The 141,558-nt window shown below is 49.6% G+C and overlaps 6 protein-coding genes and 1 pseudogene across 11 annotated transcripts; 6 read left to right on the forward strand and 1 right to left on the reverse strand.

The window, feature by feature from the left end:
- Positions 1–14,125: 14,125 nt before the first annotated feature.
- Positions 14,126–41,278, forward strand: scf (Calumenin B scf). 2 transcript variants are annotated; one of them, XM_089560950.1, is made up of 7 exons: positions 14,126–14,278; positions 18,234–18,366; positions 19,932–20,111; positions 20,945–21,104; positions 31,883–32,134; positions 35,683–35,885; positions 37,820–41,278. In XM_089560950.1, the coding sequence occupies exons 2-7, from the start codon at positions 18,262–18,264 to the stop codon at positions 37,922–37,924; spliced, it is 1,005 nt and encodes a 334-aa protein (XP_089417076.1). In that variant the 5' UTR covers positions 14,126–14,278; positions 18,234–18,261; the 3' UTR covers positions 37,925–41,278. The 2 variants fall into 2 exon arrangements, with proteins under 2 accessions (XP_089417076.1, XP_089417085.1); XM_089560959.1 differs by having other exon boundaries at positions 14,264–14,340.
- A 1,069-nt stretch (positions 41,279–42,347) lies between these two features.
- Positions 42,348–100,475, forward strand: LOC149370262 (uncharacterized). Of its 4 annotated transcripts, none has more exons than XM_089561003.1 (12): positions 42,348–42,486; positions 42,653–42,708; positions 42,810–42,894; positions 44,602–44,709; positions 47,510–47,559; positions 50,003–50,129; positions 51,220–51,273; positions 52,639–52,738; positions 59,507–59,750; positions 63,241–63,320; positions 64,157–64,300; positions 99,945–100,281. In XM_089561003.1, the coding sequence occupies exons 1-12, from the start codon at positions 42,430–42,432 to the stop codon at positions 99,989–99,991; spliced, it is 1,152 nt and encodes a 383-aa protein (XP_089417129.1). In that variant the 5' UTR covers positions 42,348–42,429; the 3' UTR covers positions 99,992–100,281. The 4 variants fall into 4 exon arrangements, with proteins under 4 accessions (XP_089417129.1, XP_089417112.1, XP_089417120.1 ...); XM_089560986.1 differs by lacking the exon at positions 99,945–100,281 and adding an exon at positions 68,265–68,581; XM_089560994.1 differs by lacking the exon at positions 99,945–100,281 and adding an exon at positions 68,265–68,581 and having other exon boundaries at positions 52,654–52,738.
- On the forward strand, positions 81,003–93,847 carry LOC149370263 (neprilysin-1-like; annotated as a pseudogene). Its single transcript, XR_016285689.1, has 2 exons — positions 81,003–81,695; positions 91,038–93,847. The product of XR_016285689.1 is annotated as a neprilysin-1-like (transcript).
- Positions 100,476–103,264: 2,789 nt separating the features above from the next.
- LOC149370264 (uncharacterized) lies at positions 103,265–105,521 on the forward strand. The gene is made up of 2 exons (XM_089582866.1): positions 103,265–103,589; positions 104,436–105,521. Exons 1-2 carry the CDS (start codon positions 103,496–103,498, stop codon positions 105,350–105,352), a joined length of 1,011 nt encoding a protein of 336 aa, XP_089438992.1. The 5' UTR covers positions 103,265–103,495; the 3' UTR covers positions 105,353–105,521.
- Positions 105,522–113,764: 8,243 nt separating this feature from the next.
- Positions 113,765–116,564, forward strand: LOC149370265 (neprilysin-1-like). Its single transcript, XM_089582880.1, has one exon. It carries the CDS (start codon positions 113,808–113,810, stop codon positions 115,758–115,760), a length of 1,953 nt encoding a protein of 650 aa, XP_089439006.1. The 5' UTR covers positions 113,765–113,807; the 3' UTR covers positions 115,761–116,564.
- Positions 116,565–124,792: 8,228 nt separating this feature from the next.
- On the reverse strand, positions 124,793–125,868 carry LOC149370266 (uncharacterized). Its single transcript, XM_089577424.1, has 2 exons — positions 125,051–125,868; positions 124,793–124,865 (listed from the first exon to the last, which is right to left on the reverse strand). The coding sequence occupies exons 1-2, from the start codon at positions 125,866–125,868 to the stop codon at positions 124,793–124,795; spliced, it is 891 nt and encodes a 296-aa protein (XP_089433550.1).
- A 1,051-nt stretch (positions 125,869–126,919) lies between these two features.
- LOC149370267 (neprilysin-1-like) lies at positions 126,920–139,101 on the forward strand. Its single transcript, XM_089582889.1, has 3 exons — positions 126,920–127,123; positions 128,955–129,853; positions 136,038–139,101. Exons 1-3 carry the CDS (start codon positions 127,030–127,032, stop codon positions 138,081–138,083), a joined length of 3,039 nt encoding a protein of 1,012 aa, XP_089439015.1. The 5' UTR covers positions 126,920–127,029; the 3' UTR covers positions 138,084–139,101.
- The last annotated feature ends 2,457 nt before the right edge of the window (positions 139,102–141,558 follow it).

Genomic DNA, 141,558 nt, shown 5'->3' on the forward strand with positions numbered 1-141,558 from the left:
TACCACCACCGGACGCCTCCTGGCTCGCCCGGAAGAGCGTCATCCTAAAGAAAAGGCCCAAAGCACTGTGTACAAAAAATCCCGTTCTCAGTACCCGGCGTTGCAGGTTGGGGCAAGAAAGTATTTCAAGGAAACGATGAAGGAGCACAAAGTTGGTGTCAAAATTAGCGAAGCGCAGTGGCCAAGCACTGCGAGGCATGTGACCACAGGATAGTGACGCAATCATGGTGCGCTGAGAACCAAGCCAAATGCGCGCACAAATACGCTTCACTCCTGGCGCGTTCAGCAGATGCCAGAAAATATTAATCGCTGCCTCGGAAACGTTCGCCCTTCCTAGATTTGCAGTTTAGGTTCAGTGAAGTAGTTGCCAACTATATGTGTGTTTAAAAGCCAAGCTAGCTGCAACTCGCCCGCTGCCACAACTTGATGAAGAAACAGAGTAAGGTTGCGGTGTTTTTTTGCAAAAACTCGGTTGGCATTCATTTCTGTCATAAATTTGCATCCGAAATCAACGTCGAACGCTTTAATTTTAATTGCTTAGCTAGGATTAAACGAGATGCCGCATATGAAGAGCTTCGATGCTTGCTTGCTTTGCTTTATTGTGCTTTGCTCTGCTTGCTTGCTTGCTTGCTTGCTTGTTTGCTTGGACACGTCGAACCGAGTATAAAATCACTAACCGAGCCTTGCTGAGCACGTCTCAGGTGGTTTGGCCGCACCTAAGCTGAGGAGAGCGACACATGCTTAAGCCTCTATAAGGTTTCTTCAGGGGCTAAGTGAGCATGTTTCTACTTTTAAAAGAGGCGCTTCTTCGCAATGGTGACACGCCTCTCATGCGCGAGAAAATCGAAGGAACTGTGTCATGGTTCAGTCGCGCCTTTTCGACAGAAATCTCCAGAGATCACACTAGGACAAGCTCTGCCTGTAGCCGCTCTTACGAAAGTGTTTCGAGCAGAGTAAGATTGCTTTAGTCGACTTAAATTCTTCGTCACAGCAACGAGCGGTTGCGCTGCGAGCTTGTGATCTTGCGGAAAACAGTGAAAGACGACACAGTCGCGGCCGTAGTTGTTCGTGGACACGAACGCAGAGTAGTACCTGTTGAATCTGATTCTCAAGGTCGGCTGACACACTTTGTACGTCACAACGCACGCAGTACGAGGAACAACGCATGCAGCACGAGAAACAACGCGCGCTGAAAGCGCGCTCGGGTGCGCCGAAGCATCCCCGGCTCCTCAACATGACGTCACGCTGGCCGACATGGACGAGGCTTCCCTCTCCGCTGTTCCCGTCTCCGGCGCTCCGCGGGGCGCGGAAAATTTAAACATCGCATTTTTAATTGGTGATTGCGCCACTGTTTTAGCCAAAATCGAAAAAATAATTTCACAGACGTGATCAGCAATGACACTACTTCAAAACCCTAGAAGGTTAGCTGATTCGAAAACCGCCTCAGTATCCCTTTAATATATACCGGGCTTCCGTGCGTGATAGCAAGTGCAATGGCGGCTTCCTCTGCAGCCTCTGGGGACGTGTCTGGAGGGAGAGGTAGTGTGAGGTGTGTGGATGAAGAGTCCACCACAGCTGCTATCGCTTCATCACCCGTGCAGGCAGCGTCCACCCATACGGCGTCCGGCTCGGGGCCGTACGCTGGATGGAGTGCCTTCGCACGGGCTCTGCGGCGCTGCTCATGGTTGGACGGGTGCATATTCCTCGGGAGCGGCCTGATGAGGAGCTCTCGGTGAAGGGATCGTGGGATGGCGAGGAGGGTTGGGTCGTTGGCCGGTATTCTGATGCCGAGGAAGTCCAGGATATAGCGACCTGTGGAAGTTTGTGTGAGCCTGATGTATTGGACCTGTCGGTGGGCCTCCACCAGTTCCCCGATCGTGTTGTGGAGGCCCAGGCCTAGTAATCTTTCTGTTGGTGTGCTGAGGGGAAGATGAAGTGCTACTTTGAATGCCTTGCGAATCAAAGCATTCAAAGCGTTTATGTCATGTTTGGATAATTGTAAATATGGGGTAGTGTACAGCACACGGCTGAGGACAAAGGCATGAATGAGGCGACATAGCTCGCGCTCCTTCATGCCTGTATGACGTCCCGAAACCCTGCGGATGAGGTGCGATATCGCGCCTACAACCTGCTTGAGTTTCTTGAGGGTAGTGGTGTTTTTGCCATCGTTCTGGATGTGCAGGCCCAATACACGGAGGGTGCCAACCTCAGGTACTGGGTCACCATTCAGTTCAATGGCAATGGGGGAGCGGGGACAGCGGTGGTTCTTAGGACGGATGAGGAGCAGTTCGGACTTCTCTGGGGAGCAAGACAGACCGATGGTCCGTGCGTAATTTTGGGTGAGGGTGGTTGCTTCCTGTAAGGTGCTCTCTATGTCGCCGTCACTGCCGTGAGTGGTCCACAGGGTGATATCGTCGGCATAAAGAGTGTGGGGAATAGTTGCCAATTTTCGGGCAAGGGGGATGAGGGTAATGTTAAAGAGAAAGGGGGAAAGGACGGACCCTTGAGGGGTGCCGATGCTCTGAAGCGTGTAGGAGGGGGAAGACAGAGGGCCGAAGTGTATCTCAGCCGTGCGGTCAGTGAGGAATGCTTTAATGTAGGCATACGTGCGCGCACCCACATTCAATGGGGATAGAGCAGTCATGATCGCCTGATGTTCAATGCGATCAAAAGCTTTGGAGAGATCCAAAGCTAAGACTGCCTTGGTGTGACCCGGAAGAAGCGGGTCGAAAATGTCGTGTGAGAGTTGCAGCATAGCGTCCTGTGCGGATAGATGGGGGCGAAATCCCACCATGGTATGCGGGTAAAGATTGTTGTCCGCCATGTGACTTGTGAGTCACATGGCGGACACATGTGACTTGTGAGTCACACAACATGCTCGAGGAGCTTCCTGAGGCATGAGGTTAGCGAAATCGGGCGAAGGTTTTGAAGTGTAAGTGGTTTGTTGGGTTTAGGTATGAATATTACCTTCGCGTGGCGCCAGGACTGCGGGATGTTATACTCCCTCCAGCACTGGTTAAAGTATTTCGTGATGTGGGTAATCGATTGGTCATCCAGATTACGGAGCATCGAGTTTGTGACCTGGTCTGCACCAGGTGCGGAGTTGGCGCGGAGAATCAGGAGGGCCGCTCTGACTTCCGTCTCCGTGATGTCGGTGTAGAATGTGGGATTTGCTTGTCCTGTGTAGTGCGGCAGAGGTAAGGGGCCGCCTGGAGATGTGTACATGGTTTGAAGTGTGTCTAGAAGGGTGTCGGGATCGTCAATGTGTTCATGTGTGAGGCGTGTCACGTGGTGCTGTGTTGCTGATTTGGTGCGTGTGGGGTCAATGAGGTGTCGGAGGAGTTGCCATACGCGTTTGCTGGACAGGTTTCCGGCGGTACCGTCACATATCTGTCCCCACTTGGATCGGCAGAGCTCCTCAGAGTGCTGTTGGATTTGTGTCTACAGCGCGGCCAGCCGCTTTTTAAGCGTTCTGTTGAGTTTGTTGCCTTTCCAGCGTACCAGGATGCTGTGATAAGCTTCCCAGAGGTGGGCTAGGCGTGTGTCAAGGGTAGGTGTTTCGGCTGTAGTTTCAATGTGTCGCGTGTTGTGGTGAACGTCATGCTTGAGTGACTGCACCCATGCGTCGATGTCTGCGATGGGAGTGTCTGGGAGGGCGGTGCGTGCAGCGCGAAAGGCATTCCAGTTGATGAGTTTGTGTGTTGTATTTGCGTGACGGGGTGGTTTGTACGGGACAGTGATTTGTATAATGTAATGATCACTGCCCAGTGTATGTTTTGTTCTGTTCCAGGTAACGCCGCGGATGCAGCGGCTCAGCGTCAGGTCAGGACTGGTGTCCATGCTGACACTGTTGCCGATCCGCGTAGGCGTCTGAAACGTGTTGTGCACAGTGAGTTGGAGGTTCTGCAGGAGCAGCCAGAGCCTGCGACCTCGATGTGTAGTGGTTGTGTATCCCCAGTCAGTATGCTGACTGTTGAAGTCCCCACCGATGAGTAGGGGATGTTTCCCTGCTAGATGGTGTAGCTTTCGCAGAAGTGATTCTAGCGGGGCCATCGGCAGGGACGGGGGTGGTATATGTTTGCTATAAATATAGAAGGAAGTGAATGTGTGTGATGCATAAGTTCTGTGATCACGCAGGGCGTCTCAGACGTGATGTGATGTGTTTTGTAGGTGAGGCTGCGGTGTATGAGTGTGGACGCCCTGAGTGTGTTAGTGGTATCTGAGTGTGTAGATGTGTAGCTTGGGAGGGTTGCCCGGTGTGCAGTCTTTTGGAGAAGAAGTATGTGGGGCGTTGCTGTGATGGTGGGAAGGAGAAGTTGCAGAGGTGCGCGCTTGGCCCAGAAGCCGCGGCAGTTCCAAGTTAAAATTAGGACATGATTAGTGCTCCCCCCGACATATTGGATAGTGGGGGGATTGAGGAGGGTAGTAAGACAGGTGTCAATTGGTATGTGTGGCTCAGGAAAGGTGGTTTGTGCTTGCGGTAGCATGGGGGGAGTGGAGGGGGTTTGAAGTTGGGTGAAGCGATGGGTAAGGTTGTGTTCCAAGAGCTCCATCATCTTGGTAAGCATAGCGTCCATGCGCTGCTCTAGTTTTTCGGTGAGGGTGGTGGCAAGGTGATTGGATCTGGCCTCGAGGCGGGCGTCTAGCTCTTTTAGTTTGTGGTCAAATTTGGCCTCGAGTGCTGCTAATTTAGCGTCTATTTCTGGGGGCACGGGAGGGGGTTTGGCGTCTGAGGTGCGCTGCTTCTTTGCAGGAGGGGTGCTCGAAGTGTCTGTAGGTGATGAGGTCGGGTTAATGACAGGGGGTGCGGGTTGAGGGGGCATGGAGGCGGCGGGGGTAATTAGGAGGGAGGAAAGGCGGCTTACCTCGTCACGCAAGGCCTTGAGTTCCTGGTCTCTCGGATCTGCCTGGGAGGACTGGTGTGGTGGGGGTTGACGGGTAACCTTGCCACAAACGCGGTCTGCCCAGGCGAGACCCGAGGAGTTGTTGCTGCCATTCCTTCTGGTTCTAGACGATGACCGCGAAGGCGTCGAGCTGCGTCTGCTGGCTGTGCCTGGTTGATCGCAGCGGGAAAGCCGCGATGCAGACGGGGGAGAGAGAGTGTTCCTCCGGGACGCTGGTTTACGGCCCCGTGCCTTACAGCTCCCAGTTCCGGTCATATGGGGGCCTGCGCAGAGAATACAGGTGGGGGTGCATGAGGGCACATCTTATTTGGGATGCGACAGCCCACAGCGGGGGCACTTATGCGATCTTGGTTGGACGCACACATCTGTCCGGTGACCTGGGACGCGGCAGTTCGTGCAGGCCTCTATATGCCCTCGGTACGGTGTGCATCTGTGGAGGCCTCCTCCATAAAGAACGGCGCGTGGGACAGGTCCAGCCCGAAAAGTGATTAAAATAGAACGCGTGGAACCCATTCGGCGGGCGTCCACGATGAGGGCGTCTGGGTTGCCGGTGATCAGGTCTTGCAGGAGCTCTGTCGGGGTTTCATTCCAATACGCATTGGAGATGACTGCGCGTACCGCTCCATCCGGCGGGGCTATATAAGCTGCGACGGCGAAGTCCTTGCCTTGGTTTTTGATGTTTGTCACGCGAACGAGGGCAAGCGCGTCATCTTTTTGGGGCGTGCTTACCGTGCAGGTATTGTTGACCGGGTGTACCCTGATTTAGATACGAGTTGGTTCTTGGAGCTGGGACGCGGCTTGGAGGATGGTCTCCCGTAGGACACATTTGCCGATACGGCTGCTAACGACAGTATGAGGCATTCAAGGCTTTGGCTTTAAAATTAGTCTAAAGTGTGCTTGGCGAATGCCTCGTTGTCAACCCACTGCCGCTTCCCCGAACCGCTTGGCGCGGAATCGCTGGGCCGCTTCGGAGCCATGCGTCTCACTCACTCGACTGCAACGAGACATAACCACTGAGCCACCGCGACGGGTTGCTGCCACCGCCGACGCGCGCGCGCTCGTTCTATCGCGACGTTCTTTCGCGCGTTCTATTCGTGACGTCAGGGTTGCTATGCACAGCTGCGCCCCCCACCGGCGCGCCGGTTGCTAAGGGGGGGAGGAGGATGCGCCTCTGCGCGGAGGAGAGGCCACAGTTGGCACGATTCCAGCGCAGGGACGGACACCGCGAGAATGAGCCATTAAAGGCTTTCGTCGCAAAAGCAAATTTTTATGGAGTTTCTAGGAATCGTTAGGTGCCGTCATTTACTCCATGACAGTGCTCCAAACCGCAGAAACAACACACGGGCCCAATCACTCATCTCTCCTTTAAACAGACTGACCGCTGCTGCACTCGCCGCATTGACGCCCCGTTGTCTCAATACGATCCCAGAACACGCGCATAGGTGCACCGGATAAGTTTGGAAACTCAGGTGCCTGCGCAGCTTATTCGAAAGTTTCAGCGCCAGCGAACATTTTGTTCCATTTCGTTTCTCACAGCGTACGCAGCTGTTAGCCTAATCTTCCTTGAACCTTGCTCGTTCCTTGCACAAATGCACGCCTATGCGGAGCCGATTATCGTCCACTGCTGTATGCCGCGAGCAAGGGCATCGGATTCGTCTCGTGGCCGCTTCTGCGCGGGTGCCGAGCTTTTTACATGTAAAAGCTGTACATAATAGCTTCGTTATAAGTAAGACTTGGACTGTTCGATTTTTATTTTTCGAAAATCCGGCGGTCTTTTTTTGTGTTTATTTCAGAAGGCCACTTTCGGTTTTCAAGCGAAGAGATAGGCTAGTCAACACCGCGCTTCGTGTGAGCCGGATGCCAGATTTGCCACTTCTGCGCATGCGCGAAACCGAGCGACGTAACGCGGAGCGCAGGTGGCCGCCGACTCGGTATTAAAAAATAAATAAAAATAAGCACAGAAACGAGAACAAAAAAAGAAATGAAATAAATCAAATATCTGAAATAAAAAAATAAATAAAAGACAAACAGTGCGCCAGGAAACACACAACTCTCGGTGGACACCCCAACCGCGCCGTAAGGGAAGGAAAATGAAAAAAGAATTGGTTTTAAGGAAAGAAAACAACGCCTGCCCCCTCGGTGGATACCCGATCCGCGCCGTAAGGACCTTAAGGAAAATGAAATTAAATGAAAATTGGTTTTAAGGAAATGAAATGCCTGTCTCTCATATCTTGGTGTACATTCGAAAAGAATGGACACCACAGTACATGTCTCTAAAGTAACCTTCTAAGACAGCACCGTATTCACTACACGCGCGTCTCCTCCTCCGCCTCCGTACAGGCAGTGTGTGGACGGCCGAACTCCTCCACCGTTATCGTGGTGCTCCCAGTGCATTGTGCGCGAACTGGGACAGCCATGACGTCAAACCAAGCGTAATGGAACCTTTTTGCTTGTATATATCCAGGCTTAACCACAGCTATAAGCCACTGCCAATTTTTTTGTAGCGTGAGCTACACTGGCCGAGGATGAGCAGTTTCGCGTGGCTCCTGGAGAGCCGTGCTGTGCATGCGCGAGGAGCAAGTGACGTCACCACGCACAGCTGGCGGGCCTCGCCGCGCTCGCTCGCCTTCCTTTCCTTATAACGACCGTAGTGTAAAACGTTGGCAACGCCAATGGAGAGGCATGGGAGAGGCCTTTGCCCTGCAGTGGGAGTAGTCAGGGGTGGTGGTGGTGGTGGTGAAAAACTTTAATATGCAAAGAGAGTTTGAGGGTCAAAAATCCCTGCTACATGGTCGGTATCCTTAGTCCGGGACACCGCACGACGAGGCCCCGTCTCGCGCCCGCTTTACTAGAGCCCTTTGAGACTCCAGTGTGGAGCAGTTGAGGAGGGCAGTCTCCCATGCCTCTCGGGTGGGGGTGGGGGAAGGGGGAAGGTGAGGATTCTGAGTACATTCCCACACCATGTGAAAGATATCGCAGATCTCTCCACAGTGCGGGCAGCGCCCATCCGTGTTCGGATCGAAGTGTTTTGCTATGGCAGGACAGAGAAGGGTTCCTGTCTGCAGGCGCCGCAGAGTTCGCTCCTGCGCCTTGCTCAGCCTCTTGGCAGGTACTGGGTAGAGACGGTGGCTGTCGCAATAATGAATTAGGATTTCGCGGAACCGCAGAAGCGGTTTATGAGCTTCTGAGCCAGGAGAGCTAGGATGAGGAGCCCGGTGTGTGAGCGCTCGGGCGGCCGCATCAGCGGCCTCATTGCCTCGTAGACCCTGGTGGTCAGGAGCCCAGATCACTTTTGTGCGATTTGGATCGGCCTGAGAGCGTCTTAGAATTTGGGAGGCAAGAGGGTATATTTCGCCTGCAAGATAATGTTCACAGGCCCGGCGAGGGTCTGTGATAACTGTTCTCGATTTTGGATCGGCGGCAGCGAGAGCTATTGCGACTTCCTCCGCTCGTGTTTGAAATGTCATTTATGAACTGCAAGCGACTAGCTTATTCTCTACATTTATCGTAGTTTAGTTCAGCCACTTCGCATTTCGCCACTATTCACCATGATTCACCGCGTTCTTTCTCTATGATTCACCGTCTGAGTTTTTGTTCGGGTTTTCGACAAATAAACGGTCCTTCGTAAAAAAACATTCCGACGATTACGTTACTTCCTAATTACGTTACTTCCTAAATTTGAGCGCGGCTCATCAGCTGTTTCAGCTTTTCGATAGATTGATGCAAAGAATTCGAGCAAGACATGTATGTGCAATTGCAGACTTGTTATTTTTCCCACGCATTCCTTTTTCAAGAAACACTCCACTAGCATTTTTTGATTGTCACGAAGGAAGCTTTGCGGTCGGAGAAATAGATGAATATATGCTCGACTTGCTGCACCAATGCCTGGTTCTTAATGAAGAGGTCTGTGCAAGTATTTCGCGAGATTGCCACAACTGTGGGAGCCTTACGAGCGAGAGGAACGGGATGTTCTCCCGCGTAAGTGGTAAGAAATTCCTCTTTGTCTTTATATCGACGTTAGAGTCCCCACACACCCTGCCACCGTTCACCGTTGTCAGCGCAAACGCATCTCTCTCTCATCAGCCCACGTAGCCCCATCGGTCCTTTCTACACATCATCAAATCACCACATTCTACATAATCAGCCGCATGACATTGCCACCGCCGCGGTGGCTCAGTGGGCATGCACTCGGCTGCTGACCTCATAGACGCGGGTTCGATCCCGGCCGCGGCGGTCGAATTTCGATGGGGGCGAAATTCTAGAGGCCCGTGTACTGTGCGGTGTCAGTGCACGTTAAAGAACCCCAGGTGGTCAAAATTTCCGGAGCCCTTCACTACGGCGTCCCTCATAGCTTGAGTCGCTTTGGGACGTTAAACCCCAATAAATCAAACTAAACCAAACCTCCCCGCAGTACCTTGTCGCCCTTATCCAGCGCCACATGGCGACAATTACAGACAGGAGTGTTGCTTTCGCAACAAAAAATAAAATAATAATAATGGTCGATTTGCGTAGTTATTAGGACAAATGCGAAGTAGGTGTGTTAGCAGTTCGGTTTTCACTTAGGCTGCGGTGTTCCGATGCAGTGGTCACAGATGGCAGTTGTTTGTATAGGTGTCATGGATTAATGCCCGTATATGCGTAATTGGTCATTCGCTACAGTCATCGATCCCTGCGAGTATGCCTACCACTCCTGGTGCAGCGGTGCAGCGATGCACGACTGCCCTTCTGTGGCAGGCGCTGCCATCGGTGGGACTTGTGTTGGTTGGGTTGGGATCCAGGTCGCTCTTCCCGAGCAGCCTCTCACGAATAATCGGGCTGCCGCCTGCCACGTTGGACAGGTGAGCAGACTGCCACAAAACGGGCTTGAGACAAGCAGACAAACACACAACGGCTAAATGCGGGGAATGGCCACTATAAATGATAGCGCCCTTAAACAATCGGTAGGAGTTTAACGTAGCTAAACAGGTGTTGATGCTTAACGTAGTTAAAGCAGGTGTTCATGCTTCAATTGGAAGGAATACTTAAGCTCTGCCTTGAGGGTATGACATGATAGCTTTAGTGGCTTAATGCCCATATATTCTAAGCTGGTCATTCTCTACTTAACATTTATAAATCGCTACGAGTGTTGTGCGCTTGTTTGCTGATGATTGTATAATTTACCGTGAAATAAAATCGACTGATGACCATCACCTTCTTCAGCAGGACCTTAGTATTATTTCTAAGTGGTGTGAAAAGTGGCTCATGACGCTCAGTTCCTCCAAATGTAAAACATTTACTTTCAGCCGTAAACGTTCCAATTCCGAGTTCTGCTACTCCCTGAACAACGTGCATGTGGCTCAGACTACCTCGTATAAATACCTAGGCATTCTTTTATCACCGCACCTCTCATGGACCGAGCATATCACTTCCATCTGTGCTAAAGCATCTCGCTCGCTTGGTTATCTCCGCAGCAACCTAAAAAATGCGCCTGCGCATGTTCGCAAGTTAGCTTACGTGACTTACGTTCGCCCCCAGCTTGAATATGCATCTCCGATATGGTCACCACATCAAAACTATCTGAACTTAAAATTAGAATTGATACAAAACAGAGCTGCCAGATTTATTTCTAACAATTATACCCGCCAATCAAGTGTGTCTGAAATGAAAAAAGAACAGGATCTCCCGCCCTTAGAAAAACGCCGCCAAGTCGCGCTTCTATGCTTGATACACAAGTACGTGTACACAGACCATCACCTCTGCCACTCAGCAATCCACTGCGCACGTCTCGACGCTTGCATAATCATCTTAGTTTTTCTCGCATTTTCGGCTGTACAAAAGCATTCAATTCATCTGCACTTCCTCGTGCCATTTCACTCTGGAATGATCTTCCTGATGCAATTGCATCGTTACCTAACCCTGCGTCATTCCGTGAGCACGTGTTAAACTTATACTGCTAGCGCTAAGTACATGTGTTATTTTGTACAACGTACATGTGTTACCATGTTAGCCTTATTTTTATGTGTATATGTATGTATGCACCTGTAAGTATTACGCTTTGTAGGTACGATTTAGTTTTCTGTTAGTTCTTGTGAATTATGTTCTGTTTTGATACTTATATACCCAGTGTTTGCCTCTTGTTGCTGAAATCCTTTTTGATACTGTAACCCCCCTCACACAATGCCCGTTCGGGCCTGTGAGGTTCAATAAATAAATAAATAAATAAATAAATAAATAAATAAATAAATAAATAAACCACTACCAGCGCAGTGACGCAGCGGTTAAGCGATGCGCTACGGCACTGGCAGGTGGTTGTTTCTATCACAGCAGCCAGTACAGATTGTGGAAACCATGTTGCTCTTCCCAACAAGAACCCTCACGTGACCAATCTTTAATTTAACTGCCACCTGTCTCCCACTGGCTACAGCTGGCATGACGCTGCTCGGAACTTACCCGAGCTTATCCGAGCAAATTCGGGTAATCTCGAGTTAGTTCGGTGCATGACGCAAGGTGGCAAGATTCTTGGTCGGGGTTGGTACGTCTGGAGTAGTGCTTTCGCTCCAAAACAGCGGTTGATTACCCCGACGTCCTGTGCTGTTACTGCGCTGACCAATGGTAGCAGTAAACCAAATCAGCTTTTTAATGTTTCACTGTGTTAAACAAGCGAGAGGCATCAAAATTCTTGAAATTATAATTTTGTCTGGTTATTGGCTTCCTATTTATGTAACGAGAAAAGTTTTAAACAATGACTATTTTTTTTGTCGTGGCGGATCTGTGCGAAGGTCCTAAATGGGGGCGGTGCTTCACTGTAGACTTCAGCTCTATCCAACTATAGAAGTTTAGTTTAGTTTATGGGGTTTAACGTCCCAAAGCGACTAAGGCTATGAGAGACGCCGTAGTGGAGGGCTCCGGAAATTTCGACCACCTGGGGTTCTTTAACGTGCACTGACATCGCACAGTACACGGGCCTCTAGAATTTCTCCTCCAAAGAAATTCTAGCCGCCGCGGCCGGGATCGAACCCGCGTCTTTTGGGTCAGCAGCCGAGCACCATAGCCGCTGAGCCACCGCGGCGGCCAACTATAGAAGAAATTTTACTATGCGAGAGTGAATTATGTGTTCCATTAATTTGGAACAGACACTTGTGAGGGATATGGGGTGGTAGTTGTTAGCAGAAAACGCATAATCTTTTTTTTTTGGAAATGGAATGACGTTTCTCACTTTCCTGTCTTACAGAGAACAACACCGGATGAGAGCGACTGGAGAAAAATATGTGATAAAAGGCCGCTAATCGTAAGTTTAGTACTCTCCAATATTTCGCAATTGATACGATTTATGCCAGCTGAGGCAGGTAACTTCAGTGAATCAATTAGTTTGGCAATGACGCTAGCGACAAACGTTATTTTAGGCATAGGTGAGTGATCGGATGAAGGAAAGTTAGGTAGTTAATTTCCTGGTTCTTGCTAGGAGACAGGAATTCCCCGGCCGTCACGTAACGACAAGTTTCTGGAGAGTTTGGGGCTAATAGTTCTCCAGAATTCCATGGGTAGAGTGCAGTAAAATATTCTAGTTCACTGTAATGCGGTTGTCTTCACCGTTTTCACCCTGCACGGCGGCGGGAGGGAGCGCGGGCATTGTCACCCCTAGCGACTAAGGGAGAGCTTCGGTGATCGACTATTGCAAGGGCAAAGACGTCCCTGTCCGCATACTCCCCCATGTTGTTGATAAAAGCTTCCTAGATTTCCCAGTGACCTTTATTATCACCAATAAGAAAGATTCTAGTTGTGTAAGTGCGCTGTATATCACATTACTATCAAAATAAATCGCTTTCTTTGGGCATCAGTCCTGATACTCGCCAGCCGCCTCCCCGATGTGCCTTTACCCCTGTTGATGTTGTTCTTGTTTGTTTTGACCAGTTCATCTCCTTTTTGTTGTCGTTTTATCACCCCTTTTTTCTCCTTTCTAAATGAGCCCGTGCCATTCACCTCGCCACTTACTTTCATTTCATCCTTGACGCGCGCCTGTAGCAGTTTAAATTTTTTACCCTTGTTATTGTTTTTTCTTGTATGTTTTCACCCGGTCACCCTGTTGTTACCCCCGTTCACCTTTCTGCCGGTTCATCTCTAGTTGAGTTTCTCTTGTCATGAGCAGAGCATGTGCCTTTTTTCTTCGCCATCTTTTCGCGCAGCAAGTTAGATCTGTTTATCTTGATTGCGGGACTGCGATATGTATGTATATATCTGCATTTCTGAAATAAACGCCAGTAGCTAGTCAGCGCCTGTGTTGTCTCCGTCCTGTGTTAGCGCTGATCGTAAACCAACAAGCCCAACTCTCCACTCTTCTGACCTGTTTGTTCTGGGCCAAGGAGGTGTCTTAGCCATGCCTTCTTATTTCCGAGTTGTCCATTCATGCTTTCACATATTTGGTTCCATTTTTGTGTTTGGAGCGATTCGCCTCTGGATTTCAGCGATCTTTTTTGAGGAGTCGTACGTTTATAGGGTTTTTTGTTTCTTCCAGCGTTTTTGGATGCCTTTGTATGCCTGCCATAGGTGTAAGAGTTTTGGGTCTGCAATCTGCTTCTCTTTGTCAACTTGCACCGCAGCGCTAGTGGTGATGACAGCCTTATTAAGGGAGCTTACCCAGTCGATAAGGTTAGTGATCTCCTTTGCAAAGGGCTGTTTTTGTTGCGAAGTTCCACGATTTCGTCCCAATGTGTGGTTCGTATTTATTTAGCTTTGTTTTTTAGTTTTGTCGTGGGGAGGTAATGCTAAGGATGAAGTATTTTGCCCGGTGCTGACCCAGTTTGCGTCCTTGACGTTTCTAGAGTATGTTATCATGTTATGCGTGTTATGTGAGTTTCAAAAACGCCGCTCTCGACGGGCGCGCCACTCCCGGGACGCGTGTTCGCCAAATGCAGCCGGTACAGCCAGCGATGACAGCGCCGCCCACCGGCAGGTAGCAGCCACATTAAGGCTGGTTATAAATATTCATTCAGAACGACAGCTTGACATCGCTGCTATGGCGCAGTGGATTAGAGGCTCGTTTTGCGTATGGAAGGTCGGCCGTTCGAATCCGCTCTCTGTGCTGTAGTTTTATTGTTTTTTTTAATTTCATTTTTTTCAATTATTTACCTTTTAGGTCGCAAATCGTGATGCTTAGTGGCATATAACGCCGTTTAAGAGGATTTATTATCCCTTTTAGGTAAGGCGTAGTGACAATCTTCAGTCACCGTGATCAATTCACCGTGGTTTCAAGCCTTGCGCTGTACAGGCTGCAGTTGGCGAATACGCTCCCGGGACTGATTTCTCGCTGTCCCATTTCTCCAAAGGAGGCAGTGAAACCGCCGAGCGCCTGGCAACGGGGGTAGTTCCACGCTTGCGATCGTCAAAAGTGCCAACGGGTAAGTTTGCGGCTGCTGTCTGCTACAGGTGCGAAAAGAAAGCGCTTACACCGTGCCAGCAGGTGCGATATCATCTCTCTTCCGGTTTTATCACCGCTACCTCACGTCCGCAAACTGTAGGTCGTTTAGACGTCGTCTCCTTGGGCTTCAGTGCGCTGTGTTCGTAGCTCGCCCGTGCGAGCCTTCTTTTCTGTCCGCTCCTAAACGGAAGAGAGAAGCTAACTGAATTTTTCGGGCACTTCTTTGCCCTGCATTGTTGTACAAGACGTTGTTTAAACGCCATAGTATAATCTCCGCCCGCAATGTCTCGACAAATCTTCTTCAGACTCAGAATTGTTCACGCCGGCGCCCCCGCTCCCCCCCATAGGTCGCGGGCAGTGCTTTTAAAAATAACGCCTGAGACGTGCGGTGACGTGCTTGTGGAACTTTTCATTTGTTTAGCTCTGGGTACTCGGTATTCCAGCTTTGTCATGTCCGTTCAATGACACCTGGCTTGAAATGGCTGATCGCATTCCGAGAGCCGCGCTTTTTTCGTGTGAGGTTTCGGCGACGTGTGCTTGCGGACCCCGTTTTCCATTGGCTGCGCGGCAGCGTCATTGTATGGGGCCTCTGACGCGTCGCGATGTCGTGCGCGGCGGGTCACTTCTTGGTGCCCCTACCCTTGACTTCCACTGAAGGCGCAGGACGGCTGGCGATGATGTGGCGTTACTGGAATGAAAGGGATCCGCTCGCTCTTTATCGTCTCTTTTCCACGCTCGTCTCTCAGTGCTGCAACTCGCCTGCCGCATTTTTTAGTTTTAATTTTATTTTAATAAAGTACAGTCGCGCTTAGCAAGACCTGCAACGCGTCGGCAGGGGATGCACAGCGCTCTGAGAGCCAACCTTTTGATTGGTGGATAGATGTCAGATTCCAATTGCTTCGGGAATTAAAGCAGCTTGCGCTTCCACATTTTGTGTGTTAGTTCGGTTTTCTGTGCTTTATTTCTGTATGACAGAATGTAATTTTTTCTCCATCTATATTATGTATGCAATTTACTTAAAGTTAACTGGTAAAAGCAGTTTATTATTTATGGCGAAAAACTCTGCTATGTACCTCTCAGTACACTGTCTTTTTGTGTGCGTGTGTATCACATGGGCTTACATTCACATCGTCTCACATGGGTTTACATTCATAGAGGCCACACATTTTTGTGAAATAGCCAGGAATTTCATTTATCTGAAATTAGAGAGAATACAGTTAATTCAATCTCCGAGTTGCAGTTCTGTGACACAAGTGCATTACTTGCCTAGTGCAAGTTCAGGTGTAACCAACCTCTCAGGCTTTCGGCTCTTGCAGTCACAGCTAATGTGGTTCTGGCAGTGTTAAATGCATGCTGGATTATCACTGTAGTCTTTGCCGTACCTGATCCAGTGTCGCTTGTATGACATCCTTATTCTGTCTGTCAAAGAGGGTATTAAGTTCTTTCATTTGAGATGTCTTGTATTCAGCGACAGAAGAATAGCCAGGAGTTTGAGTTAGATGATGTGATGATTATGGATGATTGCATGTGGCAGCAGCTTTTCATGGCTACAAAGTTAGATTATGGCTTTTCTTTCTGAGGAGGCGGAATTCTATAGCCCCGTATACTGCGCCATGTGAGGGCACGTTAAAGAACCCCAAGTGATCGAAATTTCCAGAGCCCTCCACTACGGTGTCCCTCATAACCTGAGTCGCTTTGGGAGGTTAAACCTCCGCAAACCACGAACTGAGGTTTCAGAGAACCTTTCACTTCAAACCTTATCATATTCTGATCGTGAAGTTTTTCTCGTAGGGAGGTGAAAAATCTATATTCAGTTATGGAATACCTGTTCTCCAAATACCATTTTGCTCAATGCAATGATGAGCTTGGATCTGCACTGTTTGATTAAAAATGTTTTCAGGTGTCTTTAAAACGAAGCTAGGTGATCAAAATTATTAAATATGTTTGGTTTGCCCTTAAATGTAAAATTTGAGGTTGTTAGCCCAATATTTGAATCAATTACAAATTCGATCCTGCTTGTGCAAGTCTATGTTGGTGACAGAAAAATGCAGGCAGCTTTGCGATTATTGTGGATCATCTGAGCTTCGAAATAGGAAGTGAACAATGGACACAAGGCACTACAAATTATGCAACATAGCCAGAGGAGGAACTTTGCCAACGGCTATGTGAGAAAATACGAAATCATGGCAGTGGTGTGAGAGCATGGCATCAGTGAAAGGTCTGTAAAGATGCGAAGTGTAGAATATCTCCACATGGCAAAGCACTTTATGCTTTAAAATGGTTCTTGTACGTCACACATAATGAACATGGATATTACGAATTATGGGCTATATCGAACTCTTCGTAAATATTTATGACAAACGCTTGCAATCTCTACTTCATATATCGAACGCGGTTGGCCGTGAAATGGATATATGGAAATCTTTAGCCAATAACTGTGCCCGTTTGGATGGCAGGCTTCGCCGCACGGCACCAGTGACTGGCAGTGATGTGGCAAGCGATCGCGCCAAGATTATTTGCACTTTTATCTTGCACTCGCCAACAGCGGCGTGTAGGGTTGCAGTCAGGCAGTTCACCCTCTGGCATCTGTCGACAGCGCTCTGGAAGCAGCAGCGCAGACGGTTGTAAGCTTGCAGTAACAATCCTGCGCTCATGTCGGCTGTCGCGGGTGCGATGAAAGCAGCGATAGCGTTTGCTCTGGCGTACCGCTTTCCACGCGACACGGCTGTGATGCGGGGAAGCCACCGTAGCCGGTGCTCAAACTGTGTTTATGGTGCTATGCGGGGAAGCCAACCTATCTGGCGCTCAGTTTTTTGCGGCCTTCGAAACGCCGCCAAAACCTCTGAAAACGTCTCTCCGTTTCTCTAGTAAGGATCGCCAGATTTGCCGTCCCTTCAATGACTAAACTGCGCGTGTTTGCGTGCGTTTCTGACGAAATTTTATGTTACGAATTTCGGCTGTAGCGAACTATTTTACGTTTTTGTACCTGTTCGCTATAACGAGGTTTCGTTCTATATGTACACTTTGGTTCCTAAGCAATTTGTCTATAAAGCAGAGTTGACCCTAGCAACGAATTGTGAAGGAAAACAAGAATATTGGGCAAAATACTTTCCGATTAAGTTCTGGTTCTGTGCATAGTGGTGTGCTCTAAAGTGGAAACTTTGTTACCCTGGTTGTCAAAACGATGCAGCAATGCAATTTGAAGTGCCTGGTAGTTTATGAGATGCGTGATGGCATTTTGTAACGCAATAACGCCTCTTGTACTATGGCATAGTTAGTGTGCAGTCACCTGACAGCTGGTGAACGCTACTACTCATCATTTTGCAATGTTGGAAATGCTTTGTTCACAGGCATTCATGCACTATAGCAAATGGAAAGTTGTGTTGACTGGGCACCTCGGCAGTGTAAAGCATGGAGCCAGAAAAGAAAAAAAAGGGCAATAACTGAAGAATTAGAGCCTTGCACTGGTGCCCTGCTCTAAAAACACAAGGGAGATGGCATCTCGTTAGGGTGGTCAATGTTTTGTTCACATTGCTGTCCATATTAATGTGACAGAAATGTGTGAGCCCTACTGGGCTCTGTGCTTCTTCATCCTGACAACTGTCTCAGCAGATGATTTTCATTTTAACCAGATGCGAATGCATTGAAAACGAATTGTTCCCTAGAAAACCATCTGATAAAGTGGGTCATTCGTATTAGCAGTGCACAACTGCATCACAGTTTTATGGCAATAACTGTTAATGGTACCTCCTCAAGGGTAAACAGGGTCAGAATCCGCATCAGTGTGTCAATATTGTGGGGCTTGAGTGAGCACTTGCATGGTGCTGGAGGGGAGGGGCTCTTCCTAACTGGATGGCTAGTGCGTGTTGCCAGATGGACAGATGATTTGCCCCTTGTGAGCTTGTGGGTTTTCAAGTCGCTGCTCCTCCAACCAGGTGGTGAGTAGACACGTCCAGCCCAGCCATGGTGCCCCTGGTGTTGCGCTACTCGCTGGTGCTCTGCCTGCTCCAGCTGTCGCTCACGATCGCCATCCACAAGGACATCCACGACAAGGTGCACTCCACACAGGTGCGTGCGCTGCTTTGCTTTGGTTTGGCGCTGCTACCCGTCCGAGCATTTTCCGAAGTGCCTGATGCGTAGCCAGCTGTGTCAGATTCGCTAGCCTCTGCTTTTCACTCTTTTTCCTTGTCTGAAACATTGTAGTCCAGAATGTGTTCAAGCCGGGCTGGTGCGAGCATGCTTGTGAAGGTTTGACGTCTTGCAGTGCGGGACCTGTCACATGCCTCACATTTTCTGAGTTTTTCAGGTCCATCCAGCGCCAACCCCCCATCGCAGCCCCTTCAAAGCCTTTGTTCATTACACACCCCCCGGATATAAGTTTTTCCACTATTGCAGCTTAACGAATCAAGGTTCACCTCCCTCCCCTTCCTGACACGCATCCCCTCTCACACCACTTTCCTTCCCCACCCCCGGGGCCTTCCTCCTCGGAGCGAAGGCCCTATTTAATCCCTGCCAATGATGAACGCTTTGCCCAGACGAAGACAAGTCCCCTTGTCGAAACGTTGGCTCACGCAACCTGAGGTTTTCCCCTCCCTTGTTCATTTTTTTAATTTTAATTAGCCGTTAATCATGTGGCTGCCGCATCCACAAGCTTGTGATTGTGCTTTGTATTACGGTGTAGTGTCATAGTGAGTGTAGATGTTGGAACACTTTATGCCACAACACCGAATGTGAGGATGCCAATGTACACTCGCTGCCAAAGTATACGGCCAAAGGGGTATGCTTGTGAAGCCTGCTGTTTGCCTTGTTATACATCCTCAGCGGTCGTAACCTCTCGAAAGAGGAATAGCTTCACGTCCTCAATCCTGCAAAGCTTTTGACTGCTAGATATGCTAGGGAGCACCGCTTAACACCTTGGAAGCAAACCTCTTGTGCTGTATACTTTTGATGAAGGATGTAGATTGCAGTGGCTGGAGAAATATGTGTGCAGCAGTTCTTTAGTTTCGTAATTAACTTCTGATTTAACTGGAATGTTTTTCGATTCACTTGATGTATATGATTCTGCGGTAAAAGCTAGCCAGGTGCTGTAACGTTTGATTTGGCAGATTTGCATTATACCAACAAGCTTCTTGTTTGACTGAGCCCAGATAAGTCATATTGTTGTGTAGGCAGTTTTGTAAATTCTCATAAATGATGTGAGCATCCTAGTTGGATATGCTGCATCCACTGGCCACGTGAAAAAAAGTTTATTTACTATAGACTCATAACTGATTCTATAGCAGCGAGTTTCTTTTTTTCCGATTTTGGAAGCATTATGCGCATAATATATTACAGTTTTGAGAGTGCGCGTGCACGCACACACACACACACACGCACGCATGCACACCTTGCATGTGTTTAAAAAATGGTCCGCTGTAAGCTCAGCTTCATGAAAGCATCAGGCCCTGTGCAGATTAGTGACAAGCACGCTTCTGTATCATTATTTTTTCTTTCAGTTTCCTGACTGTGCATGTTTTCAGTGCTGCTGTAGCATCCGAAGGTATCGTAAACCTTAAGTGCCGGTCTTGTTCAGTGTGCTTTGAAAACGGATATGTTAGTCTAGCACTGTGCTCAACTGCTGTTTGTGCGTGCAGCCCCTGAGTGAGAAGACCCACTATGAGAATGTCGAAGAGGAGGATGACCCCGTGCACAATGTTGACTACGATCACGAGGCTTTCCTCGGAAAGGAGACGGCCAAGACGTTTGACCAGCTCTCGCCGGCCGAGAGCAAGGAGCGGCTACTCAAGATTGTCGATAAGATCGACAAGGACCATGTGAGTGTGCACTCCGCATTTGTCCTTTGTGCACACGAAATGGGCAGCTGTGAAGATTGATTTCCAAGTGGGTGGGCTTAGCAGCAGCCTTAGTCAGTTGTGCCGATTGATTTCCAAGTGGGTGGGCTTAGCAGCAGCCTTAGTCAGTTGTGCCGGTGCATGCTAATGCTGAGGAATTCAGAGGCAGCTTTGTTTGTCTAGACGTGGTTCTTTTCTCTACATCGGCAGTACTTGTGCGAAATGCCAAAAATAGAAGTAAGTTAAGCTGACCGGCCAGGTGGAGAGCTATAGATACTGAATACTGGGTAATGGGACTCACACTACTGCTAAGACACCCCCACTTTAGTGTTTGGTTTCAGTTGACAGGTATTGAGCAACACTGTGTTTCCAACCAAGTTGGGGGTTCATGGCAGGTGGTCTTTTATACTTTCACATCTTCTTTGGACACCTCATTGGCCTTCACTGTCATGCACCTTGGTGTAGAATAGTCTCGAAGCAGCGCTGACAACCTTACAGAAGCTGCAGCATTTTGGTGCCTGGTATCATTTCGCCAGTCATTGAGTGCAGATGAAAACCTTACTTTGTCTTTGGGGTAAAAGTTTTGGCAGCTCCATAGGCTTGAGGAGCTACCAAAAGCGATTGAGGGCATTTTTTTGTCACGCTTCCACGAATGTTCTTATTTCTGTGGTGAAACAAAAGGTGCCTTTGATGGTAACACCTTGTAGTCATCTCATTCCATCTTAATTGTGCCAGGCTGCACGAGAATGTGCCCTGTGCCGAGATGGGTTGGTTGCGTCGTGGCTGACTGGCATTCTTCCATGGGGGTTCCGCAGGACGGCTTCGTGACGCAGCAGGAGCTGGAGTCCTGGATCCAGTACACGCAGAAGCGCTACGTTCGGGACGATGTGGACAAGCAGTGGAAGGTGTACAACCCCCAGGAGAGCAGCCGCATCAGCTGGGAGGAGTACCGAAACTCCACCTACGGGGCCGAAGGTAGGCTTCTTCCTGTGTCCTGCAGAGGGGGAGAGAGAGAGAGAAAATTGCGCAGGAGAGGATGCAGGTGTGCTGTGGGGAAGCAAAAGTCAACGAAGAGAGTGCTCTGAGCCTGCTATTTCTGGGCGTAATGCTTTCTGCCACTGTAGATATGGACTGAGTTAGTATGTGACCTTACGCAAAGGAAGAAAGATATATGCTCATGGCTCATAAGCTAGCTGCCACCCCACCCTTTCTTTGCCACTGTAGTGTAGCTCTAGCTTGCCCAACAGTTGGCGCTCAAGCTTCAGAAGTGATGGTATCCTCATGCATAAGCTAGTGTCCCTGTATATGCACTGCAGGAGCTAGTGCAACTCCTGTGGTACCCATGCAGGGAAACAGAACGTAAGAGAATGTGAAAACAGCACTTCCCCGCAATGGTAGATGAAATTTGTGAGAGGATGCATTTTGTGCCAGTTCTTGATCTCGTGTCGGGTGCTTTGGCACAAACTGAGTAATGTGAGAGAGCCTGCGAGTGTTGTTCAGAACAATCAAGTGGCTGCTTTTCTGCAACTTGCAAATGCTGTCATGTTAGCCTCATTGGTACCATGATTACAAACCTATGGGGCAGAAATGTGGAAGCTAACAAAGAGGGTTCAGCTTAAGAACAACGCAGCGAGCTATGGAAAGAAAAATGATAGGTGTAACGTTAAGAGATCGGAAGCGGGTGGAGTGGGTGAGAGAACAAACGCAAGTTAGTGACATCCTAGTTGAAATCAAGAGGAAGAAGTGGGCTTGGGCAGGGCATGTAATGCGAAGGCAGGATAACCGCTGCTCCTTAAGGGTAACGGAGTGGATTCCAAGAGAAGGCAAGCGTAGCAGGGGGTGGCAGAAAGTTGGGTGGGCAGATGAGATTAAGAAGTTTGCGAGGATATGGTGGCCACAACTTCCAAAGGACAGGGTTAATTGGAGAGACATGGGAGAGGCCTTTGCCCTGCAGTTGGAGTAGTCAGGCTGATGATGATGATGATTATGATGAAGTCGACTCAAGTGTAAGTCGAACCCACTCATATCGCATCAAGAAAAAAAAAAAAAAAGAGGGGAATGCTCATGGACACATTCCACAACGAAAATATATTAATCACTGGACTACTCGTCCACACTTAAGCCACCATCCTCAAGCCTGTTTCACACATAAGCGAAAACTCTCGCACTTCGCACTTCCTACCGCTGTGACGCAAAAACCTGTTTCGAGCAATCACGGTGGCTTGAACAGCAAGTGCGTCGAGGTTCCAACAAGTTGGAAATTTTTAACCACATCACGCCGCTCATTCACTCCATTCACTCAGCCACCTGCATGTAAACCAGCCTTCACTCGTCATCATCATTGCTGTGGTCCCACAGTGTGTCAGTCTAACTTCGCCGTCCCGCGAAATCCCGCACTTCGCAATCAGTGGTACCATGACATCGCGTGGAACAGCTCACTGCAGCGGTCACAACTGAATCACCCGTCCTGAAATGCGGCACTTGCGGCCCAGCGCGCGATTTGTTTCTTCGGCGTTAAGAATGACAGCCATCTTGAATCTAGCTGTGAACGAGTGCCGAATGCTTACCGGACCCGGAGCACTAATGACGACTGATGAAGCACGACAGTAAGAACTGGGAAAACATGGCAGCAGTCTAGTCAAATATGTCAGACAGGGACAAAGCGAAACAATGCGCGTGTAGCGTCAGTTCTTCCATCAGCTGCCGACACTCCCCGGAAGCGCCTCCATATCGAGGGACATTGCCACCACGATTGGAACAACGGCCCATCCATCAACTATTGACACTCCCAGGAGGGCCAATTGTGCAGTTAAAAGTAAAAAAACAACAAAAAATTGAAAAATCTTTTAAAGAAGTGTGCAGAACATCCGAATGCTAATGGGTAGAGCTGTAGAGCAAGCATAAAATTGCAACTATACCATAGCATCCCTGTTATCTGGTTTGTCTCGCCTTTATTGGTAGTGTTTTGATAGTCAGTCGACCCTCCCAACTTCAAATTTTCAAATTTAAAAAAATGGGTCAACTTACAGTCATGTAAATACGGTGATATGTACAAGCACATTACCCCAATAGCTCTTGAGGGGTCCCTTTGTTGGGGTGTTTCTGGAAGTGGATTCCAATGTCCTTTTAAGACTTGAACACAGACATTAATTTATTTGATAAGGTGCACTGGCTTTTCTAAGTTAGAACACATCAGCAGAAATGCGATGGCATCAGTGTATGAGCTTATCTTCACCTCACATTCACAGTACACTATGGCTCGCATCCCTCCCCCCACACATAGGCCCAGAACATTACAAAAGCCACAGTGGAACTCGCACTGTGTACCTCTTGAAAGCCATACCACAACTGTCAGGACGTCTACACAAAGACGTTTCTTAGACATAAGTCACCAAACGCCCCGCCGCGGTGGCTAAGTGGTTACGGCGCTCGGCTGCTGGCCCGAAAGACGCGGGTTCGATCCCGGCCGCGGCGGCTGAATTTCTTGAAGGCGAAATTCTAGAGGCCCGTGTGCTGTGCGATGTCAGTGCACGTTAAAGAACCCCAGGTGGTCGATATTTCCGGAGCCCTTCACTACGGCGTCTCTCATAGCCTCAGTTGCTTTGGGACGTTAAACCCCAATAAACAAACAAACAAACAAACATAAGTCACCAAACACACAGGGCTGCCTTGGTACACTCCGACACCACATGTGATGTCAAGTGCCTAGCCGTCACTCTCGCCATTGCACACGTCACATTACAATGTGCACAGGTTCGCAAGCAGCATACAGGGAATTTCTATGAAGGACTCTCCCTTTCTCCATTTCCAAAATACTTTCCATCCTCCAACACCCAAAGCTGTACCCTATCGCCGTAACATGGGGACCTGGGCACATGGGAATCCCTAGAAATGAACACATTCATGCATTTGCCTGAAAGTTAAGCTTCTGGGTACTGGCGGATGACCTCCCCATCCACTTCACACTACACCCACTATAACCCCTCAACTACTGTGTGATCATACAATGAGAACATTGCGCACAATCTGCCCACCACCTCAACCTTCCCTAGACCTCACCCAGAGTATGTACTGGCAACAACTAGTGGAACCTCGATTATACGTCCCCCGGTCATGCGACGACCCGCATTTTACGACGAATTTGTGCGGTCCCGGCAAAACCCCCATAGAGACAATGCATTAAAAACCTCGGTTATACGTCGCAAATTTTAGAACGACCCCGCTTCGTACGACGGCTGGCTCGTACCGTCCGTCAAAAAAGTCTTCAGCAAACGCAGCCCGGGATGTACCGTATTTTCGCGATTCTAAGCAGCCCCCCCCCCCCCCCCCCTATTTTCGGAAAAAAATTTCTGAAAAAAAAACAAAAACTTTGCATGCGAATCTAAGCACCCCCGTTTTTGCGCAGAAGAGAGCGTTGCCGAGGCCGCCAAGTGCACTTGCTCTCTTTTTCGTCGAGCCTGTGCAGTCGGAGTCCCAAGGAGGCGCGGCCTGCCTGTTGTTGTTGCGACTGAGAGAAGGATGAAAAGGAAAGCGCACGGGCCCGCCTACTGGCGTGAGCCAAGCCACCACCGCTGCCGAGGAGAGTTAAAAGATCAGAGGAAAGATAAAGAGAAAAGATAAGGCGCGGGTCCCACAGGAGCGGACGCTGATGAAAAAACAGATAAGCGGGCGAGGCCGCGCTCGCCCAAGCGAGGACAGCGGCGTCCACGGCGCTTTTTGTAATGGAAGTAATGGATGCTTGCGCCCCACGATAAAACTTCCGAAGTGGACAACGATGCAGAGGTTTGCGCTCCCATTCCTAGTTACGCGGACGTGTTGCAGAGCGTCGACAACATCCGGCGCTTTGCTTGCGCGCGCGACGATGTTGGCGACCTACTGCCGGACGTGGCAGCCCTTGAAAGAAAGTTGATGCGCCGAGGTTGGGCAAAGGTGCAAAAAAAAAAAAAATTACCGATTTTTTTTAAACGGTAATAAAGATTTTTTTGCAAATCTGTTTCAAACAAATGCTGGGTTTTGTCTTTTTTAATCTGATTGGCGTACTTGCCGCGGGCTTGAAGCCGGTCAACAGTTTTCGGCGCAAGGCCGAGCGCCACTGGCCGCATTCTTTGATTTTCGATTATACGACACCCGGATTATACGACGGTTTCGCGCGGTCCCCTGAACGTCGTATAATCGAGGTTCCACTGTACAGATGCACTCGTTCCTGTCGCCCACCTCATACGCCCTACCTTCTTCCCACCCAACTGCACCAATACATTTCCTAGGCTCTAACACTACCTCTCGGAGTGACCCCACCCACTTTGAACCCATAATACCTAAACCCAACCATTTCTCCTAGGGGGCCGCCCTTGTGGCCACACAGTCTACCAAACAGCTCCATCAGATCAAGGGACCGCCAAAGGGGGTTCTGGGCTGAGAACCCCTTCCAGGCAAAGGCTCATCATTTATGATGATATGACAGTGTTGGTTCACAATGTGGCCCTGTTCACTGGGCTGTGTTAATTGTGAGTCGACATGGGAGTATCTCAGGGCACAATTCCCTTGACCACCTGTGTGCAGCCAGCATGTTGCTGCCCTTGGCTCTGTGGCAGCTTCTTTTGAGCTAGAGAGCAACTTTGCTGCAAAGCTGCAGTTTCAGCGTATCTGGCGTTGGGTCATACTTGTTATCTTTTTCGTTTTCCTAATTCGAAACCAGTTTTGTCATGGTTATTCCCTGAAATTCAGTTGTTTTCTTCACGTGTGCCAGGTGGGGTGCCAGATCACTTGCCTGTTTAGGGAATGGTCGGTCACAAAGCCAAGCCCTCATATATATTGTTGCGGGAAAGAACATATTTACAAATATTTACAAATAGAAAAGAACAGCTGCGGCGGCACCGAGAACACAGTCCGAACTTCGTTGTCGTCTTCTACTCTTCCCACGCTCTTGGGCGTCGTCGTCGTCTACCCGCTTCAGGACCCCCGGCTGCTGAAACGCCGCCTCGGTGTTAGGGCGGCGACGTATGAGCGTCGTGATAAGGTTTAAGGCGACAGACATGGACGATATCAGTGGTGGCGCCAGAGGACGATGGCGAGGTTTCAAGGGGAGCAATTTCATAGTTCACGTCGGTAACACGGCGCACGACACGGTAAGGGCCACGGTAGTGCGAAAGGAGCTTCTCGGAGAGACCGACGCTGCGAGAGGGCGTCCAGAGAAGGACGAGTGATCCCGGGGTAAATTCGACGGCCTGGTGACGGCGGTCGTAGGCTGACTTTTGGGAAACTTGAGAGGCTTGGAGCCTACTACGTGCTATTTGGCGCGCCAGCGTGGCCTGGGAGATAGCGTCCCGAGCGTAAGCAGTGGTGGGGGCTGAAGAAGGCGGCATGAGTGTGTCCAAAGGCAAGGTGGGATGCCTACCAAACAAAAGGTAGAAAGGAGAATAGCCTGTTCTGTCATGAAGAGAAGAGTTATATGCAAATGTCACATAAGGCAAGGCTGTGTCCCAATCTCGGTGGTCTGGCGATACGTACATGGCTAACATGTCGGTGAGCGTGCGGTTGAACCTTTCCGTAAGCCCATTGGTTTGTGGGTGGTAAGCTGTCGCGAGCTGGTGCTGCGTGTCACACGAACGAAGAATGTCGTGAACTACTCTGGATAGAAAATAACGACCGCGGTCGGTGAGCAGTTGACGAGGGGCGCCGTGGTGAAGGATGACGTCTTGCAGAAGAAAATCGGCGACATCGGTAGCGCAGCTGGACGGCAAAGCACGCGTGATGGCGTACCGAGTCGTATAATCAGTTGCGACAGCGATCCACTTGTTGCCGGAGAGGGACGTTGGAAAAGGGCCAAGAAGATCGAGGCCAACACGGTGAAAAGGTTCCGGAGGTATGTCGATGGGTTGGAGCAGACCGGCAGGCAAAGTGGAGGGCCTTTTCCGACGTTGACACAGGTCGCAAGCGGCCACATAACGTGTGACGGAACGATAGAGACCAGGCCAAAAGAAGCGATGCCGCACCCGAGCGTACGTGCGGGACACGCCAAGGTGACCGGCTGTCGGCAGATCGTGCAGTTCTTCAAGGACAGAAGAGCGTAGACGTTGGGGTATCACGAGCAGGAGCGGAGGGCCATCGGAGTGTAGGTTTCGGCGATACAAAATGCCGTTCTGGAGCACATAAAGGTTCAGAGACGGAGATCGGTTTGCAGAACGGATGCCATCAAAAATAGGTCGTAAAGATGAGTCGTGGCGCTGTTCGTTGGCAATATCGGCAAGATCAGAGATAGCTAAGAGGCAGGGCAGGGTCTCAGCGTCCTCTAGGTCAGGTGGTTCCACAGGGTATCGGGATAAACAGTCAGCGTCCTGGTGATGGCGCCCTGACTTGTACACGACGGAGTATGAGTATTCTTGGAGGCGCAATGCCCAGCGACCAAGGCGACCGGTGGGATCTTTTAGTGAAGACAGCCAACAGAGAGCGTGGTGATCAGTGACAACAGCGAATGAACGGCCAAACAGGTAGGGTCTGGATTTAGCTACTGCCCAGACAAGGGCAAGACACTCGCGCTCAGTAATGGTGTAATTTTTCTCTGCGGCTGAAAGTAGGTGGCTGGCATAAGCGATGACTCGATCTTGACCCTGTTGACGTTGGGCTAGGACGGCGCCGATGCCATACCCGGAGGCGTCGGTGCGAACCTCTGTGGGAGATGACGGGTCAAAATGTGCTAAGATGGGCGGAGTGGTCAGCAAGTGGACGAGGGATGAAAATGAGTTCTCTTGAGCAGGGCCCCAGGTAAAGGGGGTGTCGTTCTTCAGAAGATCGGTGAGGGGACGAGCGATGCCGGCGAAATCTTTGATAAAACGGCGAAAATACGAGCACAAGCCGACAAAGCTGCGCACATCTTTCGACGACCTTGGAAGAGGAAAGTCCTTCACAGCTTGAATTTTGATGGGATCTGGGCGTACACCAGAAGCGTCAACGAGGTGTCCAAGAATAGTGAGTTGGCGACGACCGAACTTGCATTTCGATGAGTTCAGCTGAAGTCCGGCGTTACGAAACACTGTCAGAATATTGGAGAGGCGCTCGAGGTGCGTGGCAAAAGTAGGCGAGAAAACCACAACATCGTCTAGGTAACAGAGGCAGGTGGACCATTTAAAGCCACGAAGAAGGGAGTCCATCATTCGTTCGAAGGTAGCCGGGGCGTTACAGAGGCCGAACGGCATGACTTTAAACTGGTATAAGCCATCAGGCGTCACGAAGGCGGTCTTCTCGCGGTCCTTTTCATCAACGGCAATTTGCCACTACCCCGATCGAAGATCAATTGAAGAGAAATATTTGGCGCCGTGGAGGCAATCTAAGGCATCATCGATCCTTGGGAGTGGATATGCATCTTTTTTTGTGATGCGGTTGAGGTGCCGATAATCAACGCAGAAGCACCAGCTGCCGTCCTTTTTCACCAGGACGACTGGTGAAGCCCAAGGACTTGACGAGGGCTCGATGATGTCTTTTGCGAGCATCTTGTCCACCTCTTGATTTATGACGGTGCGTTCGGCGCTCGACACTCGGTACGGACGTCTGCGGAGAGGAGCGGAATCACCGGTGTTTATGTGATGCGTCACCACAGAGGTCCGAGCCAAAACACGGCTATCAAAGTCGAAGATGTCGCGGAAAGATGATAAGAGGCACCTAAGATCGCGAGCTTGCATCGGCGGTAGGTCAGAAGCGATCATGTCGGCGTAGTCGTCCGTTGGGTTCGCTGTTGATGGGGCCGCAGGCAACCGGCATTGCTGAGTGGAAGGTAAGCAGCTGTCCACCACTGATATCACACATTCGGCAGCAGGGCACAGCGTGGCGAGTGAGATGCCTTGCGGGAGCGGTTGGATGGATGAACCAAAGTTCAGGACCGGAAGGTACGCTCGGTTGGCCGACATTGTAAATACAATGTGTGGAAGCGCAATGCTGCGCGTCAGGGCGACGTCAAGTTCCGGAGTGACTACGTAGTGACCATCAGGTACAGGGGGAACAGATGAGAAAGAAATGTAAGTTGCGGCTTGAGGCGGTAGACGGACAAAGTCGACAGCACAAAGACGGTGTATAACTGGGGACGGCGACTCAGCAGAAAGAGGAAGGTCAAGCTGAACAACATTAGTGGTGCAGTCAATGAGGGCTGAATGCTCAGACAGGAAGTCGAGGCCAAGAATGACTTCATGAGGGCACTGGTCCAGAACAGAGAACAGAACGGATGTATGGCGGCCGGATATGGTCACACGGGCTGTGCATAGTCCAACAACATGAGGCGTTCCGCCGTCGGCAACGCGGAGAACGGCTTTGGGTGCAGGGGTCAGTACTTTTCGGAGGCGGCGTCGTAGGGCTGAACTCATGACGGATACGTGCGCGCCTGTATCGATCAGGGCGCTCACAGGCACTCCATCGACATGAATGGCGAGCAAATTATGGTGTGCGCGAAGGGCTAATCGAGGATTTTGGGACTGGGGCTGTACTGCAGCATCACCTCCAGACACTGCAGCGTCTAGCAGTGCGTCTAGACACTGCAGCGGAGAGGAGCGACGGCGTTGGGGCGAACGAGACTGTCGACGCAGGGGGGACGGGGAGCGGCTGGAGCGGGGAATCTGGCCGTCGACTGTAGCACTGTGCTGGGCTGGAGGGGGCGTGTAGTAGCTGGGCTGTTCGTCGTCGCGGTGGGAGCTGAGAGGACGGTATGTGCTGCGACGGGACCAATAATTTCGACAGTGGCGGGAGATGTGGCCAATGCGGTGGCAATGGAAACAAATCGGCCTGTCGTCGGTTGTCCGCCAGTCGTTAGGGTTTCGGCGACGTGGAGTGAAGTACGAAGGTCGTCCAGGAGCAATCGCAATGATTTCGGGTGGTGGTGAAGACCGTACAGGGCTGACGGGCTGGAAACCAAGGTTGGCAAGCTCTTGGCGGACGACAGCTTGTACCAGAGAGATGGTAGGCAAGCGGTTGTCGCCATCATGTAGATGCAGGGGGGCAGGGGACATAGCTTCGAGCTCGCATCAGATGATGCGGGTAACATTTTCGGGGGGCGCTGGAGTTTCCCGGTGTCGCAGGTCTTCACATGAAGATTTCGCAGCCGTGTTGGGAAGGCGTGTGTACGGCTGGCTAATACGCCTGCTTTTGGCTTCCTCGAAGCGTCGACATTCCTTAATAATTCCGTCAACTGTAGTGCAGCTCTTGTATACGAGCAAGTTGAAGGCATCATCGGCGATTCCCTTCAACACGTGGCCGACTTTGTCAGACTCGGGCATATTGGCGTCAACTTTGTGACAGAGGGCCAGCACATCTTGAATATACGACACATAGGACTCCGTAGACGTTTGAGCTCGGGAGGCGAGGTCCTTCTTAGCGGCGAGTGTTCGGCTGAGCGGCCGTCCAAACAATTCGCGGAGTTTCTCTTTGTACACGTCCCAGCTGGTTAGATGGTCTTCGTGGGTCTCATACCAGACCCGGGCGGTGTCTTTTAGATAGAATATGACATTTGCGAGCATAAGGGTCGGATCCCAGCGGTTGTAGGTACTCACTCGCTCGTACATGTTGATCCAGTCGTCGATGTCAGTGTTGTCGGTACCAGAAAATGTTTCAGGGTCACTAGGGGGAGAAAGAATGAATGATGTCATGGCCGGGGCTGAGGTTTGCTGGGAGGCGTCTTGGGTCATGATGAGTGAAGGCAACTGGCGGCCGCTGCGGAGCTCCGTCATCGGTAGACATAGGGGAAAGCCGCACCTCCACCAAATATGTTGCGGGAAAGAATATATTTACAAATATTTACAAATAGAAAAAAACAGCTGCGGCGGCACCGAGAACACAGTCCGAACTTCGTTGTCATCTTCTACTCTTCCCACGCTCTTGGGCGTCGTCTACCCGCTTCAATATTGAAGAAATGGGACACCTGGAGCTCAGCAGTAGTCCATGTTCCTGGTGTAAAACACTGGTCTTGGGGACAGTAGAGCAAAAAAAAAAAGCATACCAAATGCATGTTTGTGGTGTACTCCGAGACGAGATGCACTTTGGGGCAGCATTCTGCATATTTCGAGGAGGAAATTTAGTCTAATTACAGTGAGCATCAAAGCAAGCTGCAGAATCTATATCCTCATGCTGAATCATGTTTGGAACATTGACGTCATTGTGGCAATCCGGGAAGTGCAAAACTTGGGTGCATTAAAGCATAGAGTTCATAAAGAAAGAGGTTGTGCAGGTATGATGCCAGATATAGCATGTTGTTTCTTTAGGGTGCAAAGCAATGCACTGGACCTCATTTCCATAACTTCATATAGTGCTGTTCTACCTCTTCCATACCATTTCACGTTCATGTAGCTCAGTGGTTAAGGCGCTCGCCTACCGAGCCAGAGTACCCGGGTTCGAACCCGACCGCAGCGGCCACATTTCGATGGAGGCGAAACGCAAGAGGCGCCCGTGTGCTGTGCGATGTCAGTGCACGTTAAAGATCTTCAGGTGGTCGAAATTATTCCGGAGACCTCCACTACGGCACCTCCTTCTCTCTTACTTCTTTCACTCCCGCCTTCCTCCCTTCCCTTACGGCGCGGTTCAGGTGTCCACCAAGATATGTGAGGCAGATACTGTGCCATTTCCTTTCCACAGAAACCAATTTCCCTGTTATATTGGTTGGAAATTTTGAACAGATTTTCTGTTGATGACATTGTTTGTTTGAGTTAGTACTTCTCTCCAGCCAAGTGGAGAAGTCTGCGTGCCCTGGTGCAGTTCCCGCTCTTCCCCCCCGCGTGCAGGCAGTGAAGCGGAGGACTCGGAGTCGGATGCAGAGGAGGGTGGTGCCATGAGCTTCCAGGACATGGTGCGGAGGGACAAGCGGCGCTGGGACCGTGCCGACCGGGATGGGGACGGCCACCTCAGCAAGGAGGAGTTTGGGGACTTCCTCCACCCGGAGGAGAGCCAGGACATGAAGAACGTGGTGGTCGAGGAGACCATGGAGGACATCGACAAGGACAAGGACGGCAAGATCTCCCTGGACGAGTACATCGGTGCGTGCTTCTTCCCTCTCTGCCTTCACGCCTGTGCCAGAAGCAGTTCGAGATAGTTGGTGAGCAGTGATGTAACACATTCAGGAGGGCTTCTTGGCACTTGAGTTGGCTTCTTCCTTGCACCTACAACTTTTCTTGTATCAGGGTAGCTGTTATTGCAGCACCAGACACAAAGTACAGCCATCAGGGAACTTAGTTCTTCTGGAGAAATGGAAGGCACGTTCACAGGGAAACTGTTGTCAGGTAATGTGCAGTGGAGACCACTTACCGTATAAACGTGTGTAAGGGCTGTACCTGTTTATGGGCTGCACCCTATTCTTCCCGAAGGAAGTATTAAAAAAAACAGAAGATCTGTGTAAGGGCTGCACCCAAACTTTCCACGACCTACGAAATGCATGCACTGTAGCCTCTGTGATCAACACCAGCTGTGAGCAATGGCGTGCTTGACCGCGGAGGCCACATACATGCACATGAGCTTTCAGGTGCCACCTATGGATAGCACCCACGGCTGCGGTTCATCATCATCATCATCATCATCATCTTTTCCCTCCACCGCGAGCTCCTGCTATCCATATCGGCATCAGTATCAACAGCTCCAGCTTTTTGTGACTGTCAAAGGCACGGGAGTTGTGCTAGTGTGTTAGTTCATCATAGTTGTGGCTTTCATATGCTGCTGCCAGGCATTGCAGTTTTAGCACGATGGGCAAGCACCTTAATAGCTACAGGGCTGGGAGTTTGGTCTCGGGCGCAGCAAGCGTACGGCAGGCAGGAAATTCGACGCAGCCAAGAAGTGCGTCCTACGATGGTGCAACCAAAAGGATGCATTGAGGAACACAAGCTGCAAAAAGCGCAGTTTCCAAGCCAAGCCGTGCAAGTTTCCCGAAATGGAATAAGAGCTGCTCTGTTGTGCAATGGAAGTGCGGAACAACGGCTACGTGCTGACACCGGACATGCTGCGCGACTTCTTGTGCGATGAGCGTGCACCAGAGCACAGCACTAGCTCGGAGTCTGAAGACTCCGTGAGTGGTGATTGAACGTAGAATAAATGCCGCTCATTCCCTGATTGGTGTGTTTTTATGTAAAAAAGAAAATTATTTTCGCACATTGCTTATATGGGCCCCACCCCAAAAATTGGCCCTCGAATCTGCGAAAAAGAAAAATGCAGCCCTTACTAGCATTTATACGGTAATGCGGTTTTTGACGGCCATCGCTCTGCCTGCGATAGGGCTAAATGTAAAGTTACACTGCTTAATATGCTGTCGCGCAAAGCGATTTACCACTTATTGTGCGGTTTTGAAATCTGCTCAGTTAGCGTACGGAACAGCTAGTGCGCTTCCCTGTGTTGTAGTGGGGGCTTCTGAGGTGTGCTGCTGCTTACTCCATTAAACAAGCATAACAAAAATTGTGTGGCGATCGATGGTCGATGCAAAGGAAATGCCAGAGCATGAATTGATTCGATGATCACTGACACTCCACTGCTTAGGTTACGCTTTTTCGATTTTGCTTGGCAATTCACATGCAGACTCTGCTTTCGCTGGTTGAAGGCACTGCTTGCTTCAAGCATGTTGTCTTCAGTAATCACCCAGCTGGTTACGCTGCCTCTTCTTAAAGGATTGGCAGCCATCAAGTTGTTGGCATCACGTGTCCATCTGCTTGTCACCAAACTTTGCGATGAAACCGCCTCCGCGTTCGTGCTTGTGCGGTATGCTAAAACTAATCTAAGCGTGCAGCGTACTAAGTGTGTTGCTTTTTGTTCACTGATAAATAAAGCATTTTTAAAAGGGAAGCTACTCGTGTGGCGTGTATTTTGACTTTAAAAGCAGTGTGTTTGATATAGTGCAGATTTTCGCGTACCCCTCAACATAAGTTATAAGCGGTCTACACTGTGCTGTAAAGCCTGCTGCCGCCGTCGCTCCATAGTTATGGTGCTCGGCTGCTAGCCCGAAAGATGCGGGTTTGATCCCGGCTGCAGGAGTCACTGTGCGATGTCAGTGGACTTTGAAGAACCCCAGGTGGTCCAAATTATGCGCAGCCCTCCACTATGGCATCCTTCATAGCCTGAGTTGCTTTGGGATGTTAAACCTCATAAAACCAAACCAAACTGAGCTGTAAAACCTCAGTGATACATTGCTGGATTCTGCACTCAAAATCACGGGCATTAACCCTTCAAGGGTCGATTTTTTTTTTTAAACTTTCCCAGTGGTCAAACTACTTTATTGCAGGTTTTGAGTGTACAAAATGTACAAAATCAGAGTCAGACGCGTCATTGCTGTCAGTGTGAAGAGAAGGGGCAGTGCGTTCGGCCATACCGCTGCTTTGCCATGCATCTGCAGAACTCGAAGGAAACTCAGTAAACAAAGAGTGCAAAAATACCTCGTGAGCGTCGGTGATGAACACGCTAAGAGCAGCGCCAATAAGAATGGAAATGAACTTCCGCGGCCCCTGCGATACAAAAATCAAGTTTCGCGCACCTCCGTTGCGATCACGTGGTGAAACCGAAACCACGAAAGGGCTTTGCCGCAGACCTTGCAACACGCTGAAGCTAGAATCAGTCCTGTTTATCTCCTCAAGAAGGTAGCACAATCAAATTTCAAACACTTTTTGTAAGTCCTAGGAAGTGGCAGCACCTCCCAGTGAGCATGCATTGTCGTCGTGGCCCGAAATTTCAAACGAAGGGTTCAAACCGTTCCTGTATGGCAAAGACCTCACGGGACAGAAAACCGCCACCACGCATCAAATCAAATTTATTTTCCAGCAACTGGATGATTGCTTAAGCTAAAAGCTGTACAAACAGCTTGACAAGGGCCCAGGAAACCAAAATATGGCATGACAGCAGCAAACAGAAAGAAATGAACAGTTCATGAACAGTACAGAAGTGGTCATAAAAAAAAAATGCTTATAAACGCATACATAAGATTAACACAACAGAAAGAAGCTAACAAAGGGTTTGTCAATAATAAACGCAGTAGATATAGTTCAGCAATATGAAACAGTTCGTTAAGGCTTGACATATGCGGCAAAAACCCTCAAAGGGTTGAAAATGTCCCATAGAGCCCTGTTATGTTGTGAGCATGCTCTCGCGTACTGCCTAGCAAACGTACTCGTCCAGCGAGGCCCTAAAGCAGCCTTTAAAATTTCAGGGGGGCACTTTGTTGACCTAAAGTGCGGTGAGGCAGAAGCCTTTAGCACGGTGTTGCTGCTTGTGTCACTGATGTGTGGTTAAGATGTTAATTAAGTACACAATTGTTTGTGAATCTTAAATGCTGGTGACACTGGAGGGCGTTTAGGAGGCATCCGTCTGATTAGACGCCTTTCTGCAAACGCTCCCCAGAGTCCTAGACAAGGAGAACTACATATGCGTTGGCAGGGAGTAGAGTAACCATTAACACACTTGGCTGCGGAACGGAGGGATGCTGGTTCGAATCCCGTCGTGCACAAAGATATTTTTCTGGTCTGACTAGAAAAAGCGTGACGCCTCTGCTGACAACCTTCTGTCGACAATGATGCGGCAATAAAGGCTTTCACATTTATAAGTGCCGCTCTTGCAGGCGACATGTACGAAGGTGCATCGGAAGGGGAGGTGGAGCCGGACTGGGTGCAGACGGAGCGGGAGCAGTTCACCAACTTCCGGGACAAGGACAAGGATGGCTTCCTGGGTGTAGACGAGGTGCGGGACTGGATCATGCCCACCGACTACGACCACAGCATCGCCGAGGCCCGGCACCTCATCCACGAGGCCGACAAGGACAAGGTCAGGGGGGATAGCCATGGGCGTTGATTTCGCACAGTGCATTTGCTCAAGTGCAATACATGGACGAACACATCCACAGCAGTTCAGGAACGGGCAGTGGCACGGATGGTTATTGAAGCCACCCCATAGCTGCCTTTGGGAGGCATGCAAATGAGCATCGTGTGTACAGTGGCGGGGATTTCAAATGGGTGCATGGTGGGGAGGCAAAATTGTGCATCCTTTGCCGCACTTGGAGGTGCAGTGTCTCATGGCGGCATGATGGAATCACTGGGTGGAGAAGAAATTACCGTATTTACTCGCATAAACTGCACACTTTCTTCCTTTAAATTAAGCCGTGCCGGTCTTCCCAAGCTTTCCTTGTGCATGCTCACGTGCATGCTGGTGATCTGGCAAAGCTGGGAGTACAAAATGTGCCAGTTGAACTTTTAAAAAACAAACAAAAACCTATTAATAAACTGGGGTTGCGCACATTACGCAACGGCACAAATTAAGCGAGTAAATATGGTATGATACGTGCTTTTGTGGCGCTCAGTATACCGTGTTCTGCAACTTTATCAGCACAGGTTTGAAAAATTCTCCCGCCACAACCGTTGGCTCGTTTGTGGTAAAACCGCGCACAAAGCTTCCTTATTGTTGTCCGTTTTAAGGCATAGTAAGTATAAAAGTGGTACTTACTAGGTTTGGTCACGTGAGATGCAAAACAAGAAGCACCGGTGTTGAGATTGAGCCGCCGTCATCGAATTTCTGCCAAAAGATACTTGTGGCGTCATCTGGCATCGCTGAAGGAAAGTGCCGCGAAAGCAGACGGCAGAAATACGACGAGACAATGGAGAACATATCTTTTATTGGTAAATCACCGTCAAGTCATTTAATTTGTTTACGATAGTGTTGAAAATGCGTTGGCAGAAAAATATTTCACGCGCTTAAGCAGACGACATGGCCCGAACGACGCATTCAAAGCAAGCCGCCGCGCTCGTTGCAGCGCTCGCCTCGGCGCTTCCGTCGCGGCGCTTTCCTTCAGCGATGCCAGATGGCGCCACAAGTATCTTTCGGCAGAAATTCGATGACGGCGGCTCGATCTCAACACGGGTGCTTCTTGTTTCGCATCTCGCGTGACCAAACCTAGTAAGTACCACTTTTATACTTACTATGCCTTAAAACGGACAACAATAAGGAAGCTTTGTGCGCGGTTTCACCACAAACGAGCCAACAGTTGTGGAGGGAGAATTTTTCAAACCTGTGCCGATAAAGTTGCAGAACACGGTACAGCCATCTTCATTTCCAACCCAATGGGGTTTTTAAGCATAAGATTTGTGAACAGACACAACTGCAAAGCTGCATTGCTCGGGATGTTTGCACATTCATTGCTGAAGTATGTGAAGAGCACATTCTTTGGTGCATGGCATTATGCTTTTACGAAACTGTCTCCAATGGCAGTGAGGAGTGACACTGTGAGCCTTAAGGCAGTGTTACTAAAGGCCACCCCTTAGGGCAGTTGGCTGATGGCCGTAGTTGAGCCAGAGTCATGCTAAACACTCCCAATGTCTGTGATAAAGGATTGCACTATCCACTGCTACTGAAGACATCCGGGTGAAAATTAGAATCCCCTTTTTTTCTTTGTTCACTATAGATCCTTTGCTGAATTCAAAGAGGTTCATTTCAAACTCTGTTTTCAGTCTACCAAACTTCATAACTTTACTAGGTTGTGCTGAGCACCCCCCAAATGTTTATAGGTCTTCATTTAACCAATTTGCATTGCAGTTAAGACTCTAATACTATGTTGTAATACATCAAATAAGCCAAGCACCCAGTATTTTGAATGAAATTCTGCAGCCGTAAGAAAATTTACTTCATTCGAGCCGGCCACATTTCTGCAGTGCTGACTGTTTTATGCCTAATTGTTATAAATTTCCCCCCCTTTCTGCGTTTTGCAGGATGGCAAGCTGACCCGAGATGAGATCATTGACAAGTACGACGTCTTCGTGGGAAGCCAGGCGACAGACTACGGCGAGGCTCTCACCCGGCACGATGAGTTTTGAGAGCGGAAGAACTTTCACGCCAGTGGGTGCCAGTCGGACTTTCTGGCCTCGGCACTGGATCCATGGTCCACGTCCCTACCATCGCGTCTGGTGTTCACTCGTTGATGCTTTGTTGTTTCTGTTTTTGTTGTCTCACCTGTGACCTGGTGACCATGTTCCTCTTCCCTTTTGTTTTTCCCTTGAATCCTAGCTGTCGATGCCAGTTTGTGTGGGTTTTCAGTTTTTTTCTGCAGAGTGGTTGTTTGCTGATGGACTCCCGTTCTCATGCAACACTGCGAAAAACTGCCTCCCAGTGAACTGTTGACCTTGCATCCGTTTCACACACAAGGGGGGCTTTCCCTCGTGTTCTGTGCAGTTTCGTGCTCAAAAACGTTTCTTGCTGTCGTGAGGGAAGCCATATGCAATGGGTAATGCTGCATTCGGACAACACTTGCACACATTTAGGCTGGAGTATGATGCCCCAAGTGCTCTTTGGTTTTGCAGAGTGTTGAGCGGAGTCTCTTTAAGACCGCTTTTTCTTGGTGATGTTGTGAACTTGCCTGTCTGGTCGTGTTACTACACTGGCCAGAATTGTTGCTCATACTTTGTGCATGATTTGTGCATGCTTGTTGTAGTCCTCGCACTATCGTGCACTTACTGCCAGTTTTGTGGTGAACTTTTGACCATTCAAAAGCTGCGTTTGAATTTCTTTTTACAATGCATACTGTGGCGGATGGTTCGCTTGGTTTCTGAACCGAGCGTGACTATGTGCCCGGCATCTAGCACGTAGCTCAAAAGCCCAAAGGCTCTTTCTGTGCTTTGTAGTTATACTTTTACCTTTGTTCTCATCTATCTTATTGTCAGCAGATTACAGCCTGATTACTCTGCTGTAAGCTAGATGTGCACCGTTCCCTAGCCCAAATTATGCATGCAGTGTACTTTGTATGAAATTCCGCAAGCCCCGCACGTCTCAGTTGAGCATACCAGAACGAGTGCCGCAATAGCGTGCGGTTTCAGGTCACATTTTTTTTTGTTGAGTGTTCGATGTTTTCCGTGCTTGCAGAATACTCCGGCTGCAAGCTCGGCTGTTGGTTTCTGATTTCACGCAGTGTACAGTAGATGTTAACTTTTAGGAACTTGGTTGCGATTCCCAAGTGTAGTGAACAAAGCACAACAGTTTTTTGAATTCAAGCATTCACTTTTTTTTTTCGCTCAAATGTGGTGTGGCTGCTTTGAATTTACACAAAGAGTGATGAAAGGTTTTTCTTTTTACTGAAATATATTGCGTGGTGTCTGCTCACTGTTTCAAATTGTACTTTAATGTGCTTGCCATATAGGGGTTGAAGAACGAAACAAAAACAGAAAAGGATGAGAGCATATCTGTTGTCAAAACAACAGCTTTTGATCGCATTTATTTGCAGTTGTGGAGTTTTGTTCCTCATCTTCAGCAGCATGTGTGTTTTTTGGCGTTTACCTACCCGTAGTGGTAATGCTTCTTTCCAAAGATATGCTGTGTTGTTTTAGGAGCGTTGTGTGTCAGTTTCATGTGACTTCTACACAGGGAGTTTCACCACTTCAGCGAGAACAAACATTCGGTGAAGTGCACAACAAATCACCTTTCGGTCACAGGTGTTTCTTCTGTCACTCAAATCAAATGGCTGTGCTTAGCTGCAAGCTTTTGTCTTCTCTTCTTTTGTTCGTGGAGATTTATTTATTGAGAAATACGTTAAAAATGTGCTTTTCTCTTCATATAACATCCTCTGCTTGCCTGCATCTATAATACCTGTTGACTGTGTTTAGCAGACTTGTGCGGCTGTGTTTTTCGGAGGCATATTGGTCTCTACTTCTGTTATCATTTTCGTTTGTCATGATGTCACTCGGCAAGTAGATTCTCAAAGCAGCGATGTTCGTGCTGCAACTGACGATTTATTTTATTAGACCGAAAAAACCTTTATGTAGGCCTTTTTCTCTGCAGCAGCTTGAAAACTCCACCAATTTGGAAAGAAGGGAGACACTTTTCGTTCTTAAAATTTCCTTAAACTCCGTAAAATTTTCCTTTTCGTTAAACTTCACTCCTCTAATTCTCTCAAAAAGGTCGAATTTCCAAAATGGAACAACACTGTCTCGAAGAACTTCTGAATTGTTCCTGCATTTGCTTGACCAGTGGGTGATTTCTGAATGTCTGTTACCCTCCTTCAATACCTGCATCAGGTGGCAAAGATGAGCCGCTTTTGTTTTGCTTTTTCCTTTTTATTTTTGAGCAGCTGTAACACCCTTTTAGAGCTCCTAGTCATTACATTTTTGTATTTCGCTTTAGCCCAATGCTTCTTGAACAATGCACATGCTCGATGTGCACTTGCCAATAGAGTTTCAGCGTAGATCAAAGGGTCAGGGTCGAGCATATTGAACCTTTTTTTCGGACAGTGAAGTAAGCAAGTTGGCGTCTGTGGACTTCTGGGAATACAACCTACTCAAACATCCTTGTTTTCATTTTTGTCACGTGCATTTAGTCGTGAGATTCGACGGTTGTTTCTATCCAGTGCAACTCGAGGCACGTGTGGATGTCACCTATAGTTCCAAATTATCATTGCCTTATAGGCTGTGCCATCATCATGGATGGTTTCTGAATTATCATACCTTGCAGGCTTATCAAAGGGTGTTTGCATCGATGTAGCTTCTGTTCAATGCACAGAAATTTGTGAGTCAGAATATGTATTGGTTACATAATGAGAGTCTAAACATAAAAAAATAACTGAATTCAACATCTTGAACCTGCAAGAGCCACAGCTGTGGCTGCTGTATGGAGATTCTGTATCTTGGCGATCTCCAAGATGTATGCGAGTGTTGTAATCAACATTTTGTATTGTGCAGAGCAAATCACTTGTAAAAAAGGTTTGCTCTAGCCCTTTGACTTTGCTGTCTCATTGACTGTATGCGAGTCCTTCATAGCTTTGCCTGACGTCTAGTTTGCTCTAATGAGCACTGGCTCACACTAGAGATGCTTTACAGCTGAGCTTGGCTAAGGTGCATGCAGTTTAATGCTTTTAAGTTTGACCCCCTAGCGGTTTTAATCTTGCCTGTGGATTGCAGCATTCGTGCCGGCTAATTCCTTTGTTGTGTATATGGTGGCATTGTGCTTCCAGCTTCAAGGTGTGATCGTCCAAGAGCAGCTGTATGCCGTGTGCCAAAGCTATTATGATGTCTCTGCACCCGTTTCTCGCTGTGCGAGCTATGCAGTGCTGCGGCTTATAGAGTGGAAGTTTGTTCACTGCATCATGTGGAGTGACTTTTTTTTTTTTAACCTTTTATATAAAGATGCCGCCAAAGCAGTCTCACTAGATACGTGATTTGAAATAAAGACTTTCTACGAAAGCATTCAGAGTTGGTCGTGAAATTTCCATATGGTGCCCTGTATTGCATGCCTACAGTAGCTTGGAGGCATTCTGTTGCCATTCATGATACTCCTCCTGGTTCCCAGACACAGCAGACATGCTTCAGTGGAAGGGAAAGGCCTGAATTTGATTCCGAGATTCAGCTGTGATTCAAGCATCCCAATCAAATTTATTCCAGGGCCTTCGGCTACAGAACCGCTGCCTACGAGCATTTGGCTCTGAGGTGCGCATACCTACATAACTCTGCTGCTCACCCGAAAGATGCGGGTTCGATCCCGGCCGCGGCGGTCGAATTTCCATGGAGGCGAAATTCTAGAGGCCCATTTACTGTGCGATATGTCAGTGCATGTTAAGAACCCCAGGTGGTCGAAATTTCCGGAGCCCTTCACTACGGCGTCTCTCATAGCGTGAGTCGCTTTATTTTTAGTGCAAAACAGCGAGTGAGTCGGGATAGTACGTGTGACCACCCAGCAGCGAAGTGCTGCTTGTGTTTACATAGTCCTATTTTCAAGCTGTAGCACTAGTCTATAGTTATGGCTATAGTTATAGTTAGTTGTGTAAAGTGTATAAAAATTCTACCAAGCGCCGCTTTTTTTGGTTGGTTTATAGGGTTTAACGTCCCAAAGCGACTAAGGCTATGAGAGACGCCGTAGTGGAGGGCTCCGGAAATTTCGACCACCTGGGGTTAAAACCACCTGGGGTTAAAGGACCCCGGGTGGTAGCAATTTTCGGAGCCCTCCACTATGGCGTCTCTCATAGCCTAGTCGCTTTGGGACGTTAAACCCCATAAACCAACAAAAAAAGCGGCGCTTGGTAGAATCACATAAATCATACACAAGTCCAAGCAATAGTTTCGGTTTCGCTGTTCAGTCATATTATTTCAATCATCTAGTAGTAATTCAGTCATACTACAGTGACTTAGTTTTGTCACAGGTACATAATTATACTCTCGTGGCTGATTTACGTTTCAACTAAAGTGTACTAGTTCACTTTAGTTTCAACATTACCGACAGTTCGTTAACTCGAACCCCCGAGAGGCGCGCCTCCTGCGGTTGCTGCCAGAACCTTTACGCGCGCTTTGAGGATTGCGAATGTAAATACGCGTTCGCTGGAAACAAGCGAAAACTTCGTGCGATGGATTCTAGCTTGCGCGAAGCACTTGAAAGCGAAGTAGTCTACGATCGTCATGTGGTAAGTTGTTGGCACTGATTCGTGTCGATCGCTGAATTAGCTGCGGACACCGCTCAGCGTTAACTGGCGTCGTCGGTTTCGTCACCAATGCGATGCATGGATTGCACACCGGTTGACACTTATTTTTACGAGTTGCTCAGCTGTTTTGTTTATTTATTTTTTCTAGGTGACTTACAAGTGGCTCGCGTCGAAGTTTGTTCTCCATACAAATGCTGCCAAAGGGTGAGCGGCCCTCACTGCGACCTTGCTGCCAAATGTAGCTTTTCAACTGTCAACTAGTTGCGTGATCAGCACCTCGCTTGTCGTTCTTTTTGACTGCAAAGGTACCTGAAGGAGTTCACGAACGAGCAAGAAGCCGATGGAACCAATGTTAGCGGGCACTCTATTGTTACCGGAAAGCAAGACAAGGTTTGTAAATTTTCAACTCTGCTAATACGTAACGATTAAAACCGGCGTTGCGCTCTAATTGCACCGCATAGGTCATGAAGTCGATCATTGTTTTTTGCTTGTGTTGTTTGTTTTCGAATCTTGCTTGTGTGGTTGGGGGGGTGTTTGTCAGCCTGCATCGAAGCAGCGAGAGCTGAAGAAATGAAAATCGTGGGGTTTCGCGAGCCCATATAAGTTCTGAACCCTTAGCAAATACTCGTAAGGTCAGAGGTTTTGATGCATGACTAGAAGGGTACTGTGTATTTTTGCCTTCCTACGAGATAATTCAGTCTTAACGCTACAGAACAATGTATAGATGTACGTTAGGTATTGTTAGCGATAATTTTACTTTATGAATTCACCATCTCAGCCCAAAGATGTCTCAAGGTGATGCCGCATGATGTTCTGTAGGTCAGAGGTGTGGTCAGAACTAACCGTATGTTTTGGGAAATTCGTCATTTTGCACATGGACTTGATTCGTCTAAGCCACAACAAATATTATTACAAAATGGCCTGCTTTTGGTAAACTACTTCGAGAACCAACTACATGTGGCTGTTATTTTCATGACAGCAGATCACCAACACAGATTACGTTTTGGTAGATTGTTTGCTTCATATCATACATACAGCTGGTGCACGAATAAAAGGTGCTGCAAAAGGTAATCAGCTTAAACTGAACACAGTTACCACTCTTTTGCTCTTTTGCCACCGCGGTGGCTCAATGGTTATGGCGCTCGGCTGCTGACCCGGCTGCTGCGGGTTCGATCCCGGCCATGGTGGTTAAATTTCTATGGAGGCAAAATCCTAGAGGCCCATGTACTGTGCGATGTCAGTGCACGTTAAAGAACCCCAGGTGGTCGTAATTTCCGGGGCCCTTCACTATGGCGTCCCTCATAGTCCGTGTCGCCTTGGGTCGTTAAACCCCCATGAATCTTAAAACATCTTTTGCGCTTTTGGTTTTGAGGAAAAAAAATTGTAGTGTTCTGGTTGGGACCAGGATAATGTTCTTTCTTAATTCATTTATGATTTAATACTCTTTGCCTTAGCGTGCACAAACGTACAGTCATAGGCAGGCTTGTATGGAGCACTGTAGTGGTACGCTGTGGAAATCTTGGCTCAGCTGCTCTGTCACTGGTTGGTGATTGTAACATTGCAGTTTGAATGTCTATAAAGTTTAGGTATTGATATTCGTATATGGGGTTTTAAGTCCCAAAATGACTCATAGGCGATGAGGAACGCTGTAGTGGAAGACAGCAGATTAATTTCGACCACCTGGGGTTCTTTAATGTGGATTGACATCGCACAGCACATGGGCGTTTTTATATTTCACCTACAATGAAATACGGCCACTACAGCGAGGATCAAACCCACAATCTCGGGATCAGCGGCTGAATGCCAAAGCGACTGAGTCACCTTGGCAGGTCTATGAGCATTTGTTTGAGGGCAAGCATTCTGTGTGAAACCGAGTATGAGCTTCAATATTTCGCTTCATTTGAGCCACAGAGCATCACTTGAGTGCTCTAGACAAGACTGCTCATGACTGTACATAGTCGTGTGCAGGAGAACTGTGAATGGGTCAGGTAAATGCTAACAAGGAAATGCAGGTGCAGTCGTTCCTTTCACACTTACATTGAGAATTGCTGGAAATAAGAGTGCCATTACTTTTTTTTTTTCATTTTCTGGCTGTAGGTGTACCGTATCATCTTGACAACCAACCAGTGTGTTCGTGAAGCAAAGAAGGACCTTACTGCCCTGACTGGAGTTCATTCATTTAGTGCCCAACCTTCAAACCTAGAGGTAAGTCATGCTATGCAAAGGCTTCCAGACTGAACTGCAGGTGTAGTACAAATGCGCTGAGTATTACAATCACAACACGAGACAAGACTGGACGAAGCGCAGGCTTCGCAGTCTTGAATTGTAGGCTTAAATAAACTCCATTTGGGCTTATTTCGTGGTGGAGTTTTTATTGTCTTAGGTATCAAGGTATGATTCAGTGGTTGGCTGAGAGGTTCGTGGGTTTTGTTGTTGGTCTTCCTTTCTGAAAGCCTGTGCTGGTGGATGGAGCACTGTGGCAGTGTCCTGTGACTCTGTTGAAATTTTCAGGCACTGCTCAGCGTATGATAGTGTGATGCATTCCTAAAAGAGGGGAAGGGCACTTTTTTTGTTTGTGTTTTCTACACCACTCAAGGTGGCAGGCCTCTGGTCTCTCTCCCACCCTAGTTGACTCATACCACCATGATAAAAGTGCTGGCTTGTGTACACCATGTGAAAGCTTGGCTTCTTCTGTCACACATTGTCTTACAGTTGGTCTCAAGCGTTTTGTGTTGTAGTGCACTTGATAAAAAAGGAGCTGAATGCGGTTATTTTCAAAAAAGGCGTTTCAGGCCTGGCGCTGTGTCATTTACTATGGAGTAATTGAAGTCAAGTTTAAGTTATGTTTTTGGAGGGAGTAAGCATGGTTGTACTTACATTGCACAGTGTTCTTTGCCTAAGCTGTGTTTGTCATCAACTGTGTGGGGAAGCATGTGCACTGGAGCTGATGTCGCTTGGACCATTAAAACCATGCCTGACTAAGGCGGGGGGAAGGGGGGGGGGGGGGGGGGCTGTTTAAGGGGCAGGATTGCTACCAATGGGTAGGCTGGTGAGTGACAGCCACTGTTCTGAATTTCAAAGGGCTGTTTATTAAGGGCCGAAACTGCAATACTACCTTGCATTCAAATCAAAGTTTGTCGAATGAAAGCTGTCTCTTTTGCACAAGGAGATCACTTTCCAGTATTGTTGCACATTGTTCACTTAATAAACTCACCCACTGTTTTGTTCGTCGGAAGACAAAATTTTGCCAGTACATTGGCTTGGTAATGAACACATCCATTATGTTCTCAAAAATCCTTTGGGGATATGACGTGACATGACACAACCTAATGTGACAAAACGCCAGTGCTTGTACAGACAGGAGCGGTTGTATTGCGTCAGCAGAACAGCCAAGTTGCAGATGTCGCTTCTACTTGCAATAAGCACTCCGCACACATGCTCGTAATCTTGTTTGTTTCACCGCTGAGGTCCGTCATGAGAGGTCGAACGACATTTTGTGTGATCTTACTAAAAGACTGGAGAGCTGTGCATTGCAAATCAGTCAGAGGAGGTCGCAAACATGTAATGATCATGTTTGTATCAACACACATATGCCTAATTAAAGAAAAAGAAGTTAAACTTGCCTTATTAAAAAAAGTGCAGGTGTCATATGTCATGTGGACTCTCTGGACAACAGTTTTGGTGGTTAAATCATCTGCACTAGAAATACTTTTCTCTCCTTGTTAAAGGCCATTTTTCAGGATATACTGTGGCTCGCTTCTGCGCCCTTTGAACATGAGCATGAACGTGTGTCTCGTCCCGTCTTCTCCTCTTGGCTTCATTGCCATTGTGCTGGTTCTCTGCGAACTGTGCCCTCTTTTTCTGTGCTTTTGTTTGCCTCTTTTGAAGAGTATCTTTTCAAACAATTGACTGCTCTGCATTTCGTAGTGTATAGGCTGCCGCTGTACAGGGCAATGCACGATTGTTTCAGCAAGAAGTTTCAGCGAAAAAGAACGTTACGTTTGCCAGTCACACAGCATGCACAAAATGGGTACTCGTGTAAATGGTCTTGCACCAGCAACAAGGGATCTTCTTATCCCTTGTTGTTTCCTCGGTGAATTTCCGAGGAGTTGAAATTTACTAAAATGGCCATTTCAAAACAGCGTAGAGCAAAAGGGAGCAGATGAGAGTTTTTTCTTTTTGCATGATCCCCACTGTCTCCAACCTCACAGAGAAACGGTGTGGGTTCATGAAAAATGAACTCTTGCTGACACACCCGCTCTTTGGGCTCCACTCTGTGAGTGGCAGTTTTCAATGTCACGTGCGGCGAGGGTGGTACTGGCTGTCCCAGCTAAGTATACTCTCAGTACAAAGCAAACTGGAGTCCCTTATGAATGCCACTGCTTGACAGTCAATACCACGTCTCCAAATTTTTTGCACGGATGGCGTGCTCAGCTGCTGGGAAACGTAGCATGCAAACGAAAGTCCTATCTGTCAGTAAGAATTGAGTACAACCTATTAAATAGTTTGGCAAACAATATTTTAAGGCAAAAACCTTTAATGCCTCATCGTTGTTGACAGAAGGTTGTCAGCAGAGGTGTCACGCTTTTCTAGTCAGACCAGAAAAAAAATCTTTGTGCACGATGGGATTCGAACCAGCATCCTTCCGCTCTGCAGCCGAGTGTGCTAATGGCTGCGCTACTTCCTGCCAACGCATATGTAGTTCTCCTTGTCTAGGACGCTGGAGAGTGTTTGCAGAAAGGTGTCAAATCAGACGGATGCCTCCCAAACGCCCTCCAATATGTCTCCACCATTTAGTATTCACAAAAAATTGTGTACTTAACTAACATCTTAACAACGCATCAGTGACACAAGCAGCAACACCACGCTAAAGGCTTTCGCCTCACCGCACTTTGGGTCAGCAAAGTGCCCCCCCTGAATTTTTTCTGAGATTTGTATCTGGCGTTTACGTATGCGAGCGTGTGCAACCCAAGGCCTCTGTGTCAGTCTTCTGTCTCCCTTGCAGGACTCTGCAGACAAGCTGACAGAAGCAGCAACATGTGCTGTCGAGCTGAGGTAAGGCGCCTGTTTGCATTGTGACCTTCTTCTGGTAGGGGGCTGCCATTTTAGTTTCCAAGCTTAGACGGTAACTATCTCAACAATTTCAGTCGGGGCCAGTACAGCCAAATAGAAGCCCTTCTTGTTGGCACACCTTGCTTGCTTCCCTTTGCCTGTCAGAACCGAAGGATATCTGACCACAAACCACTGTTAATTTTTTTAGAGGGCCTCGAAGGTGGTAGGTTTTAAGGTACAGTGGAAGGGAATGTGCATTAATAGAAACAAGAAGCAACACTAGACCGATAGAATACACTTTGGTAACGCTGCCATTGTTTTTTCGGTAAAAAAAAAAAAAAAAAAAACTGCCGGCATAGTTGATAGTTCCCCAATCTTCTCCTCCTTCATTTACAGCCTCGTGCAACACTTGTGGAGTAAAGTCATTTTTATGACGTAACCTTTTGAGCTCTTGGCGAGTAGGAGAGAAACAAAACGAAATGAAACTGCTAGACTCTCGACTGAGATGGCCCTTGGTTATGACATTTATCAACAAATCGCACCACCATTAGGTTTAGCCACCTTTCATTTCGAAAGGCATGGTGGCCTTGCAGTCCAGAAATGACTTGCAGTATTTGGCTTGGCTTGAGCTTCTGAAATTGCTGCTTACAATAGCTTCATGCAAGCAGAGTGGGTGGCACGCAGAGTGGAAACTTCGCATTCTGTATCTTGGCTGCTGTTGCTGTTCTTTCCTCCTGTTTCAGTGGCACTTGCCTGTTTAAATAGGGCTGCAAGCCAAAGTGAAGGCTTAGGCCCATTTCACATTCAGCGGCTAGAACGAAAATATTCAGCGTAGTCGCTGATGTCACCATGCGATTTTCGGGCAGTGCTTTCACACGCAACATATGCCCAGTGAATTTGTTCAGATCAACATGGATTGCTTGACGTCTGCATAGACAACCCATGATTAAAGCGGCAGTAATGCAACATGACATGTGTTGATGTTGTTGTAATCCTGCGTACTTTTAGATGGAAGGCAATATTTTGCATGTTTTGATTGATATAAACAGCTTTGCCTCCACCGTGGCAACTTCTCCAGTGTAATCACTTGTCACACAGCGTCCTGTCGCAGATAGACGGAAACCACCGCTTTGGAAAGTGAAAATTGCAGAATGTGAACCAGGCCGTAGAAGATAGATTGAAGGAAAATTATTTGATCTCTTGTTGGACAGCTGACTCGTGTAAATGGCACTTGAAAGCCTAGCATTTAACCCTGGTGAACCTGTTATGCGTGCATAGACAGGATTTTCCTCTAAATTTTGTCAGACACATGGAAACAATAAATGTTATCCGGTTGTCATTAAATTTTCTACATTCAAAGCTGGAAGCTGAGAGCGGATGATTTCTCAGTATCTCCAGATTCCTTTGCCTGCTAGGTGGCATACAAGAAGAAAGCTTGTCATCTCTGATACAAGCTGTCTGCAGCCTCTTGCTTTTCAAATGAAATACAATAATGTGTTTGTAGGAAAGAAATGTTTGTTTCATAAATGGCCCACTGAGTGATGGTGTCACTGACTGGAAGCCTGCTGTTTCTGAGTAAGCAAACATGATGGGTATTAGGCATCCTTGTTTGTGTCTTTACCTCTGTACTGCTGGCTAATGTATGATGTGCGGTTAACAAACTATTGACCTCTGCTACTTTCTCACTGACAAATGTAATGATCACGTCGTCACTTTGCAGCTGAACTGTGGTCACACAGCTGAGGGGTTTTGTTTTTTTTGTGCTGCTGTGGCTCATGAAAAGCAGAGCTTTGATTCAGGCATTGAGCTCCGTCTCCTAATTCCTTTTGTGGATAATTTCTGTAATTTGCCAATTTTGAGGGTTTCAAAAATTCATTTTTAAAATTTTGAAAGTAGAGTAGGGTCCAGGTTAACGAGAAGAGATACTGAAAATCTATACTGTTCTGTACGCACTTGTGGCTTGACTTTGGCTCTTGGGTCCATATTTTCTACAAAAGGTGTCGGTTTATGTACGGAACATATTGAGGAACAATGGGATGGAGGAACCCATGTCGATGCCTGCTATAGTTTCTTGTTCTTGTTTCTTGGGACAGTAGGAATAGCCTAACGTGTTTTTTTTTTTTTTTTGCTGCCAGTTTTGTAGATGACTGCAGTTTTATTTATTTATTTATTTATTGCTTTACCCGCAGTATTATTTTTGTTTGGCCCTTTTATATCGCAAGCCAGCAGCACCAAACATTTCAGTAATCGGAAAAACATCTACTACACTACCAGCTTCTTCAAAACAGCGCCTGCCCAGCTTGTTCGCCATAAAATTTGTTAAAAGTTTTGTTGGTAACACGGGTTTTTGTTGCTGAAATTCTTTAAAATTGTTGTCTCAAATGCGGAAATTGCGGCTGTATGAATGTTTGCCTGCAGGCAGTGTGTTCTTCGCTTTTGTGTGCAGTGTGTGCCCCATCTATTGCGAGGCTGCGCAGAGGATGCGAGAAGCGGGCAAGCGCCTCAACGGGGTGTGTACCACGACCGAGAGAAAAGCTGCCTCTCTAGCGAAGCCTCCCCCTCGCAACTCTGAGGTGAGGAGGAAGGGCATGGTCGGTTCTGGCTTCGCGCACAACTCTCGTTCAAACTGCAGTAACCAGGCAGTAGATGAAGTAAGGAGGATCCATTGTAGACTGGCCTGCTTTCCGTATGAACAGCACATTTGCAAGCTGTGCTTAATAAACCAGCTAGCTATCTTCGGGCTCTGTGGCAACAACCCTGCTGTTGTCTGTTTTCCTGCAGTGAATAAACTTAGGCACAGTCAAACTGCTGTTTCACCCTGAGTCTGCATTTTAGTTGAGTGAGGGTCGATATATTTAGGATTTGTATGGAGCATGAAGAAGCACTTTTAACTGCAGCAGTCTGGCTACATTTCGGAATCAAGAAATTTTCATTGAGTGACACAAATAAAATGTATCGACAGATATTTGGACCGATAGCCAATGAGGGTAGTCAGCGGTCCAATACAAGATAACATGTTGGTCAGCAGTCACAAACACATTGAAGAAAAACTAATTTTGTAGCCTTGCTTAGATTCCCAGAAAATGTCTCTTGCATGTCAGTTTGAGATTCCCAGCTTGGTTTATTTCAGTTGGCAATGAGTTCCAAATTTTCGCTCCTGTAAATTCTATTCGTCTTTCTCCGTACCCATTATGGCAAATAGGAAGATTAAAATTGCCATTACTGGCTTGTCTAGTGTTGTGGACAGGAATGCTGAATGTACCAAGAGGTAAGAGGTAGTTGGTATTTATAATATTATTAACCATAAGAGCTATTTTGTAGTCGCGTAAGGTTGTGAACGACATGATTTGCATTGCATCAAAAATGTTATTGTTAGAACTATACGAAGTAGGTAATTGAAATGTACATGTGATATGCCTGTACAGGACTGATATGACTATGCATAGCTTTTTTTTTTTTTGCATGTGTGCGTGTGTTCAAGGTATCACCTGTTGCAGGGCTATATTAAAGCTATTTCCGAGCTGACAGTGGTTTTTTTTATAGTCCTAACGTTACTCACTAACCAAGTTCATATCATTTTTTCCTTTTCTTTTCTTTGTGCATCATCTTTCCCTACCTGAAGTGCTTTCGTTTGATGCGTGCCTGTATTACACTGCCTCGCAGGAGTCCAAGCCCCCACCCAGTAAGCCAGCCAAGCCAGAGAAGCCCTCACCAGCGGTAAGGGGCACTTTTTATTCTGACAGCATATAGTATATTCACAGTAAAGTGTTTACGGAATGCACTATCAGGGAAGAAATTTAATTTCATCGCTCTTTTCATTGCAGCCTGAAATTGGCATGTGCAGCTCAGTTCTGAGTGTGCAGTTTGCATGTGCGCCATTCAATGTAACTCGGTGTGCTGTGGATGCTAAGAGGTTAAATTTTTTCACTAAGGTCTTGTCCTATGCACTTACGATGGCAGGTGTACGCCAGTTCTTTTGGCTCACCTCACATGAGACAGCTAGCAGAATAAAGTGTCTTGGTTTCCGCAGTTAGCTCTTGGTTGCGGTTGTAATTTTAAAAAAATATACATATTTTAATGTGATCGCAGATGCTGCAACGAATCATGTTGAATTGAAGTGTGCCAAGCTATTGCTTTTTCATTCAAGCAGACGAGTAACAATTATTATAAAGCAGTGACACCTGTTGTATTGCCCTGATAGAGTGCTCAAGACTCTGCTAAATCGAATTTTGGATCTCATTGTGTTCAGTATGCAAATACTGCTCACTTCCATTGTTCACTAGAGTGTACCACTTCTAATGTTCCATTAACTGTAGTGTAATCCCTCAAAATTGGCACGTGTGGCTTTGGTGTTTCAACAGTTCGTAAATGTTACAGCCTTTACAGTGTTCTCGTCTGGTGGGTTCTGTCGTTGTGGGGCAGCTCCCTTTAGCACATCACAGATTGGGATCACTTCCTTTCTACGACATGTGCTGCTTGCCCGTCATTGCAGGGGGTACATTGCATGGCCTGCCCTTCTTGAAAGGCATCTTGTGTTCATTTCTTCTTCTTGCTTAGCCAGAGCTGCGAGCCATGTGCAGTTCAAGAATTTTATTTGTATTTCTGTGCTCACTCTTCTGCATGAGACATGCTAACGTGACAGGTGTGGCTGTTAAATATTGGTACCATCTTCGTGTTCTGCACAATGTATTTTCTCACAAGCGGTGTATCTGCTGGTCACTGGTGCATACAGCCACGAGGCAGGAGCCCCGTGAATAGCCCCCCCCTCCCCTTTTCCCCTTTCTTTCCCCTTCAGTTTTCATAGCACACAGGTACAGCTGATGCCTGTCTTATACAAAACCAGCTGCATTTCTGGGAGCATTTATTGCGTCTGTTTTCGCATATATTGGGCAGAAAGTGCAGTTTTTCATGTCTGTTCTTGGCACCTGCAGCACTATTTTTAGTGCCTAAGTAGCCTTTTTCTAGCTTCAGCTGCTGGATAGAGTATCGTGCCTCATCTTCAGTGCACCGACATTCATTTTCTTGGATTTCCCCCTTTTCAGAGTTGTTACGTTACAAACCTTACATTTGTTTCTTGTTCAGCTATTGTCGTCACAGGATAAGAAGGCTGCTGCAAGCAAAGCCAAGCCCAAGCCCAAGCAGAATGACCTGGCTGCTGCTTTCTCCAAATCCCGATCTGGAGGTATTCGAGCTTTGCCCCCCCCCCCTCCCCACCCCCACTTTTTTTTTTCAGTATTGCGGGCCAGATTGGCCCAGGCAGAAGGGACATGAAACACAAACATAACATGTAGTAATAATGATAAATACAGTGCATGTCATGCAAAGAAGAAAGCAAAAGAGATGACATTACAAAATGTGCAGAAGCACAAAAGTTTTGAGTGCAAAGCTTTAGGCATGTTCAATTTAGGGAATAATTTTGAGGTTCTTCTTGGATATTAGTAGAATAAAAATTTCACTGACAATTACGAAACTCCCTAATGTGAAATTTGAGCGCAGGTGTTGTGGTATATTTGAACCCCAAGAGGCTTAACGCCACCGCTGCTGAGCCTCTTGGGCAGCCCAGCGCTTTTTATTGCGAAGCAATACTACTTTAGCTACCACCTCAGCCCGTTCCAGCGCGAGGCGGTGGTAGGCACCACTTGACCTTTGGCATGACGTCATACCATCTGTGTAAAAACGGGGCCCCATCTCACACCGTCGCAGCGCGAGGCTGGTAGGCACCAACGGCGGCCTAATTCGCTCCTCTCACCAGGGGTGCCGCGCGCGGGAGTGACGTCATACCATCTGTGTAAAAACGGGGGCCCATCTCGCTCCGTCGCCTTGCGCGGCGCATAGCCATGGCCGTGGCCTGACTCCCGCTCCTCTCACCAGGGGCGCCGCGCACGGAGTGACGTCATACCATCTGTGTAAAAACGGGGCCCCATCTCACACCGTCGCCTTGCGCGGCGCATAGCCATGGCCGTGGCCTGACTCCCGCTCCTCTCACCAGGGGCGCCGCGCGCGGAGTGGCGTCATACCATCTGTGTAAAAACGGGGCCCCATCTCACACCGTCGTCTTGCGCGGCGCATAGCCACGGCCATGGCCTGACTCCCCCTCCTCTCACCAGGGGCGCCGCGTGCGGAGTGACGTCATACCATCTGTGTAAAAACGGGGCCCCATCTCACACCGTCGTCTTGCGCGGCGCATAGCCACGGCCATGGCCTGACTCCCCCTCCTCTCACCAGGGGCGCCGCGCGCGGAGTGACGTCATACCATCTGTGTAAAAACGGGGCCCCATCTCACACTGTCGCCTTGCGCAGCGCATAGCCACGACCGTGGCCTGACTCCCGCTCCTCTTACCAGGGGCGCCGCGCGCGGAGTGACGTCATACCATCTGTGTAAAAACGGGGCCCCATCTCACACCGTCGTCTCGCGCGGCGCATAGCCACGGCCGTGGCCTGACTCCCGCTCCTCTCACCAGGGGCGCTGCACGCGGAGTGACGTCATACCATCTGTGTAAAAACGGGGCCCCATCTCACACCGTCGTCTTGCGCGGCGCATAGCCACGGCCGTAGCCTGACTCCCGCTCCTCTCACCAGGGGCGCCGCGCGCGGAGTGACGTCATACCATCTGTGTAAAAATGGGGCCCCATCTCACACCGTCGTCTTGCGCGGCGCATAGCCGCAGCCGTGGCCTGACTCCCGCTCCTCTCACCAGGGGCGCCGCGCGCGGAGTGACGTCATACCATCTGTGTAAAAACGGGGCCCCATCTCACACCGCCGCCTTGCGCGGTGCATAGCCACGGCCGTGGCCTGACTCCCGCTTCTCTCACCAGGGGCGCCGTGCGCGGAGTGACGTCATACCATCTGTGTAAAAATGGGGCCCATCTCACACCGTCGCCTTGCACGGTGCATAGCTGCAGCCGTGGCCTGACTCCCGCTCCTCTCACCAGGGGCGCTGCGCGCGGAGTGACGTCATACCATCTGTGTAAAAACGGGGCCCCATCTCACACCGTCGTCTTGCGCGGCGCATAGCCACGGCCGTAGCCTGACTCCCGCTCCTCTCACCAGGGGCGCCGCGCGCGGAGTGACGTCATACCATCTGTGTAAAAACGGGGCCCAATCTCACACCGTCGCCTTGCACGGTGCATAGCCGCAGCCGTGGCCTGACTCCCGCTCCTCTCACCAGGGGCGCCGCGCGCAGAGTGACGTCATACCATCTGTGTAAAAACGGGGCCCCATCTCACACCGTCGTCTTGCGCGGCGCATAGCCACGGCCGTGGCCTGACTCCCGCTCCTCTCACCAGGGGCGCTGCGCGCGGAGTGACGTCATACCATCTGTGTAAAAAAAATGGGACCCCATCTCGCGCCATCGCAGCGCGAGGCTGGTAGGCACCAATGCCGGTTCGCTCCTCTCGTCAAGCCTGTCAGATGCCGCCGCAAGCAAGCAAGACACTTCGGCAGAATGCAAAGAGGAAGCATCAGCGAGCTACGTAGACGGCAGAAGAACGAATTTCCAAGCGGCGTGCTGAATATGCATCCTGACGAAAACGGTCAACATCTTCGGTAGAAACAACGTCAGAAGCAAGAGAAGAAGTTACGAGTTTGGTAACACGTGTGTCGTCATTCTTGGTAACACGTGTGTCGTCATTCTTGGCTATGCGTCATTAGCCGTGTCAGTACATGGGAAACCAATAAAATAGCGGAACCTATCGTATTGCTTAGCAATTACCAGGCTTAACCAGCTAAGCCACAGCCAGTTTTTTTTTTACCATGCAAAAGAGGTCGCGGAGCGCAGGTGGCTTGCTTGCTTATCTGTTTTTGTCTGTTTGTTCTTCATCTCGATGTCAACAGCCTCACCTGGTGTGAAGAAAAAGAAGTTTAAGGTACAGGCACACTGCGACATGTGGCTCCTGTAGTAGTCAGGTGGCAGCTACAGAGCTCATGCTGAGTGCAGCTGCCACTGGCTCTGACTCCTTTTTCCTCCTCACGCTCTCTTCGCTATCGCTGTCTTTCTTAAAGGTTTCGTGCCAGTGACGCCCCCCCCCCAAGATATCTTCACCCTTTGGGGGTAACGGGACAGATAGGTCCCACTTTTTACTCTGACCAAATCGCATTAGCAGCCGATGCCAGTCAAAAGCAGTTCAACAGTATTGTGCTGCCATCTACTGCGGATGTCTGAAAATGTTTCCTGCTGACGTTTTGAAGATCTTCCATAGGTGGCACTTCAGATTCGTAAAAATGAAAATTGTGTTTGTTTGATCGTGGCACTCAGAATTTTCGCTCCCGAAAGACTCCATCCACGAGAGTTCGGCATGAATGGTAAAATTTTCCTTTTTTGGCCATTTAGAGCAATGCTGAATGCATACGTTGGTGTGAGCTTTTTGAAAACAGAGCCATAGGGGCGCGATATAGTGAGATCAATGCCAGGATACCCTGAAAGCGTATGCTTATTTTGCTAGGCCTAACTGACTCCAACTACAAATGCTGATACATTCTCAGTATTTCTTGCTTTATGAATCTGCAGTGGACTCGCTCACACACGAAGAGGCACTGGGACTCTTCTTCAGCCTTCCAGATGAGTCTGAAACGAGTGCTGACGGGACACTGAGTAGCGAGGACGAGTTTGTACCAGAGCTTGCACCACCAGATTCGAATCCCGACGAAGATGACAACTGAGCTGGTCCATCAACAGGCAAACGAAAAAAATGCTAGCCAACAATTTCAAGGAAAAGGAAAAAAAGCAAGCGGGAAACAGTCGAGCCTCATCATGAAGTAGATGATGTACTAGAAGAGGAAGTTGGTAACAACTGGAGCACAAATGAACCGCAGATCCTCGTATGGATTCCAAAATCATAGGACCCTCGGTTCTCAACAAAGCCAGTGGTGCGCGCAGTCGACTGCTTTGTTCTGTACTTCGACGATGAAGTGTTCGAAATGATTTTAGAGCGCACAAACCATTCCGGTGCACCAAAATACCCAAAGAAGTGGGCGGTGCACACAAGAGATGAGCTCGGCACCTATTTTGGCTTGCTGCTTCTGATGAGCATGTCACCACGACATCACTTTTATCATTACTGGAGCTTGATTCCCTTTTCAACTGCGAAGAAATCGCCAAAGTGATTTCTTTCAAGCACTTCCAGTATATCATGAACTCCTTTTGTGTAAACGATCTGGGCAAATAAAAGAAGAGACGGGAAGATGGTTACGACAGGCTTGCTAAACTGCGTCCCCTCAACAAGAAATTTCGGGACGAATACTCGTCGTCGTCTCACCGGGCAGTTGATGAGAGCATTGTCGCTTTCAAAGGGACACCTAGTATGAAGCAGTACCTTCCAATGAAGCTGATAAAAAGAAGTTATAAAGTCTGGTGTCGGGCAGACTCAAAGGTGGGCTATTTGCGGAAATTTTGGGTGTATGAAGGGAAGAATACACAAAGACCAGCCAATCAAAGCCTTGGTGAGCATGTCGTGCTTTCTCTGTCGGAGAACGTACTTCCTGGAATGCAGCTATTCTTTGACAGATACTTCACCTGCACCCGACTAATAGAAACTCTTGCTGAGAGGGGCATCCGAGCCTCAGGGACTGTTCACACTAACAGAAAGGACTTGCCGGAGGAATGGAACGAAACGACAAGCTAAAGAAAGGAGAATACCTGTGGCACTCCAAAGATTAGGTCACAGCCTCTCAGCGGCATGAAACTAAAGATGTTCATCTTTTGTCGAATTTTCATGGTCCAATGGAAACTGTGGAAGTATCTCGGAGGCTTGCCAATGGTTCTTCTATGGCTGTCATCTGGCAGCCACAGAAGAACTGTGCACTGGCAGACTACAACAAATGCACTGGCAAATGCACTGGCAGACTACAAGATGCCGATGGGGGCCGTGGACATATTTGACCAGAAGCGAAATGCCTACACTTCTGATAGGTGTTCCAAGAAGTCCTGGTATTGGGTATTTTATTTTCTCTTCAATGCTTCTGTCGTCAATACGTTCATACAGCACAGCACCAACAATGATGTAACATACTTGTGGTTCCGGCTTGCTCTAGGACGGCAACTCATAAACAGACAAATGTTCAGGCACTACACTAGAACTGGACCATTCCAGAAGAACAAGGAGGGCCGAAAGAACGGCCAGATAATGATTGGAGTCTGGGAAGAAATCTGATTCACAGGGAGGAGCCACAATGCACAAAAAATGCCCACAAGGCGAAGGTGCAGGTGGTGCTCCACCACAGGAAATGAGGTCCGCACAGAGTTCGTGTGTGGGGTGTGCAAGGTGCTCCCGTGTGCCACTTGTTTCGGTGCCTTTCACACTAAATAGGTTCATAAGTGAACTCAGCATGGTGCCTTCACTAAACAACGGGACAGTGTTGTCCCACCTCCGAGAGCCTCGAAATGTGCCTATGGGACATATACGTCCCACTTTTTTCTAATAAACTAGCCATGTTACAATCCTAAAGTTTGTTTAGTATCGGTTTTAAAGCCTTCAGGAGCTCAAAAAAGCAAAGCGTTTCCTTTTTTAACTAGAAAACCATATATGAACTCACAAAGGGTTCACTGCACAACACTACGAGCCACCTACTGTATCTGAGGGAAGGACGCCTCGGCCCGTTCCTAGAAAAGGTGGGAGCGTCCATTACTCCCCCTGAGGGAAAGCGGTGTTGTTGTGTGAGGGCGCTCGCGTGGAAGGGGCGATTGCTTCGTCAAGGTCGGTGATTAGACACTCAGCGATCCCGGAGAAGCGAGCCTCTCGTTTCGATGCTCTCTGGCCAGTGTTTCTTTGATGTAGTTGTAAATAAAGCCTTGTTCGTTGTTTTTAAAAGTATTCGATCTTTCGAATGTCATTGAAAAACGAACAGTCTTTCCTCCTCCACTGGGCTCTGCGCTCAGTTACGACGAGGCACGCCGCTCAACTCGGCGAACGGGTGCCTAAGAGCTGCGCTCTAAACAAAAGTCACGCATGTCACCTGTAGCCCACTCCTGCTCCAGGCTTGCTCCCGACCTGCTGAATTCCATTGGCCATGGTGTGCTACCCATCGGATGTCTTCCGAGAGAGAGAAAGAGTACTGAATTGTTTGCTCACTCTTGGCTCAAAAGAATGACAGCAATAGGCCGTGTTCTTTATCAAATTTGGTGGGTGCCAGGAGGCTGTTGCATGGCAACCCTGTTGGACATTATGGTTGGCTCACCTGTGTGGTCGCGATGCGATGCGATCACCATCTTGTTGCGTGCCATGATTGACTGCGTAGACGCACGCATGCCCAGACACATGTCCCCTTACAGCCCAAGCCGATCTGGGCAGCACTCTCATTGGGGAAAGAGTTTTTGGTTACGGTTGAGATGGCTGCACTGTTCATTTTCAAGGGAATCCCTCGCATATTCATTATCGCTGTAATTGCAGACTGGGCCAAAAGCTGCAAGGAGTTTTACAATCTGTTAGTCTTGTTTGGCACTTGCTTCTGACGGAGGTCCTGACTGTATAAACCACATACTGGTACTTTTCATTAGCCCCACTGATTACCTCTCTGCCTTCCATCTTCCTGTTTCTCCACATTAGCCCCAAATGATGCCCGAATGAAAGTTGTTGGCTGCTGCCGTGGCTTGTCCGGACAGCTAGACACTGATTGCAGGCATTATTACTAGCGAGTGACCAGACTCAAATCTACGCACATAGTGTTGCCAGGTTTCTTCTCGGGTTTTTATATGCAGCAGGGAACTTAACAAGGGGCTGTGAACTGGCCCACTTGTTGACAAGTTGTGTACATGATTTTCTTCCTACCTTGAAAAGTATCGATCGTGCCTCTTCTTCTCGGCTTCCACAGTGCTGTATAGAGTGGCAAGTTAGAATGATCATCTCCTACAGGCCAACCACTCTGCCTTTCCTTCCCATGTGTACGTTTTCTGTCTCTCCCTTGCCCTGCGAATTTCAAGCCGTATGCAGCTGCACGTGTTGCCCTCTTTCTCCAGGAAGCACCACCTCCGCTGCTAAAAAGGCTCCGGCGGAGAACAAGAAGAGTGCGGAGAGCAGTGGCTCAACAGTCAAGGTTGAGACAGCCTCTGCCAAGGAGACCGCCAAGAGGAAGAGCGCTGACAAGAGTCCCGACAAGAGGACGGCCACACCCGAGAAGAAGAGGGTCAAGACAGAGGTGCCCAACTCTCCCGATCTGTCGTCCGCCACGAGGAAGAAGCCATCACGGCGGCACGTCATCAGGCAAGCTGTCTAGCGCTGCATTCTGTTCGTTTTACCTTTGAGAAGGCACCAGTAATGATCGGCTTGTTATTGGTAGATGGGTTAGAAACGTGGAGGCTAATGAAAAGGGTTCAGCTTAAGTTAAGGACAACGCAGCGAGCTATGGAAAGGAAAATGATAGGTGTAACGTTGCGAGATCGGAAGAGGGCGGAGTGGGTGAGGGAACAAACGCGAGTTAATGACATCCTAGTCGAAATCAAGGGGGAGAAGTGGGCTGGAGCAGGGCATGTAATGCGAAGGCAAGATGACCACTGGTCCTCAAGGGTAACGGAGTGGATTCCAAGAGAAGGCAAGCGTAGCAGGGGGCGGCAGAAAGTTAGGTGGGTTGATGAGGTTAAGAAATTTGCGGGGATACAGTGGCCGCAACTGGCAAAAGACAGGGTTAATTGGAGAGACATGGGAGAATCCTTTTTCCTGCAGTGGGTGTAGTCAAGCTGATGATGCTGATGATGACATGACATAAGGAGGTTTGAACACTTTGGGTGAACAAGAAAGGTGTGTGTGGGGGGGGGGCATATGTCCTTGGTGGGCATTGCACCACCGCACCTAGTGTTGCTGGCCCCAGTGGCGCTTCTGGTTGTTTGTTAAGCACTTGGCATTTATTTCAATACAAGGCTCGCTCAGTTCACGGGTACTTCATGGATTCATTCCAGTGGCAACATGTGCACAACATGCTGGCAGTGCGTTCCTCAGATAGCTGCATGCATCATGCCACCTGCTTCATTGCAAAGGGCTTGCAAAACTTCTCATAGTCAAATGGTGTCATAGTCGAACGGATACTGCTATCACATCCAGGTTAGCGGGTGTACCGTAGTGTAGGGAGGACTGGTTGATGAACAGTTTAAATTAAAATGCACAAAAAATTAGCAAGCATAAATTGAGAAATCGGCTTCGAGCAGTGTATACTTACGTAATTGTTGAGAAGCATGCTGCAACAAAAGTTCTTTATGTTCTCTAGGTGCAAAAGATATCCTCCGCGTAAACTAGCACACAGTGAGAAATTTGTGTTTTTAGAAAACATGGAAAAACAAACAGAGATGAGCTCGATTGCGCCTTATGAAGTGGAAATACAGAGGAAATACTGACCCAGGGAATGCATAAATTTGTAGAAATGTAGAAAGTGGGCTGGGGCATGGTTCTTGAGGGTCCGAAAAATGAGAAAAAATCGATTGGATTAAAATGGCATTTTCGAAATCTGCAGTCTATCTTTTGCATATCTACAAATTTATGCATTTCCTGGGTCTGTATTTCCTCTCTTTTCCATCTACCGCCGCGGTGGCTCAGTGGTTATGGTGCTCGGCTGCTGACCCGAAAGATGCGGGTTTGATCCCGGCCGCAGCGGTTGAATTTCTTTGGAGGCGAAATTCTAGAGGCCCGTGTACTGTGCGATGTCAGTGCACGTTAAGGAACCCCAGGTGGTCAAAATTTCCAGAGCCATTCACTATGGCGTGCCTCATAGCCTGAGTCGCTTTGGGACGTTAAACCCCATAAACCAACCAAACCAACCAACCTCTCTTTTCCATCTAGAGCAGATAAGGGAATAATTTTTGTTGCAGCATGCTGCTAAATGATTAAAGTGTAAGTTGTTTGGAGCTGATTTCTTGATTTATGCTTGCTAGTTTTTTGTGCACTCTAACTTAAACTGCTCGTCAACCAGTCCTCCTTACACTGAACTTCAGCAAGTTGTAAAATAACTAATATTGGTGCGTAATCAAAAAAGCACTTCCTACACTGTATTCCTTGTAGTGTGTGCTATCTAGCCACATGTTAGTAATAGTTTCCTGATTAGTGTTTTTTCCTAGTTGTTTTTGCAAACAAAGGAGTGAAAATGTCTAATATCTTGGAACATAAGTGGCATATCAAAAAATTAGTTACTTTTTTGAAATCCGCATAAAAACTGATTAAGACTGTGCATTTTTATTGCATTTAATCTGAAAGTAAAGAAAAAGTTCCGAGACCCCTGTCCCCCCTTAATAAGGTATTACTGCTCATCATGTTATTTTTATTTGCCAGTCATGATGTGTCAGTTCACGGATTTCATTTTGTCACTTAAGCTGCATGACCACATTACAAGTTGCATTCTGTTATGTTGTCTAATCGAACAGCAGGCATTTCATCATCATCATTTATTGACCCTTAAAGATCCCTGGATGGTGGGGCATTACATAAGGGGGGGGGGGGGGGGGGTTACATCACAATAATACACCAGCCAGGTCACAATCAGTGCCATATACATATACTGGCAGGATATAAAGAAAAAATGTGCATGAACCCATCACAGAGAGTGGCCAAACATATATGAAACGGTAGTAAAACACAAAGGGAAGAATAATCAACATCAGGTTTTTAAGTGCGACAGCAGCAATTGGCGGAACTTACATGGATCGCATTCGATGACAATGCATTCGGGTAATTCCATTCTTCTTCGATGGCAACGGGTAGAAAAGACTTGTTAAATGCGTTAGTGGAGCCGTGCACGCGTAAAATGCTCATGGAGTTGAAGAGACGGCGCGAAGTTCTGAGGGGCGGAAGCAAAATGGAGTCGCGAAGTGAAGGGAAACAATGGTATGGTTTGTGGAACAATGACAAACGGGCAATTTTCCGCCTGTGCACCAGAGGCTCTATGTCGAGAGACAATTTTATATTTGTAACGCTAGAGTGGGTGTGATAGTCGGATGAAATAAAGCGGGCTGCACGGTTTCTAATAGCCTCTAGACTGTCAGTTAAGTAAGCTTGGTGTGGGTTCCAAATAGGAGAGGCATATTCTAGTTTAGTGCGGACGAAAGTATTGTAGGCTAGTTTTCGTATAGAAGGTGGGGAAGAACCAAGGTGCCGTCTCATAAACCCGAGTGATTTTGAAGCATCAGCGGCCAGTTTCGTAATGTGCTCGGACCACGTGAGGTTGTTGGTGATATGAATTCGTAGATACCGGTATGAAACGACTTTGGAAAGGGTGGTTGAGTTCAATGAATATGCATAGTTGACATTGGTGCGCTTGCGTGTTACCTGCATGTACTTACACTTGGAAATGTTGAGCTGCATTAGCCATATGGAATACCAATCTTAAATTCTGCTTAAGTCATTTTGGAGGATTAGCTGGTCTTTTTTAGTGGTTATGCGACGGCAGTCCTGTGTGTCTTTCTTTCTTTCTTTTTTTTTTTAGGGCAGTGAGTGAGTCTAGGTAGTTATATTGAATTTCATATCAAAGACCTTTCACGATTTGAGAAAAGATAAGGACGGTTTTTGCCGATTTGTCTCTTTCCGAAAGTCCTGTCCATACTGAAGAGATATTTGATTTGGCATTTGAAGGCATTGTTTTCTTCATATTCAATTCGTGTTTGAAAATTGCAATATTTGCACACTCCCTAGCTTTCACATCCTTTGTTGCACTACTGTAGCGTAACGTAGGGTTCCATCATCCTTTCTTACGTGGCACTCTTTGTGATTGCAGTGATTCTGAAGACGAGGAGGACGATACCCCACAGACCACAGCAACTCCAGCCAGTGCACAGAGCACCGAGAAAACCTGCGGTGGGTGGTTTTTTTATCATTTGAACTTTTGAATAACTTGAACATTTTCAGACTGCTGAAGTTCGAATTGACGACCTTTTGCAGTATTTATTAAATCCATTGGCAGCAAGCAGGGAATGGAACATTGTTTTGCACACTTTTTTTTTTTCTCAGCGCAGTCAAAGTGATTGCTCCCATGTGTATGGTGTTAATGATATAGACAGCCTTTTTTTGCCATCATAACCCATTCAACATTTCCAGACAGCCATCTTTTGGGGGTCATAGTGGAAACTTTGTACTCTCTGTTGGGCGTGGCATGCAGATTGCATTTGGCAAGCACACTTGTTCAAAGATTATGGTAGCCTTAGTGAATGCAGCTCACTCCACAAAATTCATTGCACTGAATGTTCTATCACAAGGAAGGGGCTGATGGTTGCAGCATTCTGTTGCATGATGTTCATGGCAGACAGGAGGTTCTTGCAGAACCCGACTGCTTGTTGATGGGGGGAACTTCTGTCTACAAAGCCGAGCGGAAGAAACATGTCAACAGTGTAGATGACATACGCAGGTATTGGCTTTCCAGCTGGTGTAGGTGGGGCGTATGTCTAGCTGCTTTCACATATGTGCATTGTAGCATGTTTAGAGGAGTGGATGCTTATTGTGAGGTTCAAGAAAATGGTGCAACAGCGTCAGTGCTTGCATAATTTGACATCGTCGATGCGAAATGAAGAAGCCTAAAAAAAAAGCTCCTTTTTTGAACTTTCCGGCACTTCCTCATCCCTGTCATGTTATGCAACTTACTAGTGTACACCACCAGTGAGCAATTAGGGCGTCTGTCTGCTCGTGTGTTGTTGCAGATGAGTCCAGCAGGACGGCCAGTGTTGGGAGCAAGGTTTCGACCAGCACCTCTCCGGACACGGCCACCCAGGGCAGTCAGAAGAAGCGCCGGCGAGTGATGAAGTCGGTGAAGAAGACTTTCAAGGACGAAGAAGGCTTCCTGGGTGAGTGTTTTGTCATAGTCGTGGTATCACTTAGGCTCTGTTCCCTTGACGTCTAACTGACACCGTGCCTCCCTTGCTTGGTGGAGAGACAAGTCGAAACGTCGGCTCCCGGTAAGCGTGGAAAGAAGGTTCTCTTTTATTTGGCTGTGCCAGGGATACATGATACTCAGACAATATAAGACCACGTGACAACTTGCGGCCACCGATTAGGCTTCTGCCTGTCACAGCACTCAGCACGTGTGAACGGGCTCCCTGCACATTTTTGATCAAAGTCGAGAGCAAGTTACACTGAGCATTCTTTGATATAATTGCTACATGATCGATTTTATTCAGTGCAATGCTTAAGCCAGCCTACCTCGAGAGCCGGAATGACAAGAAATGAAGAAGCAGCAAACGTACGAGTATGTCATACTTTATTCAAGTCTCCTGTGAGCTGTACTCAGCTCTGATGTCACAGCCATTGTTTGGGCTGTTGAAAGCGAAACAGCACTAGATCGGAAATTCAGTCGTATAGATTATTTAACGGTCGCACGGTGGTGCCACGTGATGATACGTGTACTGCATACTAATGTCTTACGCATCATTGCAAAGAAGAAAACGTGCAACCAAATTTTGGTCTTTGTTCCTTAAAGGCCTTCAGGACCATTGAAACTTCCTTCAGATGGAGCGACTGCTTGAACTGTGAAGGGAAGCAACAGTGATTGATGGGCAGAGAGGGATGTATTCAGTGCTCACAGATCGGTGCACGGGACACATGTAATCATGTGCTAGCATTGGTAGCATTGCCTGATTTTCATAGCTGTGCAGTCTTGGTAAGTGCATTTTGGGTCATTAATTGCCCATACAACAGGCAGCTTTGCCCTAGACCCCAGAAGAGGATGCACAGAAACGTGTGGGCACGTAGATTGCCCAGCTGCAAGGAGTCCAGAGGTGTGGCAATGCTCTTCAGAGTAAAAGTAGTGCACTGCTTAGGAAATCTTTTTATCCGCAGTGAGGCTTCAAAAACACAAAGCAGTGGGTATTTTTCGTTTGCTCCGTTTTACGGAAGCAAAAGCATTTGACAGGTGGTGTGAGGTTAACAGCTTGCATGATTTTCAGCAGAAGATGCACGTCAGCTGCTGTGTTAAATAAGAGGTAACAGGTGGATTGAAGGTTTCATATAAATTGACTTTGTCAACCAGGGGAACAAGCAGGCTTTCATAGGGTACTTGATAATAGACCGTATTCGTACTATCAATCAGGGGATTAAGGAATGCACAGAATATAACCAATCCCTATATATAGTCTTCGTACATTACAAGAAAGCATTTGGCTCGGTCGAAACCTTTGCAGTCATGCAGCCATTGCGGAAGCAGGGTGTAGGTATCCTGATAAATATGGTGCAAGAAAGGTATCTGTAGCGGTTATACAACCACCATAGTCCTCCATGAAGACAGCAATAAAATTTCAACAAGGAAGGATGTCAGGCAGGGAGACATAATTTCTCTAGTGCTATTCACTGCTTGTTTACAGGAGGTTTTCAGAGACGTGGATTAGTAAAAGCTCGGGATTAAAGTTAATGCTATATATCTTAGTAATCTGCACTTCGCTGATGACATTGTCCTGCTGTGTCATTCAGGCGGTGAGCTGCAAAGCGTGGTCAATGAGTTAGGCAGAACAGAACGGTGGGTCCAGAAGTTAACGTGCAGAAAACTGAAGTGATGTTCAGCAGTCTGGGAAGGAAACATCAGTTTATGATTGGTAGCGAGGCACTGGAAGTAGAAAGGAACTGCTGTTACCAAAGGCAGGTAGTGACTGTAGATCCGGCTTACAAAGTGGTATAACTATAAGAACAAGATTGGCGTGGAGTGTATCTGGCAGATACTCTCATATCATGAATGGCAGCTTGCCACTATCCTTCAAGAAAAATGGCATAGAACAGCTCTATCTTACCCGTACTCACCTACGGGGCAGAAATGTGGAGGCTAACAAAGAGGGTTCATCTTAAATTGAGGACAATGCAGCGAGCTATGGAAAGAAAAATGGTAGGTGTAACGTGAAGAGATCGGGAGCGGGCGAAGTGGGTCAGGGAACGAATGAGAGTTAATGACATCCTAGTTGAAATGGAGAAGAAATGCTCTTGGGCAGGGCATGAAAATGAGAAGGGAAGATAGCCGCTGGTCCTTAGGGTTAACGGAGTGGATTCCAAGAGAAGGCAAGCGTAGCAGGGGGCGGCAGAAAGTTACCTAGGTGGGCGCATGAGATTAGAAAGTTTGTGGGGATTAGGTGGCTCCAGCTGGCACAGCACCGGGTTAATTGAATGGATATGGGAGGTGCCTTTGTCCTGCAGCGGGCGTAGTCAAGCTGATGATGCTGATTGGTGCCGAGGGAATGCGGTGGCATTTTTCTTTCATTCTTTTTTGAAGGTCATGTTGGTATGTGGCATGACCTTGGGAAGCAGAGGTGCACAAAATAAAAATGATTAGATAAGAAAACAACAATAAAGTGAAGTAACATGAAAAGAAAAATGAACAAAAATAGAAAGCAGGAACAAAAACGAAACATAAAAATAAAAGGACCTTTCACACAGCATTAAGGTTCGGCAGAATTGCTACGAACCTGCGTCAATTCTTCTTTCAGAAGGCTTATTGCAATTCAGGTGAATTTCAGGTGCCGACTCCGTTTCCATCGCTTCCGTGCGTGTGGTCCTTCATTCTTTTGGCACGCCGAAACTGCGCGCTGGTCACGTGCCGTTCACGGTTGTTGCATGTGAGACACCTCGCATGTCACGACGCCGTTTGTGAAGAGGCTCCGCTTCTACCGCGTTGCACCGTGAAGGTGGTCGCGGGGGCCTTTATCTAATATTTTAGAGCAGTTCTGCTTCGACACTCCCTGCAGTGTGCACGCAGTCAGGTGTTTGACGGCACCGAGGAAGATCGTCGTTCCCACTTAGTTTTAACCGCAAAAGTAGACGACCATCACTCAGGTTTTCTCTAAGCCAAATTACTGTGATGCTAACAGTTTTATTGGTTTCCTTTTTTTTGGGGAGTGGGGGGGGGGGGTGAAAATGGAGAGGGGCATTTGATAGTGCAAACTTTCGGATAATTTGAATATTAAGCATGAAATGCTTTTAGCCCCCGTTGTCGGCAGTGTGGTGACGTCACGCCGAGACCGAGAGCCATCATCCGGGCACTGAAATCCACTCATCCGGGCACTGAAATCCACTCATCCGGGCACTGAAATCGAGTCATCCGGGCACTGAAATCGAGTCATCCGGGCACTGAAATCGAGTCATCCGGGCACTGAAATCGAGTCATCCGGGCACTGAATTCCAGTCATCCGGGCTCTGAAACGAGAACATCCGGGCACCGTACGAGACTTAACGAGATTTAACGAGACTCTCTAAGCCCTCCTACGCGACCGGCATGCAAGCAACGGTTGGTCTCCAAACGAGTCACAAAAAATAACTGCTGCCAGTGCCTTCTCAATGTTTATCAAGATATCAGTCGCGCTGTGCGTTTGATAATGCACGGAATTATAATTTCCGATTTCTAATAACGCCTGCAAAAAGCACATAAATGCCACGTACACTTCGTTGTCGTACGTGATCTCTGGCGCTGAACGGGTGGTGGCCTCCCTTGCTTTACGGTGCGGTTCGGGTGTCCACCGAGATGGCAGAGAATTACTGCGCCATTTCCTTTCCTCAAAAAACCTTGCGTTCAAATGGCAAGGCATTGCGCTGAACGGGTGGTGGGGTTCCTCCCTTCCTGTAGGGTGCGGTTCGGGTGTCCACCGAGATGACATTAGGCCCGTAAACATTTCATGCTTACTCTACTCTCGTTTATGGGAGAGGCAGAGATTTTTTTTTTCCTGTTTTTCGAAGTCCGAATTAATGAGCTTCTCTCTGTGTTGTGTAATCTCGTGTAAGTCAAAAGCCACGCTTCTTGTGCTCGGTGTGACATGGCGGCGCTTTCTCTCTCTGCAGTGACCAAACTGGTGAAGGAGCTGGTGAGTGAGTCTGATGACGATGAAGAAGAGCCGCTTCCCAAGGCCCTGAGGGAGAAGGCCGTACCGGAGAAACCGGCCGGAAAAAAGAAGGCCGCAGCAGCCGGAGACAAGAAACAACAGTCACTCCTATCGTTTTTCGGAAAGAAATAGGGGACGAGCTTGAGAAGTGGACTGGCATCCTTTGCAGTGCGGCATTTAGCTACGCGTTTTCACAACTGAGCAACAAATAAACGAGACTCCGTTATCCCTTTTTTCAGCAGGGATGTAACGTTCAAGCTCGCTTGCAGACCTTAATACGAATAGTTGTGTACAGTATGTCATACAACTTCAGAAAACAGCAGCTGGGAACACTGGGGCCACGATCCACCACGTCCTGTATTGCTATGCTGGCCAATCAGAACAATAAACGAAATGAGCTTTTTAAAGTTTAACTATATTAGGCAAGCCAGGCATCAAAATTCTAGTGCTTATAATTTTTGTTTCTGTGAATAGGTTCTTGTTTAGATATCAAAAGCTTTTTAACGGGGAGGAATTCTGTGGTTTGGTGCTGAATGTGGGCGGAGCTTCATGGCATAGAAATACTTATTGAGTTCAGATCAAGTGTCAGGAGAGAGGACTTTTCATTCCCGTCCTTGTCAGACCGCCGAGATCCCTTCGTACCTGGCAGCTTTGAAGGCTCGTTTGATGATGGTCTTCTTCTCTAACAGGTCCTGGCTCCGCGAAAAAGCCTCCCATGACCCCTTACTGTCCACTAAAGTGGTGGATGGGGCACATGCCCACATCATCATGCCTAGGGTCGCCCGTTCTCCTCAGGCCGTTCATTTGCCATCGTTTAAGCGCGGCTGGAATCTGCTCAGTGAGGCTAGGTTCGGAAGGGTGCCCACCTGCAACTGCCTCCATGCTGCTTCCTCCTCCTTGCTGAGTTTCCCGCTGTGGTTCTGGATATTCACATCTGCTAAGTCTGTAGAGCTGTGTCATATCTCGAAAAGAGTGTATGGATAAATTTCAGAAAACGGACGCAGCTTCACTGCTGACTTGTATCCGACTGCAGTGGCGTTTGAGTTTATTGAAGTATTGTCACGTAGCAGTGAAAGTCGCACAATCAGTGACGTACCTAAATCTGGGCCCACGAAACAGCAGCTCACAAGTGCCTCTCACTCTCTTTAGTCGCTGGAATGACTGCGCTTCTGTTTCGCGTAGACGTGACTCAGAAGTCCTTGGCTAAGAATCGTACTTCGTCAAGAGCAAACTAAATAACACCTGCGAAGGCGTCGATAGTGCTTGCGGCTGATAGCGTACCCTGCGAAGCAAAAAAAAAATTTTACGATTATGCTTTCTCCTTATGTGATCTCTTCTTATTTGTTTTCACTTCCTTCCATTGGCTTATCCAGTGGAAGTGGGTCCTCCACCCCCCCCCCCCCCCCCCCCATAAAAAAAATGAAAAGTGGAGAATACGACAAGCGACAAGGTTCCAACTAGTTGGAAATTTTTCGCCGTGTCGCACAGCTCAGTCGCTCCACAAGCACGGTGGAAGAACTAGATTCTTCCACCGTGTTCACATCCAAGGTACTGAGCGAAATAAGCTGCTCGTCGCAGCGAAAATTTCCAATATGGTCGTCGCTCTGGCCCGCATGAGGCGCTTCAACGATAAAAACAGGTTTTTGCGCCACGGCGGCAGATTTTGCAGTGTTTTCGTTTGCATGTGAAGCAAGCTCGAGGGGCGGCACACGGGGTCGGTCTCTCGTGGAGCGCGAAATGAGGGATAGAATATTTGGTGTAGACATGTTGTCCTCGTCAACGTCACTCACGCTCCTGTCCTCTAGCCTTGACAGCAGAGCCACAGAAAGTTGGATCTAAAAATATAAGCAGCAGCCATATACAGGGTGTTTCACCTAAGACTTTCTGCAATTTTTAAAAATAAGCTATTTGAATTAGATGTGCTGTAGTAAATTACAATTAACGCGCCTGAACTATTATGAATGCGCCTCAGGTTGCCTCGATGGCAGACGAAGAAGTTGACGACGAAGTGTGCCGGCGCGCGCGGCTCCAGCTCTCTGGCTGTGTAGACTGACTGTGATTTTCTCATTTTGTCTATTGTATCCCACTCCCCTCTGTAATGACCTCGGGCCCTGAGGGTACTGAAATAAATAAATAAATATAGACTGAAAACATCTGGGATGGATGCACAGGGGTTGAGATGGTTGGCGATGCCACCATGCGACGGCGACAGTGGCGGGCGACATGTCCCGCGTACCCACAGGAGTAACAGATGGGTCGGTTATCCGATGTGCGCCAAGGGTTGTAAAGCCGCTGCGGAGACGGCGAAGAAACCGGGGCTGGTCGTAGAGACGGGGCGGGGCGCAGGACGGGCTGACGAGGTGGAACAGTCAGGGGCACGGAGCGCGCCGCTGCTTCTGCGTAGGTCATCCGGGCGGGTATAGGAGATGGTTGGGGATACTGAGCCTCGGCGTAGGTTAAGGGAGCAACCGAAGGGACTGGATGTGCAGTAGGAATAGCCTCGGCAACTTCATGGCGGATGACCTCCTGCAATGGCGCCACCAGAGGAGTCGCAGCGTCGTGACTGGAGGGCATCAACGAGAGCTGACGCGCGACTTCCTCCCGAACAAACTGCTTTATCAGCGGTGACAGTTGCGCCGGGTCGGTGTCAGATGTGAGGGAAGCAAGCGATTCCTGCTGTGAGAGCGGAGAACGGGTGATGATGCGTCGCTTCCGAAGTTCGTCAAAGTTCTGGCAATGAGTAATGACGTCGGCGACTGTGGTGGGATTGCGTGCCAGAAGCATCTGGAACGCATCGTCGTCGATTCCTTTCAAAATGTTCTCAATCTTGGCGCGCTCAGACATAGAGGCATCAACTCGTGTGCACAGGTTCACAACGTCCTCTATGTAGCTGGTGAAATTTTCACCAGGCAGCTGCGCCCGACTTCGCAGGCGTTGTTCCGCGCGCAGCTTGCGCACCGCAGGCCTGCCAAATACATCAGAAAAATTGGACTTGAAAGCTGACCACGTGGGGATGTCGGATTCGTGGTTTCTGAACCATAGGTTCGCAACGTCCGAAAGGTAGAAGATGACGTTGTTGAGTTTCAGTGCATCGTCCCACTTGTTATGGGTGCTCACCCGTTCGTACGATGCCAGCCAATCCTCGACGTCATCGTCGCCGGTGCCACTGAAGAAAGCGGGACCACGCTGCCGCAGCGCTCCAGCGCACAGAACGGTCGGGGTGGGTGGTGCAGGACTGGGCACGGAGTCCTTAGGCATTGTGAGCGGCGGGAGAAGACGGCTGCGAAGGTCCAGGGCGTCAGATGACCGCAACCTCCACCAAATGAAAGGGGGTTCGCGTACTAGTGACCTCAGCTATACAGTTCACCAAACAGCTGAGCGGACGGCAGCAAAATCACAGTCAGTCTACACAGCCAGAGAGCTGGAGCCGCGCGCGCCGGCACACTTCGTCGTCAACTTCTTCGTCTGCCATCGAGGCAACCTGAGGCGCATTCATAATAGTTCAGGCGCGTTAATTGTAATTCACTACAGTGCGCTTATTCTGGCATAGCATTTTCAGTGGTGCAGTACACCATAATTCAACTAAGACGTGCTAACTAGCAGGCTGGTTAACCAATATTTAATAGTTAACTTTTAAACTATTACCGTTGGGCTACTTAATTATTGAGAGGCATGTAGCCCACCGTAAGTAATATCCATATCCGTTTTTAGAATTTCGAGAACGCGATTATCCTCGGCGCTGTGGCCCAACAAATTTTGGCTATTTCGACGAGTTAGGTTCACTGGAGAGGTTGCTTTGCCTGCAAGCTTCTCAAACCGCATGTATTTTGGCGCGATGTAGGCGAAATTTGTTGGGCCACAGCGCCGAGGATAACGCACCCCATCACTCCTCGCGCACATTTATCCAGATCTTTACAGCCAAAACTGCAAACACTGTGGCCAACGTGCTACCTACGATCACATCCTGTGGGACTGCAAAATAGAGCCACCTCCGGGTGATCTAGTTACAGCTCCTTCTCTCGAGCGGTGGGAGACCGTGCTGGCTAGCTCTGACCCCAGAACGCAAGTTTTGGCGGTGGAGTGGGCTGACAAAGTCGTCGAGGGCTATGTACTCTCGACCACTTAACGCGACCTCTTGCCAAGCTCTTCCCGGCGAATAAAATGTTTTACAATCAATCAATCGCGTTCTCGAAATTCTAAAAACGGATATGGACATTACTTTCGATGGGCGGCATGCCTCTCAATAATTAAGGAGCCCAACGGTAATAGTTTAAAAATTAACTTTTAAATATTGGTTAACAAGCCTGCTAGTTAGCACGTCTTAGCTACATTATGATGTACTAGACCACTGACAATGCTATGCCAGAAAAAGCGCGCATCTAATTCAAATAGCTTATTTTTAAAAATTGCAGAAAGTCTTAGGTGAAACACCCAGTATACTCCCGATCTCAAGTGGAATGGCTAAACAACCAGCTTTACTTAGGGCCTAGTGCTCCCTGCAGGATTGCTCTCGTTCGCTGTGATCTTGAGTCACACTAGAGTCGAGTTGCTCCTTCTGCCCGCCTTCTCTTGCGTTGTTCTCAACAGACATCGAACTCTACCCTCGCGTGCCTATTCATTGCATGTGTGGAAGGAATTAGCTAGCAGCTCTTCAGTGTAGTTGGGAATCAGGGTATTTAACTAACCCACAAGTCATTTTCAGCTTTGAGAATCCCCCCCCCCCCCCCCCCTTCTGAAGCAAAGGCGAAGGAATGGCTTATCAAGAGGTGCATGCACTGAATCGGCTCAGACGAAGGGTATAAACACTTTGAAAACACAAAAATGGTGTGCGAAAATGCGGAGCTGAATGCAGCGCCGTCGGAGGGGTGAGAAGCAGTTCTTTTTGAGTTCGTTTTTAGAATAGGGGCACATCCAACTACACGTGAGACAATCAAGATATCGACGGGGCTCTGTTAAACGCGTACGCTGCGGAAGACACCAAACATTTCGTCAAACCTCGATGACCTCTCCTGGCAGAGGTGATGGATTATGCATTGGCGCACTTGCAACTTGCAAAAAATTCGGCTGCTTGCTGCGTGGTGCTTTGGGTTTGTTCCCGAGAGCGAAAGTTATAACTGTAGTTTTCTCAGTGCTGTTTACTTGAGACGCAGTGGAACGCGCTGTTCATGAGCATAAAAGCAGCGACCTGCAGTTTCTTCAGCTTTTTGAACTAGGGGAACGTGCAAAAAATGTGTTTGCAAGCAATGCAGAGAGCAAAAAGGCAGCCAGGATAGGCTGAAGGGCGGAGTGCGTGTCGCCTGACTCGATGAATACAAGCTGTCCCCTGACTTAGTAACTGGCTCCTCTGGGGTGAGATGCTTAAAGAAATGTGTCTTTCGTGACTCATTTACCAAGTATCGTGACTCAAATCCGAACAAAGTACGGCTGAGAACATTGTCAAAATGTCCGGCATAAACGACCTAGGTACGTCCGCAGGACAAAAATAGAATTTTATAACTGGTTCAATATGTGACATCCGGTGGATGTCCACAGCATGCCCGATCTGGATCTGGACGTACAAATCTTATTCAGACGTCCGAGGGAGTTTCAATGCCCATTGGTCCACAAGCTAGGTCGAGTAGAGCGAGATACTATTTGCCGTGGCTCTCTTTGGCCAAACCTGGCCCTTACAACGTTAAAAAAAATCGCCAGGGGGAAAAAAACGTGGCTACTAAAGGCTTTGCGGTGGCATTGCGTATTTTAGCCTCCTGCAAAACTTGTCTGTTCTTCCTGATCAACTTCAGCGCCACGGCCTTGCTTGTACCGAAAACATTGGTTTCCATGCGTGTGCACGCGTGCTTCGTGGCTCGTGACCAAGCAGAAGAAGAAGCGGACGCGCGCGGTAGTGCTGTCGGGCCGCGTTCGCTCTGAATCCACGGAACAGTCCTCGGAATATCCACCGCAAAGGCCCAGCTTCAGCGCTGCTACTGAGGGAGGCATGGAGGACACCCCGAAGCAGAGCAGCCTGGAGACCTCCACGGAAAAGTCCCGCCGCAGGAGGAAAAGGCACAGGCGTGCACCCGACAGTCCCGGTAAGCCTACCCGCACAGCGACGGCTGCTCTGCGGCCGCTGTGGAGGTTCACCGTCTGCAAACTTGGCTTCACATTCGTAAGCGTAGAGGCTGCACTGCAGCAACCTTTAAGCTTGTTTTCTTTTTTCTTATTGCGAAAGCAATACTACGCTCATGAACGGCCTTTCGCGTAGCGGCGGCCGATAGCCACGTATGACCTTTAGAATGACCTCTGACGTTATACCAGGGTGAGAGATGGGCTACCAAGTCGAGTCGTCGCGCAGCGGCGGCCGGTAGCCACGCGTGATCTGTAGACGCGGCGCACTGCGTTCCTTCGGTTAGAGGCGCTGCGCTTTTGCTTTCGCAACCTACCAGGCTTAACCAAAGCTAAGCCCCCGCCATTTTTTTTAGGGGGGCAGAGGGGGGGACGTGGTCCGCGGTACACGGCGTAGTGTATCATGTCCTCGGCGCCCTGTAGTGAATTTTTTGTGGCCACGTCATACAGGAGGAGCGGGTTTACTTATGGCGCGCGCTACAGCAATGGCGCTATCAACCTATCAGCTATCTCCATATGGGAGGCCAGAAAGTAACGTTTTTTTGCTCTGTTCACAGCAATGAACTCCCTCTGTTCGTTTTCCTCAGTTTTCCTTAACGCTTCTACGCCCTTTCCGCTGGTACTTTTTTGCGTGCAGCATAACACCATTTAACATGCATGAGGCATATGTGTACCCCAACCGTATCAAGGGTATAAAGCCAAAAAGGCCAGCTTGAACAGCAACTGTTGAAATGCGGCCGCACGCAGCACTTACGGTGCCAGCGTCAGCACAACGGTATTTGGCGGGCTGAAATCCTAACGTAAGACGAGGACTCTGATGGGACTTGGGTCTGCACAAGGTCATTGTCGGTCAGTGTAAATCAAGATACAGAGGCATCGAGGCAACTGGGAGCTTTTTTAAAACAAATATCACAGCGCAGCAAAAATGCAGCGACAGAAAGAGTTCATAAACTGCGCTTGTGAAGACAGACCGCGCATATCATTCAGCCGTTGTTTAAAGGAGGCCGTGGCCGCTCTCACTAAAGAGTTTCGACCTACATGAAGGCCCGAAAGCGTAACCGTCTCTTTGCAGGGCGCATGTCGGCGCGTAGCTCCTCCGTTCCCGAGAGCGAAGCCATAACCCCGGTCCCGCGGACAAGCGGCGAGGAACCCCGCGGCGCCTCGCCCGTGCCCCCCAAACGCATCAGCCCGCAAGACAGCTTCCCGTCTTCGCTGGGGCAGTCGTCGCGCAGCGACTCAAAGCGAGCCTTTCCGTCGCACTCGCATGGCAGTCCTCGCACCTACAGGAGGTCACCCTCGGGTCATGATCCACCGCCCGCAGCAACGGAGCACAGGTACGGCGACCCCGCAGACCTCCAGCAGCCGTACCCATCGGCCGGGGGAAGCTCCGATGGCGCCCTTCGAGCATACCTGCAACCGCCGGAGTACGGGGCCGCTGCAGGCGGTGGTGGCGCTGATGTCGCCTCTGGGAGACCCGAGCTGCCACACGCGGAACTACCGGAGTCACAAGCCGTGCCCCGTAGTGTCCTAGGGCGCTCCTCGTTCAAGCGTTCGATGTCGCCTGTGGGTTCCATCGACCGTCGAGTGACCATAAACCCGGCCGCCAAGAGAGAATCCCAAGACGCCAAAACAACGGTGTTCGTGTCCCCGCCACCGGGCATCGCTGCGGGCCCCGGCTTGCCGCCGGCCGACCCGTCTCTACCGGCTCACGCTGGCCGCGGCCAGTCCGCGAGGGGCGAGCTGGTGTTTCAGGAGCCGCCGCCGCCGGTGTGGCCCGCAAGGAGCATGAGGTTCGACGCCATGGACGCCCACCGGCGGAAGTCGCTGCTCGTGCAGGAAGCCATTTCCCACCTGCCCGTCCCGTCGGACACCGTGCAAAAGAAGCCGTCGCTGTCGCCCCTCGCATCACGTCGGTCCAGGCGGCCGGTCGACCACAGCTACGGGACACGCGGCGTGTCCTGCAGCCCGCGGCACGTAAGCGAGCTGGCCTGAATGCAAACGGCATTTAGAGCTGCGATAGGAGATGCACGCTCATGCAAAATGACGGTTACAGGGGGCAATCGCTGGTACCCCTTCGCTTCTTCAGCATTGTTTCGTTGCGTCGAAGGAAAGAACAGTGACCCCCACTTGACGAACGGAATACATCGAAACTGCATCATGTAGACTAACTGCGTCCTCTATGCTCGGGTTTGTGCCTGTTGCGTGGACTATATTCGTTTGCGAAAAACAGTTGTCATATTTAGTCTCGTTTAGTATGCCACATTACAGTGCCAACCACGGCCCGAGATTCCTTGCCCGCCTTCATCGCTGTCACACACAATTAACACCTTTTGGACGAAGGCGTGCATTGAAATGTTGAGTAAAGCAGTGCACTCAGACGTAGCTGTGCGATCCGGACTAATACGTATAGCAGGTCGCCGCGCAGATCGCCCAAGGGCGCAACCTTTGACTCTGCCATGACACGCAGTCGGAATTTTCGACCGTGCATCAGCTGAATATGCTTAACATTTATCGCGGCTGCGGCCGTCGAATTTATTTAGAGGCGAAATTCGAGGCCCGTGTACTGTGCGATATCAATGCGCGTTAAAGAACCCCACGTTGTCGAAATTCCCCGAGCCCATCACTGGGGCGTCCCTCATAGCCTGAGTCGCTTTGGGACGTTAAACCCCCATAAACCATACTTAACGTTTATTTTTTTTCAGTACCCCTTAATTACCTTCTATTCCATATGTGTCAATTTGCGATATATCTGTTTTTTCTTCACAGGGATGCACTCATTTTATCTATAATCACAGACATGGACACCAGCCGCCGCGGTGGCTCAGTGGCTATGGTGCTCGGCTGCTGGCCCGAAGGACGCGGGTTCGATCCCGGCCGCGGCGGCTGAATTTCTTTGGAGGAGAAATTCGAGGCCCGTGTACTGTGCGATGTCAGTGCACGTTAAAGAACCCCAGGTGGTCGAAATTTCCGGAGCCCTCCACTACGGCGTCTCTCATAGCCTCAGTCGCTTTGGGACGTTAAACCCCATAAACCAGACCAAACAGACATGGACACCAATTCACCAAAAAATTTCTCTTGAAGAAACTAAACGGCACAGTAAGTCACCTCAAACGCATCACAAGGGTAGATATGGAGGGAGGAATCCGTACGCGGCGGCCGCGTTTCTATGGAGGCGAAACGCAAAAGGCGCCCGTGTGCTTTGTTGTTGTTGCGACTGAGAGAAGAATGAAAAGGAAAGTGCACGGGCCTGCCAACTGGCTCCAGCCGAGCCACCACCGCTGCCACGTGCAGATAGAAGCGAGTTGAAAGATAAGAGGACAGAATAAAAGAGAGAGTAAAGACGCGCGTCGCAACAACCGCGTCCGCCGAAGCGGACGCTGAATGAAAAAATCTCTGCCTCTCCCGTAAACGAGAGTAGAGTAAGCATGAAATGTTTACGGGCCTAATGTCATCTCGGTGGACACCCGAACCGCACCGTACAGGAAGGGAGGAACGCCACCACCCGTTCAGCGCAATGCCTTGCCATTTGAACGCAAGGTTTTTTGAGGAAAGGAAATGGCGCAGTAATTCTCTGCCATCTCGGTGGACACCCGAACCGCACTGTAAAGGAAGGGAGGAACGCCACCACCCGTTCGGCGCGATGCCTTGCCCTTTGAACGCAGCGCTTCTCCCCCGGATCACGTATGGCAACGAAGTATAACGTGGCATTTATGTGCTTTTTGCACGCGTTATTAGAAATCGGAAATTATATTTCCGTGCATTATCAAACCCACAGCTCCACTGATATCTTGATAAACATTGAGAAGGCACCGGCAGCAGTTATTTTTTGTCTCATTTAGAGACCAACCGGCGCTTGCATGCCGGTCGCGTAGGAGGGCTTAGAGAGTCTCGTTAAATCTCGTTAAGTCTCGTACGGTGCCCGGATGTTCTCGTTTCAGAGCCCGGATGACGAATTCAGTGCCCGGATGAGTGGATTTCAGTGCCCGGATGACTGGAATTCAGTGCCCGGATGAGTGGATTTGAGTGCCCGGATGATGGCTCTCGGTCTCGGTGTGACGTCACCACACTGCCGACAACGGGAGCTAAAAGCATTTCATGCTTAAAAAAATCTCTGCCTCTCCCGTAAACGAGAGTAGAGTAAGCATGAAATGTTTACGGGCCTAATGTCGTCTCAGTGGACACCCGAACCGCACCGTACAGGAAGGGAGGAACGCCACCACCCGTTCAGCGCGATGCCTTGCCATTTGGTTTTTTGAGGAAAGGAAATGGCGCAGTAATTCTCTGCCATCTCGGTGGACACCCGAACCGCACCGTAAAGCAAGGGAGGAACGCCACCACCCGTTCGGCGCGATGCCTTGCCCTTTGAACGCAGCGCTTCTCCCCCGGGCCCCTGTGCACCTGCGCAGCTTTGCTTCGATGCGCGAAGCCCCTAAGAGATCACGTACGACAACGAAGTGTACGTGGCATTTATGTGCTTTTTGCAGGCGTTATTAGAAATCGGAAATTATAATTCCGTACATTATCAAACGCACAGCGCGACTGATATCTTGATAAACATTGAGAAGGCACTGGCAGCAGTTATTTTTTGTGACTCGTTTGGAGACCAACCGTTGCTTGCATGCCGGTCGCGTAGGAGGGCTTAGAGAGTCTCGTTAAATCTCGTTAAGTCTCGTACGGTGCCCGGATGTTCTCGTTTCAGAGCCCGGATGACTGGAATTCAGTGCCCGGATGACTCGATTTCAGTGCCCGGATGACTCCATTTCAGTGCCCGGATGACTCGATTTCAGTGCCCGGATGACTCGATTTCAGTGCCCGGATGACTCGATTTCAGTGCCCGGATGAGTGGATTTCAGTGCCCGGATGATGGCTCTCGGTCTCGGCGTGACGTCACCACACTGCCGACAACGGGGGCTAAAAGCATTTCATGCTTAAAATTCTCTGCCTCTCCCGTAACCGATAGTAGAGTAAGCATGAAATGTTTACGGGCCTAATGTCATCTCGGTGGACACCCGAACCGCACCGTACAGGAAGGGAGGAACGCCACCACCCGTTCAGCGCGATGCCTTGCCATTTGAACGCAAGGTTTTTTGAGGAAAGGAAATGGCGCAGTAATTCTCTGTCATCTCGGTGGACACCCGAACCGCACCGTAATGGAAGGGAGGAACGCCACCACCCGTTCGGCGCGATGCCTTGCCCTTTGAACGCAGCGCTTCTCCCCCGGATCACGTATGACAACGAAGTGTAACGTGGCATTTATGTGCTTTTTGCATGCGTTATTAGAAATCGGAAATTATATTTCCGTGCATTATCAAACCCACAGCTCCACTGATATCTTGATAAACATTGAGAAGGCACTGGCAGCAGTTATTTTTTGTCTCGTTTGGAGACCAACCGGCGCTTGCATGCCGGTCGCGTAGGAGGGCTTAGAGAGTCTCGTTAAATCTCGTTGTCTCGTACGGTGCCCGGATGTTCTCGTTTCAGAGCCCGGATGACTGGAATTCAGTGCCCGGATGAGTGGATTTCAGTGCCCGGATGAGTGGATTTCAGTGCCCGGATAACTGGAATTCAGTGCCCGGATGAGTGGATTTCAGTGCCCGGATGAGTGGATTTCAGTGCCCGGATAACTGGAATTCAGTGCCCGGATGAGTGGATTTCAGTGCCCGGATGAGTGGATTTCAGTGCCCGGATGATGGCTCTCGGTCTCGGCGTGACGTCACCACACTGCCGACAACGGGAGCTAAAAGCATTTCATGCTTAAAACAGATAAGCGGCCGTAGCCGCGCTTCGACACAGTGCACGTTAAAGATCCTCGGGTGGTCGGAACTATTTCGGAGACCTCCACTACTGCACTTCTTTCTCTCTCTATTCTTTCAGTCCTACCTTCCTCCCTTCCCTTACGGCGCGGTTCAGGTGTCCGCCAAGATATGTGAGACAGATACTGCGCCACTTCCTTTCCTCAAAAACCAATTTAGCTGTGTGCTGTGCGATGTTAGTGCAAGTCAAAGATCCCCAGGCGGTCGAAATTAATCCAGAGCCCTCCACTACGGCACCTATTTCTCTCTTCTTTCACTCCCACCTTCCTCCCTTTGTTGCGGCGCGGTTCGAGTGTCCATCGATATATGCGGCTGCTATTGCGTCATTGCTTTTCTGAGTCCTCCGGCTCAGTAGCCGCGCGCACTAACCACTGGTCCACCGCGGCGGTTGAAAATTGGTTTTTAGGAAATGAAACGCGCACTGACTGTCTCACCTCTCGATGGACACCTCAACCACGTGGTGAGCGAAGGGAGGAATATGTGAAAGAATATAGGGCTAGGCTTACCGACTTAGCGCATGAATCAGCGAAAGCTGTTGTAATAATAATAAATAACTAAACTTTATTAATGCAAGACTTTCACAGCAGCAATACATGATAGGCCTGCCAAAGCCGCAGTAGGCTTAAAGGGAACGGCACTATCTGTCGGGCTATTTGGTTGCGATCCATATGTATCAGCAGCGCGAACACAACACAGGAAGAAGAAGAACCTTCTTCTCCTTCTTCTTCCTTGTGTTCGCGCTGCTGATACATATGGATTTAAAGGGACCATGAAAAGAATTAAAAGCCGCTTGCAAATGTTATAAGTGATGCTCAGAAGCATTGACACCAAGTATGAGTCTTCGGAACTCAGCCGGCAATTTATTATGAATTTTTAAAAACCGTGTTTTTCAAAATTCGCGGGCCGCTTGGTGTCTTCGTAGGGAGCAATTCTGAAACCAAAACCGGGAAGATAGACGTCACTAGTCCCATGACGTCGGCAGGCCACCACACGCTGTCATTCGCTAGAGCCGCGGCAGCTTCGACGTCACGGGCACACTTCCGGTAGCGGTGAAAATCGTCTGCTCGAGCTGCCGCGCGACCCCCTGGGGCAAGCGCGAGCGAGGGCATTGCCTTCGCGCATATGGTTTTAATTTACCTCTGCCGCCTCTTTCTGTCGCGAGTTCGGGAGCCACTAGCAGTGCCTTTTTCGACCGCCCAAGATGAATACGCCTTGCTGACTGGCGAGGTGACTGGCGAGGTGTTGAACTCAGGCATGTTACTCCTAGAGACGTGCGTGAGCGAGCAGCCTGGATGGAGCGCATCGGACTGCCAGCGTCGCACGCACGCCGAAGACTCCGCGTTTGTGGTCGACACTTCGCACCTGACGCTTACTACTATAACCCAGCGCTCGTTCGATAGTCAGGCATGAATGTCAAGCACCTGAAGCTTCGACCGAAGTCGCTGCCGACACTGTTTCTTCCCGCCGGGAAGGTGAGTTTCCAGCTTACATCGATCGGTATGGACGTTTACACGATATGATCTGCTATGGAAGACAATTTTATCTACGAGAACTTAAAAAAAGGTGCCGCATTTACTTAGGGCACAGGACGAATTCGAAGCGTTAGCTGTCGCGGAGGGCCTTGGCCTGACGGCTACGTACTGCTGCTGTTCACATTCGGCTGCTGCTTCGACATGCAGACTCGGTCCCGACCTTCTTTGACTCTCCCGTCCGTTTTACGACCGTAATACCGTATGTTCCTTGTGTTCTAAGTCGGGCGGCGCGATTTTGCGATCCCGCAGCCGGGTGTCCAACATCATTCGAGAGCTAGGCTCAGTATATGCACGGTGTTTCACACCAAGACTTGGCAGCATCGGTGTGACGGCCGAACCAGCGCACAAAAAAATAAAACATTGTGTGAGCCGGGAACAGGTCCGGGTCCATTCTGCCAACTAGCAAAGAAACCCGACGCGCGCCGCAATCCAAGAAAGCGCCGAGACCGGAGAGACGCTGCCGACGCACGCTGCTCCTTGCGAGTGCGACAACCGGAAGTTGTAAACCGAACGTCAGCGAATGACGTTTTCATGGGCGGAGCCCAGTCCCGGAGCTGTTTTCTTTATTTTTTTATGGTGCCCCGCGCGTACGAGTTGAGGGGGGAGAGGAGGAGGGTGATTTTTAATCGCCTATAACTTCGTTGTTATTGATGCTAGCTCAAAAATTCTTGCGCTGGAGTGACGAGTGATGGATTGCCCATCTTTACATAATCTCAATAAATTTGTTTCATAGTCCCTTTAAAGGAAAGGCCCGGCAGGCAGCGGCAACAAAGCGGAATACCGCGAACACCACAGTTTGTGTTGAAGCAATTGAAGCAGGAACAAATACAAGAAAAGGATTAACAGCAATGGGGATATAAATTATAAAAAAACAAAAACAATTACGCTGAAATGTAATGTGAGGTAGCACTCCTAATACAGAGCAGTGTCATGTAATGATGTAATACATAAAACAGTCAACATTCGTGTTGTAGCTTTGGCCTAGCCACACAGTCCTGAATTCTGACGTAGGACCACCCTCAGAATGCGTATTCCTCCGCTTTCGCCATGACATATACACGGCACTGTGCAAGGGCTATATGGCTAAAACTAAACCTATAACAGCTTATGGTGAAAAAAAAAAAACAGTAGCGAATGCCACACAACAATATGCACGGACAAGGGGATTACAACGTATAGCACAAAATACAGAAATGCCGAAGAAAAACCGACCCACCACTGCCGGACATTACGGTTACAGTCGAAGGCGAACAGAGCATGCAGAGTACGGTTTCTGGGTCTACGCATACAAATGCGAAGGCTGCGTCCACGCTGGCACTACTGAAAAAAACAAACAGCTAATCCACATGATGCAAAAGATGATCAGCCGCGGTCAGGGCATAAAAGCCGACGCTCTACGCATCGTACAGGCTCTAATCATGGGCCGCCTTACATATCGCGCACCATATCAACACCTCATACCCGCGTCAATCGGAGGCTGTGGGTTCATATCCAACCAGCGGCATTTATTTGTTTCTCCTATGCTTTGCGATTCATTATCTTTAAATAATTTATTGATCTCCCAGTGATGAACACCACAAAAAAAGAAAAAAAAAATACATCCCTAATGCTCATGGGCGTCCGGAAGGGGGGGCAAGGGGGGGCGGCTGCACCCCCCTGGAAAATCACTCACTCGAACCGTGAGTGATGGCCGCACGCCAGGGGCGGTGGTGCGCTCAGCCAAAAGGGTAAAAGCAGCCCCGCTTCCACGCTTTGGGTCACATCTGCGATATGCCGCGTCCGGGCGGGCGTCGTTCCGCCGTTTTCAAACCACGCCATCGTTAGCTCTACTAAAAGGCCACCTGTTGCAGACATACAGCGGCACCGGCGAGCATGTGTTTGAGCCTTCTTAACGATCGGTGTCTGTTTCTTTGATCTCTAGAGAGATAGCGGCACGGAGGCAGACAGTGCACAGAGCATCTTGTTTTCGCCTTCGTCGCTCGCTACAATCAGGATACGTTCGTACGCCGGCCACCGATGAATTCTTCAGGAGGGAAGGACAAATCAGCCGTATCCACCCCCGCTTTGTCGGGCTGCTCAGGGTCAAGCGGGCGGTGGGTGGGCGCCGCAGCCGCCGCTCGCTGTCTCCTCCGATCCACGGGAGAGCGCAGTTCGGTAGAAGCGCCGCTTTCAGAATCTTCGGCAAAGGGGATTAGCTGCTTTTGTTCACGGCGACGCAGTCTCCAGAGGCGCCCCCACACCAGCGTTTCTTGCGTCTTCTCCGAAAACCAGCGCCTTTGGTCAACGCAGACCGATGGCGCCTGCCTGGCTCGCCTGTAACCTCTGGCTGGGTCTCAAATCACAACAGCGCCCATGTACTGTGCGTGTCAGTGCACGGTAAAAAGACCCAGACCCAGGTGGTCGACATTATCCGGAACTCTGTACTACTCCGTCCCTCATAGCCTGATGCGTTTTGGGGCTCTGAACCCCATAAAAACACAACAACAAATTTTCCGACCGGAGTGGCGAGTGTTCCTTCCCCTCGGAAGTCGCGCGGCGTTCCTTTCACCCCCCAAAGTGCGCATCCGGGGATATTGCGGCAAGTAAGCCCTTGCACGTGTGCGCGCCTCTGTGTTTGTGCTTCGGTGTTTTTAGTGGCCGGTTGTCAACGAAGGTCAGAACAACCGAGACAGCGGACGAGAAAACGACGAGCGGCGAGCAGTGTGTGTGCGGTTGCTCGACTGTGCGGATGCGCGAGCAAGATGGAGCGAGGTGTATGAAGCGGCGAGCGTGCATTTATCTTGTAAAGAAGTTTTTGTTGTATATATAGTTGTCTTTTGTTTTCAACGTACGCGTTCAACCGTTTTTCCATTCAATGTGTATGATGAGTATGCACCGAGAGCGTGTAGTGAAGCACAGAAATGAATTTATCACCCTTGTAATTACACAATTCGCCCAGAAAAATCCGAGGCGCCTACAGTTGCTGTTCAAGGAAGACTGACTGAGTGACTGTAGTTGCGTGTTTGTGAACATATTGTGCTGTGTGCTGGTCATCAATCCGGGTGAGTCGAGAACCCGTATGCAGCAAGACTGAGCGCTCTTCTCCACGAAGTGATAGTATCTTTTTGTATTTTTTTATTAATTTTAATTGTTTTTTCGTTGATAAACTTTAATGTATCTCTCCTAGCCGCGCTTTAATTTGCTGTTTGTAATTTTTCTTTCATGTGCGTATTTTACTTATTTTTTTATTTATATATAAATAAATAAATTTACTCCGCAAATAGTGCCTTTTTGCTACGAATATAGCCCCCCCCCCCTCCGGCGCCAACAACCAATGGGGCCCCCCCCTGCAAAAAATTCTGCGGACGCCCTTGCTAATGCTCCTTGGTTACGGTGACTGTTGGCTTCCGCGATGAGCAGACCTAAACACCCTACTCCGCATAATCGTAAAAACTGCGGCAGGCATCCTTATCTATGCCTCAACTACCCTAGCATTACAGTTAGGCCTATACATAACACGACGCCCGAACTATTCGAAGCTCAAAAAGTCAGTCAGATAGACTCAAATGCACCCCGACAAGGAGGTATGTCCTTAGACATTTAGGTTACACAGTCAGAATTTTCCCCACGCGAACTAAAACCAATAGCATGTCATAAATGAGAACCCACGTTGCAGTACCATACTCCGAACTATGCACCTTGAGCACTACACCGGTAGGCGCAAGGCTAGGGCTAAGGCTGTGCTCAGAACTAGGTCTATATCAAATGGGCACACAGGGGGGACACAAGTCGCGATGCTTTCCCCCCTATCATTCGACGATGCCCCATCTCCTGGACCAGTTGAAGGCTATCGAAGCCATACGGCATGCGCTGTATGCCGATGGTGTCATGGTCTGGGACGTAAAGGAAAACTAATGGCGCATGGAGGAATGCCTGCAAGGAATGCCGCGCACGTCGTGGATCGCTACGCAGAGCCCTGTGGCCTCCAGTGTGAACCCAACAAGCCTGAATTTGTGCACCTTGGGGCTTCCGCTACGGACACTATCCAAATACATCTCTCCTCGATGAGTGGCGCCCCATACACAAGGATAGAGATTCGAATACTCGGACCCTTCATCCATCACCAAAGAAGGGTCGACACAACATTCGACAATTAAGCTCCGCGAAATTGGAGACCAGGTGGGCCGAATCGTCCGCCGCGTCTCTCCAGTAAGACAGGGGGATGTAGAAGCAGGGATTTCGTGCAGCTAGCCGATGCTCAGTTCGTAATCAGCTCGAACCCCTATCTCCACTTGCGGAAGCACGACGAAGATGAAGTAGAGGTAATAATCCGCAGAATAATGAAGAGAGCACTTCACCTTCCTATCTCCACCTCCAGTGCGAGACTTCTTGCACTGGGAGCAGTAAGCACCTCCAGGAGCTCAAGGGAAACGTAGTTGTGTCGGCAGATGCAAGCCTGGCTTCATATGCAACACGATTTTCACATTCAGGAGAGGGTCTGAGTGTCCGGACTCTGGAGACGCGCCGTCAGAGTTCGAACCCTCCCCACTAATATGGATAAGGAAGGCCATAGTGGTCGTCGCCAGGCGGAATCCTTGGGGCTTCACTTTGGCAACAAGCATGGCGTCTATTACATAGATGCAGCGGGGCCGAACCACGGGGGGTGGTGGACGGCCGCGGTCATACATCAAGATATACAGGTGGACGGGCTCTGCTTTCGAGTCCCAGGCACAACATAAGCTGAAGAGGTTACCACCACCCTAGCTGGCTCTGATTCAAAAATCCAAACACACAAAACAGACTCGCGTTGGGGTGCCGCAATTATGAGGCTCTCTGGATAACTCCACTAGCTGAACAAATACTAAGGAAGTGTTGCGGGGATACCGATCCTGCTCTCTGCTGCGTGGTTCGGACTCCGAGCCATCAGGGCCTAGCAGGAAACGAAGCTGCAGACGCGGCAGTCCGAGCACTTATTCACCAGGTGTTCTCATTAGCTCCTGAGCACCCTGAACCTGAAGGTGGCTACTTGCTTTCTTTCAACGTATCACATCCTATTAATCATAAGCATCGCCGGTAGCCAGCTCCAGCAAAAAAACTGGGGAAAGCAAACGAACGAGTTCTGCTCCGATTGTTCACCAATACAGTGCTGTGCCGTTCAAGGCCATTCGTGCCTACCGGCCAGCGGCTACGTGACGGGGCGAAAACCTGGCGCAGTTTTGCTAAAGCAACAACTGCAAAAAAAAAAAAAACCTGCCACGTTGGCTCGGCGGCCGTTGCATTCGAACTGCCCCTGGAACGGCCGCATTTCGAAGGAGGGGAAATGCAAATGTGCCCTTATGCAATGGGTTTTTGTTGAGCAGCAGGTGGTCGGTGTTAAACCGGAGCCCACCAATATAGCCTTCAACTTTTATTTTGGAAGAAAAAATTCACGAAATAAATTGAAATAAAGCAAAGCAGCCCCTTTTCATCTCTGCTGCACTGTCACGCACCGGGCCCCATGCGCTCCTGCTGGATCGGAGAACGTGCTGTGCAGAGCTGCATGCTTACGATAAACGTTGCCAGCCAAGATAGCAAGATGTGTAGCGCACTCAGGTCTACCTTAGCACATGCGCTGTTTTTGCGTCGATGCGTAGAAGGGGTCAATTATTGATGGAAAAGGATTTTCTCAACGAAAGAAGGTCCAGGAGGAACACCCGGCGCTTGGTGCAAGCATCTGCTCCTGGTCGGTATCTGCCCCCTTTTTGCCGAAGGCTTGCGTGTCTTTCTTTTCATGCTTAGCGTGGTTAGTTCAGCTTATACGTGAGCATGTGTCCCTTTTCTTGTCCTGTCCTATATGTGCTAACAAGAGTGACAATCTAATAACTTGTTAAACGAAATCGCCTCAGTCCAAGCCTTACGTCACATTTTTAGTGTGGCAGCATTTATAGTGGCCACTTCCCGGGTTTAGCACTTGTGGGTTTGCTTCTGTCCGTCCGTTTGCTTGTTTATCTGAAGCCTGCTTTGTGGCAGGCTGCCCTCCTTGTCAGGGGGTTGTGGATAACCTTTCAGGTATAGAGAATGGCCAAGCATTCTCTCTCGTCTGCCTTCTCGTGCCGTATACCATACCCGGCCTGTCTTCTAAACTTCTCCCCAAATACCACGGCCCTTACTGCGTCGTATACATTGCCGACCCCGTGACACGCTCGACAGATCAACGACAACGTAACAGCGAGACTGGTAATGTGTCCTTCCTGAAGCTGTACTATGATCCGTTTTTGTTATCTACGTGAATCACCAGGATGGCTTCGCCTACAGCTGGGGGTGATTATAAAAAGGAAGACGGGCAGCGGCGGCAGCCGCAGCGCCAGTGCACGGCACGAGATCGTTGATGCTCGGAGCTCGGACCGCCATTTTAACTAGCTGTTCTTAGGCTGTATTCCCTGCAGCGGACCATGGAAACGCACGTCGCTGAGTTGTCCGAACCCAGTGACGTCACGTGTGACAGCGTACTTCCTCCTTTTTGGTAACTCATCCCACTGCTGTGAAGTAGAGCACTGCACGGGCCTCAATCTGAGGCCCGAGCCCGGCCCGGGCCCGAGACCTGAAGCCCGAGCCCGGCCCAGGCCCGCGGCTTCAAGCCCGGGCCCGGGCCAGGCCCGCTAAATTATCGCTCTAGCGAGCCCGGCCCGGCCCGTGAATCCTCGAGTGAAGCTCAGCCCGGGCCCGGCCCGGCCCGTTTCACAGTAACGCTTGAGATATACTGCTCCCTCTGAGCAAGTAGACTGCGACTAGACCGATAAGAAACTGGCCGACAAAGGTTCTGAAAACAGTTTGGCTTGCAGAAAGTTGGTTCTTTTTAACCCAGAAGTAAGTGATTAAGAGTAGTGCTCGCTATGCCCGTCTTTTGGACAGTGATCTCGTGTTGAAGCGCAAGGATAAACTAGGAAGTTCCGAGAGCCAAACAAAAAGGGCTGCATACGCGCGTAATGTGTATGCCTCTGCATCCGCCCCTCCCCTCTATAATGTACATTTGTACCCTGAGGGTATAATAAATAAATAAATAAATAGACTACTTTGCATTCCCCCATGATTTTAATCAGTTAATATTTTGCCGCCCGGAAGTATAAACATTAAAGCTGCCTAGCAAGCAGTGGGATGACAATTTTAGTGAACGCGACCTCACACGTTGAACTCATAGCCGAACTGGTCGCGTTTCAGCAGAAACGAAATGCTATTTCACGGTGTGTGTTTTGAAGACTATAAGCGTCAACTAATATGTTCCTCCCGAATGCATTTCTAATAGTGTATAGGTATGGTGGAGCAGAAGATAACGCGCGAACCACGTGATAACTTACAGGGCAAAACACTTGTCATGACAACCAGGCTGAAGAAGCGAGGAGGGATAGATGTGGTTATGAGATGAGATTTACAAACTGTCGCGAGCTTTTGTGGCCATTTCATTTACGAGAGCTTCCGGTCAGCTGATCACAATGAAAACCAAATCCGCTTTACTTTGTGAATTTTCTCACACGAGAAAAATGTAGCTATAACATAAACGCTATGTTTTTGGGGCTTAAGGACCCAAGGGGAGTCAGGCTGTGAGAGAAGCCGAAGAAGAGGGCTCCGGATCATTTCGACCACCTGGGTTTCTTCAACGAGTAGTGATACTGCAAAGTACGTGGCTGTCATGCTGGCCGCCTAGATAGAAAGGCGGCCGCCGACGCTAGGAGCAAACCCTGGTTCCCCGGCTCAGTAATTAAGCGCCTTGACCACTAAACCACCGCGGCGTGGAAATAAGGAAATAAATAAGTCAAACAGTAAAGCTTAGTTTTTTGTTTTCTCAGAGCGTACATAACCCATAGCTCATCCGTGTCGCTTCTCCAATGCCTCAGTTGTGTACTTCACTCTGCAATAGTGAATGATTAGCCGGACAACAGCCGTTTCTGCACGGACCCAAGCCAGACTCGGGTCCGCCGCTTTAAGCCCGAGCCCGGTCCGGGCCCGCAGCTTCTGGCAGCTTTTGCCGGGCCTTGGCCTGGGCCGGGCCAGAAGCTGCCGGCCCAGGCCCGCAGTTTCTGGCCCGGGCCCGGCCCAGGCCCGGCAAAACAAATCATGTCCCGGCCCGGGCTTTTGGGCCGGCCCGAGCCCGTGCAGTGCACTGTGAAGACCCCGAGACACATGCATGGAGTTCATCTTTCAGAATCAGGCATGGATCCGACACCGCGAGCAGATCTCCTGCCACTTCTAAGATCACAAGGCTTCCTGCATGACTTAACTATCAAGATCTGGTAAAGAATTGCTACTTCAAGAGCGATTGTATCTGAAAAAGTGGTTCATAAATGAGTATACAGGGTGTTTCACCTAAGACTTTCTGCAATTTTTAAAAATAAGCTGTTTGAATTAGATGCGCGCTTTTTCTGGCATAGCATTGTCAGTGGTGTAGTACATCATAATTCAACTAAGACGTGCTAACTAGCAGGCTTGTTAACCAATATTTAATAGTTAACTTTTAAACTATTACCGTTGGGCTCCTTAATTATTGAGAGGCATGCAGCCCACCGTAAGCAATGTCCATATCCGTTTTTAGAATTTCGAGAACGCGATTATCCTCGGCGCTATGGCCCAACAAATTTCGCCCACAGCGCGCCAAAATACATGCGGTTTGAGAAGCTTGCAGGCAAAGCAACCTTTCCAGTGAACCTAACTCGTCGAAATAGCCAAAATTTGTTGGGCCACAGCGCCAAGGATAATCGCGTTCTCAAAATTCTAAAAACGGATATGGGCATTACTTACGGTGGGCTACATGCCTCTCAATAATTAAGGAGCCCAACGGTAATAGTTTAAAAGATAACTATTAAATATTGGTTAACAAGCCTGCTAGTTAGCACGACTTAGCTGCATTATGATGTACTACACCACTGACAATGCTATGCCAGAAAAAGCGCGCATCTAATTCAAATAGCTTATTTTTAAAAATTGCAGAAACTCTTAGGTGAAACACCCTGTATATGCACGTTTCCCTCAATATTTACCTCTGAATATCGCGAAATGAAAATACTTCAACAGCCGTAACTGAATCTCGTGTTATACAGTGGTAACCATCCTGGATTTTTCTTTCGATCTGGATCTGTGGTGGTCAGGTTAGGGAAGGGGACATAGATTAATTAATTTTTAAGGAATAATTTCGATCAACGTGAAATTGAGGCCGAGCTAAATAACGTTTTCCGCTCTACGGCAAGTAGTTATTTATGTCCGCATAATTCGCACGCCGCATTTCTGGTATGTTGCACCGAAATTATAGTCTCGTATTATATCTTGGTCCAGGGCACTGATGACTACTCTCAGAAATTGCGCCGCCTGAAGACAGTCGTCGTGCGTCTGCTAGGCCACCCCATCGGCAGAAAGGCCACGGTCTGCATGGTCGTCGGATTTGTCCTCTTCCTCGTCCTCATCTACTTCGTCCTCAGAGCGCTCACGTCGCCGGCCAGCAGAGAGGCTGTGTGCTCCAGTGACGACTGCCTCGACCACGCTCGCCAACTCCTCCACTCGTTGGACACCTCGGTAGATCCCTGCTCCCACTTCCACGCTTACGTGTGCGGCCACAAGGCTCCGCTGCACCCAGAGGCCGTCGACGACCTCCAGTACGCCATGTTCGTCGTCTCGATCGCCAGCCGTGCCGTCACGCCGCCGCCTCCAGTCAACGGCTCTTTCCCCGCCGCTTCCAACGCTATGGCCGCCCTTTCGACTTGCCTGGAGGTGTCCACCGCGCAGTCGGCCGAACCATTCGTGAAGTTCATGAAGGCACGGGGGCTACCATGGTCGGCGGAGCGGCTGAAGGCTAATCTGAAGATTGTCGACGTCCTCGACGTTCTCCTGGATTTGACCATCAACTGGAGGGTGGTGCTGTGGTTCGACGTGAAGCGGACGTACCTGACCGAAGATTAGGGCCTGGTCGTAGTCTTCGGGGAGCCGGGACCTGTGCCGGTTTTTGCGAATGCGACAGGTATCGACGCTGGATAACGTGGCGTACGCCAATGTCGTCAAAGGCGTGTCGCATTTTCTGACCAACGGAAAGACCCAGCTAAACGACCCCAGCATCCAAACGTTGCGTGAAAATGAAAACGCCGTCAGGGCAGCTCTGCTGTCAGCACCCGTGGATGAGCACGATGTCCTGCTTCCTCTGCATCGAGTCCACCGGCTGTTCAATGACAAGGTCTCCTTGAACGACCTCCTGGGTATCATCGGCAAGCACTTGAAATCCATCTCTAGGTTGTCATTGGAAACAAAAATTCTAATTATCAGACGTCACGCGCTGACTCAGCTGTTAAGCCTATTCGAAGTCATTTCTCCCACAAGGTTGCTGAACGTCATGGGCTGGATGTTTTCGTACGCCTACGTCTGTATGTTGAACACCGGCTTCTGGTCGCTGGGAGCCGCCGCGGAGGCAGAGAACATGTCCGACCTCGTGCAGTGCTTTCTCTCCGTTCACGAGTCATTCGGCATCGTCCAGGCATCGCCGCTCTTCTACTCACTGTTCGACGACGCCGACAGCCTGAAGGACGAGGTCTTCGCAGTATTTAACTCCACGTCCAAAGCGCTAACCAACCTGCTTCAGGCTTCGGAAATGATCTCCAACCTGACCAAAAAGGATGCCGCCTTGAAGATAGGCGCGCATATGCGTGCTAGGCTGTTGCCGCCTGAGGCCTTCATGGTCGCCGCCGTCCTCAACATGCTGTACATCAACTTCCCTAGCGGCGGCGGCAACCGCACCTTCTTTGACACGTGGCTCAAATCGAAGGAGGTCCTGAAGACGATGCTGGCTGACCCATTCCACGACAGGCTGCTGACGGCTCGTTACCGCAGGATGTCGGGTAGCGCATCCTACTTCTACTCCCTGAACCTGGTCTGGCTTGGCCTGTCGGCGCTTGCGCCGCCGTCTTACCGCAGCAGGGGCTCCGCCCTGATGACCTACAGCGGCCTGGGCTACCAACTCGCCCGGCAGCTAGTCAGGGCCGCCGATGAGCGCGGCAGGAAGATGGACTACTCCGGCCTGGACATCTCCTGGTGGGAGCAGCAGGGCAGGTGTGCGCTGTACGCTGCGCAGACCGCAGAGGAGAAGGCGACGATGACCGACCTCTTTGCCCTGGACGTGGCGCTGGAGGCGCTCAAGACTTCCGGCCACGACCTGTCCTCGCTGAGGATAAAGAAGATGGAGGAGTTCTCGCCAACGCAGATGTTCTACATCAGCTACTGCAGCCACTTCTGCGACGACCCGGCGAGGCCGGACGTGTGCGACTTGGCCATCAACGCCTCCGACTTCGCGGACGCCTTTGGCTGCCAACGCGAGGCTGCGCGGACCTACCTGTTTGCATAGTGGACGTGCTTGGTGGCGATCCTGGTCGTGCTCATGCGTCCACTATATCACTAGCGACTTGAGCGCCACTTAACGTGCCTTTTTTGTTATGCACTCTGTGTAATGTTTGATTACTTTTGTTTAGTCAGTCTATCACAATCATAGCGTTGGAGCTGCCTTTAAGGGTGCTTTTTTCACTCAGTGCGACGTTGCTCGCACTGAGTTTTTATAGATTTCACTGCGCTGACCTGAGTTCGGGTGTTGTGCTCTCTACTGAACAGCGGTAGTGGTTATTGGTGCTGATATCTGAGGAGGAATATTTGTTAATTTTGTTAGCGTGATGCTTTGCCGCTTTCCTTCGCCGACGACGGGCAACGTGCTGCTGTTGTCATTTTTTGTTTTGCTTCGCCAGTTACGCATTGATTCCTTTCCGATTGTACCCACCTGTTTGTCACTAGTGCATATAAATCCATGCCTTTAACGCAGTGGACGCCCGGTTCCTACTTTCCTTTTGTTCTTCTCGTGGAATGAAAAAAACTTAGCATGTTGAAATATAATCCGGACTTTTTCGCTGCGGTTCTTGTGATGAGCCGCCCTATTGTAGGCCCCAGCTGAAGGAGTGCCTAATCGGAGTCTCGCTTGCCGCAAAGGAAGATAGTTGCGACGCAAACCTAACCACTGCTAAAAGTGCACCCTCTCTGTCCCCATTTTGCGTTTGTCTAACTGCCCTTCTGTGTTGACAAGAGGCATCTCGGAGAATGTCCCTCATACAACTATCGGTGGGAGGTGGGTCGCCTGCGCAGTGGTATAAAGCGGACCATACTGTAAGAGAAGGCAAGCGTAGCAGGGGGCGGCAGAAAGTTAGGTGGGCGGATGAGATTAAGAAATTTGCGGGAATACGGTGCCCGCAACTGGTCGAAGGACAGGGTTAATCGGAGAGACATGGGAGAGGCCTTTGCCCTGCAGTGGGCGTAGTCAGGCTGATGATGACTTGTGGCAGCCGTGTGCCCCTCTGTGCACCATTCGCGTGTGCGCAGTAGTCGCCTTGAGGAACCAGCGTTCTGCTAAACCTACCTAATAACGGGCCTGCAGATGCAGCGGGCTCATTTCGCTCGCAAGATTTCGCTGGCAAGGCCTCTTGGGAAGCTAAAAGTAAAATACTATATGAAGAACGCCTGAGGAAATTGGACGATAACAGGTGGGCAACTAAGGTATTTAAATATTTACACAGAAAGAGCGTTGACTCACAGTGGCGGAAAACTAAACTAACCAGTAAGTATGCAGGTCATGAGGACGGAGAAAGAAAGAGCATTAAACGACCGGTTAAAAACGCGGAAGTTAATAAGTGGATGAATTCAATGGAAAAGAAACATAGTGTAGAACTATATCGATACTTGAAAAGGCTGATCAGGAAAATTTTTCTATGGTAACTCAAGAGGCAGTGCTCTTTTTTTTGAAGCTAGGTCAAGGTGTCTTAGAACGCGCAGCTACAAAAAGAAATTTAACGAAGAAGATGACACATGTGTAGTGTGTGGTAGATCTGTGGAAACAATTGAACACCTCATAATCAAATGTGATGGTATCCATCCGGATGTCGATGCAGGCACAGTCACTCTTTCTGAGGCCCCAGGGTTTAAAGATAGCAATGGCCATGTAAATAAATCTGCAGTGGAAGTTAGCAAAAAGCGATTGGAGGATTGGTGGCTGAAAAGCAGAGATGTGGCGTACGGTTAGAATTGTAGGAAACCGTAGGTAAAGATGATGGCGATTCTTAATGAGAATTGCCAACACAGTAAACAAAAAAATAATAAAGAAAGAAAAGCTGAGCATGGTGGCAATTGCCACCACCCCGTTTCAAAGGGGGCGCTCCTATCCATCTATCCATCCATCCATCCAAACAAAAAGTAAAAAAAAAAGTCGAGCTTGATCGCAACTGCCACCACCCCGTTCCGAAGGGGATGCTCCTATATTCCATCCATCTAGAGCCGCTTGACTTGCCGGCAGTAGGAGAAGGGGAGCTGCGAGTCACATGCGTTGCCGACTGGAAGCAAGCACTGCAACGAAGTTCCGTGTTACGGCCGGACAAAACCAAGACAGCGCTGTTTGCGGCATTCGTGGCTGAGCCGTTTTTACTGCAGTGCCCGGTGACGCGAGTTGTCAGTCTAGGTGGTGTTGGAATTACTACACTACACTTTGATCTTAGCCAAAAGGCCTTTTTTGCTATCTCGTCCAACAAAAAAGATTTTGTTTCTATTTGGCCCCATTAGTCGATATTTATTTATTTATTTTATTTATTTACAAAATACTGCGGACACTGAGTAAAAGCAGGGTGGGCGAAAAAGTCAATCACACGGCAAAAAACGCAACATTTAAAAAAAAAACAACACAATACAGCAATAATTGGTAAAAACTCCTGAGACAATGGTTTAACTAGCTGATTCCAATCTGTTATTGTGCGTGGAAAGAACAAAAACTTGTGTCTGTTCTAGCGAATGTAGGGGTTAGAGAAGTGGGATGGTGTTGACGAGTTTGTCTGGTTGGTGCCCGCGTTAAGTATGATGACGGATCCAAACCAAGTTTGTGATGTAATAAGAGAGAAATAAATTCTAACCTAAGCTTTCTTCTCCGATGTTCAAGTAGTTCAATTTTATTAATCTCCATTCAAGTGGTTGGGGAGTCAGCCCTTGCATATTTATTAAAAATAAACCTGACGGCTCTTCTCTGTATTCTTTCCAGATTTTTTACGTTAAATTTAGAACACGGGTCCCGCACATATGCATGCATATTCCAGTTTAGGTCTAATTATTGAAGAATAACAAAGAAGCTTAATGTTAGAAGGAGCATTCTTTAGTTTATGTCTCAAGCAACACAGTTTTCGAAATGCAGCAGAGCAGATATTGTTTATGTGCAAGTTCCACGATAGATTGCTACTTATGGTTACTCCTAGGTATTTGTAGTTGGATACTTGCTAAGAGGAGGAGAGCCTAATTTATATGTGTGGCTGTGACGTACGGTTTTTCGGGTTGTCGGCATATAAACACATTTATCAGCATTCAGAATCATGCCCCATCGGTCGCACCATTCGAAAACACTGTTCAAAGCTCTGTCCAGGTCACATTGATCTTCCATATTTGTAACTTCTCGGTATAGAACGCAATCGTCAGCAAACAATCGAATATGCACTGGGGGGTTAACAACTTGAACAATATCAGTCACATACAAAAGAAAAAGCAGAGGGCCCAAAACACTTCCTTGGGGAACACCGGATGAAACTGGAAGAGAGCCCGAACGTCGTCCACTTACTTCAACAAACTGTTTGCGGTCTTTTAAGTATGCAGTAATCCATGTTACTAAATTATCAGGAATGCCAATTTCTTTCATTTTAAAAATTAGTTTATCATGAGGAACTTTGTCAAATGCCTTGCTAAAATCCAGAAATATTGCATCGATTTCGCCTTTATTACCTATACAGGAAGCAAATTAATTTATTACTGTAATTAGATGTGTTACCATCGAGAATCCTGTTCTGAACCCGTGCTGGAAGCTAGTTAGCACGCGATTTTTTTTCTAAAAATTCATTCATACAGTGTGCAACTATATGTTCTAATAGCTTACAGCATGGGGACGTCAATGATATGGGATGGTAGTTCTGCAAGAGAAGACGGTCCCCTTTTTTATAAACGGGAACAACTCAGGCTGTTCTCCAATCATCAGGTATTTTACCTATTTACATTGAAGAGTGAAAAATTATCACAAGGAATTTAGCCAGAGTTTCGGCATAGCGTCGCAGAAATGCGTTTGGAATGTTGTCCGGGCCACATGATGCTTTGGTTTTTAGGTTCAGCAACATGGAAAAGGTCTGATCCGCTGACCTCTTCTTAAGATGGTGGTGCTCCGTCTTCAGAACCCACGGGATTTGCAATGCGCAGCAACCGTCAGAAGGGCAATTCACTCATGATTCTCGACGACCCCACATCAGAAAAACAAATTTTCGAAATTTGTGGGTTGTTTTTGTCACGAGACAGGTAAAGACCGAAGTGTTACGAAAAAAAATTTTGAAATCGAAGATTTTTACCAAATTGGCCGTCTTATTTGTCGAGTCTTCCATTAGAGTTAACGGAACATCCTCTATTATTCTTTGCAGCACATTGTGCTTTATGGCAGGTCCTGACTCTCTCTTCTCTATGCTGTCTCATTCACTGTCTCGCAAGCTCAGATCTCTCATGGAATCCAGATGGAATGCATCCCTCATGACATTCTCAATGAACACAGCCGGGCACATTCAGTAACCTCCCTTGAGGGTGCGTTTTGATGAAGACAACTGCAGGCACTGCCTGTGTACACTAGTCTCTTTGTGTGTGCTCACCGTTCCCTGTGGTCTTACCTACACCGAGGGGATCGCACTTTGGAGGATGTGAGTTCTTTGGGTTCTAATTCCTGCAATTAGTGCTTGTAGCTGTCCTTACGTTTAATGCTTATGTACAGTCTTCGCCAAAAGTAACCAGGCTGCCGTAACCACAGAAAAGTCAGGCTGGTGGTAGAACTGGCCACCCTGTGTACGCAATGCCTCATGACCTAGAGCGTAGTCTAAATCTTTGAAGAATCCTAACATTGTCTTAATACATAGGAAAGGAGACTTCAAAAACTTGAGAAATTACGGACTGATCAGCTTAGTGTCTCTTTCCTGGAAAGTATTTACAAGCGTAATTGCTGATAGTATAAGGACAACCTTCGACTTCAGTCAACCAAGGGATCAAACAGGCTTTCATAGGGTACTTGACAATAGACCGTATTCATACTATCAATCATGGGACTACGAAATGCGCAGAACATAACCAATCCCTATATATAGTTTTCTTAGACTACAAGAAAGCATTTGGCTCGGATGAAACCTTAGCAGTCATGCAGCCATTGTAGAAGCAGGGTATAGATGTGCCTGATGTAAAAATGGTGCAAGATAGGTATCTGTAGCGGTTACACAACCACCATAGTCCTCCATGAAGACAGCAATAAAATTTCAACGAGGAAGGATTTCAGGCAGGGAGACACAATTTCTCCAATGCTATTCACTGCTTGTTTACAGGAGGCATTCGGAGACCTGGATTGGTAAAAGCTTTGGATTAAAGTTAATGGTGAGTACCTCATTAATTTGTCATTTGCTGATGACATTGCCTTGCAGCGTCACTCAGAAAATGAGCTGCAAAGCATGATCAATGAGTTGGACAGGCAGAACAGAAAGGTGGGTCCAAAAATTAATGTGCATAAAACTGAAGTGATGTTCCACAGTCTCGGAAGGAACATCAGTTTGTGATTGGTAGTGAGGCACTGGAAGTGGAAAGAAGTGCAGCTACCTAGGGCAGGTAGTAACTGCGGATCCGGGCTACGAAAGTGGAATAACTATAAGAATAAGATTAGCGTGAAGTGTATCTGGCAGATACTCTCCCATCATGATAGGCAGTTTACCAGTATCCCCAAGAAAAATGGCATATAACAGCTGTATTTTACCCGTATTTGCCCATGGAGAAGAAACGTGGTGGCTAATGAAAAGGGTCCATCTTAAATTGAGGACAACGCAGCGAGATATAGAAATGAAAATGATAGGTGTAATCTTAAGAGATAGGAAGAGAGGAGAGTGGGTGAGGGAACGAATGAGAGTTAATGACATCCTAGTCGAAACGGAGAAGAAACGTTCTTCGGCAGAGCATGAAAATGTAAAGGGAAGATAACTGATGGTCATTAGGGTTAGCGGAGTGGATTCCAAGAGATGACAAGTGTAGCAGGGGACGGTGGAAAGTTACCTAGATGAGCGCGTGAGATTAAAAGGTTTGCGAGGGTTAGGTGGCTCCAGCTGGCACAGTTGGTAGGTGCCTTCGCCCTGCAGCGGGCGTAGTGAGGCTGATGGTGCTGAGTTGGATTGGTGCCGAGGGAATGCGGGGGCATTTTTCCTTCATTCGCTCTTGAAGGAGCGCAAAATAAACAACGATAAAATAAGAACATAAACAATAATAAAATGAAATAACACGAAAAGAAAAACAAACAAAAATAAAAGGCAAAAACAAAAATGAAGCAAACGAAACATAAAAATAAAAAAATAATACTATATAAAAGGACCTTTCACATAGCATTAAGGTTCGGCAGAATTGCTAGGAACCTGAACAAATAAATAGCAGCGCAAGGAGACGAGGACTAGACGAGGCAGCAAGGACGGCGCTGCATCAATCAACAAGGACCTGCATCAACAAGGACCTGCATCAATTTTTCTTCCAGAAGACTTATCGCCATTCAGGTGAATTTCAGGCGCCGACTCCGTTTCCCTCGCTTCCGTTCGTGTGGTTCTTCCATTCTTTCGATGCGCCGAAACTGCGTGCTTATCACGCGCTGTTCGCGGTTATTGCATGTGAGACACCTCGTATGCGACGACACCGTTTGTGAAGAGGCTCCGCTGCTCCTGCGCCGCACCGTGAAAGTGGTCGCTAGAGCCTTTATTTAACATTTTAAAGCAGCTCTGCTTCCAGCAATCCAACACTCCCAGCAGTATGCATGCAGTCAGGCATTTGACTCAACCCAGGAAGATCGTCGTTCCCTCTTAGTTTTAACTGCAAAAGTTAATGACCATCACTCAGGTTTTCCCTAAACAAAATTACTCTGATGCAAACGATTTTATTGGTTTCCTTCTTTCTTTCGGGAGGGGGGGGGGGGTTCAAAATCGGGAGGGTTATTTGATAGTGCGTACTTTCGGATATTTCGAATGTTTTTTCATGTCTTTCGAAGTCCGACTCAATCTGCTTCTCCCTGTGTTGCGTAATCTCGTGCAGCTCAAAAGCCACGCTTCTTGTGCCCTCCAGAGTGACATACGGCGGCGCTTTCCCTCTCTGCAGTGACCAAACTGGTGAAGGAGCTGGTGAGCGAGTCCGACGACGACTAAGAGGAGCCGCTTCCCAGGGCTCCGAGGGAGAAGGCCGCACCGGAGAAACCAGCCGGAAAAAAGAAGGCCGGAGACAAGAGACAGCACTCGCTGCTATCGTTTCTCGGAACGAAATAGTGGACGAGCTTGAGAAGTTGACTGACATCCTTTGCAGTGCTGCATTTAGCTACGTGTTTTCACAACTGAGCAACAAATAGACGAGACTCCGTTGTCCCTGTTTTCAGCAGGGATAGAACGTTCGAGCTCGTTTGCAGACCTCAATACAAGTGACTGTCTGTAGTAAATACGATACAACTTCAGAAAACAGCAGTTAGTAACACTGGGCCACGGTCCGCCGCGGCCTGTTTTACTCCTCTAGCGAATCAAACAGTAAATCAGATCAGCTTTTTAATGTTTAACTATATTAATCTAGCCAGGCATCAAGTTCTAGAGCTTGTAATTTTTTGTTTCTGTGATTAGCTTTTTGTTTAGGCAAAAAGCTTTAACAACCGACTACTTTTTTGATGTGGAGGGATTCTGTGCGGCGGTGCTGGATCTAGGTGAAGCTTCATGGCATACCATAGAAAAACTTTATTGAGTTCAGATCAAGTGTCTGGAGGGCGGACCTGCGCACCCGTCCTTCTCAGACGGCCGAGATCCCTTGGTTCCTGGAGGCTTCGAAGGCTTGCCTGCTGATGGTCTTCTGCTCTTCCAGGCCCTGGCTGCGTATGAAAGCCTCCCATGGCGTCTTAATGTTCACTATAGTGGTGAATTGTCCTGGTGGACTGGGCGCATGCCCACATCATATTGGCTGGGGTCACCCGTTCTCCACAGGTCCTACATTTTCCTTCGTTTAAGCCTGGAAGGAACCTACTGAGTGCGGCTGTTTTCGGAACGGTGCCCACCTGCTACTGCCTCCATGATGCTTCCTCCTTCTTGGTGAGCTTCCTGTGGGGTTCTGGATATTCTTGTCGGCATAGCCTGTAGAATTGTGTGATATCTTGAAAAGAGTGTATGGATACGTTTCAGAAAACGGGTGGAGCTTCACTGCAGGCTTGCTGTATCCGACTACAGTGGCGTTTCAGTTTCAATAAAGTATTTCCAGGTGGCAGTGGCAACAGTCATGCAGGCAGTGGCATACTTAAATCTGGGTACACGATACAACAGCTCACAAGTGCCTCACACTCTCTTTAGTCGGTGGAATGACACGCTTCTCGTTCGCATAAACATGACGCAGAACTCCTTGGCTAAGAATCGTGCTTCGTCAAGAGCAAACTAAACACTTGCGAAGGCGTCGATAGTACATGCGGCTAGGTAGCGTACCCTGTGCAGTGAAACTAAAAAAAATGTCTCTACAATTGTGCTTTCTCCTTACATGATCTCTTTTTATTTGTTTTCACCTCCTTTCAGTGGGGTAGCCAACGGAGGGCGGAAATCTCGAGACCCTTCCCCCCCACGCCCCCCCCCCCCTAAAAAAAAGTGGGGAATATGTACTCCCTTGATGGCTGCTCCGAGTAGTGTGCACTAAATTCGCCGGTGGCTAACGTAGCTATTACACCAAAATTGGAAGGAACGATGTAGCATTGAAAAGGCAAGATTCCTGCTTATTAAAACATTTGGGTGCAGGAGAACATAGAGAGGTCGAGCGTGGGAAGGAAATAAGCTACGAAAACTAGGAGGGAAGGCCACGCACGACAAAGCGCCCTGCTCGCAAAATCTGGACACGTGCGTGCATATGAGCCATGAATTTATGCGTTTCATAAAATTTGGCCTAATGGATACTTGAAAGCGTGCGAGTGGTGTGGGGGCTACGTCTATTTTCCCAGTTGTAGTTTCAAAATCGGTCACTATGAGGACACCAATCGGACCGCGAATTTTAAAAAAACACGGTTTTTAAAAATTAAGAATAAATTGCCGGCTCAGTCCCGAAGACTAGTACTGGGTGTGAGTGCTTCTTGGCGTCATTTCTAAGCACTAAAAGCATTTACAAGCAACTTTTAATTCGTTGCATAGTCCCTTTAAGTTTCGATGACCTCTCCTGGCCGACGTCATGGACTATGCATTGGCGCACTTGCAGCTTGCAAAAAATTCGGCTGCTTGCTGCGTGCTGTTTTGGGTTTTTTCCCGATAGCGAAACCTAACAGTAGTCTTCTCAGCGCTGTTTACTTGCTACGCGGTGGAATGCGCTGTGCGCGAGCATAAAAGCAGCGGCCTGCAGTTTCTTCTGCTTTTTGAACAAGGGGAACGTGCAAAAAAATGTGTTTGCAAGCAATGCAGACAGCAAAGAGGCAGCCGGGAGGTGCTGAAGGGCGGAGTACGTGTCGCCTGGTACCAATCGGTGACACGATGGGTACCATCCGTTGGCTTGGTAATTGGCTTCTCCGGGGTGAAATGCTCGGAAAATGTGTCTTTCGTGACTCATTTCCCAAGTACCGTGATTCAAATCTGACCAAAGTACGGCTGAGAACATTGTCAAAATGTCCAGCATAAACCACCTAGTTAGGTTCGCAGGCGAAAAAAAAAGACTTTTCTAACTGTTCCATTATGTGGTATCCGGTGGATGTACAAAGCATGCCCGATCTGGATCTGGACGTCCGGATCTTATTCAGACGTCCGAGGGAGCTGCAATGCCCATTGGTCCACAAGCTGGGTAGAGTAGAGCGAGACACTCTATTGTGCCGTGGCTCTCTTTGGCCAAAGCTCGCTCTTGCAACGTTAAAATAATCACCAGGGAAAAAAAAATCTCTGCTTCTCCCGTAACCGAGAGTAAAGCATGACATGTCTACGGGAATAACACATTGGTTGTAGATGGTACTAGTCAAAATCTTGAAATGGGTCTAGTGTTCAACACACCACACCACACATACTGTGCACGGGTTCATGTGGACGCAATCGTTTCCTGTGAGTGTCTGGGGAATCTCTTCCGCCCTGCCTCGTCAGATGTATCCGGTTTCTATTTGCCTTCCATCTTTGTAATCGTTGTTTTCATTCCTCGGTTATTTGTACCACTTTGCCTATGTGACACTGGTGACGTCACCACTGGATTACGTCACACATAATTGATGACAAAGTAATCACAAATTACTAATTGGTGATTAATTACTGATTAATGACTAAATACTAAATAAGTATCAATTAATTACGCTTAAGCTTCGCCTTTAGGAGTGGAACGCGACAGCGTGTTGTAGCGCTGCCAGCCAGTCCACGGAACGCCACCACCGGTTCGGCGTGATGCCTTACCCTTTGAACGCGACGCTTATTGAGGAGAGGAAATTACCAAGTAATTCTCTGTCATCTCGGTGGACATCCGAACAGCACCGTGCAAGAAGGGAGGAACGCCACGCTTGTACCGAAAACATTGGTTTCCATGCGTGTGCACGCGTGCTTCGTGGCTCGTGACCAAGCAGAAGAAGAAGCGAACTCGCGCGGTACGTGCTGTCGGGCCGCGTTCGCTCTGAATCCGCGGAACAGCCCTCGGAATATCCACCGCAAAGGCCCAGCTTCAGCGCTGCTACTGAGGGAGGCATGGAGGACACCCCGAAGCAGAGCAGCCTGGAGACCTCCACGGAAAAGTCCCGCCGCAGGAGGAAAAGGCACAGGCTTGGACCCGACAGTCCAGGTAAGCTTACCTGCACAGCGACGGCTGCTCTGCGGCCGCTGTAGAGGGTTACCCTCTGCAGTCTTGGCTGCACATTTGCAAGCTCAGAGGCTGCACTGCAGCAACCTTTAAGACTGTTTTCTTTTTTTTTTTGGTGGGGGCGGACTTGCTCCGCGGTACACGGCGTAATGTACCATGTCTTCGGCACCCTGTAGTGCATTTGTTTGTGGCCGCGTCGTACAGGAGGAGCGGGTTTATTCATGGCGCGCGCTACAGCTATGGCGCTATCATACTATCACCTATCTCCATATGGGAGGCCAGAAGGTAACGTTTTTTTTGCTTTGTTCACAATAATGAACTTCCTCTGCTCGTTTTCCCCAGTTTTCTCTAACGCTTCAACGCCCTTTCGCCTGGTTTTGCGTGCAGCATAACAGCAGTTAACACGCATGATCGAGTCATGTGTACCCCAACCTTATGAAGGGTATGAAGCCAGAAAGGCCAGCTTGAAAAGCAACTGCGTTGAAATGCGGCCGCATGCAGCACTTACCGTACCAGCCTCAGCGCGACTGTATTTGGCGGGCTGAAATCCGTAAGACGAGGACACTGATAGGACTTGGGTCTGGACAAGGTCATTGTCGGTCAGTGTAAATCAACTACGGAGACATCGAGGCAACTGGGAGTTTTTTTTAACAAATATCACAGCGCAGCGAAAATGCAGCGACAGAAAGAGTTCATAAACTGCGCTTCTGAACACAGACTGTGCATGAACATTCCGCCGCTGTTCAAAGCAGGCCGTGGCCGCTCTCACTAGAAGAGTTTCCACCTACATGAAGGCCCTTGCTCGAAAACGTAATCGTCTCTTTGCAGGGCGCGTGTCGGCGCGTAGCTCCTCCGTTCCCGAGAGCGAAGCCATAACCCCGGTCTCGCGGACAAGCAGCAAGGAACCCCGCGGCGCCTCGCCCGTGCCCCCCAAACGCATCAGCCCGCAAGACAGCTTCCCTTCATCGCTGGGGCACTCGTCGCGCAGCGACTCAAAGCGAGCCTTGCCGTCGCACTCGTACGGCGGTCCTCGCACCGACAGGTCACCCTCGGGTCATGATCCACCGCCGGCAGCCACGGAGCACAGGTACCGCGAACCCGCAGACCTCCAGCAGCCGTACCCATCGGCCGGAGGAAGCGCCGATGGCGCACTTCGAGCATACCAACAACCGCCGGAGTACGGGGCCGCTGCAGGTGGTGGTGGCGCTGATGTCGCCCCTGGGAGACCCGAGCTGCCACGCGCGGAGTTGCCGGAGTCGCAAGCCGTGCCCCGCACTGTCTTAGGGCGCTCCTCGTTCAAGCGTGCGATGACACCTGTAGGTTCCATTGACCGTCGTGTGACCATAAACCCGGCCGCCAAGAGAGAATCCCAAGGGGCCAAAATGACAGTGTTCGTGTCCCCGCCACCGGGCATCGCTGGGGGCCCCGGCTTGCCTCCGGCCGACGCGTCTCTACCGGCTCGCGCTGGCCGCGGCCAGTCCGCGAGGGGCGAGCTGGTGATTCAGGAGCCGCCGCCGCCGGTGTGGCCCGCAAGGAGCATGAGCTTCGACGCCATGGACGCCAACCGGCGGAAGTCGCTGCTCGTGCAGGAAGCCATTTCCCACCTGCCCATCCCGTCCGGCACCGTGCAAAAGAAGCCGTCGCTGTCGCCCCTCGCGTCACGTCGGTCCAGGCGGCCGGTCGACCACAGCTACGGGACACGCGGCGTGTCCTGCAGCCCGCGGCACGTAAGCGAGCTGGCCTGAATGCAAAACGGGATTTAGAGCTGCGATAGGAGATGCACGCTCATGCAAAATTAGGGTTACAGGGGGCAATCGCCGGTTCCCCTTCGCTTCTTCTGCATTGTTTCTTTGCGTCGAAGGAAAGAACAGTGATCCCCACTTGACGAACGGAATACATCGAAACTGCATAATATAGACTTTGCTTTGTTTCCAACTGCGGCCGGAGAGGGGCGCCGGAGCCCTACCCTACGGCGTCCCTCATAGCCGGAGTTGCTTCGGGACGTTAAACCCCAATGAACCAAACCATCTAACTGCAGCCTCTATGCTCGGCTTTGTGCCTGTTGCGTGGACTATATTCGTTTGCGAAAAACAGTTGTCATATTTAGTCTCGTTTAGTATGCCACATTACTGTGCCAACCACGGCCCCAGATTCCTTGCCTGCGTTCATCGCTGTCACACACAATTCACACCTTTTGGACGAAGGTGTGAATTGAAATGTTGAGTAAAGCAGTGCACTCAGACGTAGCTGTGCGATCAGGACTAATACGTATAGCAGGTCGCCGCGCAGATCGCCCAAGGGCGCAACCTTTGACTTTGCCATGACACTCTTTATTTTTCAGTACCCCTTAATTATCACCTTTTACTTCATACGTGCATCTGTCAATTTGCGATATATCCGTCATTTCTTCGCAGCGATGCACTCAATTTAAGGGCAAAGAAATGGACACAGATTCAACAAAAAATTGGTCTTGAAGAAAGGAAATGGCGCAGTAACTCTTACTTCTAGGCGGCCACTTTCTACGCGCAATGCAAGGGAAGATATGGAGGGAGGAACCCGGCCGCGGTGGTTCAGTGGTTAAGGCACCCGCCTATCGAGCCGGAGTACCAGGGCTTGAACCCGACCGCGGCGGCCGCGTGTCAATGGAGGCGGAACGCAAAAGGCGCCCGTGTGCTGCGCGATGTCAGTGTACGTTAAAGATCCCCAGCTAGGTGGTCGAAATTACTCGGGAGACCTCAACTACGGCACCTCTTTCTTTCTTTTCTCGGTCCTATCTTCCTCCCTACGCCTACGGCGCGGTTCACGTGTCCACCGAAAAATGTGAGAGATTACTGCTTCTTTACTTTCCTCAAAAGCGTATTTTACGAAACGCAAGAGACACCCGTGTGCTGTGCGATGTCATTGCACGTTAAAGATCCCCAGGTGGTCGAAATTATTCCGGAGACCTCCACTATGGCACCTCTTTCTCTCTTTCTTCTTTCACTCCTACCTTCGTCCCTTCCCTTACGACGCCGGTTGAGGTGTCCGCTGATATACGCGAGACAGATGCTGCGCATTTCCTTTCCTCAAAAACCAATTTACCAATTTATGTGGCGGGAGGGAAGAAAGTAAGGTGCTGTAATGGGTGGCAGCTAGCAAAGTGGATAGAGGGAAATCGCCCTCTGTGTGGCAGGTTGCAATTAAACTAAATTATTAAGTAATTGAGGTATAGATTCTGCAGTAGATTCTGATTTGTGGTCAATTACTTTTAAATAATTTATGTATTAATCTCTTGATGATGAACACCACAAATTAAAGGAAAGAAAAACATTCTCAATGCTCCTTGGTTTCGGTGACTGTTGGCGTCCGTCATGCGCAAACAGAAGCAAAGCAGCTAAACACCCTACCCCGCATACCCGTAAAAACTGCGACAGGCATCCTTATCTATGCCTCAACGACCCTGGCATTACAGTTAGACCTACATAACACGACGCCCGAACTAATCGAAGCTCAACAAGTCAGACTCCAACGCACCTTGACAAGGAGGTATGTATGTCTTTAGACATTTAGGATACCCAAACTCCGAATTTTACCCACGGGAACTAAAACCAATAGCATACCATAAATGTGAGCCCATGCTACAGTAGCACACATACCCCGAACTATGCATCCTGAACACTACACCGGTAGGTCAGTGCACGTTAAAGAACCCCAGGTGGTCGAAATTTCCGGAGCCCTCCACTACGGCGTCTCTCATAGCCTTAGTCGCTTTGGGACGTTAAACCCCATAAACCAAACCAAACTGAACACTACACCGGTAGGTGCAAGGCTAGGGCTAAAGCTTTGCACAGAAGATAAGCAACGACCGCGACACATACCCGCCGCGGTGGCTCAGTGGTAAGGCGCTCGTATACCGAGCCGGAGTACCCGGGTTCGAACCCGACCGCAGCGGCCGCGTTTCGGTGAAGGTGGAACGCAAAAGGCGCCCGTGTGCTGCGCGATGTCAGTGCAAGTTAAAGATCCCCAGCTAGGTGATCGTAATTACTCATGAGACCTCCACTACGGCACCTCTTTCTCTTTCTTCTTTCACTCCCACCTTCCTCCCTTCCCTTACGGCGTGTTTCAGGTGTCCGCCGAAATATGTGAGACAGATACTGCGCCATTTCCTTTCCTCAAAAACCAAAACCAACGACCGCGACACCTCCTGTACGGACGCTGCAGACCGCCGCACTACAAAGGCAAAGGCATTGGATGACTGGAGGTGCGAAGTGCTAAGATAAGCCACAGTATACGCACCGACAACTGCACGGAAGCGGAAGAGCGCGGAATAGCCCTCCCCGTCAGCGCTTTCCCCCGAGACAGTCCAGTTAACATTATGAAAAAATTATAACAAATACACACGAAGCATGCCGAAACCACGCGCAAGGACGTATCGCCCCGGTCGCTTATCAATTCTTACACCGAAACGTTCACATCCTGCCAGTCCGCCTAAATAGTCTGGACACCTGGGTATGCGGGAGGAACTACACCTCCGAAAGCTACAGACCAACACTTACAACAACACACGAAGACTACACGCCATAGGCCCGGAGTCATTTGACTCACAATGCAAATTCAGGGGTGAGCAGGCGGACCTGTACCATATGGTATGGGGCTGCCAACGAAATCAGGCGATCACTGTTAATAACCAGCCAACGCAGGAGGGGTGGGAGGCAGAGTCAAAAAGAACTCATCGAAAGAGAGCCTACGCCAATGGGGTTCCGGACTGAGAGCTCCAACCACCCGCTACAACCTCCTAAACTATTTCGTTAAAATATTTTCACCACCACCTCCGAGTGCTTAAAACAACGAAACAAATTTTTCAGGCACTATATTCGGCTTTCGCCCACGTAAGTTGGCACAGGACATAACCCTCCTACTCAGCAGAGACATAACCAGTCGAGCACCCACACAACGACAATGTCGTCCTGGCATTTTACTTGAAAGGGGCGCCTTCTACAACAACAAACACAGCGTCATACTGACACACCTCAATGAGACCCACTGCGGCCGCAACACTTTCAACTATATCGAGAACTTTCGACCGATCGAGCCGCACTAATCAGAATCCAAGATGAAGAATATGGTCCATATCAAACGAGTACGTGAGGGACACAGTGTGGTGCTAACGCCTCTACTCGTTAATTTGACGATGCCCCATTTCCTGGACCAGTAGAAAAGTATCGAAGGAATAAGGAATACACTGTATGCCGATGATATCACGATTTGGACTAGAGAGTGAAACCTAGGGTGCATTGAGGAATGCCTTCAAGCAGCCGCCCACGTAATGGATGTCGCCGGGATTATTCACCAATGCAATGCTGTGCTCGGCAGTACTCAGAATTCGATTCCGCGTTCACTTGCAAGTACCAACACTGTGGGGAGGTAGCTGATACCACATTGTGTGGGCTGGTCAGCGCAACTCAGCTCTCCGCCCCCCCCCCCCCCACCCCCACCCCTAAAAGAGAGGAATGGGAGGTGGCCCTGCTTGGCTGCTCGGACCTTCAGGCCCAAAAAGCTTTGGCCAAGCTGGCGGCTTCGACCAATGAGGTCCCGGAATAAGGACTCCACCCATAGCGGGGCTCTTTCGAGAGCCTCACCTCTTCTTTTCACTCAAAGGCTTTTCTTTCAATCGAATGTCTCACCCTCTGGGCACCAGCGTAAGGTCAACCCAACCCTGACTGTGCGGAAAGTATCCCACTTACCTACACAGACATACTACAACACCACAGACTATCCCGTAGAACACTCCCTCCACCACATGCGAAATTACCCGGGAAAAGCCGCCAAACGTTGCAAGCTTCAAACACCTTCCCCAGCCTCGCGTTTACACACCTTCTACCCAAGCAAATACCCAGAGTGATGCTCCTACTACGGAGGACACCCAAACCTTTATCATATTCCACGTGGGAATGTCCCACTCAGCCTCCTAAACCCAACCGCGTCCCCTCCCGAAGGGAGCCGCTCTTTTCCAGCAGACCTGGACAACCAGCGCCGACTGATCGACCAGGCAGGGAGGACTGCAGCATCTGAGGGGGCCCTGGATTAAGGGCTCCACTCTCTGAGGGCTACGTAACCCCTGACGAAGTGAAGTGTTTCATTCGACTACCTGGGAATCTTAACGTAAACAGAAGAAAAATGTTCTTTCAGGACGGGAAAAGGCTCAGTGACTGCTTCACTTCGCGTTCGTCATTTCAACCGCACCGAGAGGGAAGGGATGAAAGAGAAAAAGCATGAGCGAAAGAGGTACGGTAGTGGAGGGCGTTGGAATAATTTCGACCACCTGGGGATATTGAACGTGCACTGACAGCACACGGGCGCCTTTCGTGTTTCGCCTCCATCGAAATGCGACCGCCATTTCAGGGGCAGAACCGGCGTCCTATGGGAGAGCAGCCGAACTCAATAACCACTGAGCCACCGCGGTGGCTTTGAGGGAGCGGTTGAAGGTGGGAGTAAAATAAGGAGGAGAAAGAAGCGCGGCAGTGGAGGGCTCGGGGTAGATTTAATAATTTGCTTTGAGGAAAGAACGACGCCGTAACTCACTTCTCGATGGACACCCGAACCGCGCTGTGAGAGGAGATATGTAAAGAGGCGCTGTATTGGAGGTCTCCGGAATAATTTTCACCACCTAGGGTTCTTTTACCATGAAGGGAGAGCACGTGAGTTAGCATTCTTCCATAAAAGGAAAGGCGCGCATCATGGTCTATCAACGGGAGTATTGCGTGTGCCATGACAGGTTGCCCCCAAAGCTTTTAGCACGAGCGGAACCGTGGCCTCCTCATCCACCCTCCTCAGACTACCTCTCCCTCCATACACCTCCCCAGAAGCAGCAGAGGTAGCCGCCATTGCACTTGCTATCATCCGCACGGAAGCCCGGTACATTTTAAGTGGCTCTAAAACTGCGCAAGGTGAACATCGACCGCTGGGGACACATCAGAGCGGCAAGTGCTGCAGAGTGACGCGCATAAACACTGTCAGAGGGGAGGGGCCTGATCCGTACCGACGCTGTCATCAGTTTGGCTCGAGGAAGCTGAGCGTGTGAGCAGCCACAATGTACGAGTGGAGAAATAAACCTCAGGTTCATTGTACTCTAACGTGTTTTCCCGGAACTCTCTGGGAAACACTTGTTCTCTGCTTTGATACAGCTCTCTCTTGCACTTGCACTTTTCTTAGTAGGCATGCTTTATTAATATATTTCTAGATTTTTAATGATGCCTATCCCGCCATATTGTTTCGTGCTATATTTCTTCCTGATTGCAACCCGCCTTATGAACGCTGTACTCAGGGCCTGCAAGATATCGTGGATGCTGGTTTAGTATGGTTTATGGGGTTTAACGTCCCAAAGCGACTGAGGCTATGAGAGACGCCGTAGTGGAGGGCTCCGGAAATTTCGACCACCTGGGGTTCTTTAACGTGCACTGACATCGCACAAAACACACGGGCCTCGAATTTCTCCTCCAAAGAAATTCTAATTGTTCTAAGTTTTTATGCAAGAATCCTCGTTCCTGTTAATTTTAAACCTCGTTCCTATTAATTTTATAGCGGTAGCAGTTAAAGGCCTGTTTTCTGGACCAAGCTAGAGGCCCGTGTACTGTGCGATGTCAGTGCACGTTAAAGAACCCCAGGTGGTCGAAATTTCCGGAGCCCTCCACTACGGCGTCTCTCATAGCCTTAGTCGCTCTGGGACGTTAAACCCCGTAAGCCAAACCAAACCAAACCAGCTCTCTTCGATGTCTCCGGCTTTTCTTAGTAGGCATGCTTTATTAATATATTTCAAGATCTTTAATGATGCCTATCCCGCCATATTGTTTCGTGCTATATTTCTTCCTGATTGCAACCCGCCTTATGAACGCTGTACTCAGGGCCTGCAAGATATCGTGGATGCTGGTTTAGTTTGGTTTATGGGGTTTAACGTCCCAAAGCGACTGAGGCTATGAGAGACGCCGTAGTGGAGGGCTCCGGAAATTTCGACCACCTGGGGTTCTTTAACGTGCACTGACATCGCACAACACACGGGCCTCGAATTTCTCCTCCAAATTCTAATTGTTCTAAGTTTTTATGCAAGAATCCTCGTTCCTGTTAATTTTAAACCTCGTTCCTATTAATTTTATAGCGGTAGCAGTTAAAGGCCTGTTTTCTGGACCAAGCTAGAGGCCCGTGTACTGTGCGATGTCAGTGCACGTTAAAGAACCCCAGGTGGTCGAAATTTCCGGAGCCCTCCACTACGGCGTCTCTCATAGCCTTAGTCGCTCTGGGACGTTAAACCCCGTAAGCCAAACCAAACCAAACCAGCTCTCTTCGATGTCTCCGGCTTTTCTTAGTAGGCATGCTTTATTAATATATTTCAAGATCTTTAATGATGCCTATCCCGCCATATTGTTTCGTGCTATATTTCTTCCTGATTGCAACCCGCCTTATGAACGCTGTACTCAGGGCCTGCAAGATATCGTGGATGCTAATTGTTCTAAGTTTTTATGCAAGAATCCTCGTTCCTGTTAATTTTAAAGGGACACTGAGGAGAAATTGAAGTTGGCTTGTATCGACAGAATACCCGCTCCTGATTACAAAAACGCCACTCATACTGACAACAAAGCTCTTGTAACGTAGAAAAGAGCAAGAACCAAAATACAGGTATCGCCGCCACAGGCCAAACTCGCAAGTACAAGCGTTATGACGTCATAGGACAAAGCAGTGTTGCTAGAACCAATCTAGGACCCGAGAAGCCACAAATCACTGAGGCGCAGCCAATGCATGCGCAAATATCTTTAACGTCGCCAGATGGCGCCACGTGCCCGGCAGCTACGCGCGCGCCTGAAGCATCGGAACCAATCAGCGCCTGCTCCCCGGCGTCAGGCGGGCTCCCGCTATTCCGCTAGCGGTAACAAGGTACACGGTATGCTAGAGGTGTCTATTTGCGAGAACTTCGTTGACGACTTCGAGAACGAGATCCATCGTAACGCTGGCAAAACGCCAGTGCAAACGTAAGCGAGCGACTGTAGCGACGGCCGCAATAGCCGATAGATGCCTTCAACGTGCGGCCGGCGGTAGCTTTCATTTCGGCTGCTGCTAGGTCGCTCTGCTAGCCGCCAGAAATCACGGAGTCTGCGTTACGTCATGTGCACGTCATGTTTCACGTCACTTTGTCCTGTGTCGTCATAGGAGAATCCCAAGTTTGAATCAGAGCGGCGGGAAAAACTTTCAACCTCGAATCCAAATTTCTTAGAAATAAATGCATCTTTCGCTGCCGGCCAAGTGGCAACGAAGCCATGACATGCCGAACTATCGGATTTTGCTATAAAAAAAATATTGATAGTGCTCTCCTCACTGTCCCTTTAAACCTCGTTCCTATTAATTTTATAGCGGTAGCAGTTAAAGGCCTGTTTTCTCGACCAAGCCTCGTTGTAGTGGCAGTGTAGTAATTGGCGTAACCGGAGGGTGTTAACCAGTGTTTATCGTGAAAAAAGGATAGTTGCACTCACGTCACCCTGTCTTTAGTGCAACTGGCCATGGCAACGCACATCGCTGAGTTGTCCCAACCCAGTGACGTCATGTGTGACAGCGCACTTCCTCTCCTTCAGTAACTCATCCCACTACTGCGAAGACTTCCCGGGACGCATGCATCGACTTCGTTTTTCAGAGTCAGGCATTGTTCCGACACTGCGAGCAGATCTCCTGCCACTTCTCAGAACACAAGGCTTCCGGCATGGATTGACTATCAAATTTGGGAGAGAAGTGCTACTTAAAGAGCGAGTGTATCCGAAAAAGTGGTATTAACAGAACATGTTTCACTCAATATTTACCTCAATATATCGCGAAATGAAAATACTTCAACAGCCGTAACTGAATCTCGTGTTACACACTGATAATCATCCTAGGCTTTTTTCTATCTTGGTTTGTGGTGCTCAGGTAAGAGAAAGGGACATTACCTAATTTTTAAAGAATAATTTTGACCGACGTGAAATTCAGGCTAGGCTAAGTAACATTCATTCGTGGTGCAGCAAGTATAGTTGTTTCAGGTCGCATCATTCGCATGCCGCATTTCTGGTATGTTGCACCGAAACTATAGTCTCGTATTATATCCTGGTCCAGGGCACTGAGGACTACTCTCAGAAATTGCGCCGCCTGAAGACAGTCGTCGTTCGCCTGCTAGGCCACCCCATCGGCAGAAAGGCCACGGTCTGCATGGTCGTCGGATTTGTCCTCTTCCTCGTCCTCATCTACTTCGTCCTCAGAGCGCTCACCTCGCCGGCCAGCAGAGAGACTGTATGCTCCAGTGACGACTGCCTCGACCACGCTCGCCAACTCCTCCACTCGTTGGACACCTCGGTAGATCCCTGCTCCCACTTCCACGCTTACGTGTGCGGCAACAAGGCTCCGCTGGACCGAGAGGCCGTCGACGACCTCCAGTACGCCCTGTTCGTCGTCTCGAGCGCCAGCCGTGCCGTCACGCCGCCACCTCCAGTCAACGGCTCTTTCCCCGCCGCTTCCAAAGCTATGGCCGCCCTTTCGACTTGCCTGGAGGTGTCCACCGCGCAGTCGGCCGAACCATTCGTGAAGTTCATGGAGGCGCGGGGGCTACCGTGGCCGACGGAGTGGCGGAAGGCTAATCTGAAGCTTGTCGACATCCTCGACGTTCTCCTGGATCTGACCATCAACTGGAGGGTGGTGCTGTGGTTCGACGTGAAGCGGACGTACCTGACCGAAGATTATGGCCTCGTTGTCGTCTTCGGGGAGCCAGGCCCTCTGCCGGTTCTGCGAATGCGACAGGTGTCGACGCTGGATGACATGGCGTACGCCAATGTCGTCAAAGGCGTGTCGCATTTTCTGACCAACGGAAAGAGCCAGCTAAACAACCTCAGCATCCAAACGTTGTGTGAAGATGAAAACGCCGTCCGGACAGCTCTGCTGTCAGCACCAGCGGATGAGCACGATGTCCTGCTTCCTCTGCACCGAGTCCACCGGCTGTTCAATGACAACGTCTCCTTGAACGACCTCCTGGGTGTCATCGGCAAGCACTTGAAATCTGTCTCCGGAGTGTCATTGGAAACAAAAATTCTAATTATCAGACGTCACGCGCTGACTCAGCTGTTAAGCCTATTCGAAGTCATTTCTCCTACAAGGTTGCTGAACGTCATGAGCTGGATGTTTTCGTACGCCTACATCTGGATGTTGAACACAGGCTTCGGGTCGCTGGGAGCCGCGGAGGCAGAAAACACGTCCGACCTCTTGCAGTGCTTTCTCGCCGTTCACGAGTCATTCGGCATCGTCCAGGCGTCGCCGCTCTTCTACTCACTGTTCGACGACGCCGACAGCCTGAAGGACGAGGTCTTCGCAGTATTTAACGCCACGTCCAAAGCGCTAACCAACCTGCTTCAGGCTTCGGAAATGATATCCAACCTTACCAAAAAGGAAGCCGCCTTGAAGATAGGCGCGCATATGCGCGCTAGGCTGTTGCCGCCTGAGGCCTTCATGGTCGCCGCCGTCCTCAACATGCTGTACATCAACTTCCCTAGCGGCGGCGGTAACCGCACCTTCTTCGACACGTGGCTCAAATTGAAGGAGGTCCTGAAGACGACGCTGGCTGACCCATTCCACGACAGACTGCTGACTGCCCGTTACCGCGGGATGTCGGGTAGCGCATCCTACTTCTACTCCCTGAACCTGGTCTGGCTTGGCCTGTCGGCGCTTGCGCCGCCGTCTTACCGCAGCAGGGGCTCCGCCCTAATGACCTACAGCGGCCTGGGCTACCAACTCGCCCGGCAGCTAGTCAGGGCCGCCGATGAGCGCGGTAGGAAGATGGACTACTCCGGCCTGGACATCTCCTGGTGGGAGCAGCACGGCCGGTGTGCGCTAGACGCTGCGCAGACCGCAGAAGAGAAGGCGACGGTGAGCGACCTCTTTGCCCTGGACGTGGCGCTCGAGGCGCTCAAGACCTCTGGCCACGACCTGTCCTCGCTGAGGATCAAGAAGCTGGAGGAGTTCTCGCCGACGCAGATATTCTACATCAGCTACTGCAGCCACTTCTGCGACGACCCGTCAAGGACGGATGAGTGCGACTTGGCCATCAACGCCTCCGACTTCGTGGACGCCTTTGGCTGCCAACGCGAGGCTACGCGGACCTGCCTGTTTGCGTAGTGGACGTGCTTGGTGGCGATCCTGGTCGTGTACATGCGTCCACTATATCACTAGCGACTTGAACGCCACTTAACGTGCCTTTTTCGTATGCACTCTGTGTAATGTTTGATTACTTTTGTTTCGTTTATCACAATGAGCTACTGGAGCCACTTCTGCGACGACCCGTCAAGGACGGACGAGTGCGACTTGGCCATCAACGCCTCCGACTTCGCGGACGCCTTTGGCTGCCAACGCGAGGCTACGCGGACCTGCCTGTTTGCGTAGTGGACGTGCTTGGTGGCGATCCTGGTCGTGTACATGCGTCCACTATATCACTAGCGACTTCAACGCCACTTAACGTGCCTTTTTCGTATGCACTCTGTGTAATGTTTGATCACTTTTGTTTAGTTTATCACAATGATAACGTTGGACCTGCCTTTAAGATGTTTTGAAAACGCGTTCTTCATTACTTTTTGCTTTGGGACATAAGCGCGCATTTGTTTGGAAAGTGTATGCCTGCAGGCGGCAAGGCGAAGTTGCTCGCACTGAGGTTTTTTAGATTTCACTGCGCTGATCCGAGTTCGGTTGTTGTGCCATCTACTGAACATCGCCATTATGGTAGTGGTTACTAGGTACTGTATATCTGAGCACGAAGTTTTGTTAATTTTGTTAGCACTATGCTGTGTCGCTTTCCTTCGCCGACGACGGGCAACGTGGAACTGTTTGCATTTTTGTGTTTTGCTTTGCCAGTTACGCACTGATTCTTTTCCTACTGTGCCCAGCTGTTATATCACTAGCGCATATAAATTCATGCCTTTAACGCAATGGACGGCCGGTTCCTACTTTCATTTTGTTTTTCTCGTTGAGTGAAAAAGCTTAGCATGTTGAAATATAACCGTCTTTTTCGCGGCATTTCTTGCGATGAACCACCCTATTGTAGGCCCCAGCCGAAGGAGTGCCTAATCGGAGTCTCACTTGCCGCAGAGAAAGATGGTTTCGATGCAAACCTAACCACTGTGCTAAAAGTGCACCCTCTGCTCGTTTCACGTTTGTCTAACGGCGATGCTGTGTTGACAGCGACATCTGGGAGAATGTCCCTCATACAACTCTCGATGTGAGGCGGGCACCCAGCTTGGCCCGCGCAGTGGTATTCTACTGCATTAAAGCGGACCATACTATAAGAGAAGGCAAGCGTAGCAGGGGGCGGCAGAAAGTTAGGTGGGCGGATGAGATTAAGAAGTCTGCGGGGATACAGTGGCCGCAACTGCCGAAGGACAAGATTGGTTGGACAGACGTGGGAGAGGCCTTTGCCCTGCAGTGGGCGTAGTCAGGCTGATGATAATGATGATGACTTGTGGCATTGTGGCAGCTGTGCGCCCCTCTGTGCATCATTTGTGTGTGCGAAGCTGTCGTCTTGAGGAACCAGCGTTATGCTAAACCTATCTAATAACGTGCCCGCAGATCCAACGGGCTCATTTCTCTCGCAAGATGTCGCGAAAGTATTCGCCGGGCTAGTTGGTTCATTTCTGAAATAGTTAACTGCGCGAAAGGGTTAGGACACAAGGGAAACACATTCACGACACATAGAAGCGCAGACTGACAACTTTAATTTTTCAGGAACACGCAAGCCGTAGTTAAGCGCTCTCTGTGAGAAGCCGGTACATTTCACAAGATAATTTCGAGTTTATCTAATCATAATCGTAATCTCATATCATAATCATATCATAATCTCGAAATTATCCTGTGCAATGTACCGGCTTGTCACAGAGAGCGCTTAAATACGGCTTGCGTGTTCCTGAAAAATAAAGTTGTCAGTCTGCGCTTCTAAGTGTCGTGAATGTGTCTCCCTTGTGTCCTAACCCTTTCGCGCAGTTAAATATTTCAACAAGATGTCGCTGCGAAGTCCTCTTAAACAAAAAAAAAAAAGCTGAGCTTGGCGGAACTTGCAACCACTCCGCTTCAAAGGGGACGCTCCTATCTTCCATCCATCCAACGTCGCTTGACTTACCGGCAGTAGGAGAAGGGGGAGCTGCGAGTCACAGGCGTCAACTGGAAGCAAACATTACAACAAAATTGGTGTGACGGCCGGACAACACCAGCACAGCGCTGTTGGCGGCATTTGTGGCTAAGCCGTTTTTGCAGCAGTGCCTGGTGACAATTTGATCACCGATTACAGGAACCTGATAGGTTAATAAGCGCGTAATTGGACGATTTACGCGAGTGCACTGCTAAAGAGAAAGCTAAAGTACTGGACAAGCCTCAAAGCTATAAAAGCGAAGAATGCAAGTATTAAAACAGAAGCGAACAAACGAGGGTGTGAAATCAAAGTGAGCACGAATGTATCGGTATTGACTATTGACAAGCTGAACAGAATGGTGCACCAGGAAAGTACAGGAATGCCAGGAAAATGGGCCTAAATATCAACATTTGCTCAAGCCTACTCAATGTAACTTTATAAGGCGAGAGTCTTTAATGCCCCTTACTGTCGTTAGCAGCCGTGTCGGCATCCGCGTCGGGAGATGGGTCCGCGTTTCGGCGTCACTACTTAAAGGGAGACTGAAGCACTTTTTTTTGAAAATCAGGCAGGCAGCGGCGTGCTATAGTTTTTCATGCTGTATAATGGAATATCGCATCTAAATAAGGCAAAAACAAACGCGAATTGCCTTTTTTAGCAGAAATATGCGGCCTGTGCCGCGGGGCACGCCGTGCGGCGCGCCGCCGCCCGTGATTGGTCAAGAGAAGTCGTGACGTCACTTTGAGGACTGGAGAAGCTGCCGTTGCGGATCCGGCGCTGCGTTGAGGGCAGATCGTAGCTTTCCCTGGGGTTGTAAAAGCGAATATGGCGACAATTTTTTTACTGACCTCCAAAGAAAAGTATACTACAGTTTGTTCATTCCACGTATCACCTTAAACCAAGGCGCAAGCAAAAAATTCTACGCCTAGCACAAGCATACGCCAGCGTGAAAGACGCGTATGCAGACCATGCGTAAAAGGTGCCAGTACAACCTCGGCTCGTATTCTCGGAAAGGAGGGGGTGCGAACAATACTCAAGTCTATACCACCACCGGACGCCTCCTGGCTAGCCCGAAATAGCGTCATCCTAAAGAAAAGGCCCAAAGCGCTGTGTAGCAAAAATCCTGTTCTCAGTACCCGGCGTTGTAGGTTGGGGCAAGAAGGTATTTCAAGGAAACGATGAAGCAGCACAAAATTGATGTCAAAATGAGAGAAGCGCAGTGGCCGAGCACTGCGAGGCAATCACAGGATAGTGACGCAATCTTTGTGCGCTGGAAACCAAGCCAAATACGCGCACAAGGCTGCTGCTTCACTCGTGGAGCGTTTAGCAGATGCCAGAAAATATTAATCGCTCCCTCGGAAACGTACGCCCTTCCTAGATTTGCAGTTTAGGTTCAGTGAAGTGGTGGCCAACTATATGTGCGTTTAAAAGCCAAGCTAGCTGCAACTCGCCCGCTGCCACAACTTGACGAAGATACCGAATAGGTTGCGAAACACGGTGTTTTTTTTTTTTTTTGCAAAAACTTGGTTGGCATTCATTTCTTTATTATATTTGCATCCAAAATCAGAACGTCGAACGCTGTCGAATGCTTTCATTTTAATCGCTTAGCTACGATTAAACGAGATGCCGCATATGAAGAGCTTCGATGCTTGCTTGCTTTGCTTTATTGTGCTTTGCTTGTTTCCTTGCTCGCTTGGACCCGTCGAACCGAGTATAAAATCACTAACTGAGCGTTTCTGAGCACGCCTCAGGTGGCCTGGCCGCACCTAAGCTGAGGAGAGCGACACATGCTTGAGCCTCTATAAGGTTTCTGCAGGGGCTAAGTGAGCATGTTTCTACTTATAGAAGAGGCGCTTCTTCGGCGTGGTGACACGCCTCTCATGCGCGAAAAAATCGAAGGAACTCTGTCATGGTTCAGCCGCGCCTTTTCAACAGAAATCTCCAGAGAGCACATTAGGGACAAGCTCTGCACGTAGCCGCTCTTACGAAAGTGCTTCGAGCAGAGTACGCTTGCTTTGGTCGGCTTTGATTCTTTGTCACAGCAGCGAGCGCTTGCGCTTCGAGCTTATGGCGGAAAACAGTGGAAGACGACACAGTCGCGGCCGTAGTTGTTCGTGGACACGAACTCAGAGTAGTACCTCGTGTTGAATCTGATTCTCAAGATCGGCTGACACGCTTTATACGCCACAACACACGCAGTACGAGGAACAACGCATTCAGCACGAGAAACAACGCGCGCTGAAAGCTCGCTCGAGTGCGCCGAAGTATCACCGGCTCCTCAACATGACGTCACATTGGCCGAGATCCCTCTCCGCTGTTCTCCTCTCCTGCGCTCGCGCGGGGCGCGGGAGATTTAAACATCGCGCTTTCAATTGGTGATTGCGCCATTGTGTTAGCCAAAATCGAAAAAATAATTTCACAGACGTGATCAGCAATGGCACTGCTTCAAAATCCTAAAAAATTAGCTGATTCGAAAACCGCCTCAGTATCCCTTTAAAAAGAAACTGCATTTGAAGCGGAGACTCTACCACTCCGCCACGAAGGCTCAAGGCTTGAGCATGAATAAAGACGCATCTAGTGAATGCATGGGTTTCGTTAATAAAATAAAATGAATAAAAAAGGGTAAAGTGAAAATTAATAAAAACAGTAAAATAAGAAAAAATCTGAAACAAAAATGGCGCAAGGGCCTCTGCGGCCAAACTAAGCCACCATAGCCAAACAGCGCCATGGCACAAGGCATTCTCGTTTACTCAATGTGGGGTCAAGGACGCATTTCCCAAGCATTTCACCCTAATGAAGACCAGCACCATGCCAGGGGAAGCTCGCACCCATTGTATCAACAGTGGGTGCCCGGCGGCGCTGGGGATCGAACCCCACACCTCCCGAATGCGAGGCGGGTGCTCCAATCACAAGGCCACCGCTGATTTTTTTTTCTCTTTATTGCATGGAAGAACTTCTCTAAAAAGGGGGAAAACGTCCATCAAACTGGTTCGCGTCTCAAGTTACCGGGCTGCTTAATAGGAGCCCGCCATAGCCCTAACTCAACACTGCATCCCCATCAAAACATCAAAATTCAGTAAGGCACACACATGCATCTAGGCACGGCAGCCAGCTTGGAGGTTCGTCGCATGCAGCATATACACTCCTCACCAAAGCACACTGTTTACGAAACACAGGTTTGGACGATCTTGGTGGCTCGGCATGTCTGTCCGTCATACGGCTTTTCCAAAGACTGAATAGTCCCATCAACATGAACAGATCATAAGACGCAAAAAAGTTTTTGCCAACAGGCAGAAATCTAATAGTGTATGGTGTAATTTCAATGTCCTTCTTAAGAGTTCGTTGTAGTATGTCCCAAAAGAACATGGCATCATGGCACAGAATTAAGCAATGATCAATTGTCTCAGGCACGTTACACAGAGGCAATTCACATTCCAGGGTACAAACATCTCCTTGTCATTAAGAAATGTCTTGACAGGCAGCGTCGCTGTGTGTAGTTTGAAAAAGAACGTTTTAGCGGCTGCCTGAAGGCACATCCGCCTTACACGCTGTAGAACACTGATATCCAAAGACCCCAGTTAAGGCTGCCGATACAATGGCGTAGGGAACAAAGACTCAGTGAGAGCCTGGGTCATCTGTTTCCTCGAGAGGCTATAGAGGTAATCTAAAGAGAAGCGCACAGTGAGGAAATTGAAAGTGTCAGCAACCTCCTTAAGGAATTCCCATAAAGTCCCCTCACGAGCCTGCACAGTCGGTGCGAATAAGTAAGGCAAATGAAAACTAAGCCGCCTAATGAGCACAGCTACCAGAAACAGGTGGTTTGCCGATTTGAAAAAGAAAAAACGGGAAACAAGTTGATGCACGAACAGGTGAACAAGGCCCACTCCACCACCCTCTAAGGGAAGGAACAAGTTGTCACGCCTCATGGGCTCCCATTGAGAGCGCCAAACGAATGTTGCAAATATTCTGTGTATTGCTTGTACCTTCCTCCTCGCACAATGCAGGACTTGAAGGACATACGCGATCTTTGCAAACAAAAATATGTTACAGACCTGTGCCCTCGCAAACACTGAGAGTTCCCTACCCATCCAAGCCTGTGTTTGCCGCCGTAGAGTTACAATTTGTGAATCCCTGTAGGCTGTACTGTTGCGAACTTGGTGCAGCGGAACGCCTACGTACTCAAGAGGGCTACAGTCCCAGCATATGCCACCGAACTGGCTTGGCCCAGTTCGCCAATGACCCAACCAAAAGCCTTTGGATTTCTCTAAATTAAGAGCCGCGCCTGCTACATCGCAGAACTGTTTAGTCAAGTGTAAAGCCTCAAGTACACTCTTTTTGTCAGAACAAAAGAGGGCGACATCATCAGCGTAAGCTAAGACCTTAACTTCACATTGAGCCAGAGAGAAACCGCGGATAGCTGCGCTGTTAATTATACTGAGACAGAGGGGTTCCAGATAAAGGGCAAACAACAATGGAGACAGTGGACATCCTTGACGAACAGATGCTTCTAGTGGTATTGGTTTCGTTAGCTCCTGATTAACAATTACCCTTGTATAGGAGTTCTTATAGCACAGCCTTATGCCTTTGAGCAAGACGTCACCAATATTTGCATACTCCAAGACCGCGAACAAGAAATCGTGCCGAACTTTATCAAACGCCTTCGCCAAGTCAATTTGAATCAGAGCTACTTGGCCTGTCTCATCTGATACTGTCTCTAATACTGAACGTGCAATATGGATATGTGTTTGAATACTGCGGCCTCTAATACCACAGAACTGATGCGAACCTATCAAGTCCATAATGACCAGCTGCAGACGACTGTTAAGAACTTTGGCAAAAATTTGGTAATCAACATCGCAGAGGGAAATTGCACGATATCCCTTAACAGTTTTTAACCGATTAGTATCTTTGCTTTGGGAATTAATATTGTGTGCCCAGAATAGAAAGTGGGACGCAGGACACCCACATCATAAGATGCTTGGAAAACTTCCATCAAAACAGGCACTAGGCAAGGCGAAAATGTTTTATAGAATTCGCTAGTAATACCATCCGGCCCAGGAGATTTCTGGCTCTGCAGGGCAGAAATGGCTGATTGAATTTCATCCGAAGTGACAGGTCCCTTCACTATAGCACACTTCTCATCGTCAAGTCGAGGGAAGTTTCCGAGTAAGGAACTGTAATCGAAACCCTGATTTGGATCTTCGCAACTGCCAAACAACTTCCGATAATAGTCGAAGAAAGCAGCAAGAATACCAGGCGCATCGCTGTATGTGCAATCACCATACTGAATTTCCAATATTTCCTTCGCAAGAGCATTCTCTCTTTCATCACTCACGGCCCGACGAGAAGGTTGCTCGTCTAGAAACCTTCGGGACCTAGATCTTATCAAGGCCCCCTTATATCTTTCTGTCGCAAATTGTTGAAGCTGTGCTTTTACGTTATTAATCTCTTCGAGATAGGCACCCGGGATAACCCTCTCTAGCTCATGTAGCTCCGTTAGGGTGCGCCCAAGTTCACGAAGGTGGTGTCTCTTCAGGAAAGCGATTCTTGCTGAGGCCTCAATTGCCAAGTTTTTGATCTCCTGTTTAAACAGGTCCCGCTTTTGAAAAACGGACAGATCACGGCGTGACCATACGTCTTTCAAACAAGTAGGTACAGCACGCTGAAAGATTTCGTCTGAGAGCAGACAGTTATTCACCTTCCACAACTCCCATCAAGGGTGAAGTACAGGGTCCGTCAAAAGTTCCAAGGCCACAGGGTTTGCTTTTGAGCAGCATAGTCGGGTTGTTGAGAAACCCTCGAAGCTCAAAATATCTGTAGAGAATAGAAGAAGGATCGTTCTACCATCTGAAAACCTCGATAGCTCTATTGGAATCTTAAGTTCCAGGATATACCGATGAAAAGCGGACCATGTGGCCTGGGAACTTTTGACGGACCCTGTGCATGCCGAGTGTACCTCCCTATCTGAAGAGACACCATACAGTGGTCACTGAAGAAGATGGGCCGCACCCAGTAGCCAACCACACTTGCTAACGCGTCTACAGAAACGTAAATTCTGTCAAGGCGAGCATTAGAGGAAAACTGAAAGTGAGTGAAATGTATACTGTCGCCTTTTTCCTGTCCCACATCCACAAGTTTATATTCAGAAACCAAATCGGTAAGTAATGCAGCACTAGGGTCGTATCGCTTACATACCACTGATCGGTCCTCATCCCTACAAACGCAATTAAAATCTACCAACAATATAATTTTGCGGTCCGTGCACAAATGTTCAACTAATGACAGAAAGAAAAGCCTTCTATCGCGCTGCTTTATGGGCGCGTAAACACAATTAATCCGCCACTGTACACCTGAAACTGTGCGATCACAGCATATAAGTTGCCCCTCGTCATCTATGCAATAAGACATGGCTGTCATCTCTAGCGTGTTCGCCAGGAATAGCATACAACCTCCGGATAAGCCCCTCGCATTGCTAAAAATAATGCTGTATTCTGACAAAAAAGGCTTCTGTCTCTTCATCAGAGGACAACTTTGTTTCCTGGATAGCGGCTACACGCACGCTCCATTTCTTTAAGAGATGCAGTACCTGCTGTTGCCTCCTACGATTACGCATACCCCTAACGTTAAGGGTAGCGACTTGATATGCTGCGACGCTCGCCATTTTTGGTGCCAGTCTTAACAAACGCAATCCCCTGGAATGGGGTGGCCCGCCTCCAAATTGGCGTCCTCTCGGGCAGACATCTCCCTCCTCTTTAACGCCGCCCCTCCCGTGGCCTCTACACATTGTGCCTTGTGGTCAGCGCCATCTATACACACCTCGTCAGCATCTGCTGGACATTTCAAAGGTGCGGTGTGTTGTCCATGTCTTCCTCTGAGACAGCCAAGGCTTCGGTCCACGAACCCGACGGGAGCACATCATTTGCTGCCACACTGACAGCCGACAGAGAACCGGACACGCCAGCGATCGACGCCACACACGGCTCACCGTTACCCTCCAACGACGAAGCAGAATCAGCAACAGAGGAGGATCGGCGAGCATTCACTGGCTGTATCGCCTCGACTGACTCCACTGGAGGCATATCCGGACGTTGTCCTGTGCCGACGAGGTGTTCCTGTGCAGCAAGCACAGCAGTCTCTGTAGCACCCGCCGGGGGGTGGGGGGGGGGGGGGGTGGGGGGGGTGGGGGGCCGGGTCCGGCGGTTTTCGTTCTGGAGGCGCGGATGCTAGATGGCCAGTCGCTTCAGATTCCGTGGTGATTGGAGGTGTTAAAGTCGTGTGTTCCCCATCTATTCGATGCTCGCGACTTAGTTCTCCGGTCGCGTCGCCAACCTCAGACACATCCATGATGTGTTCTGATGCCACGTCATCTTCCCGTGCCCACTGGCCTTGACGCAGCCTGTCAGCGTAACTCAAGACGAAGTTCTCCACAGTATGGATAAAGCGTCGGCACTGGGTGCATCGAGGCGTGCGACACTGGCGTCGTACATGTCCAACCCGGCTGCATCGGAGGCACAGTGGAGGTCTCCCTGGGATAACGACTAATGCCTGCACTCCATAAACATTAAGTGTGTGTGGAATTGTGCTTGCTGACACTCCATCCTTGAGTGTGAGGGAGATTTCACGGTTCGCCGTTTCCATATGCTCCATCCCTGGGCACCGCCACTTTTCACGCTCCACAGACTGAACCGTGCCATAAGGCTCTAATGCTTCCACAATCCTACGGTGTTCCATATAGCGGGGAAGCCAAAGGAGCTTAACCTTGACGTTCTTAGTATCCGGGTCGAACACCATGCACCGCAGTCCTTTGACACGAAACTCCGCTTTGTTAAGCTTCTGTTTGGAAGAACTACTCTCGCAGGTAACCATCCACACGTGGCTCATTTGGTATTGACCAATGCACAAAATTTCCCGGAGATCCAATATCTGTGCGAGTGCGTCACGGAAGTCAGGTGCTCGGTACGGGCGACCCTTAAGGTCAGCATGCAAGAAAACGGTATTAAGGACAACATTACCGGTAGGCAATCGGGGAAGTACAACTTTGTAGGAGTCCGTAGTGTCCTGAGATGTCGGAAGACCTCGGCCAACGGCCGATGCGCTGTTTCCAGCAAGGAGCATGTTGACGCGGTTGGTTGGTTGGTTGGCCTCAAGTAGAATGGCACATACCCATTACGGGGGAGTGGCCAAGTTGTTGTTGTTGTCCTCTAGATAATGGCGCATACCCAGAAGAGACAGGCGCAGCCGCACAGAACGGCTTCTTCCTCTTCCTCACTAGGGCACCGCTGAGGTAAGGCTTATCATCCTATTCAATAATAGAAATAATCGTTTCTGGCGCGGTGTAAGAACAGGAACTCGTACAGACCTTATCCTGACTACTAGTGATAGTCGCAGTGCTGTTTCGCAGTGCTGTTTACTTGCTACGCGGTGGAATGCGCTGTTCATGAGCATAAAAGAAGCGACCTCAGTTTCTTCTGCTTTTTGAACTAGGGGAACGTGCAAAAAATGTGTTTGCGAGCAATGCAGAGAGCAGAGGCAGCCGGGAGGTGCTGAAGGGCGGAGTGCGTGTCGCCTGGTACCAGTCGGTGACACGATGAGTACAAGCTCTCCCCTGACTTGGTAACTGCCTCCTCTGGGTTGAAATCCTTGGGAAATGTACATATATCTTTCGTGACTCATTTCCTAAGTATCGTGACTCAAACCCGAACAAAGTACGGCTGAGACCACTGTCATAATGTCCTGCATAAACGGCCTGGGTACGTGCGCATGAGAAAAAAAAATAGAATTTTATAACTGGTCCAATATGTGGCATCCGGTGGATGTCCACAGCACGCCCGATCTGGATCTGGACGTCCGGATCGTATTCAGACGTCCGAGGGAGCTTCAGTGCCCATTGGTCCACAAGCTGGGTCGAGTACAGCGAGACACTTTATTGTGCCGTGGCTTTCTTTGGCCAAAGCTGGCCTTTGAAACGTTAAAAAAAAACAGGAAACAAAAAAGCATGACTACTAAAGGCTTTGCGGTGACATTTCTTATTTTAGCCTCCTGCAAAACATGTCTGTTCTTCCTGATCAACTTCAGCGCCACGGCCTTGCTTGTACCGAAAACATTGGTTTCCGTGCGTGTGCACGCGTGCTTCGTGGCTCGTGACCAAGCAGAAGAAGAAGCGAACTCGGGCGGTACGTGCTCTCGGCCCGCGTTCGCTCTGAATCCGCGGAACAGCCCTCGTAATATTCGCGTCCACCGCAAACGCCCAGCTGCAGCGCTGCTACTGAGGGAGGCATGGAGGACACCCCGAAGCAGAGCAGCCTGGAGACCTCCACGGAAAAATCCCGCCGCAGGAGGAAAAGACACAGGCGTGGTCCCGACAGTCCCGGTAAGCCTACCTGCACAGCGACGCCTGCTCTGCGGCCGCTGTGGAGGTTCACCGTCTGCAAACTTGGCTGCATATTTGCAAGCTTAGAGGCTGCACTACGACAACCTTTAAGCTTGTTTTTTTTTTATGCGAAGCATATTGCTAGGGCTACCACTCACGCCGTCGCCGTGGGACTCCCACGTGACATCGGATGAGAGAGCCGGCCTCCACCTCGCGCCGTCGTCGTGGGACCCCTAGCCGTCACACCCGCGCATTCCCGCGCAATTCGAACGCGCCTTCACACTCCGTGTAGGTGAAACGCTCGCTCCACCGGGCAGGCAGACGCGGCTTCCGTGGCAATCCAGGCGCTCACCCAACGCGCGTCTCGGGGTTAGTCGGCGTTCCGCTGTAGCCATGCCGTTGTCTTCCCCCGCGACGAAGGCTTCTAGTGGTTGTATTAAAATGACCAAGTATTCAACCAAGGAAAGCCATGTATTACCAAGCCTAGCCACTAATATGCTTCGCATTCCCCAGGCTTAGCCAAGCTGAGCCTCAGCAATTTTTTTTCTTCGAGGGGAGGGGGACATGGTGCGCAGTACACGGCGTAGTGTATCATATGTCCTCGGCCGCCCTGTAGTGCAGTTGTTTGTGGCCACGTCGTACAGGAGGAGCGCGTTTACTCATAGCGCGCGCTACAGCTACGACGCTATCAACCTATCTCCATATGAGAGGCCAGAAAGTAACTTTTTTATGCGAAGCATATTGCTAGAGCTACCACTCACGCCGTCGCCGTGGGACCCCCACGTGACACCGTGACGTCACACCACGTGACACCGTGACGTCACACCACGTGACATCGGATGAGAGAGCCGTCCTCCACCTCGCGCCGTCGCCGTGGGACCCCTAGCCGTCACGCCACGTGACACCGTGACGTCACACCACGTGACATCGGATGAGAGAGCCGGCCTCCACCTCGCGCCGTCGTCGTGGGACCCCTAGCCGTCACACCCGCGCATTCCCGCGCATTTAGAACGCGCCTTCACACTCGGTGTAGGTGAAACGCTCGCTCCACCGGGCAGGCAGACGCGGCTTCCGTGGCAATCCAGGCGCTCACCCAACGCGCGTCTCGGGGTTAGTCGGCGTTCCGCTGTAGCCATGCCGTTGTCTTCCCCCACGACGAAGGCTTCTAGTGGTTGTATTAAAATGACCAAGTATTCAACCAAGGAAAGCCATGTATTACCAAGCCTAGCCACTAATATGTTCGCAATTCCCCAGGCTTAGCCAAGCTGAGCCTCAGCAATTTTTTGCTCTGTTCACAGCAATGAACTTCCTCTGTTCGTTTTCACCAGTTTTCCCTAACGCTGCCACCCCCTTTCCCCTGGCACTTTTTTGCGTGCAGCATAACACCAATTAACATGTATGATCGAGGCATGTGTACCCCAGCGGTATGAAGGGTATGAAGCAAGAAGGGCCAGCTTGAACAGCAACTGCGTTGAAATGCGGCCGCACGCAGCACTTACGGTGCCAGCGTCAGGACGACGGTATTTGGCGGGCTGAAATCCTAACGTGAGACGAGGACTCTGATAGGACTTGGGTCTGCACAAGGTCATTGTCGGTCAGTGTAAATCAAGATACGGAGGCATCAAGGCAACTGGGAGTTTTTTTTTTTTTAAACAAATATCACAGCGCAGCAAAAATGCAGACACAGAAAGAGTTCATAAACTGCGCTTGTGAAGACAGACTGCGCACATATCATTCAGCCGCTGTTTAATTCAGGCCGTGGCCGGTCTCACTAGAGGAGTTGCCACCTACATAAAGTTCCTTGCTCGAAAACGTAACCGTCTCTTTGCAGGGCTCGTATCGGCACGTAGCTCCTCCGTTCCCGAGAGCGAAGCCATAACCCCGGTCCCGCGGACAAGCGGCGAGGAACCCCGCGGCGCCTCGCCCGTGCCCCCTAAACGCATCAGCCCGCAAGACAGCTTCCCGCCTTCGTTGGGGCACTCGTCGCACAGCGACTCAAAGCGAGCCTTGCCGTCGCACTCGCATGGCGGTCCTCGCCCCGACAGGTCACCCTCGGGTCATGACCCGCCGCCGGCAGCTACTGAGCACAGGTACCGCGACCCCGCCGACCTCCAGCAGCCGTGCCCATCGGCCGGGGGAAGCACCGATGGCACACTTCGAGCATACCAGCAACCTCCGGAGTACGGGGCCGCTGCAGGTGGTAGTGGCGCTGATGTCGCCCCTGGGAGACCCGAGCTGCCACGCGCGGAGTTGCCGGACTCGCAAGCCGTGCCCCGCACTGTCCTAGGGCGCTCCTCGTTCAAGCGTTTGATGACGCCTTTAGGTTCCATCGACCGTCGAGTGACCATAAACCCGGCGGCTATGAGAAAGTCCCAAGAGGCCAAAACGACGGTGTTCGTGTCCCCGCCACCGGGCATCGCTGCGGGCCCCGGCTTGCCGCCGGTCGACGCGTCTCTACCGGCTCACGCTGGCCGCGGCCAGTCCGCGAGGGGCGAGCTGGTGTTTCAGGAGCCGCCGCCGCCGGTGTGGCCCGCAAGGAGCATGAGCTTCGACGCCATGGACGCCCACCGGCGGAAGTCGCTGCTCGTGCAGGAAGCCATTTCCCACCTGCCGATCCCGTCGGGCTCCGTGCAAAAGAAGCCGTCGCTGTCGCCCCTCGCGTCACGTCGGTCCAGGCGGCCGGTCGACCACAGCTATGGGACACGCGGCGTGTCCTGCAGCCCGCGGCACGTAAGCGAGCCGGCCTGAATGCAAAACGGCATTTAGTGCTGCGATAGGAGATGCACGCTCATGCAAAATGAGGGTTACAGGGGGCAATCGCTGGTTCCTTTTCGCTTGTTCAGCATTGTTTCGTTGCGTCCAAGGAAAGAACAGTGAACCCCACTTGACGAACGGAATACATCGAAACTGCATCATATAGACTTTGCTTTGAAATGTTGAGTAAAGCAGTGCACTCAGACGTGGCTGTGCGATCAGGACGAATTCGTATAGCAGGTCGCCGCGCAGATCGCCCAAGGGCACAACCTTTGACTGTGCCATGACACGCAGTCGGAATTTTCGACTGTTCATCAGGTTAATATACTTGACATTTATTATTTCTTTTTCAGTACACCCCTTTATTATCACCTTCTACATCATATGTCCGTCTGTCAATCTGCGATATATCCGTCATTTCTTCACAGCGATGCCCTCATTTTAAGGGCAAAGACATGGACATAAATTCACAAAAAATTGGTCTTGAAGAAAGGAAATGGAGCAGTAACTCTTACATCTAGGCGGCCACCTTCTGTGCGCAATGCAAGGGAAGATATGGAAGGAGAATCCCGGCCGCGGTGGTTCATTGGTTAAGGCACCCGCCTATCGAGCCGGTGTACCCGGGCTGGGTGGTGGTGGTGGTGGTGAGAACATTTATTACGAATTAGCAGGAGGTATGTTTGGATCAGCCCGTAAGGGACCGAACCTTACAAACACTAGGTGGAGGTCCCTAGTATGGGACCCTAGTGGCGGCTGCCGCCGCCCGGGCGCGCCCGACTAAGGTTTGTTGGGCCTGTAAGTCGTGGCAGCCGAGCAGGGTCGCCTCCCAGTCCTCCCGGGTTGGGTTGGGGATGGGGGGAATAGCGGGGTTGGAGGGGCAGGCCCACACCATGTGATCAGTGTCAGAAGACACTGCACTACAGTGTGGGCAGCTGCCGCTAAAGGAGGGGTCAAAATGTTTTAGCGCTGCCGGGCACAGCAATGTATTGGTGAGAAGGTGGAGAAGGAGCCTCTCATCCGCCTTCTTCAGGCCTTTACATGAGCTAGGGTAAAGGCGATGACAATTTGATAATATGTTGTAATATCTTTGAATGTATAGACCGGATTAAAATCGGGTTCCTGATCGGATGGGGAGGAGAAAACAGCCCGGTGAGAGAGCGCGCGGGCGGCTGCGTCTGCTGCCTCCGACCGCGGCGGCCGCGTTTCAATGGAGGCGGAACGCAAAAGGCGCCCGTGTGCTGTGCGATGTCAGTGTACGTTAAAGATCTCCAGCTAAGTGGTCGAAATTACTCGGGAGACCCACACTACGGCACCTCTTCCTTTCTTCTCTCAGTCCTACCTTTCTCACTACCCCTACGGCGCTGTTCACGTGTCCACCGAAAAATGTGAGACATTACTGCTCCTTACTTTCCTCAAAAGCGTATTTCACGAAACGCAAGAGACACCCGTGTGCTGTGCGATGTCAATGCACGTTAAAGATCCCCAGGGGGTTGAAATTGTTCCGGAGACCTCCACTCCACTACGGCACCTCTTTCTGTCTTCCTTCTTTCACTCCTACCTTCCTCCCTTCCCTTACGGCGCGGTTCAGGTGTCCGCCGATATATGCGAGACAGATACTGCGCCATTTCCTTTCCTCAAAAACCACATTACCAATTTATGTGGCGGGACGGAAGAAAGGAAGGTGCTGTAATGGGTGGCAGCTAGCAAAGGGAATAGAGGGAAATCGCCCTCTGTGTGGCAGGTAGCAATAAATTAAATCACTAAGTAATTAAGGTCTAGATTCTGCAGTAGATTCTTCTTTCTGGTGAATTACATTTAAATAATTTATGTATTAATCTCCTGATGATGAACACCACAAATTAAAGGAAAGAAAAACCTTCTCAATGCTCCTTGGTTTCGGTGACTGTTGGCTTCCGTCATGCGCAGAGAGAAGCAACGCAGCTAAACACCCTACTCCGCATAGCAGTAAAAACTGCGACAGGCATCCTTATCTATGCCTCAACTTCCCTGGCATTATAGTTAGGCCTACATAACACGACGCCCGAACGAATCGACCCTCCTACTCAGCAGAGACATAACCTGTCGAGCACCCACACAACGACAATGTCGTCCTGGCCTTTTACTTGAAAGGGGCGCCTTCTACAACATCAAACACAGCGTCATACTGACACACCTCAATGAGACCCACTGCGGCCGCAACACTTTCAACTATATCGAGGACTTTCTGACCGATCGAGCCGCACTAATCAGTATCCAAGATGAAGAATATGGTCCATATCAAACGAGTACGCGGGGGACACAGTGTGGTGCTATCTCCTCTACTAGTTAATTTGGCGACCTGGACTAGTGGAAGGGTATCGAAGGAATAAGGCATACGCTGTATGCCGATGATATCACGATTTGGACCAGATGGTTGGTTTATGGCGTTTAACGTCCCAAAGCGACTAAGGCTGTGAGAGACGCCGTAGTGGAGGGCTCCGGAAATTTCTACCACCTGGGGTTCTTTAACGTGCACTGACATCGCACAGTACACGGGCCTCGAATTTCTCCTCCAAAGAAATTCAGCCGCCGCGGCCGGGATCGAACCCGCGTCTTTCGGGCCAGCAGCCGAGCACCATAGCCACTGAGCCACCGCGGCGGCCCGATTTGGACCAGAGAGGGAAATCTAGGGTGCATGGAGGAATGCTTTCGAGCTGCCTCCCACGTAGTGGATGTCGCCGGCATTATTCACCAATGCAATGCTGTGCTCGGCAGTACTCAGACTTCGATTCCGCGTTCACTGGCAAGTACCAACACTGTGGGGAGGTAGCTGACACCACATTGTGTGGGCTTGCCCCCCCCCCCCCCCCCCTCCCAAGCCCCACCAGAGAGGAATGGGAGGTGGCCCTGCTTGGCTGCTCGTAGCTTCAGGCCCAAAAGGCTTTGGTCAAGAGTGCTAGGTGGTGGTAAGCTGGCGGCTTCGACCAATGAGGTCCCGGAATAAGGCCTCCACCCATTTCGGGGCTCTTTAGAGAGCCTCACCTCTTCTTTCCACTCAAAAGCTTTTCTTTCAATCGAGTGTCTCACCCTCCGGGCACCAGCGCAAGGTCAACCCAACCCTGACTGTGCGGAAAGTATCCCACTTCCGTACGCAGACATACTGCAACACCACAGACTATCCCGTAGAACACTCTCTCCGCCACACGTGAAATGACCCGTGAAAAAGCCGCCAAATAGTGCAAGGTTCAAACACCTTCCCCAGCCTCGCGTTTAGACAAACCTTCTACCCAAGCAAATACCCAGAGTGAAGCTCCTCCTACGGAGGACACCCAAACCTTTTTCATATTCCACGTGGGAATGCCCTACTCAGCCTCCCAAACCCAACCGCGTCCCCTCCCGAAGGGACGCCGCTCTTTCCCAGCAGACCTGGACAACCAGCGCCGACTGATCGACCAGGCAGGCTGTACTGCAGCAGCTAAGGGGGCCCTGGACTAAGGGCTCCACTCTCTGGGGGCTACGTAATACCTGCCGTGAGCGTTTTGATACAGGAGAGAGATCTCCCGAAAAGTAACAGCCGGATTAAAATCAGTAGCCGGATCAGGCGGCGAGAGAGGCGATGCCCGGTGGTTAAGCGCGCGGGCGGTAGTGTCCGCTACCTTTCCCTCTATCCCCGCATGTGCTGGGGCCCAGATGATGGTGCGCCGGGTTGGGAAATCCCGGTACTCACATCTGTGTAAAATTTGGAAGGCACGATCTGGAATTTGGCCCTGTTCAAAATTGCGGCAAACTTCCCTTGAGTCGGTGATAATGACTCGGGACGCTGGATCCGCAGCTGCAAGTGCGATAGCAACTTCCTCCGCGAATGTAATGTTGGGGGCACGGAAGGTGAGGCCCTGAACTGGGTTGTTTTGGTGGGCAACGGCAGCCATGTACCAACCCCCATGGTGTGGACCGGCCGCGTCCGTGTAAAATACCCCTGGTCGAGCACCATACTGCTTGGAAATGGCCTCCGCTCGCGCGAGGCGGCGGCCATCATAGACATCTTTTGTCATGTTATTGGGGAGGGGGCGAACCTTTAGTGCGAAGCGCCAGGCCTCGGGCGTGGATACTCGCTTCTCCTCTTGGGTTGTGTAATTGATGTGGAGGCGGGTCAGTAGGCGGCTACCCGCACGTGTTTTGCTTAACCGCAAGTATTGATTGCTGAGATGAGCCTCGCGCAGCTCCCCAAAGGTGTTCGTCATCCCCAGGCCGAGGAGACGTTGGTTGGAAGTTGCAAGTGCGAGGTCGAGAGCTCTCATAGATTTTTCGGAGAATCACTCCGAGGGCGTTCTCATCGCATTTGCGCAGGTGGAGGTACGGTATCGAATACAGGATTCGACTGGTTACGAATGCATTGGCCAGCCGCAGGGCGTCCTTGCATCGCAACCCCCCTCGTTTGTTTGATACCCGGCGGACCATACGGCCCACCTGATCCCCCCCCCTTGCGGAGTTTCTTCAGCGTGGTGTCAATCTTGCGGTTCTTTTGTATGTAGACTCCCTCGGGGTAGATTTAATAGTTTGCTTTGAGGAAGGGATGACGCCGTAACTCACTGCTCGATGGACACCCGAACCGCGCTGTGTGAGGAGAGATGTAAAGAGGTAAAGAGGCGCTGTAGTGGAGGTCTCCGGAATCATTTTCACCACCTAGGGTTCTTTTACCATGAAGGGAGAGCACGTGCGTTAGCATTCTTCCAAAAAAGGAAAGGCGCGCATGATGGTCTACCAACGGGAGTATTGCGTGTGCCATAACAGGTTGGCCCCGAAGCTTTTAGCACGAGCGGAACCGAAAGGACTGCTGAAGACAAAGGGAAGCTTCGACCGTGGACTCCTCATCCACCCTCCTCACACTACCTCTCCCTCCATACACCTCCCCAGAGGCTGCAGAGGAAGCCGCCATTGCACTTGCTATCACCCGCACGGAAGCTCGGTACATTTTAAGTGGCTCTAAAACTGCGCCAACGGGTGACCGCTGCGGACACATCAGAGGGGCAAGTGCTGCAGAGCGACCCGTACAAGGCGACCATCATAGAGACTGTCAGAGGGGAGGGGCCTGATCCATGCGGACGCTGTCGTCAGCGTGGCTCGAAGAAGCTGAGCGTGTGAGCAGCCATAATGTATACGAGTAGAGAAAAAAACCTCAGGTTCATTCTACTCTAAAGTGTTTTCCCGAAACTCTCTAGTAAACAATTATTGTGTGCTTTGAGACAGCTTTCTCTTCGATGTCCCCAGCTTTTCTTAAAACGCATGCTTTAGTAATATATTTCTACGTTTTTAATATTACCTATCCGGCCATATTTTTCGTCCTTTATTTCTTCCTGATTGCAACCCGCCTTATGAACGCTGTACTCAAGGCCTTCAAGATATCATGGATGCTAAGTTTTTTATGGAATAAACCTCGTTCCTATTAATTTTATAGCGGTAGCAATTAAAGGCCTGTTTCTTGCACCAAGCTTCGTTGTAGTAGCAGTGTAGCATTTGGCGTAACCGGAGGGTGGTAACCAGTGTGTTTATCGTGAAAGAAGGGTAGTTGCACTCACTTCACCCTGTCTTTAGTGCAACTGGCCATGGCAACGCCCATCGGTGAGTTTTCCCGACCCAGTGACGTCATGTGTGACAGCGCACTTCCTCTCCTTCAGTAACTCATCCCACTATACTGCGACGACTTCCCGGGACACACGCATGGACTTCATTTTTCAGAGTCAGGCATTGTTCCGACACTACGAGCAGATCTCCTGCCGCTTCTCAGAACACAAGGCTTCCGGCATAGCTTAACTATCAAATCTGGGAGAGAAGTGGCACTTAAAGACCCAGTGTATCCGAAAAAGTGGTATTAACAGAACATGTTTCACTCAATATTTACGTCAATATATCGCGAAATGACAATACTTCAACAGCCGTAACTCAATCTCGTGTTACACACTGGGCTTTTTTCCTCTCTTGGTTTGTGGTGCTCAGGTAAGAGAAAGGGACATACTTTACCTAATTTTTAAGGAATAATTTTGATCAACGTGAAATTCAGGCTAAGCTAAGTAACGTTCATCCGTGGTGGAGCAAGTATAGTTGTTTCAGGCCGCATAATTCCCATGCCCCATTTATGGTATGTTTCACCGAAACTATAGTCTCGTATTATATCCTGGTCCAGGGCACTGAGGACTACTCTCAGAAATTGCGCCGCCTGAAGACAGTCGTCGTGCGTCTGCTAGGCCATCCCTTCGGCAGAAAGGCCATGGTCTGCATGGTCGTCGGCATTGTCCTCTCCCTCGTCCTCATCTACTTCGTCCTCAGAGCGCTCACCTCGCCGGCCAGCAGAGAGACTGTATGCTCCAGTGACGACTGCCTCGACCACGCTCGCCAACTCCTCCACTCGTTGGACACCTCGGTAGATCCCTGCTCCCACTTCCACGCTTACGTGTGCGGCAACAAGGCTCCGCTGCACCCAGAGGCCGTCGACGACCTCCAGTACGCCATGTTCGTTGTCTCGAGCGCCAGCCGTGCCGTCACGCCGCCACCTCCAGTCAACGGCTCCTTCCCCGCCGCTTCCAAAGCTATGGCCGCCCTTTCGACTTGCCTGGAGGTGTCCACCGCGCAGTCGGCCGAACCTTTCGTGAAGTTCATGAAGGCACGGGGGCTACCGTGGCCGACGGAGCAGCTGAAGGCTAATCTGAAGCTTGTCGACGTCCTCGACGTTCTCCTGGATTTGACCATCAACTGGAGGGTGGTGCTGTGGTTCGACGTGAAGCGGACGTACCTGACCGAAGATTATGGCCTCGTCGTAGTCTTCGGGGAGCCAGGCCCTCTGCCGGTTCTGCGAATGCGACAGGTGTCGACGCTGGATGACGTGGCGTACGCCAATGTCGTCAAAGGTGTGTCGCATTTTCTGACCAACGGAAAGACCCAGGTAAACGACCTCAGCATCCAAACGTTGCGTGAAGATGAAAACGCCGTCAGGGCAGCTCTGCTATCAGCACCAGCGGATGAGCACGATGTCCTGCTTCCTCTGCACCGAGTCCACCGGCTGTTCAACGACAAGGTCTCCTTGAACGACCTCCTGGGTATCATCGGCAAGCACTTGAAATCCATCTCCGGAGTGTCATTGGAAACAAAAATTCTAATTATCAGACGTCACGCGCTGACTCAGCTGTTAAGCCTATTCGAAGTCATTTCTCCCACAAGGTTGCTGAACGTCATGGGCTGGATGTTTTCGTACGCCTACGTCTGGATGTTGAACACCAGCTTCGGGTCGCTGGGAACCCCGGAGGCAGAAAACACGTCCGACCTTGTGCAGTGCTTTCTCGCCGTTCACGAGTCATTCGGCATCGTCCAGGCGTCGCCGCTCTTCTACTCACTGTTCGACCACGCCGACAGCCTGAAGGACGAGGTCTTCGCGGTATTTAACGCCACGTCCAATGCGCTAACCAACCTGCTTCAGGCTTCGGAAATCATCTCCAACCTGACCAAAAAGGAAGCCGCCCTGAAGATAGGCGCGCATATGCGCGCTAGGCTGTTGCCGCCTGAGGCCTTCATGGTCGCCGGCATCCTGAACATGCTGTACATCAACTTTCCTAGCGGTGGCGGCAACCGCACCTTCTTCGACACGTGGCTCAAATCGAAGGAGGTCCTGAAGACGACGCTGGCTGACCCATTCCACGACAGACTGCTGACTGCCCGTTACCGCGGGATGTCGGGTAGCGCATCCTACTTCTACTCCCTGAACCTGGTCTGGCTTGGCCTGTCGGCGCTTGCGCCTCCGTCTTACCGCAGCAGGGGCTCCGCCCTGATGACCTACAGCGGCCTGGGCTACCAACTCGCCCGGCAGCTAGTCAGGGCCGCCGATGAGCGCGGCAGGAAGATGGACTACTCCGGCCTGGACATCTCCTGGTGGGAGCAGCACGGCCGGTGTGCGCTAGACGCTGCGCAGACCGCAGAAGAGAAGGCGACGGTGGCCGACCTCTTTGCCCTGGACGTGGCGCTGGAGGCGCTCAAGACCTCTGGCCACGACCTGTCCTCGCTGAGGATCAAGAAGATGGAGGAGTTCTCGCCAACGCAGATGTTCTACATCAGCTACTGCAGCCACTTCTGCGACGACCCGGCGAGGCCGGGCGAGTGCGACTTAGCCATCAACGCCTCCGACTTCGCGGACGCCTTTGGATGCCAACGCGAGGCTGCGCGGACCTGCCTCTTCGCCTAGTGGACGTGCTTGGTGGCGATCCTGGTCGTGTACATGCGTCCACTATATCACTAGCGACTTGAGCGCCACTTAACGTGCCTTTTTCGTTATGCACTCTGTGCAATGTTTGATTACTTTTGTTTAGTCAGTTTATCACAATCATAACATTGGACCTGCCTTTGAGTGTGTTTATAACGCGTTTTTCGTTCGTTTTTGCTTTGGGACAGAAGCGCGCACTTGTTTGTAAAGCACATGCCTCCAAGCTCCAAGCGGCAACGCGAATGTTGCTCGCACTTAGGTTTTGTAGATTTCTCTGCGCTCATCTCAGTTCGGTTGTTGTGCTTACTGAACAGCGCCATTATGGTAGCGGTTATTGGTACTGTATATCTGAGGACGCATTTTTGTTAATTTTGTTGCCGTGATGCGGTGAAGCTTTTCTTCGCCGACGACTGGAACCATGCAACAGTTGGCATTTTTTGTTGCTTCGCCTGTTTGTCAGCAGCGCATACAAATTCATGCCTTTAACGCAATGGACGCCCGGCTCCTATTTTCCTTTTGTTCTTTGTTGAGTGAAAAAAGCTTAGCATGTTGAAATTTAATCCACTGTTTTTCGCTTGATTTCTAGCGATGAACCACCCTAATGTAGGCCCGAGCTGATGGAGATCCTAATCAGTCTCACTTGCCGCAAAGGATGATAGCTTAGTTGCAAGCCTAACCACTGTACCAAAAGTGCACCCTTCTCCCCCTTTCACGTTTGTCTAACGGCCCTGCTGCGTTGAGAGCGACATCTCGGAGAATGTCCTTCGCACATCTATCTATTGGAGGCAGGAGCTTCGCCTGCGCAGTGGTATTTAGGCGAGAGCACGGTGGAAGAATAAGCTAGGTGGCTGGATGAGGTCGTCTAAGCCAACGTTTATAAAGTATCTTTAAACGTTGGTCTAAGCCGCGAGAAAGTTGTGCGTGCGTCGCGTCGCCCTCGGCAGATGGCGCCACAGGGACTGGGGCTTCTCTTTGTAAGCGTGTGCGCTGGACGAGATTCGATCCGGCCGTGGAAACCATTGATGAAACGCACGAATTATGCTCCTATTTTCGAGGCAACGCGCATGTTAGGAAAGGCTGACTCTGAAACTTGTTTCCAATCAAAGCTTACGTTTCACGAGATTAAGCGGATCGTGAGAGCTTTTGCAGGGCTTGCGCTCATTCACTGCGTGTCGAAAATATTCGAGGCTGCGTAAAAAAAATTCTGTCATGGTAATTTGTAGTTCTGGTGATCGATGATTGATTGGTGTGTGACAGGCGATGATGAGTTAATGGAATCATTGTAATTGATTAATTAGACAAATGAAAAATTTTAAAAATGTCAAAATGGGGCTTCAAAGGTGTCAAAATGGTCAGAATGGAAAGGCAATGTTGCTGATAAAAAGAAATAAAAGACGAAATAAAATAACAAATAAACATTACAAAATTTAAAAACAACATTCGTCTGTGTGAAACGCCATGCGTACACCAAACCAACCAAACAGCTATGCGTCATACCTTTAACGACGTAGCTTAAGTGTCGCCCTAGTTTTTTATCACTGTCCGCCCCACCGCCGCAATCCGTAAAATATTAGTGGCTGCGACACCTGCCCCACGTACCGTAACATCATGGGAAGCTATAACCTCGGCGCGAGAACTAGCGTAACGAGTGGTGTCAACGTATTTTCAGGCATATCGTAGTGAGATGTAAATGATGAAATAATTTCATTTCCTCCCGTCAAGGAATGTAAAAACTTCCTTAATGCGGCCATTCGAAAGACGTGTATTTTAGAAACCAGAGTTATAGGTCATCTCAATTACAAAAGCGCAAAAACACGAAGGTGCAGTATGGTTTGTCATTTATTTGGCATGAACAGAGCATAGGCGATGTACTCATTTTTTGGAACAAAACTTCATGATAAAAAAACAATAAAGACATGCACATTTCGCATCAGCTTTCTGTTGTTTGCAAAACTGCCTCATTCTCATGGCTATATAATTGTGCAGCGCAGAAGCCGTAACTTCTTTATGGTCGGAACAGGAGAACTGAAACTTCTACTTGTCAAGCATACTGTCTATGGTTAATTCATAGGCATTTCTGAGAGCCGCGTGCTTCTGTAATTCCATCTCAATAGCATGGAGCAGTTGAAAGGGACTTCGCTTTGGGTGCAAAAGGCCGCCCCTGGTTTTACAGAGAACAAGCCTGCTTTCAGGCTGATGAAGGGCACTTTCTTCCAATAACCCTTGGTATAGCTCGACGTCACAGGTTCAAGCGTTCATCTTTCGGAGCAGAAAAAAGAGGCAGTTTCTCGGTACAGCGCGGAACGAAGCACTTTTTCCCCATTGCACTCACATATGCATGTCTGTCAAGAACACAACGTGCAAACGATTCATGGAAGAGAAGCGCCTGAACGTGCTGTGACAAGTGCCAGTGGCGCTACCGATGGATGGATGGATGGATGGATGGACGGACGGACGGACGGACGGACGGACGGACGGACGGACGGACGGACGGACGGACGGACGGACGGACGGACGGACGGACGGACGGACGGACGGACGGACGGACGGACGGACGGACGGACGGACGGACGGACGGATGGACGGATGGACGGATGGACGGATGGACGGATGGACGGATGGACGGATGGACGGATGGACGGATGGACGGATGGACGGATGGACGGATGGATGGATGGACGGATGGACGGATGGACGGATGGATGGATGGATGGATGGATGGATGATGGATGGATGGATGATGGATGGATGGATGATGGATGGATGGATGGATGGATGGATGGATGGATGGATGGATGGATGGATGGATGGATGGATGGATGGATGGATGGATGGATGGATGGATGGATGGATGGATGGATGGATGGATGGATGGATGGATGGATGGATGGATGGATGGATGGATGGATGGATGGATGGATGGATGGATGGATGGATGGATGGATGGATGGATGGATGGATGGATGGATGGATGGATGGATGGATGGATGGATGGATGGATGGATGGATGGATGGATGGATGGATGGATGGATGGATGGATGGATGGATGGATGGATGGATGGATGGATGGATGGATGGATGGATGGATGGATGGATGGATGGATGGATGGATGGATGGATGGATGGATGGATGGATGGATGGATGGATGGATGGATGGATGGATGGATGGATGGATGGATGGATGGATGGATGGATGGATGGATGGATGGATGGATGGATGGATGGATGGATGGATGGATGGATGGATGGATGGATGGATGGATGGATGGATGGATGGATGGATGGATGGATGGATGGATGGATGGATGGATGGATGGATGGATGGATGGATGGATGGATGGATGGATGGATGGATGGATGGATGGATGGATGGATGGATGGATGGATGGATGGATGGATGGATGGATGGATGGATGGATGGATGGATGGATGGATGGATGGATGGATGGATGGAT

This window comes from Amblyomma mixtum, chromosome 1 (genome assembly GCF_055824585.1).
Source record: "Amblyomma mixtum isolate Tamu chromosome 1, ASM5582458v1, whole genome shotgun sequence".
Lineage (NCBI taxonomy): Eukaryota > Metazoa > Arthropoda > Arachnida > Ixodida > Ixodidae > Amblyomma > Amblyomma mixtum.

What these genes read in the sequence shown, in the direction of transcription:
- LOC149370267 (XM_089582889.1), top strand. Translation starts at nt 127,030, where the DNA reads ATGGAGGACACCCCGAAGCAGAGCAGCCTGGAGACCTCCACGGAAAAA. An exon ending in GCGTGGTCCCGACAGTCCCG is followed by an intron (nt 127,124 to 128,954) that starts GTAAGCCTACCT and finishes GTCTCTTTGCAG; the next exon opens with GGCTCGTATCGGCACGTAGC. An exon ending in TGTCCTGCAGCCCGCGGCAC is followed by an intron (nt 129,854 to 136,037) that starts GTAAGCGAGCCG and finishes ATCCTGGTCCAG; the next exon opens with GGCACTGAGGACTACTCTCA.
- LOC149370265 (XM_089582880.1), top strand. Translation starts at nt 113,808, where the DNA reads ATGGTCGTCGGATTTGTCCTCTTCCTCGTCCTCATCTACTTCGTCCTC.
- scf (XM_089560950.1), top strand. Translation starts at nt 18,262, where the DNA reads ATGGTGCCCCTGGTGTTGCGCTACTCGCTGGTGCTCTGCCTGCTCCAG. An exon ending in ATAAGATCGACAAGGACCAT is followed by an intron (nt 20,112 to 20,944) that starts GTGAGTGTGCAC and finishes GGGGTTCCGCAG; the next exon opens with GACGGCTTCGTGACGCAGCA. An exon ending in CTCCACCTACGGGGCCGAAG is followed by an intron (nt 21,105 to 31,882) that starts GTAGGCTTCTTC and finishes CCCCGCGTGCAG; the next exon opens with GCAGTGAAGCGGAGGACTCG.
- LOC149370262 (XM_089560986.1), top strand. Translation starts at nt 42,430, where the DNA reads ATGGATTCTAGCTTGCGCGAAGCACTTGAAAGCGAAGTAGTCTACGAT. An exon ending in CATACAAATGCTGCCAAAGG is followed by an intron (nt 42,709 to 42,809) that starts GTGAGCGGCCCT and finishes TTGACTGCAAAG; the next exon opens with GTACCTGAAGGAGTTCACGA. An exon ending in TTACCGGAAAGCAAGACAAG is followed by an intron (nt 42,895 to 44,601) that starts GTTTGTAAATTT and finishes TTCTGGCTGTAG; the next exon opens with GTGTACCGTATCATCTTGAC.
- LOC149370266 (XM_089577424.1), bottom strand. Translation starts at nt 125,868, where the DNA reads ATGCTCCTTGCTGGAAACAGCGCATCGGCCGTTGGCCGAGGTCTTCCG. An exon ending in ACCGGAGAACTAAGTCGCGA is followed by an intron (nt 124,866 to 125,050) that starts GCATCGAATAGA and finishes CTTGCTGCACAG; the next exon opens with GAACACCTCGTCGGCACAGG.
- LOC149370264 (XM_089582866.1), top strand. Translation starts at nt 103,496, where the DNA reads ATGGAGGACACCCCGAAGCAGAGCAGCCTGGAGACCTCCACGGAAAAG. An exon ending in GCTTGGACCCGACAGTCCAG is followed by an intron (nt 103,590 to 104,435) that starts GTAAGCTTACCT and finishes GTCTCTTTGCAG; the next exon opens with GGCGCGTGTCGGCGCGTAGC.